The sequence below is a fragment of the Lynx canadensis genome, chromosome E1 (assembly GCF_007474595.2).
Source record: "Lynx canadensis isolate LIC74 chromosome E1, mLynCan4.pri.v2, whole genome shotgun sequence".
NCBI classification, from domain to species: Eukaryota; Metazoa; Chordata; class Mammalia; order Carnivora; family Felidae; genus Lynx; species Lynx canadensis.
Window position 1 is genome coordinate 34924457 of NC_044316.2, and position 117243 is coordinate 35041699.

At 59.0% G+C, this 117243-nt stretch overlaps 5 protein-coding genes and 1 long non-coding RNA gene across 9 annotated transcripts; 4 read left to right on the forward strand and 2 right to left on the reverse strand.

The window, feature by feature from the left end:
* Positions 1-16450: 16450 nt before the first annotated feature.
* Positions 16451-34026, forward strand: COL1A1 (collagen type I alpha 1 chain). Of its 2 annotated transcripts, XM_030296425.1 has the most exons (51): positions 16451-16673; positions 18215-18409; positions 18501-18535; positions 18651-18686; positions 18774-18875; positions 19682-19753; positions 20004-20048; positions 20210-20263; positions 20467-20520; positions 21032-21085; positions 21206-21259; positions 21571-21624; positions 21708-21752; positions 21868-21921; positions 22040-22084; positions 22248-22301; positions 22528-22626; positions 22709-22753; positions 22851-22949; positions 23087-23140; positions 23266-23373; positions 23454-23507; positions 23777-23875; positions 24035-24088; positions 24179-24277; positions 24870-24923; positions 25147-25200; positions 25307-25360; positions 25701-25754; positions 26189-26233; positions 26319-26417; positions 26693-26800; positions 27237-27344; positions 27552-27605; positions 27807-27860; positions 28073-28180; positions 28275-28328; positions 28449-28502; positions 28637-28798; positions 28882-28989; positions 29168-29275; positions 29383-29436; positions 29544-29651; positions 30046-30099; positions 30214-30321; positions 30633-30686; positions 30970-31077; positions 31170-31452; positions 31628-31818; positions 32081-32323; positions 32441-34026. In XM_030296425.1, exons 1-51 carry the CDS (start codon positions 16580-16582, stop codon positions 32585-32587), a joined length of 4386 nt encoding a protein of 1461 aa, XP_030152285.1. In that variant the 5' UTR covers positions 16451-16579; the 3' UTR covers positions 32588-34026. The 2 variants fall into 2 exon arrangements, with proteins under 2 accessions (XP_030152285.1, XP_030152286.1); XM_030296426.1 differs by lacking the exons at positions 28637-28798; positions 28882-28989.
* A 4999-nt stretch (positions 34027-39025) lies between these two features.
* LOC115501558 lies at positions 39026-44582 on the forward strand. The gene is made up of 3 exons (XR_003964834.1): positions 39026-39311; positions 41928-42074; positions 42731-44582. It is a non-coding gene; the product is annotated as an uncharacterized LOC115501558 (long non-coding RNA).
* Positions 41323-50727, reverse strand: SGCA (sarcoglycan alpha). 2 transcript variants are annotated; one of them, XM_030296670.1, is made up of 10 exons: positions 50653-50727; positions 49690-49809; positions 49438-49592; positions 49203-49275; positions 48661-48859; positions 48230-48392; positions 47118-47326; positions 46924-46950; positions 41781-41973; positions 41323-41509 (listed from the first exon to the last, which is right to left on the reverse strand). In XM_030296670.1, the coding sequence occupies exons 1-9, from the start codon at positions 50687-50689 to the stop codon at positions 41793-41795; spliced, it is 1164 nt and encodes a 387-aa protein (XP_030152530.1). In that variant the 5' UTR covers positions 50690-50727; the 3' UTR covers positions 41323-41509; positions 41781-41792. The 2 variants fall into 2 exon arrangements, 1 of the variants encoding a protein (XP_030152530.1); XR_003964833.1 differs by lacking the exon at positions 41323-41509 and adding an exon at positions 42072-42249 and having other exon boundaries at positions 41908-41973.
* A 13369-nt stretch (positions 50728-64096) lies between these two features.
* PPP1R9B (protein phosphatase 1 regulatory subunit 9B) lies at positions 64097-79704 on the forward strand. The gene is made up of 10 exons (XM_030297027.1): positions 64097-65959; positions 69736-69868; positions 71218-71338; positions 73256-73360; positions 74655-74790; positions 75416-75568; positions 75689-75742; positions 77201-77430; positions 77819-77915; positions 78099-79704. Exons 1-10 carry the CDS (start codon positions 64577-64579, stop codon positions 78150-78152), a joined length of 2466 nt encoding a protein of 821 aa, XP_030152887.1. The 5' UTR covers positions 64097-64576; the 3' UTR covers positions 78153-79704.
* A 3783-nt stretch (positions 79705-83487) lies between these two features.
* On the forward strand, positions 83488-99509 carry SAMD14 (sterile alpha motif domain containing 14). Its single transcript, XM_030297029.1, has 10 exons — positions 83488-83554; positions 87259-87313; positions 93099-93265; positions 93706-93994; positions 94771-94858; positions 94958-95032; positions 95139-95298; positions 96532-96651; positions 96737-96892; positions 97726-99509. Exons 2-10 carry the CDS (start codon positions 87271-87273, stop codon positions 97879-97881), a joined length of 1254 nt encoding a protein of 417 aa, XP_030152889.1. The 5' UTR covers positions 83488-83554; positions 87259-87270; the 3' UTR covers positions 97882-99509.
* A 270-nt stretch (positions 99510-99779) lies between these two features.
* PDK2 (pyruvate dehydrogenase kinase 2) lies at positions 99780-115588 on the reverse strand. 2 transcript variants are annotated; one of them, XM_030295024.1, is made up of 11 exons: positions 115380-115588; positions 113354-113495; positions 106628-106699; positions 106050-106234; positions 105445-105534; positions 105144-105221; positions 102638-102714; positions 102447-102545; positions 102175-102282; positions 101446-101559; positions 99780-100867 (listed from the first exon to the last, which is right to left on the reverse strand). In XM_030295024.1, exons 1-11 carry the CDS (start codon positions 115495-115497, stop codon positions 100727-100729), a joined length of 1224 nt encoding a protein of 407 aa, XP_030150884.1. In that variant the 5' UTR covers positions 115498-115588; the 3' UTR covers positions 99780-100726. The 2 variants fall into 2 exon arrangements, with proteins under 2 accessions (XP_030150884.1, XP_030150885.1); XM_030295025.1 differs by lacking the exons at positions 113354-113495; positions 115380-115588 and adding an exon at positions 110810-112263.
* Positions 115589-117243: the final 1655 nt, after the last annotated feature.

The window sequence follows — 117243 nt, forward strand, 5'->3', positions numbered from 1 at the left end:
GATGTTAAAGGCTTGATGGCTTTATGCCACTATTTGACAAAGTTTCATAACACACAACGCTCTGGGGATTAAGATGGGCCAGTTAGCAAGTCTAGTGAAGCCCAGGGTTGGATATTCGATATCGTGCTCGCCATTTACACTTTTCTTTCTCAGCTGCCTGTGGGAAATCGTCACACGTGTCCCAGTTCTTGGACATTTACATTTTTTAAAACCAGATTTTTGTTCGCGATCTACTCTTACAACCCGGTTCTCTGCTGTAGTATTTGGATTACGATTTCCATCGCTCCTTCTCAAGCTTTTAATGAGCCACTTTTGAACCATTGACTTACTTGAGTTAAGGATATTACACATCACAAAACGAATAACCAAAACCCATAAATGACATAAAGATATATCGCCTGACACAAACTGCCGAGATGGATCGACCAAATCCAAACCCGGTAGTGCGTGCGCGGTGTGGAGTAATGTGACAGTTAACGAAGGGCATAATGGGATCTCGGTGAAAATCTTAATGAGTTTTGCATTTTTAAAAAAATTTTTTTTAACGTTTATTTATTTTTGAGACAGAGAGACAGAGCATGAACGGGGGAGGGTCAGAGAGAGAAGGAGACACAGAATCTGAAACAGGCTCCAGGCTCCGAGCTGTCAGCACAGAGCCCGACACGGGGCTCGAACTCACGGACCGCGAGATCATGACCTGAGCCGAAGTCGGCCGCTTAACTGACTGAGCCACCCAGGCGCCCCGAGTTTTGCATTTGAATGTTAGGAGTCAAAGAAGTCCCTCCTTTTTTCCTTGAAAATCTCCAACACCTGAGCTTGAGGGAGCCCCAGGGGTCCATGGACCACACTTTAGGAAAATTTCTGTAGCCAGCAAGCCTACCTACCATCTGAGTCATGACATAGGGGACGGGGGGGGGGGGGGGGGGTGTCCTGTTACACTGCTGTCTGGCCACCTCTGGCTGGAAGTGAGTGTTTTTGGCCAGGCGACACGTTACGTGGGAGGAACGCTGATAGACACATAAGCGGCCACCCAAGAGAGATCTAGGACAATGTAATGACCGGAAACCCGGGCAGCTCAGTTTGAAGGAGACTCGTGGAAACATGAAGGGCCTGTCAGAACCCAGCTCGTCGTGGGCAACTCCAGCCACGTGGTCACCTGATGTCCCGGCTTTAGATACTCGGCCTCTGCCAGGGCCCTTCTATAGGGCACACAAGAAGCTGTTTTTCCAACAGTGCCTAATTCTCCAACGCAGACGGTCTTTCTCCAGAACCCCAGGGGTCTACATCGTGGTCCTCCTATTGGGGTGTCAAAATCCTTTCTGACGCCACAGATATGGTATGACGATACCATAGGGTCTGCGGGTGTTACGGTCCAAGTGGCCACACCCGGAACTGTCACAGGGCTCTTTCCTGCTCTGGGTCTCACCCAAATCTGGCAGCCTCTCACGCTACCTGTAAATGGGTCAGAGCCATCTTCCCAAGTGTAGACTGTGTTTTCTCCAGCGCTAGCAAAGCCCTACTAAATGTACTTACTTGCGGGGGTGCCTGGGTGGCTCAGTCGGTTAAGCGTCTGACTTCGGTGCAGGTCATGATCTCACAGTTCGTGAGTTCGAGCCCCGCGTCAGGCTCTGCGCTGACAGCTTGGAGCCCGGATCCTGCTTCGGATTCTGTGTCTCCCCCTCTCTCTCCCCCTCCCCTGCGCACGCTCTGTGTCTCTCCGTCTCTCAATAATAAATAAACGTTAAAGAAATTTTTTGTACACATGATGTTAAGTGTAGGTCGTCCAAAACAGCCGATCAAACTGATACTCTGTAGACAGTCCAGATGATCCAGGTCCCCCCAGGCTACGTTATGACAGAGTGGGAGTGAAATATACCAGGAGACAAGACCTCAAAGGCGTGCTGCAATCCAGCCCAAGTGAATGCAAATTGTTTCCGCTCCTCTTGATAGGGAGGAAAAAAGAATGCACTTGTGGGACCAATGGCCATGTACCATACGCCCGCAGTGTGTTCATCCGGTTTAGTAAAGCCATCCCACCTGGCCCAGAGGCGGCAATGAGACTAGCACTTGGTGGCGTCCATTGCCGTCGTCCGACAGCAGCTGTCTGGTGACTTTCTGGTTTTGCGTGACACATCCACCCTAGCAAGCCCACTTCTCTGCGCCTTTTGATCCTTTCCTGTCCGCTCTGGCAATTCGAGCATTTCCACTGCACTCGGCGTGAAGTCGGCCCGCAGGTGATCCAGGTCCCAAATCCTGTGAGAGAGTCTGTTTCCTGAGGTGCCTGTAGAGCCTGTGACTCTAGATCTCGGGGCTGCGAGTTCGAGCCCCACACTGGGTTTGGAGATCACTTAAAAAAATAAATAAATAAAGTCCGCTTCCTTGGACCACTCCTGGCCACCAACTGTCTTAGGACAAGCCCCTGGGAAACGGACTCTGAAATGGAGATTTGGGTGCAGGAATTTGTTGGGGAGTGAATCAATCAGGGCTCGACAGAGAGAGAGAGAGATCTTTAACCGCAATACATTCATCACGGACGTCTCCACCGATCCCACGAAGAGTTCTGGAGCTGAGATGGCCCTTCGGGGTTGTCCCCCCTGGAGACAAGGGTTTGGGCGTTTGTACCCACACGTCAACCAGTCATAGGATGACTGCCTCCGAGGAGGAAGCATGATCTGTGGCAAAGGCAATCCCTTTGGCGGACAGTGATTCTGGGAGAGGGCTGGGGAGTCAGCGGCTCCCACATTGCCATCCGCTTGGGAAATGGGTGTCTCAGTCCTGCGGTGGGTGCCTGGACGCACATCCCAGGAGTGCCTACGGCACAGGTTGGGGAAAGGCAGATTTCAAAGACGCCTCCGGCCATCAGAGCTTCTTTGAAAAATAGCGACAGCCCTGTCACCAGAAGTATGTGAGCCTGAATCTATAATTACCTGTCTCGGGTCTTACAGAAAAAAAGCATGGACCGAGCAGAGCTTGGGCTCAATTAACAGTTTTCAGGGGGTACCTGGGTGGCTCAGTCCATTAAACACCCGACTCTTGGTTTCAGCTCAGGTCAAGATCTCACAGGTTTGTGAGTTCAAGCCCCACATGGGGCTCTGTGCTGATAGTGTAGAGCCTGCTTGGGATTTTCTCTCTCCTTCTCTCTCTGCCCCTCCCCTGCTTGTGCTCTCTCTCTCTCTCTCAAAATAAATAAATAAATTAAAAAAAAAACAGTTTTCAAACTGGGTTCCAAGGCACCTCGAGGGTCTCTCAGACTTCTCAGGGGGCCGCATGGAGATTCAGGTTCAGGTTCATCCCGCGCCCCTTGCCATCACTGCTGTGACCAGGACAGCTCCATTGTCATCTGCTGATACACTAGGGCTCTCTGCACAAAGTTTTGTTTGTGGAAAATCTTTTGCTGCTGGAAAATAACACGAGGAAATTTTGCAGAATACCTAACCAGGACTCCTCAAGATATCAAGGCGACGAAACATAAGGAAATACTGGGAAACCGTCATAAACCAGAGAGGACCAAGGAGGCATGACAACCAGATACAATGTGACGTCCCTGATGGGATCCTGGAACAGAAAAGGGACACGGGCAGAAAAACTAGTGAAACCCAAGTAAACTCTGGAGATTAATTAATTGTAACAAACCAATATTGACTTCTTCATTTTGGCAAATGCACCGTGGTGATGTAGTCTGTGAATGCTGGGGAGAACTGCGTGAGGGATAAATGGGACTTTTCTGTATTTCCTTTGCAACTTTTCTGTAAGTCTAAAACTGTTCCAGAATAAACACACTCTTCTGGAAAAAATCGCATTAGGAGCCCATCGGACAGATGAGTTCCAAATATTTCCAGAAATAAAAAGACAGATGGGCTTTGCTGATCTAGGAAGGCTTCCAGGAGGAGGCCAAGCTTGGATCTTGGGTGGGATTGGGATGTCAGGATTGGGTAAGTTTCCTGCCCACAGATTTCTCTGTGGAATGTTGGATGTCCATATTCCTGTCTTTCCTTATCTCCAGCTTCTCCAGGAACGTAAGGACCCATCTGGAAAGGAGGGAACTGAAGTTGGGCTCACTGGGGTGGATGAAACTATTGAAACATTAAAGTTCGAACAGGCTTTGAAGGGAGACCGAGAGGCTGGTTTGTGCCTCGGTCTCTTCATCCTTGCTTAGGGGCCCAAGCTAAGGCCAGGAGAAGTCAGACAAAGGAGGAGACACAGGCCATGCCCCCAGTCTGATGGAAAAATCCAGGGTTATTATCTCAAGGGACCCCAATGTGGTGGGGACAACACAGTCCCTGCTCTCAGGGAATCTCAGTCTGAATGAGGAGACCATAGTTCCTGCCTCTGGGAGCCTCCTGCCCGATGGGAGGGACACAGTCTGAAGGAGGAGGCAGGATACATCCCACACATGCAGCGATATCTAAGCTAACTTGCGGATATTGGTATTCAGGGACAGGGAGAGCCTGGGAGGAAGGCTCGAAGAGAAGAGGACTGTGGCTCTTGTACAAAGAAACCAGTAGGAAGGGTCCTGGGACACAGCTGATAGGCCCCCTGGAAGGGGGTCCTGCTCAGATACGGATGTTCGCTCTGACAATGGGGGCCACCAAGCCTCTGATCCCTTGTCCTCACAAGGACTGAGAGCAGCTGAGAAGCAGTGAAGGGACAGCGAGGGACAGGCGATGGATGGATACACACGGAAGAGACAGATAGGGAGAGACTCAGCCAGAGACGCCAACAGAAGATCTGAGATGGAGAGACACAGAATGGATGTGAGCCTAAGACCAACACAGGGGCAGAGGCAGAGAGCCCGCGCCCCTGTCCCCGCCCCGCCCGGGCCTCGGCCTCCAGCCGACCCAGCCATGGCCCCCCGCTGGCCTGCCCCATTTGCATCCGCCTGCCTCCAGGCTCTCTCAGCCTCTGGCACTGCCCCAGTGTTTTCCCTCACTAGGTATCAAATGCAAGCTAGAGCCAAAATCCACGTGTCCTAGCCGGCTGGGGAGGAGGCTCCCTGGGAAGGGAAGCGAGTGAGTGCGGGCACACCCTCCGTCCACTGTGCGGTGCGGGGCAGGGGCAGGGGCAGGTGGAGGAGGCAGCGAGGACCTGTGCCTTGCTCCTCTGGGTGTGCTCAGGGCCTGGCCCAGTGCTGGGCACGACGGGGCGGTCAGCAGTGGCTCCTGACTGGCCGAACGAGTACTGCCCGGTCAATATTAAAGAATGGGTGATGGCACGGCGGTGAGAGCCTGGGTTCAAATCTCAGCTTCACGACTTCCTGGCTGTGTGACCTCGAGCACGTTCCTGGACCTCTCTGAGCCTCGGTTTCCTCCTCTGTAAAGCAACGATAAGGATGTTAACAAAACCCGGCCTTGTAGGATCGTTGTGGCCGTTCCGTGAGCTACTGTGGCCCTTAGGACAGTGCCTGGCATACAGAAAACACCAAACACCTGGGGGTGCCTCACGGGTATGGTTTTCCTGCCTGTGTCACATGCATATGTGTTCAGTGTGGAAGTGGTGTGGGCAAGGGTGCTCGTGGGTTGGAACGCGGCGAGGGTGGCGGTGAGGTTATGCAGTGGGAAGAGCGCTCGGTCTGTGGCCAGGCAGGCATGGGATCTAGTCACAGATTCACCACCTCTTGGCTGGGGGGGGGGGGGGGGGGGGGGGGGGGAGGGAGGGCGAGGGTCCCTAGCAAGGGGCTTCTCTTCCTCTACAGAATGGGTGTAAGATCTTCCTGGGCGGGGGGGGGGGGGGGGGGGGGGGGGGTGGTCAGGGAGGAGGAGCCAAGTGCCACTTGAAGCCCGATTGAGGGCCGTACTCCTTCCCGCGTTGGACGTGGTCTGTTGGACGCGGCTCTGCGTGTTCTAGCCGTTTGTATGGATTTGCAAATATGGGAGGCATGCGACCATGGAACGAAGCCTGATCCAGCTGTCGGGGCACCTGGGGCCTGCCTCAGCTCTAGGAAGAGCATCCTGGGGCCCCGCCTTGATCCCCCCGGGTCTCAGGTTCTCCATCTGTACCAGAGTCGTGCCAAGACTGACCTCCCAGAGCCGTCGTGAGGATGAGATGAGATGATGCGTGAGGTGCCGTCAGCCAACGGCCCTTCTCGAGGGCTCTCCGGCCGCCACGGTGCTGCGGTTCGCTTCCGGCCGCCTGACACTGTGAGCCTTCCCATGCGTGCGCGCAAGTGGAGTGTGCCGTTTGCGCAAGGGGCCAGATCTTCAGGAAACGGAGGAGGATATCCCTTGGCATCCATCCTGGGTCTCTTGGACCCGTCCAGTGGCGCTTAAGCCCACGGAGCCAGGCTGCCTGGGTTTGAATCCCAGCTCGGCCACTTCCTAGCTTTGTGACCCCAGGCAACTGACTTAACCTCCCTGCGCTTCTCTTTCCTCGTCTGAAATTGGAGACAGCAACAGCGCCCCCCTCAGGGGGCTCTGTGAGGAGTACACAGTTCAAGCGCGCAAAGTGCTCAGGGCAGAGCCTGGTACAGATGTTTGTGGTTATTCCTGAGCGGGACTGGGTCTGTGGGGGTGCGTTCCGCTGCCCAGTTCCCATGTCTCTCCTGGCCAAACAGATAGCTCATCCGCTGGAACAGCCCTTTCTGAGTTCTGACCAGTTTCTCGTAGGCAGAAGTTCCTAGAAGGGTGCAGCCTGAGGCAAAGCAGCCAGCACAAGCTGCTAAAATAATCACACTTACAGGAGGCCCAGGATGTCGGTGGGACAGATAGTTTTGAAAGTGAATGTGAGTGAGTTTCTGGAAAGAGAAGCTGGGGGACACGCTTCTGCAGGTCCCCGGCCGGGTGGGACAGAGCAGGCTCCTCTGTGCTCTATTCCTCCCCCTCCCAGGCCCCCTTCCCACCCAGAACCTCCCAAAGAGGCAAGTGACCTGAGGGGGCTGTGGGAATCGCCCTTGGCAGGGACGGAGGTCTCACCCTCTGAGGGTCAGGTCTCCCTTCCCACTGTTCCTTTCTGCCCTTGCCCTGCCCGTGACCTCAGGAGTGGGAACGTGTAAAGGGGAGGGGGTGGGGGTGATAGGGATGGGAGGAGAAATGAGGGGCTGTCAGAGAGAGGGAGATGGAAATAGTGGGGGGGGGGGGCGCTGTGACCGCAGCAGGCAGAGGCTCACGAGCTCGTGAAGGGTGTTTGCCTGAGCGCGTGAGCGGATGTGTGTGACGCAGTACCTGTGTCTGTGCCCTGCTGTCTGTCCGTCTGACCGGGAAGGGGCAGAATCGTAGACCCACGCCACCAGCAGGGACATTTTCTGACCAGACTCCTGTTGTGCAGAGGGACGAACAGGCTGAGGAATGAAACGCCCAGTCGCTGGGCAAGTCGGGTACCAGACCTTTGGTCTCTAGACAACTAATCCCAGGCTGGGGGTGGGAAGATGAGGAGGAAGGGGGCTGAGAACACACGTTTCGTTTCGGGGGGTGGGGAGAGGATTGGGAAGTCTTCCTAACTCCTGCCCTTGCCCTCGGTCTCCCCTCCAGCCCCCAGCTACTTCCTCAGGCTGGAGGAGGAGACCACCCCCAGGGATGCCCCAGAGGAGGTGGGGGAAGCAGCCTTGCAGGGTGCAGGGCCCCCGTGGGAAGGGGCCAGGCATCCAGCCTCCCACGTTCCTGCAGACGTGGACTCCCCACCCCAGCAGGGATGTGTCATCCTTGGAGCCCGTGACAGTAGCTGCAGCCTCTCTCCAGCTTTCCTGCCAGACCCGGCCTCGAATGTGGGGAGGACCCTTCGGAAAGCCGTCTGGGCACATCCCCAGCCTGGCAAACCTGAGCCCTAAGATGGAGGGGGGCGGGGAGGAGCCTGAGCCCTCCAAAGTGCCGGCCCTCCCCTACCTGGCCCTCCTCAGTGTCCCCACCTGGGAAATGGGAGAAAAGGGCAGAACGTTCTAGCGGTGAGGGGCGAAATGGAATCTCCCAGCAGGGCCTCACCCTGGTCTGGCATATGGCTTCCCTGCTCCTCCTCCCTGAGCCCCCTGCCTTGGCCCTAAGGGAGGAGAGCCCTCGGCCCTTAGATTGGGGGAGGAGGGGAGAGAGGGTCCACGGCCAGAGGAGGGAAGCTGCAACCAGAGCAGACATTCCCGATGACTCACGGGCCCGGAACGCCTCTCCAGGCGGCAGGGCAGCCTCTGTTCAGCGGGGGCAGCCTGAGAAGACCCAGGCCCCAGCAGGGGGTGGGGGGGAGGGGAAGGCAGAAGGTTGAGAAGCAGAACCCAAGAGAGGCTCGGGGACAGTCACTGAGAGGTGCCTTAGGGAAGAGGGGACAATGTGTCTCTCCCAGGGCAGCGGCAACAAACAACGAAGGCTGGGCGCTATAGGAGACGCCCGTCCCCCACCTCCAGGGAACGCCCTTTCTGGAGAATGGCTTGAGAAGAGGAAACCGGTCTGCCCCTACCCCTTCCTGGGTCTGAAAATCACACCCTCCTGCCCTAAGGAGGCAGGCGGGTGGCTTGGATGGTCTCCACAGAGCCCCCCCCCTTAGTTCTTACCCACCCCAACTTTCTTCGCTGCCGTGCCCCACCAGGGGCCCCAGCCCCTTCCATTTGCTCGGTCTCATCTATGGAGAGGGGAAACTGAGGCCCAGAGCGGTCCGGGGGTACGAGGAAAGCAACTGCTCCCTCCTAGGTCTGCCTGACCTGGCAGAGCTCTGGGCTCAGGGTGCCCCTGTTCAGTTCCTCCTTCCCCCCCCCCCAGCAGAGGAAGCAGTAAAGCCATCGGTCTACGTGGCAGGCAGAGGGGGGCCTGCGAGGGAGGGGAGCTGGGAATGAGGTCAGCGGGTTGGATGGGCCAGGCTGTGGCTGTGAAGGCATCTGGGCTGCAGCAGTCTGGAAGGTAGGGGCCTCCGGGCCGGCCACTCCCAGCCCCAACCCGCCATCCACCCGCCCACCATGGCCTGTCTCCCGGCTCCTGCTCCTCCCCTCCCTGCAGCCCACACTCCAGCCAGGCCAGATGGTTCCCATCAAGCCTCTTCCATGTGGCAGTTCCACCCTGCCCACCGGGCTCCCTTCCCCCTCTGGCCACACGGCTCAGCTGAGAGTTGGGGAGCAGCTCTCTTGCCCTGTCCCCCCAGGCCTGGATGAGTATCATGTGGGATCCTTGTGCCTCTTGACGGCCCTCCCCCCCATCCCCAGTTGCTTCCCTGGCCCCTCCAGCCCCCCAGCGGCCCTCACCACTCAGGATCTTGAGGTGGAGCAGGGATCTTACCCCTGACCCCTCAATCTCAGCCGTGTGACCTTAAGCAGGTCAGTTCCCTACTCTGAGCCTTGGTTTTCTCATCTGTGCAGGGAGGAGAGAGCAGGGCAGAAGGAGTTCAGAGGTGGAATGAGTTCATTCCACCTGAACATCTGTTGTATCATATTCCCACTTTACAAGAACAGGAAGCTCTAGAATCTAGTAGAAACCGACTTCAGAGGAGTCATCTGGTCTACCTCTTTGCGTGCTCCCAAGTGGCGTTTCCTTGATGGTCTGAGACCTGTAAGTCCCACCCACTCTCCTCGCATTTTCCCCCCTTCCCCAGGGGCTCCAGACTTCAAACTTGAATTCTGCGGCTACCAAGGGATAGGTTTTCTGGGCAAGCCCTTTGGCAAAAGGCTTACGACCAAACCCTACTCAAAAGCAGTCACTGGCTCTCTGGCCCCCAAATAGATTTGAAATTCTTGTGCTAGAACTCCAGGCCTCTAGAAGTTGGCCCCAGCCTAATTTTCCAGCTGTATATTCCATGCTTCCTCTGCCCAAGGTGCCTTTTCCCCACCACCTCTCTCTCTCTCTCTCTCTCTCTCTCTCTCTGTCTCTCTCTCTCTGTTGGAGTCAGGGGAGGTTTCCCAGGTTGGTGACGCCCTCCCTCCCATTCCAGCCCTGCATTCAAACCCTGTCACCCACCTCCAAGGCTCGGCTCAAAAGCAACTCCTCTCTGAAACCTGCCTTATCTCCCGTTGGCGTTCTCGTCACCTTTGCATCTCTCTGGAGGCCTCCATTTACTGAGCATGACATAGGGCCAGCAAGGTGGCCTCCCACGGCCCCGTTTCACACACTGGGGAAATGAGGATCAGAGAGATGGAGAACCTTACACAGAATCACACAGCCAGTGCTGCCCTGGGCGAGAGACAGTTCCAGCTTTCTTTTATTCCCCAACCTGGCTCCCCATTCTCTAAGGACAGGAGCTGGCCCCAGGAGGTCCGCAGTAACCCTCCACTGAACAGAATTGACTGGAGTATTTGCAGTGGGCACTGAACTCAGGATGTCCTTCCGTGCACGGGGCCCTCACCCAATCTCCTCCTTTCCAGGGTATCACACCATCCAGTCCGTCAGTCAGAAGGGCAGGAGTCATAGGATGACTGCTTCTCACCACCACGCTCCCACATCCACCTGTAAACCCTCCCTCTTGAAGCCATGCTTTTCTCTGGTTCTACCCCCCCTTCAACCTGGTCCAGGCTCTCCTCCTCTCTCACTTGGGCACCTGCCGCAGCTGACTTGTACCATAGCCCTCCTGTCTGCACCCGCTGCACCGAGTGACTACGGCGGTCTCCTACGAACACAGACCTGATTGTCCCCCTCCCTGCTTCAGACCCTCTAACGGGTTCCCTGGCCGTTAAGGGACAAGGCTAAACCCCCTGATGTGGCTTCTTCGGCCTGCCGGCCTTGGCTGCCTGTGCCCCAGCCACGCTGGCCTTCTCTGGGCTCCCTGGACATCTAGCACTTGCCGTGCTCCCTCCTGCCCCAGAGCCTGCGCATATGTGGTGACTCTTACTGCAAACCCCCCACGCCGTCACCTACCCCTTACCTAAGGTCTCCCCACTCGTCTGCCAGCCTATCCAGGGAAGGCTTACTGGGCCCCCAGGTCCAGGGATGACTCCCTGGGATGCCTGCCACTCAGAGCTCTGGGCTCCTTTCCTTCAAGACCTTGATAGTTGCCATCGCGTGTTTATTTATTCGTGTGATTTCATCCGCATCTGTCTCTACCAGATATAAGTTCCGTGAGGGCGGGCACCGACGGGCCAGACCCCAGTGCAAAGTGCCTGACATGTAAGTGTTGTTGAATGAGTAATTCTGGATCCTTTCTGTGCCCAAGCCACGCTCTGTCCAAAGGGGTGCCTTGCCCAGGGCTGGAACAAGTGAAAAAACTGGGATCCCCCACGCCTCCCCCCCACTCAACCCCCACCCCAGAAACTCCAGAATCCCAGGTTTGCCAGGAGGAACCAGTGGCTGAGGCTTCCTTGTGGGGGCGGGGGTGGGGTGAAAGTAGATAATGGGCTCTGGACAGGTGTCTCCATCTCACAGAGGCTCCCCACCCCCCTGCTCTTTTTTTTTTTTCTTCAAATCTAAGCCTCCAAGGAGCCTTTGCACCCACCTCCTAGGCCCTTGGATCAGACATCTGGTTGTGATGAGAGCCTTGCCCCCCTCTGCCCCACTCTCCGCCCCCCCCCCCCAGGCTGGCAGCTTTCCTGGGGTGGAGGCCTGCACGCGGCATCAGGAGACAGCCCCACCATGGGATCGAGGTGCCAGAGATACCGGAAGAGAATGAGAGAGAAAGAGCAGGGAGGGAGGAAGAGAGCGTGGGTGGAGGGGCGGGACAACGGGGCGGCCAGACGCAGAGGAGAGAAAGAACACGGGAAGGAAAAGATCTAAGGAAAGGAAGGAAAATCTGTGACCAGGAGAAATGGGGGGTGGGGTGGGGGTGGGGGGGGATAAAAGAACAGTAATCAGGAAGGAAGTGGGGAAAGAGAATGGGGCTAACACCAGTACAGAAAGGAACCAGACCAGAAAGGAGTAAAAAGTCATTCAGTTCCTTGGCTCACCCAACCTCTGACAAGAACCTTCTCTGCCCCCAGACCAGGTGAGGGCGAGAGATGGGGCGGAGCCCCTGCCAGGTCCCTTTCCGGGGAGCTCACGCTCCAGCAGGGAAGATGGGCATTGACTCCTCACTTGAGTTCACCACGGAGCGAGGCGAGAGCCCATTCAGCACACTATGCTCATCTGGGACCTGGAGGAGACCTGGTAGGGGTGGCCAGAGTGAGCCTCGGGAGTCCTGATGTCACTGGTGGCTCACGCTCCAGCCCCTTCCCTGGTTCTCCTGCCCCTCCCTTTTCTCCCCTCCTAGACTGGGCCCCTCACCCCAAGAATAGTTGCCAGGGCTAGAAATCAAGCGTTCTCTTCAAGAGCCCGGACCGAGGGCATGTTCTAGAAGAGAATGGGGTGCCGGCTGGGCCTGGATGTGGGTATCCGAGGGGAGAGAGGGCCAAAAGCAAGGGGGATCCAGAAAAAGAGCTCAGGAGAGGGAAGGGTGGGGGAAAGAAACACAGTTTCCTGGAAGAAAAAGAGGAGGGAGGCAGAAGACAGACAGACAGACAGGAGTGGGGGTGGCTTGAGCAGGCAAAGAAAGAAGGACAGGAGGGAGGATGGGGCATCTACTCACTCTCCTCCCCTCTCTGCTAAGCTCCTCCTCCAAGCCGGGAGCTCTCCGACCCCATTTCCTGGCCTCCCACTTGCTCCCCAGCTCCTTCCAGTGTGGCTTCGCCACCCACCGAAACTTAGGGTGCTAATCAATCACCGCCATGTTGCCAAACCCAGGGAGCATTCCACCCCTTGTACTAATTCTCTCTGCAGCATCTAATTCTCCCTCCTTCTAGAACAATCTTCCCTTGCACCCACCAACCCTGTCCTCCGCGCCTTCTTACTCCCACTCTTGTCCTGTCTCCCGTGCGGGGCTCCTCCACCCCTTCCCACCCCTTCAACCGTGAGGGTCCTTATCGCTTCTCGGCCTTTTGGCTAAGATCGAGTGCAGCCATGAGGGTCCTCAGGCTCATCCCAGCCCTTCACCGCTCCTGCCTCCATGATGACTCCCTCCACACCACCGTCCTGGGGTCCCACTAAGCTCCAGACCCAGCCACCCATGGGTTCTTGTCCTGTCTCCCGTGCGGGGCTCCTCCTCCACCCCTTCCCACCCCTTCAACCATGAGGGTCCTTATCGCTTCTCGGCCTTTTGGCTAAGATCGAGTGCAGCCATGAGGGTCCTCAGGCTCATCCCAGCCCTTAACCCTCCTGCCTCCATGATGACTCCCTCCACACCACCATCCTGGGGTCCCACGTAGGGCTTTCCTCTGAGCTCCAGACCCAGCCACCCACGGGTTTCCCGCACCTTGCTGACCGGACGTCTCGCGGTACCTAACACTCCACGTGGACAGGCTTCCTTCCTCACCTTCCCCCTGAGCCTGGAAAGGATGGAAGAGACGGAGGGACATCTCGGAAGGCTGAGGGACTTGGATGGAGGCTGAGGCTGAGAGAGAACAGAGCCCGGCCTGGAAGCCAAAGAACTTCGCTGAGGCCCCAAGGGCCCCAAGGGAGGAAGAGAGGATCCCACACACTTGGGGTCTGCCCCAGACTCTGTCCCCAGGGACCCTCGACAGGACCCGAGCAGAGCTCTGTGATGGGGACCTGTGGAGACCAAGCTCTCCACTGCAGTCACACTCTCAGAACCCCTCGCCTTCTCTCTCTTCAACCCTCTCCTAGGGTCCCTCCATCACCAGCTGCGGCCAGGGTGGGGTAGAGGGGCATTCTGGAGGGTCAGACTGGGGAAGGAGAGTCAAAGCAGCTGGAAAGGGCTGATCCCCACCCCCCACTCCCCCCAGGTGCACCACTGCGTCCTTGCCCCACACCACAGAGTCCAGACGGGGGACCTGGGTGGGGGGGGTCCCGAGGGAGGGGGGGAGCTGGGGCACCCAGGCCTGCCCTCTCTCTCATGGAGGGAGGGCACTTGGGGAAATTTGGAGAAGCAGAGAACTCAGAGCTCAGCATTTTCCTCTTTCTGTTTTTCTTCTTGAGGAATTTTTTTTCCCTAAGTGCTGATGACTTTACCATTGCTTGGGGTGTGTGTGCGGGGCGGGGGGGGGGGAGATTTTTGGCTTTTGCTCCCCCCCCAACTCCAAATGCCGGACAAAGCCTAACATTCCAGAAGAAGCCAGAGCTTCAGAGTTTCCTAAAGATGAGGTGGCGTCTCCTCCCCTCTCCCAGCTCCCTCCCTCGTCCCTCCGCCTCCCCCCCCAAGTCTCAAACCCAAGGAGGCCCAGCCAGGCTGGGAGGAGACCCCAAGCACATTCTTCCTCTCGCTGTCATGCTGCAGAAATTAAAGACACATCTTTGGGCTGGGTGCCCGCCAAGCGTTTCAAGTCGAAAGTGGCAGAGGAGGCCCTGGGCCTCCGCTCTGTGCCACGTGTAAAAGAGTGTAAAGGATGCTTGGAAAGCCTCTCCCCGCAGCTCCGGGGACAGAAGTCTGAAACTGGATGTTGGGGCAGTGGTACACACACACACACACACACACACACACCACCCGCCAACCTCAGGGGTCCCTGAACATCCTTCAGAACCCCGGGCCCAAGAACCCCAAGCTCCTACTTCTCATCCGAGGCTTAATCTCTTCTTTAAGACAGGCGTGGGACAGCCTGGACCAGGGGACTGCAGGCTGGAGTCAGTCAGGGAGGTTGGCATGAGGCACCAACCCTCACCCCAAGCCTGTGACGCCCTGCCCCAGGCGATCACTGCCAAGCAACAGGACCCTTGTCCTCTGTTGGGGAGGGGCGCCCCTTGACCCTGACCCACACTGGGGGGGGGGTGCAGAAACTGCCATCTCAGCGCCTCAGCCCCTGTCCTGCCCTGCAGTCGCTGGCACTAGGCGGGGGCAGACCCTGGGCCACAAGCTGCTGCCACATGGTGAGGATAATTGATGAAGGCCCGTCCCTCCATTGCTGTCTGCAGCCCTGCCTCTCTGGAAACTCTATATTTTCCCTTTAATTATAGCCCCTGCACTCTCCCTCTGCCGCCCCACCCGCACCGCTCATCCTGGCTGCCCACGGCCCACGCCGACGTGGCTCCCTCCCCTTCTGTTCCCTTGGTCTTTTTTTTTTTTTTCCTTTGCCTTCGTTGCACAAAACCAGCTGGGGGAGGGCGTGGAGAGGGGCGGGGTGGGGGGGAGGCAATGGAATCTTGGATGGTTTGGGGGAGGCGGGGACTCCCCGCTTCCACGTTAGCAGCTCTGGAACAATGGGGGTGGGGGCCCCAAGGCAGGAGGGCCTGGAGTTGACGGGCATTGCAAGGGACCCCAACTGGCTTCTCTTGGGCCCACAGATTGTGGTAGAGCCAAGGGTAGGGTGCCGTTGGGAGGTTGGGACACGGGCAGGGGAGGACACTAGCTTTGGGGGCATCTCCCCCCCAATAGAGCCTGTTGTTCTTGGGATCCTCACCTCCATGCAGGGTACAGAAGAACCTCTCCTGGTGCCAGGGGCAGAGAGCAATGCCCCGGGTTTTCAGGAAAGAGGGACAGCAGTGGGAAACATCCTCTAAAATAAAGTCATCAACCTCCCCTTCAATTCCATCCCGAGCCCCCAAAGCCTAGTCCCCCCCCCAGACACCCAAATTCTCCCTCTGTCCCCAACTTCAAGTCCAGGTACAAGCAGTGAGCGGCTTTCCGCAGCTCCCGAAGGAGCACCCTCTCTCTGACCCAGTGCCTTCCACCCAAGTCTTCCGCTATGCTGTGTACGGGGGTCTCTAACCAGGCCCTGGCTGCAGCCTGAGCCAACCCCCCAGAGGACCCTTTTCTAGGTCACTAGTGATCTTGGCGCTCCGGTGCAAACCCACTCCCCTGGGGGTAAAAGAGTCCCAGCAACTTCCCACGACCACTCGGCTGCCCGGCCACTTAACCACCAAGCCTCCTTCTGGAGAGACCACGCAGTCAAATTTCTCATCCAGTGCCTCAGCCTCCCCACTCCATCCTCTCTCAGTCACGCCTCGGGTTTGGGGGAGAGCGTTCCAGGCTTCCATCCTGAAGCCTCAAGCATGGCAGAATTGACATCCTCAAGATAAACCCCCTCTGGCCAACACCCCCCCCCCAAGTATCTGATTCTTAATGTCTGCAAAGGAATCTCTAACGTGTTCCCCAAATATGCCTAAGCTTCATATCCCAGCCACACCAGAAGACACCCCTAAACGGGCACATCTTTTAGAGGGAGAACCTGGTCTCTTCCTACCCATCCTTTAGCTGTGGCGGGACAGGTCAGGAAGGCGAATGAGGCATGGCCAGGACGGCCCTCTCCCAATCACCCCCAGTCCTTCCACCTCGGGAAGGCTCCCCTGCCAGCCCCTCAGTTCCAGATCCCCCAGACGGAGGGATCCCAGGAAGAAAGCCCAAGGGGGCCCCACGACCCGGTCTTTAGCCCGCACTATACTGAGGACCTAGCCGTCCCTCCGCAGCAGCACCTCTGGCCCAGCCTGGGCTGGGGGGCTGGGGAGGCAGCCCTTCGAAGGGGGAAATGCGTGGTGGACTCCCTTCCCCGTCCTCCCCTCCCCCTCTCCCTTCCAACTCCCAAATTGGGGGCCGGGCCAGGCAGCTCTGATTGGCTGGGGGGCGGGCGGCCGGCTCCCCCTCTCCCAGGGACCGAGTTCCTCCCCGCACTCCGTCAGGATGGTATAAAAAGGGCCCGGGCCAGTCGTCGGAGCAGACGGGAGTTTCTCCTCGGGGTCGGAGCAGGAGGCACGCGGAGTGTGAGGCCACGCATGAGCGGACGCTAACCCCCACCCCAGCCGCAAAGAGTCTACATGTCTAGGGTCTAGACATGTTCAGCTTTGTGGACCTCCGGCTCCTGCTCCTCTTAGCGGCCACCGCCCTCCTGACGCACGGCCAAGAGGAGGGCCAAGAAGAAGAAGACAGTAAGTCGCAAACTTTTGGGGAGTCCAAGGCTACTTGGTACCTCGCCCTGCGCTCTGTCCCGGGGGTCCGCGACTTAAACTAAGACTCGGGATGCTCCGGAGACTCAGGGACGGAAGGGAGATGGCGAGGGCTCTTCCTGGGCGCCCCGGGAGAGAAGGCAGTGTACCCTGGGTGGGGGGTGTGGAGGAACGCGCCCCCCCCCCGCCCCGCCGGTAGTGAGAGGGGAGAATGGAGCGCCGCCCGAGTTGGCACAGGAGGGAGTCCCGGGCTCGCTCTGTGGAGCACCACGGGGGAAATGGGGGTCTGCGCGCCGGGTGAGGGGAAAGTACGTCGGAGATGGGATGGGGGGCCCCGTGCTGGGAATTTGGAGCCCGAGATGTAAAAGGGATCAGGAAGGCTTGGGATGATTCATAAGGAAAGATTGTTTGCCCTCTCTGCAGGCTAGACAGTGTTCCTGGGGCTGCGGGGGTGCTGGGCTGAGGGGGGAGGGGGCGCGGAGAGTGGGCGGGTTGGAGGACGAGAAACTTTGGCGCGGAGATGACAGGGCGGGGTCCTTGCGCCCTCTGCTGATCCGCACGGAGCCCCGCGCCTCCCCGTCCAGCGCTTCCCCGCGCAGGGGCTGCGTGGAGTGGACGGGCGCTATTGCCGGTTGTGGACCCCGCCTCTAGACCTGGAAAATAAAACTGGGGACCCGGTAGCCTCAGTCTCTGAAAGAAGTGGCCGAGGCCGAGGAAATTGCTTAGTGTTGCCCGCCACCTAGTGGCTGTCTGGGTAGACGCTCGCGCGGTGGGCGTGGTTAGCTAACTTCGTTACTATTTGCGGACTTTTTGGTTCTTTGGCCAAGGAGTGACCCAGAGGTCCTGGCTAGGTTTTGGAAATGGGGGTTGTCCCGAGAGAGGGCTTTTGAGATGTCTGGGGGCTGGAGGTTGGGGTGTATCCTACTTTGGAGGTATAATTCAAGTCTCTGGGCGGGACCTCAGGCCAATAGGCCCCGCCCCATCCTCCTAGCGCCGCCCACGCCATCCCACCTGCCCCGGGATGGGCGGGATGGGGGCTGGACCTCCCTTCTCTCCTCCTACCCGTCCCCGCCCCCGTCTCCACCCAAACCACTCCCCAGGAGCCTGCCCTCTGGTTGGGGCCCCTCTTGTTCTCCTCCCCAGTCCCCCAACTCCCCTCCCCCACCCAATGGCTTTTTATTTCACTTGGCTTCAGCGCCGATGGGCTGGGGTTGGAGTTGGAAGCAACTCCGGCCTAAAGCTTTGTTTAAATTCCTGAGAACTGGAAAGAGTTATAGCCGCCCTGGCCGGGCGCCTCGGCGCTGTCACCGGCCCTGATGAGGAGCAGATGAGCTTTTAAGGATTTGGGGAAAGGGTTGGGGGGCGGGGCGGTGGTGAAGGAGGCGGCGGGAAATGGAAAAAAATCTAAATGTGTCTCTAAGACAAACGGGAAAGGAGGGTAGGGCTGGGGGTCCCTGGAGCCCCGAGGTGGGGGGGGGGGCTCGAGCGCCGCTGACAGCCCCTCCTTTCCCCTCTTGCCCCAGTCCCACCAGTCACCTGCGTACAGAACGGCCTCAGGTACTATGACCGAGATGTTTGGAAACCCGAGGCCTGCCGGATCTGTGTCTGCGACAACGGCAACGTGTTGTGCGATGACGTGATCTGCGACGAAACCAAGAACTGCCCCGGCGCTCATGTCCCCCCGGGCGAGTGCTGCCCCGTCTGCCCCGACGGCGAGGGTACGGCGAGGGGCCTGGGGCTGGGGGAGGGCGGGGCCGCCGGGAGCACCCGGTGCAACCCCGCCGCTCACCCGCGTGTCTTCTCCCCTAGCGTCACCTACCGGCCAAGAAACCACAGGAGTCGAGGTAATCCTCTGCCCTCGACTTTTGCCCCCCCCCCCGCCCCCCCTCCCCCAGAGTCCTCGAGCGCCTCCCTTCTCTAACTCGACTTCTTTTGCTTCTTCTCCCCCTTACCCCATAGGGACCCAAAGGAGACACTGGCCCCCGAGGCCCAAGGGTAAGCTTTGCGCTCTCTGCTGTCGGGGCTGGAGGTGGGCGTGGCTCCAGGCCTGCGCTCACCGCCGCCCGCCCTCTCCCGCTGCAGGGACCTGCCGGCCCCCCTGGCCGCGACGGCATCCCTGGACAGCCTGGACTTCCTGGACCCCCCGGCCCTCCCGGACCCCCCGGACCCCCTGGCCTCGGAGGAGTAAGTGAAGATTCAACACACTCCTGGCAGGCCGGCCCTGAGTGCTCCCCTCACCTCCTGTTCTTTGGTTTTTTGTGTGTTTTTTGGCAGATGGCATACTTTGTATTTTGAAATGGTTCCAAACTTACAGAAGAGCTTCAAGAATAGTGCCAAGAACTCTCACATACCCTTCGCAGTTTGTCACATTTGCTTTGTCAGTCTCTGTGTATACATATAATCGTCGTTATTTTTCTTTCTGAACCATTTGTTCCAGAATCAGTTGATGTTGTGCCCTTTTGCTCCAGACTACTTTAGCTTTGGTTGTATTTCCCGAGAAGAAGAACTTTCTCTTACGTGACCGTTGTAGAGTGATTACATTTCGGAACGTTAACACTGATACATAACTATGATCTGAATATACAATCCCTATCCAAATTTCACCAATATCCCAATAATACCCTCTGTGGCATCTTTTTTCTGGATCCAGGATTATAAATTGCATTTAATTGTCATAGCTCTTCGGTTTCCTTTACTCTGGAACATTCCTCAGACTTCCTTTGCCTTTCATGACCCTGGAGTTTTTTGAAGAAGCCAGTTGCTTCGTAAAGGCCAATTATCTTAGTGGCCCTCAGCTCAGGTTGGCCGGATGTGTCCCCATAATTGGAGTTGGGCCGTGCCTTCTGGGCAGGAATATCTCACAAGTGATGTTGTTGACTTTCTTAGTGCATCAGGCCAGGAGGCATATGTGAATATCCCATTGTCAGTGATGTTTTTGCCTCTCAACTCACTGATTTCTCATGCCCTCTCCTCTCTCTTGTTTCTTCTAGAACTTTGCTCCCCAAATGTCTTACGGCTACGATGAGAAGTCAACTGGAGGAATCTCTGTGCCTGGCCCCATGGTGAGCCACTGGGGTGCAGAGATGACAGAAGAGGAGCCCGTGGGAATCTAGACAGGATGAGCCAGTGGTGGTTTATGGGGGGATTTCAGAGGTGGTTTCAGAGGTGGTTTATGGTGGAAATTCAGAGAGGATGCCAGACGAGTGGGAACACTCAACAGGAACCACTGTAAGACAGCAAGATCACACCCATGTTGCACCTTCCTACAGAGGTATCAACATGGCCGCTCTTTTTTTTTTCCCCCTTCTGTAGGGTCCTTCTGGTCCTCGTGGTCTCCCTGGTCCCCCTGGCGCACCTGTAAGTATCCAGGATATCATCATACACCACCCTGGGCTTTGGTCTTTTGAAGGGAGGATGGGGATGAGGGCAGGTCAGGTGCTCTGAGAGATCTCTTGGTGAGATGGGGAAAGACTGACGGGGACCTGTCCTAACTGAATCCTTCTTTCCTTGTCCTCCAGGGTCCCCAAGGTTTCCAAGGCCCCCCTGGTGAGCCTGGCGAGCCTGGAGCTTCAGTAAGTGCCACCCCCCCACACACAAGTTGTACTCTATCCAAATACATACTCCTTCTACAAACATGTGGATTGTCCTATTGAAGGACTCCTCCACCCCTGCCATCTGAAGTCTTCCTTGACTCCTCCTTCCAATCCCAGCCTCCCCCTTCTTTTTTTCCCCTTATCCTGGTCATTCTAATCTCCTTTCTTCCTGCTTCCTCTAGGGTCCCATGGGTCCCCGTGGTCCCCCTGGTCCCCCTGGCAAGAACGGAGATGACGTAAGTAACCCAGGCAAGATGATCCCATGTAGCCCCCAATGCCTCCATGGGCTAGGTTCCTGTAATCTCCACTCCAGTGCCCCACCACCTTTGAAGGTGATACCCAGAGAAAGGAGGCCAAGTTCTCCCTGATGCATGGGACTGCCCTTGAACAATGATCTTCACCCTTTATGGGATGTTCCCCCTTTCCCCAGTGGAGGTGACTGACCCTCCCCTCACCCCAGCCACTTCAAAGCAATCCCCAACACTGTCCCTCGGGGTGAATGACTTCCTGAGGCTTGACTGCCCTGGGCACCTCAGATTTGCTCTCCCTATACAGAAATAAACAGAAATTCCCTCGGAGGGACTCAAAATTCACCAAGCAAGGATTCCACTGTAGATTTAAGCTGCGCTCTAAATCCAAAGACAAGATTCTGGGCTCCTAAACCTGACCTTCAACAATGCCAAGAAAATTCAGACCTTCCACACGTTTCCAAGGCATGGGCATCATGGCCTTTTCTCTCCCTCTCAGGGTGAAGCTGGAAAGCCTGGTCGTCCTGGTGAGCGTGGGCCTCCTGGACCTCAGGTGAGCAGGAATGCGTGGCCGGCCCTGGACGTTGCCACAGGGGGGCTCCACTTGGGCACTGGGTCCACAGTGGCGTCTTCTAATGGCCCTGCCTTTCTCCTCCTTTTCTTTTCTCTCCAGGGTGCCCGGGGATTGCCTGGAACTGCTGGCCTTCCTGGAATGAAGGGACACAGAGTAAGTCCCCTTTGTAGCACCCCACCATCCTACCCCTTCCCCCAAAGGATCCTCCTGCGGGTGTCGAGGTGGGGTGGCAGCTACAGAAGTCCCAAGGGATAGAGAGTAGACACCCAAAAGAACTTCCCTCCATTGGGAAAGAAATCTCCATAGGATTGGGTGAGATCTTGGGCCAGTTGGGGTCTAGTCTAGTGCAGAGACAGGGGGATGGCTGTGGTGACCCCCTGAGGCACCTTGCCAGGTCAACATGAGGGCCAAGGTGGTCCACCCCTTCCAACGGAACTCACCTTGGCCCTTCTTCCCTATCTTAGGGTTTCAGTGGTTTGGATGGTGCCAAGGGAGATGCTGGTCCTGCTGGTCCCAAGGTAAGAGGATGCCTGAGTATCCGGGGCCCCCATCACCCAGTCCCACCACGAACAAATTCCTAACTTCATTCTCTGTTCTCTAGGGCGAGCCTGGTAGCCCCGGTGAAAATGGAGCTCCTGGCCAGATGGTGAGTGTGTCCAGTTCTAGAAGGAAGAGATGGAACAGGGTAGAGGGGCGAGATGGGATTTGGGGGGAAGAGTGTGTCTCTGATCTCACTCGGCTTTCCTGGCTTTTGTCGTCAGGGTCCCCGTGGTCTGCCTGGTGAGAGAGGACGCCCCGGAGCCCCTGGCCCTGCTGTAAGTCCTCTTGGCCCCTTGGGGGGATCCCGGGGCACTGGAAGGGGTTCCTGAGGGGTTGCGGCGACCCGCCAGCACTCGGTGCACGTGACTGGGGCCACCCCTCTCTCTCCCACAGGGTGCTCGTGGAAATGACGGTGCTACCGGTGCCGCCGGCCCCCCTGTGAGTACAGCCCCCGGGTCTCTGTGCCTGGGAGCCCCGAGGGCTCCTGGGGCTCCCACCGGGGGTGGGCCCCGTGGCCACGAATCCCAGGACCTCTTCTGCCGCCGGGGGTGACTCACAGTGGCCATTTTCCTTCTCACTAACAGCTCCATTTCATTCACAGGGTCCCACTGGCCCCGCTGGTCCTCCCGGCTTCCCTGGTGCTGTTGGTGCTAAGGTGAGATCCCTGCCCCCTCTCTGAGCCCAGCACCCACAGGCCAAGGGATGGGCGCGTCCCTGCTCTCCAAACCCGGAGAAGCCCATGCCCCAGCACCTTTGTCCTCAGGTCCTCTTCTGTGATCTTGGAGTCCTAATTCCTGCTCTCTTGTCCCTGCCCTCCACCCTCACCTCCCGGCGTCCAAAGACGCGCTTGGGCTCCTGACCTGTCCTTGTCTCCTACCCAGGGTGAAGCCGGTCCCCAAGGAGCCCGTGGCTCTGAAGGTCCCCAGGGTGTGCGTGGCGAGCCCGGCCCCCCCGGCCCTGCTGGTGCTGCTGGCCCTGCTGTAAGTGCTCCTCAGTGCCCCCGTGCCACCCCCTAATTCAGAGTCCTCTCCTGTCACTCACCCTCCTCTCTCCGGGCCACAGGGAAACCCCGGTGCTGACGGACAGCCTGGTGCCAAAGGTGCCAACGTGAGTATCCTGCAGCTTTCCGAGCCGCCCCTGGCGCCCCCCTCCCCCCTGCCCCACGCCCTCCGCTCCGGGGCTCAACCTGTTCTGCCTCCCACAGGGCGCTCCTGGGATTGCTGGTGCTCCTGGCTTCCCTGGTGCCCGAGGCCCCTCTGGACCCCAGGGCCCCAGCGGCCCTCCCGGTCCCAAGGGTAACAGTGTAAGTATCACTCTCTCACTCGTGCCTACCCGCGCACCGGCTCCGTCCGGCGTGGCCCCGCCTGAGAAGCGTGAGGACGCGAACCAGCACCCCCCACCCCCACCGCCTCTCTGCTCATCTTTTTTTCCCTCCCGCAGGGCGAACCTGGTGCCCCCGGCAACAAAGGAGACACTGGCGCCAAGGGAGAGCCTGTAAGTCCCCCTGCCCGCCCCCCACAGCTCAGCCCATCTGCCCCCAGGGAACCCCAGAGGACGGGAGGGGGCCTTCAGGTCAGCCCCTCACCGCGGGCCCTCCCCTCCTCTCTGCCCCTCTCCAGGGCCCCACTGGTATCCAAGGCCCCCCTGGCCCCGCTGGGGAAGAAGGAAAGCGAGGAGCCCGAGGCGAACCCGGCCCCACTGGCCTGCCCGGACCCCCTGGCGAGCGCGTAAGTGTCCCCTTCTTCGCCCCCAAGGCCAGCCCGGTGCCCCCCGTGTTGGAGCTCACTGGCCTCTTCTCCTCCTGCAGGGCGGACCCGGTAGCCGTGGCTTCCCTGGCGCAGATGGTGTGGCTGGTCCCAAGGTAACTTCTCTTCATGGCTGGGGTGCTGGCCCTGCTCTGTGGACATCACCTGCCCCTCCCCATGTAGTCACCATCCCCCCCCCCGCCCCCATCAGTGCTCCGCGCCGTGGCCGCGCACTCTCTCTTCATACTCGGCTTTGCCTTGACCTTCCCCCTGCCACCGTCTGAGCCACCTGACCCTGTCCCACCGGAGGAATAAGAGGCCGGCCCGTGGTAAAAAAGAAGCCCGGACTCGAGCCCCTAATTGTCCCTGTGACTCCCCCGACCAGGGTCCCGCCGGTGAACGTGGTTCTCCTGGCCCTGCTGGCCCCAAAGGTTCTCCTGGTGAAGCTGGTCGCCCCGGTGAAGCTGGTCTGCCTGGTGCCAAGGTGAGCCCCCTGCCCCTCTGCCCCGCTTGCCCCGAGACCCTTGCCCTGTGTGGGGGCTGGAATGAGGCACCCGGAGCGGGACTGCGCATCTGCCCTCTGAAGGGCCCTCTCGCCTCTTCTGTCACCCTCACTCACATGTCTCTGTCCCCTCTCCACTAGGGTCTGACCGGAAGCCCCGGCAGCCCCGGTCCGGATGGCAAAACTGGTCCCCCTGTAAGTACCGCTCCCCCGGGGCCCCTCCCCCGCTCCCGACCGCCCACCTTCTATCTTCGCCTCCCATCTGTGCCTTCCGTCCGTCCGTAGGGTCCCGCTGGTCAAGATGGTCGCCCCGGACCCCCAGGCCCCCCCGGTGCCCGTGGTCAGGCTGGTGTGATGGGATTCCCTGGGCCTAAAGGTGCTGCTGTGAGTATTCCTCAAGGGACGTCGCAGAGCCAGGGACAGGCACTCCCGGGAGATGAAAGGCCTGGGCGCCAGTCCCAGCTTTGCCGCTGGCTTGCTGTGTGGCCTCAGGCTGCTCACTGCCCCTCTCTGGGCCTCAGTCTCCTTATCCATAAAAACGAGAGACTGATCCTGGCTCCACTACCATTGCTCTATCCTTGGAAACAAGCATTGTTGGGGCCCCCCCCGCGCCCCCCCACGGTGTAGAATGGGCCTTTTATAAGATAGGCACCCCCAAATCTTGGTGGGTTCTTTGAAAAATAGGTCCCAGAGGAGGTGAAAACCCTTTGCAAGCAGGTCACTGTAGGCATCTGGCGGCGAGAAGGAAAGGGGGGGCAGGGGGACAGCAGCCTGAAGGGGCATGTGGTCTCAGAGGGAAGAGGCCTCAGGGAGACACCAAGGGACCAGCAGAAAAAGCCAGCAAAGCGTTTCCCCAGGCCCAGAGCTGGGCGAGAAGAAAACCCCTAAAAGAACCACTCAGGGTAAACAGGAAGGACCCAGGGGACCCGTGTTCCCACTTAAGCCCCCTTAACTCCCTGACTGTCTTTGCCTGTAGGGAGAGCCTGGCAAAGCAGGAGAACGAGGTGTCCCTGGGCCCCCTGGCGCTGTTGTAAGTATCGCCCTATGGTCCCCTGTCCCCTTCCTGCCCCTGCTCGTGACACGTCCCCTCCCCTGCAGGAGGGTCGCAGAAGGCCACAGCCATCACCAGGGCATCAGAGGCCCCCCAGCGGGGTCTGCCCTGTCCCTCCACCCCCTCCCCGGCACCCCACCTGCCCTGCTCCCTCTGTCGGCTGCCCTCCTCACCTCCCTGATCCTTTGCTCTCTCCCCACAGGGTCCTGCTGGCAAAGATGGAGAAGCTGGAGCTCAGGGACCCCCCGGCCCTGCCGTAAGTGTCCCTAAGAGACAGCCTGGGGAGGCCGCACTGTGGAGATACCCCCCCCACCCCTTTTCTCCTGGGTCTTCTGGTGACCGCAGTGTTCTCTCTGTGACAGGGCCCCGCTGGTGAGAGAGGCGAACAGGGCCCTGCTGGCTCTCCCGGATTCCAGGTGAGGCCTCAAGGCTGGCCGGGGGGGTTAAGGTATGGGCTCCCCTTTGTCCTTTTTCAGATTCTTTTTTTTTTTTTTTTTCAACGTTTATTTATTTTTGGGACAGAGAGAGACAGAGCATGAACAGGGGAGGGGCAGAGAGAGAGGGAGACACAGAATCGGAAACAGGCTCCAGGCTCTGAGCCATCAGCCCAGAGCCTGACGCGGGGCTCGAACTCACAGACCGCGAGATCGTGACCTGGCTGAAGTCGGACGCTTAACCGACTGCGCCACCCAGGCGCCCCTGTCCTTTTTCAGATTCTAATCCCACCCCCTCCCCTCCCCCATTTCCCACCTCCAGGGTCTTCCTGGCCCCGCGGGTCCTCCCGGTGAAGCAGGCAAACCTGGCGAACAGGTAAGAGGTAGCAGGTGGGGAATGCGGGGCATTTAGAGGGAGAGGTCAGTCCTCCCAGCTGATCAGATAACTCTCGGCTAGGATCAAGGTTAGACCCCCTCCCCAGAGGACTTCCTTCATGAAGGGAGCCACACAGAGGGAAGCTGGGCGCTGCACAGCAGCATGATATGATCTAGAAGTTTCCGCATGGACGACTTTTTTTTAGAGCTGCAGGGATACCTCTGACTCTCCCTCAGCCCAGAGTTTGAAAAGAGGGCAGTCTTTGACACATCCCCAGGAGAAGTAGAGAAAGCATCCCAGTTCAGGTCGTGAGAAGGGGCTGGTCTCTAATGACAGACCCCAAGGGCCAGCCCCCAGGAGGAGAACAGGAATGCTTTCTAGTGGGGGGGGGCAGGGGAGGGGTTGCTCACTGTCTGTCCCTCCCTCCCCCTTAGGGTGTTCCTGGAGATCTTGGTGCCCCCGGCCCCTCTGGAGCCAGAGTAAGTAACACTGTTCCCGCCAAGATGCCCTACGCCTGGCCCTGTCTCTCGAGCAGCCATCACGTGCCCTGTCCTTCTTTTCCAGGGAGAGAGAGGTTTCCCTGGTGAACGCGGTGTGCAAGGTCCCCCCGGTCCTGCCGGTCCTCGGGGAGCCAACGGTGCCCCTGGCAATGACGGTGCTAAGGTGAGGCCAGCACAGGGACCGGGTCTAGCCCCTCTCGAGGCAGGGGCGCCTGGCCATGGCCAAAGCCACCTAGATGTGGGGGAGGGCTGGGAGGGGGACAAAACTGGGCGGGGTCCCCCAGCAGCCTGAAGTTCCAGGCTGGGAGCCTTTCCTCTTCTTAGCCGGCTCATCTTTATCCTCGGAAGCAAGCCTGGGAGATCTCACGAGGGCGCTCGGGGCTGTGACCCACTCCTGGGACCCCAAAGCTCATGGCCGTCCTCTCGGTTGTCACCTAGGGTGATGCTGGTGCCCCCGGAGCCCCCGGTAGCCAGGGCGCTCCTGGCCTTCAGGGAATGCCTGGTGAACGAGGTGCAGCTGGCCTTCCTGGCCCTAAGGGTGACAGAGTAAGTCCCACAGTCCCACACCTCCTCCCCTGATCCATGTAGGGTTCCCATCTCTGTCTCCCTCTACTTTGGATGCTTCAGCCTCCCTCTTTACCCTCCCTGGGATCTTTCCCTCTTCTCCTTAATCCTCCCTTCTTCCCTTCTGGCCTCTTCACTGATAAATCCTCCACCAGCTATGCAGGCTCTTCCCTCCCCCTGAATTACCATGGTAACGGGAAGCAGGGTGGCCTCCTGGATGGGGGAATCCCTTATTCATCCCTCCACACAAGGCATGGGCCTCTTAACCTAGGTTCCACCAGGCTCCCCTGAAAGATCTCGAGTCCCGAGCACAGGTCGGGGCAGGGCAGAGCTGGGGAGGAGTGGAAGCCGGTAGCAGGATGCTATGGGTCACCTCCCTGCCCCCGCCGGAAGTCTCAGGCCTTCCCTGTGTCTTTAGGGCGATGCTGGTCCCAAAGGTGCTGATGGTTCTCCTGGCAAAGATGGTGTCCGTGGCCTGACTGGCCCCATTGGTCCTCCTGGCCCCGCTGGTGCCCCCGGTGACAAGGTGAGGTGGCCCCACCATCTTCCCTAACACACAGCTTCTCCGGCGAACCTGGGCGTGATTCCGGCCTGGGGGAGGGAGGTCCCGCCATTCTGAGCTGGTGACCTGAAGGTGGGAGGTTCCAGAAAGGAGGGGAGACTCTCCCGGGGTCATCTGCTGGGGGCGCTTAGAGCGCGCAGCTGACCTGCGCCTCTTGTCCCTCCCTCTCAGGGTGAAGCTGGTCCCAGCGGCCCCGCTGGTCCCACTGGAGCTCGTGGCGCCCCCGTAAGTACCGAAGACCCACACGCCGCCCGCCCGTCTGCTTCACCCTTCCCGGCCCTCTTTCTGTGCCTCGTCCGCCTTCACTCTCACCTGCTCTGGGCCCTGGGACATGCTCCTCAGGGCCCCGCTTCCCCTCCTGCCTGCGCCATCCACCCCGCCTCCCCCAGGTCAGAGCCCCTCTCAGTCCGCCTCCTTTTCTTCTAGGGAGACCGTGGTGAGCCTGGTCCCCCCGGCCCTGCTGGCTTCGCTGGCCCCCCTGTGAGTACCAAGACCCCCATCGTTTTCTATCACCGCCTGGGACCCGGGGCCTCGGGTGACCGCATAAGGACAGAGGCGTGGAGAGGGGACGGTGTCCCGTTCAAGCATCTTTGTGCCTGGACTTACCGCCCTTCCCCAGCCCCGCGGAACCGCCCAGTTCCCCACGCTGCCCCATCCCCCTCCCCCGCTCACCACACCCCTTCCTCCCCCAGGGTGCTGATGGCCAACCCGGTGCTAAAGGCGAGCCCGGAGACGCTGGTGCTAAAGGCGATGCTGGTCCCCCTGGTCCCGCTGGCCCCACTGGACCCCCCGGCCCCATCGTGAGTGTCCCACCCGCTGAGCCCCGAGCCGCAGGCGGGCCTGGGCCTGGGTCTGGGCCTGGCCCAGTCTTCATGGCTCTGTGCTCTCCTACAGGGCAACGTTGGTGCTCCTGGACCCAAAGGTGCTCGAGGCAGTGCCGGTCCCCCTGTGAGTATGGCCCTCGGTGCCTCCGCTGGGACTGTCACTCTAACCTGGGTTCAGAGATGGGGGCGCTGCGCCAGGTGAGGGGGCTGCTGTCCTCCTGACTCCTTTGTCCTCTCCTGCCAGGGTGCTACTGGTTTCCCTGGTGCTGCTGGCCGAGTCGGTCCTCCCGGCCCCTCTGTAAGTATCGTGGCAGTGACTCTGTTGCTCGGGGAGCGGGGGACAGACTGTCGGGAGGGTGGCGGGCCCATCTGAGGCCTCAGCGGCGCTCCGGAATCCACCGGAACCTGACGGCCCCGCTTCTCCCCGTCCAGGGAAACGCTGGACCCCCTGGCCCTCCCGGCCCTGTCGGCAAAGAAGGCGGCAAAGGCCCCCGCGGTGAGACTGGCCCCGCTGGGCGTCCCGGGGAAGTCGGTCCCCCTGGTCCCCCCGGCCCTGCCGGTGAGAAAGGATCTCCTGGTGCTGACGGACCTGCTGTAAGTGCTCCGGACGGGCCCCGGGGCGGGGGCCGCGCTCCCGGGGCCCTGCAAGGCGCCTCACCTTCATCGCCCTCCCGCAGGGTGCTCCCGGCACTCCCGGACCTCAAGGCATTGCTGGACAGCGTGGTGTGGTTGGCCTGCCCGGTCAGCGAGGAGAAAGAGGTTTCCCTGGTCTTCCCGGCCCCTCTGTGAGTGCCCCCCTCGCCTTGGGGGACCCCGAGAAGAACCATCACGGGGCTTGGAGGCTGCAGAGGGCAGGGGGGGTGGTGTGCTGGGGCCAGACAGGACAGGTGTGGTAGACGAGTTTGGGGGCCCTCGGGCCCTCCCCCCAGCCCATCTCTGGCCTGACTCCTTCTTCTCCTTCAGGGTGAACCTGGAAAACAAGGTCCTTCTGGACCAAGTGGTGAACGTGGCCCCCCTGGTCCCATGGGCCCCCCTGGATTGGCTGGACCCCCTGGCGAGTCTGGACGTGAGGTGAGCGGTCGCTAGCCCCACACCCGCGCCCTCAGCATGGCCATTTTGGCCTCTGCCTGAGCCTGACTTCCTCTGGCTGACACTCACCTCGCGCTCTCTCTCCGCAGGGATCTCCTGGTGCTGAAGGTTCCCCTGGACGAGATGGTTCTCCCGGCCCCAAGGTAAGGTGGCTGCATCCCAGGGCCCCAGCCCCACCTGCCACTCCCCTGCCCCAGCCTAGCCTCTTGAGCTGGGACTGATTCATAGCCCCCTCCCTTCCCCTTCCCAGGGTGACCGTGGTGAGACCGGCCCTGCTGGCCCCCCTGGTGCTCCTGGCGCTCCTGGTGCCCCTGGTCCCGTCGGCCCCGCTGGCAAGAATGGCGACCGTGGTGAGACTGTAAGTAGCCAGGCCCCGGGGACTCTCCGGGCCTGCCTACGGGCCCGCAGATGGACATCTGGCTTCACCTAGGCTGGGGGAGGAGAGGAGGTCTGACACGACGTCGGGGCCCCTGGCCTTCCTGAGAAAACTGAGCCACAGCTCAGTCCCGAGGCCCCTCCCCCAGTCCCAAGGCCCCTCCCGAACCACCCTTATTCCCCCGGGGAATGGGGTTCGTCCCCAGGTGCCTGCCCCAGCTCACGTGAAGCCTGAATTCACATGAAGGTTCATGTGGGGCTCAGGAGGGATGGGCACGGCGGGGAAGGGTGTGAGGAAGGGTGGATGTGGCCGAGGGGTGGTTTCGTCCTGCAGCTCAGGCTGTAGCAGGATCTAACACACTCTTCACTCTCCCCAGGGTCCCGCTGGTCCCGCCGGTCCCATCGGCCCCGTCGGTGCTCGTGGTCCCGCTGTAAGTGCCCTGCTCTGGCCCTCGTGTCCTCAGAACCCGGCCCAGAGGTGGGCTATGCCCGACTTGGTGCTGACGGATCTTCCGCCTGACAGCCTGTCCTCTCCTCTCTCCTAGGGACCCCAAGGCCCCCGTGGTGACAAGGGTGAGACAGGCGAACAGGGTGACAGAGGCATAAAGGGTCACCGTGGCTTCTCCGGTCTCCAGGGTCCCCCTGGCCCTCCCGTAAGTATACTCGGCACCCCTCCAGCCCCCAGCTGCCATTGAGCCCTGCCACACAATGAGGGGCGATTTTGCCTCAGTTTCCCCTCTTGATAGTCATTTTCACTCCTCCCTAGCAGGGACCGGGGTCTGAAGAGTTATGGGCATTTCCAAGGGGCTTCTGAGACGGCGAGGCTCACAAAGAGGGGTTGTGGGAGGCGTCTTAGCCTGTGGACACCTTGGGACTAGACGTCCGGAATAACGAGGCGGGGGGCAGGTTGCTGGCCGCGTGTGACCCCCACTGAGCCTGCGTTGCCTTTGCATCTGTCCTTCAGGGCTCTCCTGGTGAACAAGGTCCTTCCGGAGCTTCTGGTCCTGCTGGTCCCCGAGTAAGTCACGCCTCTGTCTATCTTCTCCTGCTGGGACCCAAGCCCAGGCTCCCTTCAGGGCCCTCTGCCTGGTATACAGGTGTCCCCGCCTCTCTGCAGAAGGGTCTGGGGCAGGGGTCGGGAGAAGAAGGGTCCTGGACAGTCTTGCCCGACTGTGGGAATGGCCGATGATGAGGTCGTGGAACCAGAGGCAGGCAGGGAGGGTGGTGGGTTTCTCCGAAGAGTTGGGCTGGTGGTCCTGTGCTTTCTGGCAGGCTTTCTCCAACCACCTTCCCCTTTGCAGGGTCCCCCCGGCGCTGCTGGCTCTCCTGGCAAAGATGGACTCAACGGTCTCCCAGGCCCCATCGGCCCCCCTGGTCCTCGTGGTCGCACTGGTGATGCTGGCCCTGTTGTACGTAGCCCCTCAGCCCGTCTGCCCGGGGCCCTCCAGCCCCATGGGCGCTTGGACCCTGGTAATCCCGACTCCTCTCCCTTTCTGTGCAGGGTCCCCCCGGCCCTCCTGGACCCCCCGGTCCTCCCGGTCCTCCCAGCGGTGGTTTCGACTTCAGCTTCCTGCCCCAGCCACCTCAAGAGAAGGCTCACGATGGCGGCCGCTACTACCGGGCCGATGATGCCAACGTGGTCCGTGACCGTGACCTGGAGGTAGACACCACCCTCAAGAGCCTGAGCCAGCAGATCGAGAACATCCGGAGCCCCGAAGGCAGCCGCAAGAACCCTGCCCGCACCTGCCGCGACCTCAAGATGTGCCACTCCGACTGGAAGAGCGGTGAGGGCCTGCCCCAGCTGTGCCCTTCCTCCTCCTCCTCCTCCTCCTCCTCCTCTTCCTTCCCCCGTCCTCCTCCTCCTGCCAGCAAGGGCCTGAGCCCTGAGGGGCCCAGGGGCCCATGTGTGTCCCCGCTGCCATACCTCCCCTGACTCCATCCTGCTCGGTCCCACTGCAGGAGAATACTGGATCGATCCCAACCAAGGCTGCAACCTGGATGCCATCAAGGTCTTCTGCAACATGGAGACAGGTGAGACCTGCGTGTACCCCACTCAGCCCCACGTGGCCCAGAAGAACTGGTACATCAGCAAGAACCCCAAGGACAAGAGACACGTCTGGTATGGCGAGAGCATGACCGACGGATTCCAGGTGAGGAAGTTGGCCCTGGAGCCACTCTCACAAGATGGGGCGGGAGGGGAGGTCCGCGCCGGGCTAGGGGCAGACGGAGCTGGATGGGGAGGCTGGAGTCCTGGGTCCCCGATGCTGGCTCAGACATCCGGTGCCCATGCATGATGCCACTTCTGGATGGGGGAGGGGTCCGCTGGGACGCCTTCGGAGGACTCCAGGGAGGGAGGCCAGGACTAGAGGCTCCATCGTGGTCACTCACCCGCTTCTCCTCCTCCCCCCGCAGTTCGAGTATGGCGGCCAGGGCTCCGATCCCGCCGATGTGGCCATCCAGCTGACTTTCCTGCGCCTGATGTCCACCGAGGCGTCCCAGAACATCACCTACCACTGCAAGAACAGCGTGGCCTACATGGACCAGCAGACTGGCAACCTCAAGAAGGCCCTGCTCCTCCAGGGCTCCAACGAGATCGAGATCCGGGCCGAGGGCAACAGCCGCTTCACCTACAGCGTCACCTACGACGGCTGCACGGTAAGTCCCTGGCCGGGCCCCTCTCCGGGCTCTGGCTTTCCTGGCAGGCCACACTTCCGTCACCCCCTCACTCCCACCTGGTGACACCCCTCTCCCGTTGTCTCCCCTTCACCCCAGAGTCACACCGGAAACTGGGGCAAGACAGTGATCGAATACAAAACCACCAAGACCTCCCGCTTGCCCATCATCGATGTGGCCCCATTGGACGTTGGCGCCCCAGACCAGGAATTCGGCATCGACATTGGCCCTGCCTGCTTCCTGTAAACTCCCTCCCACCCAACCTGGCTCCCTCCCACCCAACCCACTCGCCCCTGACCCTGGAAACAGACAAACAACCCAAACTGAACCCCCCAAAAAGCCAAAAAATGGGAGACAATTTCACATGGACTTTGGAAAATATTTTTTTCCTTTGCATTCATCTCTCCAACTTAGTTTTTATCTTTGACCAACCGAACATGACCAAAAACCAAAAAGCACATTCAACCTTACCAAAAAAAAAAAAAAAAAAAAAAAAAGAATAAATAAATAACTTTTTAAAAAAGGAAGCTTGGTCCACTTGCTTGAAGACCCATATGGGGGTAAGTCCTTTTCTGCCCGTTGGGCTTATGATACCCCAACACTGCCCTTTCTGCTCCTTTCTCCATCCCTCCTTGGGGCCTCCCCTCCACCGCTCCCCAAATCTAAGTCTCCCCAAAAAAGACACAGGAAACAATGCATTGTCTGCCCAGCAACCAAAGGCAATGCTAAAACACCCAAGTGACCCCCGCCCCACACTCCCAGCCCACTCCCCTCACCCAGCAACCCCCAAACCCTGGGGGGACCTGAGGTTCGCAGACTACCAAAGAAGCCTCACCATCTGGCGTCCCCGTGGCTCCAGCAACATACCCCCTTCGTTTTTGAGGGGGCATGCGGGGGGACCACTGGCCCCTCGCTGCCTGCCTGCCGGGTCTGGAAGAAAGTCAGGAGGGGCCACGACAGAGCGGAAGGAAACATCGGATTCATTCGGGGACACGTGTCAATCCCCCGTGCGACAGGGCTGGGCGGGAGAGACTGCTCTGTTCCGCGTGTAATTGTGTTGCTGAAGGACTACCTCTTCGTGTCTTTCTGTGTCACCGGGGCAACCGCGTGGGGGCGGGGATGGGGGCAGGGTGGGAGGGGGCTCCCCATTTTATATCAAAGGTGCTACATCTCTGTGATGGGGTGGGGTGGGGAAGGAATCACTGGTGCTAAAGAAGTTGAGACGCCCCACCCCCCAGGCCAGCAAATGTTCCTTTTTGTTCAAAGTCTTTTTTTATTCTTTGGTTTTTTTTTTTTTTTTTTTTTTTTTCCTTGCGGATGGGGACTCGTGAATTTTCTAAAGGTGCTATTTAACTTGGGGGGGAGAGAGCGTCGCAGCTCTGCGCGCTCCTTTCCACCCCCTCTCCACCCCGCTGGCCGCCTCTCTCTCTCCACCTCTCTCTCTCTCTCTCTCTCTCTCTCTCTCTGGAAGCCCTCCTCCTCAGCTGCACCCCATCCTCACCGCCTCTCTGTCCTGTGTCCTCTCTCTGGGTTCCAGAGCACAACTTCCCAAAGCACAAAGCAGTTTTTTTCCCCCTAGGGGTGGGAGGAAGCAAGATTCTGTACCTATTTTGTATGTGTATAATAATTTGAGATGTTTTTAATTATTTTGATTGCTGGAATAAAGCATGTGGAAATGACCCAAACATATCGGTAGTGGCCTCCTAATTTCCTGCCTTGGAGTCTGGGGAGGGGAGACCTGGGGAAGGGGCTTTGGCGGGGGTGGGGGAGGTTGGGGGATGGGCTCTCCTGTTTCTTGCCCCTTCCCTCCTCCTCCTCATCTAGCACCCTCCACGGGGGGGGGGGCTCCCCCTGCCTCTTGCCTTTCTTATGCCTTAACCCTTCCCCCCCCTCACCTCCACTCATGCAGGCTTCCTGCTATACAGGCAACCCCCCCCAACAGGCGCCTCCCTTCAGATCCCCGGCCACCCAAACCTCAGGCCCACCCTCCACCAACACCATCAACTCCCCCGGGCACCCTGCAGGCTTGGGGGGTTGCGGAAGGCACGGCCCACAGGGCACTAGGAGGCCCACTTGTGGCTGAGGGAGGTGGGACCGGTGGGGAGTACCCGGGAGCCCCTCATCTGGCCTCCCCTTCCTCCTGCTCATTCTGAGTCCCCCCCCCCCATAGGAGCAACAAGCAGGCCAGCTGAGGAGAGTCCCTGAGCCTGTCCTGAGGGCCTGTGAGGAGAGACAGGAAGGGCTCCTGCTCCAGGGTTCCCGGGGAAGGAGGCAGGGAGCCTCCCCAGGGCCTTCGGAGAGCTGCAGTCAAGGCACTGACAAGGTGCTGTCCTGAAGGCAACAGGTGCTGACCCTTCTGAGCATGGGTCCCTCTTGGCCCTCTAAGTCCCTGTAACACCTGGGTGCAGGGTGGCCTGGCAGGTCATTGTGCCCAGGCCCCTGCCTCCTGCCCATTCCTTATCCTTTTTAAAAAAAAAAAAACTCTTGCTTCCTCTTCCTCCTTCTTCTCTCTCTTTTCCCTTTGCTCTCACCCTCTGCCTGCCCCTCCCTGCCTGCTGGTGAACCTGAGGCCCCTGGAAGGAAGGTGACTGGTCAGCTCCCCAGTCTCAGGGAAGGGGGACGGCCGTGAGCAGTCACGGGGACACAGAGGTATCCAGAGGGTCAGAAGTCTGGAGCAGACTCGGCACCCAGAGACTTGGAGACAGGGAGAAATTGAAGCTGTGCCCCACCCAGGCACCCAAGGTCTCAGGGCCGATACCTCAAAGGCAGGAAAGGCCCAAGTCCCTCCCTCGGGTCTCAGAAAAATGGACAAGTCTACAGAGCCCATCGCCTGCTTACTAATGCCATCGCTGTCGTTAAGTGGCCGTGGTGATTAATTGTGCCTTTTAATAATTCATCATTAGCACGTCCACCACAATCTGGACAGTGTAGAAAGGGAATTAGTCTAAAGTGGTTAAGAAATCATGACACAGAAATGAAGGTTTCTTCCTATGCAGACCACCCGAGCCGTTGCGCTGATTGACGGGTGAGGCCTTGGTAACCCCCCCTCTACCTGTGGGGAGGGGGCCTCCAGGCTGGCTCAGCCCCCGCCCCCTCCCCCTCTGGGGCCAACCAAGGCCCCAACCACCTGTCCTCACAGCCCCCTCCCTCGCCCGCACCTGTCACGCTAGCCAAAAGGGGTGACTCCAATTCTCACAGAGGCACCACACTTTCCACCTCTAGGCCTTTCTTTGTGTCTCTTCCTCTGCCTGAGCGGACAGCCCTTCTCAATGCCTGCTTAGCCCCACCGTCCAGGCCACGCTCAAACGTCTCATGTCCCCTCATTCTCCTGCCCAGCCCAGGCCCCGGTCTGCCCCCTCTCAGTTTCCCAAGCTCTCCACACCTGCAAAATTCATCTCAGCCTTACCGGCAGACACGGCCCGGCAGGGGCTGACTGAGGCCAGACATCAGGTGTGCGTGCCACATGGGGCTGGGCACCAGGGCCTGGGCCAGGGCTTTCTGCAACAAAGGACACTCTCTCTGTGCTTTCCAGTACCACAGCCACTAGCCACATGTGGCTATGGAGCCCTTGACATGTGGGTGGTACCCCTGAGGAACTCAGTATTAAGTTGTGCTTAACTGGGATTAATGTTTTTTTAATTTATTTTTTTTCCAATATATGAAGTTTATTGTCAAATTGGTTTCCATATAACTGGGATTAATTTTAACAGCGACAAGGGGCCCGTGGCCACCACATCTCCGGACGAACGAGAGAATATGCCTCTTGCTATGTATGTACAAATCCGCACATGGGGGCATGTGTGTGTGTGTGCGTGTGTGTGTGTGTGCGTGTGTGTGTCTGAGGGCACCTGAGGTGACAGCGCCCAGTAGGGCTGTGGTGGCGGGCCTGGTGTGACAGCGCTGGTGCTCCGTGCCTGGGTCACGTGGGTGCGAGGCCAGAATGTGGTTTCGGTGTGTGTGCAGGACAGGAGGAGAGGGGGACAAAGGGGCCATTGTGCCACATTCCCAAACTCAAGCCCTCCTTTCCGCTGACATCACGGCTGCCCTAAATAGAGCTGCCCAGACCCGCTCCCCCAGACCTGGGCTGCCCCCTGCATCGTGGCGCGGAGCCGGCTGTCCCCAGTACCGCTCCACGGGACTCACCTTTGCCTTCTCTGTGACGAGCCGGGCCACATTGCCCTGGCTGACTTCTCAGCCGACTTCAGGTGGAAAATTCTAGAAAGGAAAGAGGCTTCGTTTGGATGTGTTATTGCTGCTGCCACTCTCAGAATCCTGGGTCCCTTTGGTGCTGCGAGCCCACCTCCTGGCAGGATGTTTTACGACCGAAATATGGCGGATTCCCCCTCCTTTTTGGGGTCAGCTCTTTACTCCTCGGCTGCCTGGGGGCCTCCAAGACTTTTCTGGATGGACACGGGTGAGCGTGAGCGGGGAAGAGGCTGGGGAGGGGGCCACTTAGCTGGAGTGTGGGAGCCTCAGGTGAGGGGGCACGCGGGGCTGTGTGTAGGATGGGATCGAGCGTGGGGCTGCTCTCAAAACTAGGACCCACAGGGAAGGCTGCGTGGACGCCGGGAGTGTGGGCCGCTGTGTGAATGGGTGAGGTGGGTGCCACCCAGCCGTCCCAGTGTGGATGAGAGTGCATCTCACTCTCTGGTGCCCACCCACCCGTGAACACATATGTCTATGCTTGAAGGGGCCCTACACACGTGTGGGTGTGTTGGGGGTGGATGGGGGGCTTTTGGGGGGGGGACCGCTTCCCCCCACACATGACGGCAGAAGAGATGACTGAGAACTGAGAACATAAGGGTCAAGCCCTGGGGACGTGCGTGTGCCTAGGCATGACAGAGGGCACAGGAGGGCCTGCTGATGAATGGGGGCAGCTGATCAGGAAGGAGCTGGGAAAAACCAGGAGAGCTTGGGTATGGGGGAGACCATTGTCCTTGGGGGAGACCATTGTCCCAGGGCCAGTGGAGCCCTAGCACTGGTGAACAGCTGGGTCTCTGTCCTCTTCCTGGTGTGCCTCCAGAGGGTACCAAGCAGAGCTGAGAGATGTCCACGGACCGGGAGGCAAGACCCCGGAAGAAGGATGGCCCTTATCCCTAAGGGTAAGCAGACCCTCACACACGGAGATTTCGATACCTTTTCGGAGCATGCGCACTGCCTGGAGGGAGGTGAGTCTGGTGCGTGCAGGTGCTGGAGAGAGTGGGGGTTTCTCTGCCTAAGACAGTGGGAGGAAGAGGAGGACGGGGTGGGATGGGGACCAAAGCACATTTTAGAATAAGGAAGCCACATATTCAAGTTCTAGGTGACTTTACTGCTGTGGGCAGACCCCCCCCCCTCCCGCCAACTCCTCAAGACTTTGGAAAACTCATGCATGCACAGAGGTCTGGTATAAGCTGGCGTTCTGGAGGAAGCAAGGAAAGGGGCCGAGCTCTGGGTCTGGGGCGATCTGGAGTGGAGATAAAGGAAAAGCCATGAAGCCAGCGCTGCCCAGTGAAAACAGAAGGGAAGCCGCACATGTAATCTTTCGGTTTTTTGCAGCCGTCGTAAGACCACAAAAAGAAAACAGGTGACGTTAATTTTAATAACAGATTTCATGGAACCCCAATTTACCCCCACATAGCATTTCACTGGCCAGCAGATCAGCGCCAGGAAGCATGGGAATTTCAGCCTCCCGCCCCAAACTTGCAAGGGCAGCTTGAACCCTTCACAGGGTGCAGAATATAGACCGAGCTCATGTAACCTGGGCCTTAGGGGCCAGGGGGACCCCCCGGGGCCTCTGGTGCGGGGGTGATCATGCGAGTGCTTGTATGTGATAATGTCTCTCCACTCCTGGGCACTGCGAGATGCCAGACACTGATCGTTATCACCAATCCTCACAACGGCCCCGGGGCACTTATGATTAATGTCTTCCGCGTAAACTAGCCGTCAGAGCCGAGATTTGAGTCCCGCTCGCTCTGATCCCAAGTCCCAACAACACAACACAGCCTGTAAATGGTGTGTGTGTGTGTGTGTGTGCGTGTGTGTGTGTGAAGAGAAAGGGAGACACACGCCATATGGGGACTGAGGCAGGCTGTAGGCAGGGCCCTGGGTCCCCGCCCTGGCAGAGATCCTCCTCCAGGATCGAGAGGTGGTGAGGGAACATCTAGAGGCAAGCCGTGGCGGGGCTCTGTTGAGGGTGACAGTGGAGGCCCCACACACCCACGGGTCATGGGGCCGTGCTCGCCGTGGGACTGGCGGAGCCGAGGGCGGAGCCGGGTGTGAGGCTGAGTCTCAGGGTGCGGGGGCTGGGGGGACACCGTGGCTACTTTTCCTTGGCTGTGGAGGGTTGGGCGTGACCACCGCTGGACTCTTGCCCCTCAGTGGGAAGAGAGGGGCCGAGGACTTCCACGCCCTCCCCGTGTGCCGCCGAGGGGCGCCTGGGTGCGCTGACGCCATCCTCACGGCTATTTGTCTGGGCCACTCCCTCCCAGGCCGGCAGCCAGGCTCCCGTGTGCTCCTTGGAGCCAAGATCCCAAGGCAAAGCCGGGAAGCCCAGGGGAGCGAGGGGGCTGGCCCGGGAACTCTCCCACCCCTGGCTGGTGCACAGGAAGAACACTGAGCGGGCCTGGCTGCCAGGGTAGGAGCACAGAGACGGGGAGAGGACAGCCCCTGCCTCCAGGGGGCAGGGATCAAGGACCCCAGATGGCAGGCTGGCAGCTCAGAGCCTCCAACCTGAGCAGATTCGGCATGACTCCAGGTTTCCACCGGATGAGGGGCCTCAAGGGAAAGGAGGAAATGACGCACGAGACAGAAACACTGTCTTACCAGAGGACCCATGTGGTTGGGGGTGGCCACCCCAACAGGCCTTCAGTCCGTCAACAAATGTCTACCGAGAGCCTCCCGTGTGCCAGCCCTGAGCCTCTACCTGCCTCCGCCGATGCTTATGGGATAACTAACCAGCTAACCAACCAACCAACCAACCAACCAACAGGTATGGGATGCCCAGCAGGGGGGGAGGAGGGGGGCCGAACATAACCATAGAAGCACTTGCAATGGCCTTGCTTACCAGCTTTGCCCAGAGAGGAGGAGTGACTTTCTTAAGAGCTCTGAGCACGCCCAGACCTGAGCATTCCTTCAGAACCTCTGCCCCGAGCACCTACTGTGTGCAGCACTTCCCCCGTCCCCAGTGGGCACCAGAATCCTGCCCTCCTGGAGCGTAGGTCTAGGGTGGGAAGCCGACCTGGAACAAGGGACCCAGACACAGCACACCCACAGGGAGGGTGCGGGGTGCGCTGGAGGCAGGGGGGCCGGAGGGGGCTCTCCGAGGAAGTAGGGGGGCTCTCTGAGGAAGGGGGGCTCTCTGAGGAGCTGCTATTTGGGCAAAGACCAAAACAAGCACAGTGAGAGCACAGTTCCGTGGATGGGGGCGGCGGGGGGGGGGGGCACTGGGAGTTCCCAGCAAAGATCTTGAACAGGAGCATGTTATGAGGCAGTAGGGCTGCGGTGGGCGTGGGAAGAGCAGGGATGAAGTCAGAGGGCTGGGCAGGGCCAGCACGGCTGGTCAAGAGAGTGGATCTCACTCTCAGTGTGACCGGAAGACGGAAGACGTTGGAGAGTCAAAAGCAGGGGGCGAGATTCCCGATCTGATCTTTCTCCTGAAAGGACGGCCCGGCTCCTGCTGGAGCTGAGGGGCTCGAGGGGCAGGGAGCCAGGGGGGCGCTGTGCAGGGACCCCGGGAGCCAGATCCTGCTGCTGCACCGGGAAGGTCAGAGTGGAGGCCGAGAGAAGCCGATTCAGGACACGCTTGAAGGTGGGGATTCCAGGGAATGAGAGAAAGGGCAGGGGGTCCAAGGGCACCCTCACCACCCCTTTGCCTGTACATTTCGGGACACCCGGACGCAGTAGTCACAAACCCAGAGGTCCTCGGCCCAGGAGGCACCACCATCAGACTGGGGACCCTCCCCTTCAGCCCCCAAGCTCAGGCCCCTGCTTCCAGGGAAGGGAAAACCCCAAGTGCAGCGCCCCCGCCTCCACCGCCCCATGGCAGCCCCCTTCAGGGAGGGAGAGGGATGGTTAAGAGTCAGCTCCAGGATAACGGGTAGATCCCAGGCCTAGTGGGATTTAGAGGCCACCGTGGCCGATGTCTTGCCCTTGTCTGGATTTTCTGGGAGATGCCACCTGGAGCCAGGGGCCTGGGACCTAGGTCACAAGTCCTTGCCCCTCTGCCATCCCTCCTTTATCTGGGTCCCCCCTCGGGTCTAGTCTCTGGCTCGTCCTCGAAAGGGAGTGGTCAGATGTGAGCCTGGATGTAGGCCCCTGCAGTGGGCAGGGGCACGGTGGCCCGGCGAGGTTGTAGCCACCTGGGAAAAACCAGCTCGGGCCTCTTCCTAGCCAGCCGAGCTCTGCAGGGCCAAGCTGGTGACGCTCAGCTCAAGGGTTCCAGGTCGTGCAGTGTCCTCTGGACCTCGGTCCCTGGAAAAGCCCACTAGGAAGGGGGTCATTGAGCCCGGGCATTCGGGGTCCTGTAGCTCAACCCCTTCTCTCCACATACAGACTAGGTTCCCTGGCAGCATGCGTTACAAAGGGGCTCTTCCCCTAGGGGATCTTGACAGGCAAGAGCCTCTTGCTTCCAGAACCCTTCAGCCCTCCAGAAGGCAGGGTAGAGATGGACATGCCAGGTTCTAATCCAAACTCTGCCACGTGCTTGCTCTGTGACCTTGGGCAAGTTGCTTACTCTCCCTGGGCCTCAGTTTCCTCATCTATATAGTGGGGATAATGACGCATCACTATCAGGTTCACGTGAGGATTCAGACCGGGCCACAGGTAGCTGGTCCCTCCCTCTTTCTTCCAGAGAAGGCGAGAAAACAGTAAAACGCCAAGAGTCCAAAGGGCAGGCTGGCAGCCCCTGGCTGACTCTGAGGGCTCCCAGGAGGCAGAAAGGGAAACTGAGGCAGCGAGTGCTGGTGGGAGGCTGCTGAGAAGAAGGTGCTGGTGGCAATAGGTGAGCAGAGCGGCAGCTATTTATTCTGGGGGTCCTGACCCCAGACACCCTCACCTCCCCCACTGCCGTCTCTCTGCTTGTTCCAAGCCTGGGGGCCATGAGGCCGGGAGCCGGAATCAGGAGGAAGGATGTGGCTGTGAGTCGGCTGCTCTGTGCATGGGGGGAGAAAGGAGGATGAGGCTCTGCACCTGGAACGGCAGAGGGAAGGGATGAGGGGCCGTGAGGCCCAGGCCCTGGTCCTCCTGCCCTCCTGGCCACCCCAGACCTCTGACCCCGAGTGTTTGGCCCTGTGGGGCACAGCCCTGGCCCTGCCGAGCAACCCCCACCGGTACCTCAGAGGAGCGGGCAGGTCTGTGTGCCCCTTCCCTGGACCTCACCCTCCCCACCGTCTGCCCCAGCCTTGAGACAGAAGCCACCTTGTTCCCCAAAATGAGGCTGGCACCGCCCACCCAGACCCACCTGGCTGTGCCCTCAGTGCTGGTCCAGGATGAGGGGCACCTGGGCGCTGTCCACCCGGGGGGGCAGCCGCTCGCCCGTGCGCACGTTGAACATGGGCAGCGTGGAAAGCGGCCGGGGCACCTCACGACTGGATGCCATCTGTCGTAGTTCCTCCGTGTTCCCGCGGATCGTGCAGTGGTGGACCATCTGGATGCTGGGGGCACAGAGCCGGCAGAGTCATCAGCCCTGGGAGTCAACTCCGGTGAGATGCAGCGTGCCGCTGGCTGCGAGCCCCCCTGCCACCTCCCCCACCTGGTATGTAGGGGGAAGCTCGCACACACGACAGGTGAGGGGAGGACAAACTGGAAGGTCTTCGGTGACAGCTCAGTGGCCAGTCATGGGAGCAGAAGCCGTGGCTGCAGACGGCCTGGATTCAAAGCTCTGCGTCCCTGGCAAGTTGCTTAACCGCTCTGCACCTCAGTTTCCCCAACTGTAAAATGGGGATAATAATAGGACTACCTTCTAGCGCTGTAGCAGCAATTAGGGGAGAAAAGTGTTTTTAGAAAGGCGCCTGGAGCATGGTAAGAGCTTCCGGGATGCTAAGACATGAAGAGATACCCACGGTGGATATATTATTTCCAGAGGCCGGTGTCTGCTGGGCTTTATATACTGATGACCCTGTAGGATCCTTCCAGCACTCAGCTCCCTCCCCTAATACTCTCTCCTACCACTGACCGTCCAGCCCTCCCCGCCTCATCCCTGTCTTAGTCTGGCAAACCTACCCCCTCTCTCTTCCCACCTCCCACTTTTGCTCACGCATTCTCCTGCCTGGCCTTGACAGTCTCATCTTCTGGCTCCTCCCATCTAGCCTCCCTTGCCTTTGTACCTTGACCCCTCCCAACCTGCTCCAGTCTGCCCCCAGCACCAACTAGCTCTGGACACCGAGTCTCTTCTTTCTGTCTTTATTTCAGACCAAGGCTCCTTGAGGCCTGCACCAAGCCCCGGGCTCAATGGGCCTGGAATCCCCGCGTCCTTCCTGAACTCAGTTTCTTCCCAGAAGGCTCAGCCTCGTTCTCATCTGACAAGTCTCATGAGCTTGCTTTCCACTGTCTGGGGCAAGCTTTAGTTCACTCTGAGAAGGAGGGTCGCACGATGTAACCTAGCACGAAGACTTGCTTTGGGTTCGAATGTGAGTTCTCCTCCTTACTGGCTGTGTGACCTTATGCAAGTCACTTAACTTCTCTGTGCCACGATTTCCCCGACTGTAATGCGGTTGCTGTGCAAATTAAATGAGTTAATGCAGGGAAAACAAATCTCGCCTGGTCAGCATCACGGCAAGCGGCAGCTAATGTTACAGGGAGCTTGCTGTTGCTATCATAATTATCAATGTTGTTTTGTTATAGCGGGCCCACTGCTGTGCTTAGCCTCCAGTAAAGGGATGTTTCCAAGCCCCTTTCCACGAACCCACCCACATTTGTGAGTCCAGCTTGGAGATATTTTCCCAGACTACTGGTTGCCAGGTGAGACAGCACGAACCTTTCATCACAAACAATAAAGGGCTGGGGCCCTAGGCAGGGCGGAAGCTACCCTACTTGCCTCTGGGCTACTGATCAAATGGGGAAGGGGCAATGACCCCCACCCCTGTCCAAGTCTCAGTTAGTGGACTGAGCTAGACTCCAGCTAGACTCTGGCTAGAACCTGACAGATGAGACGACAGATCAGACTCTCTAGCTTCACGCCGAACGGGCCACACTCCTCCTCGGGGGTGGGGGAGTAGGACCAAGTCCCGTCTGGTTGGCGGGAGGGGGTGGGGTCACCCTAGAAGGCCAGGGTAGGATCCAGATGAGCTCTTGAGTCTGGAATTTGGCAAGCAGAGTTGTCCAAAACACAATTTTCCATTCCCAGGCAAGGGGAGGCTGAGGGAGAAAGGAAGTAAGAAACATGTGGATGCTTAGGGCTGGAGGCAGCTGGGCAGGTAATGCCCTGGGTAGGAGAAGGGCCTGAGTTAACAGGCCCCCTCCCTGCCCCCAGCCCCACATCTGGGTCTCGTTAGTCTGGCAACACACACAGGTGGAAAATGTTCTGGGGGATGTTTTTCCAGAGCAGGAGGAGAAGCCAGACCCGCACCGCCTTCTCCCACAGTCCTTCCACATCAGCACTTGGACAGACGAATGAAGGGGCAGGCATTGCTACACATGCACACACACACACACACACGCGCACACACACACAGCCCACTACCAACACACAACGGACGAACGAAGGGGCAGGCATTGCTACACATGCACACACACACACACACACACACACGGCCCACTACCAACACACAACGCTCGAGCCCTGTCTCTGGCACACAGACCACACGAGAGGGTCAGGCTGGACGGCTTTCTGGCCAGCAAAATCTGATACGGACAGCAGAATCACAATTTGCGGTTTGAAAAAAAAGGTAGTTTCAAAAAACTTTTGAAAAAATGGTAGACATTGAACAAGCAAAAACAAGAATTGAATTTGTGGAAATAAATCGACGCAAACCAACAAGGGCTAATATGGCACCTGGTAAACCCGGGGATTGATTGAAACTTGATGAAGATTTTCTGATACCTTCGGAGCTACAACACCGACCCAGGAAAGCTGGCCGCTGGTGGAAATATCTGGTCAGAAGAGAATTTCCACAATGGCAGAAGATGTGAGTGATCAAATTGGGCACTGCCAAAAAAATGGAAGAATGAAATCTTCCTTGAAAAACGTACATGGAAAATCCTCCACCTCTCTGGGAAAAAATTCTATCAAATAAAAATGAGAATAAGAGGGGCGCCTGGGTGGCTTGGTCGGTTAAGCGTCCGACTTCGACTCAGGTCATGATCTCACGGTCCGTGAGTTCGAGCCCCGCGTCGGGCTCTGTGCTGACAGCTCAGAGCATGGAGCCTGTTTCAGATTCTGTGTCTCCCTCTCTCTCTGCCCCTCCCCTGTTCATGCTCTGTCTCTCTCTGTCTCAAAAATAAATAAACGTTAAAAAAAATTTAAAAAAATGAGAATAAAAAAAAAAAAAAGCAGAGGCTTTCCATTGCTTTGTGGTCAAAGATGACCAAGGAATCAAATCGACCTAGGTAAATTGAAGAAGTACATTTCTGTTCACTCTGGAAAATATTTTCCCCATAAAAATTCACAACTGTTGATGGGGCACCTGGGTGGCTCAGCTGGTTAAGCGTCTGACTCTCGATTTCAACTCAGGTCATGATCTCATGGTTTGTGAGTTTGAACCCCGCGTAGGGCTCTGCACTGACAACACAGAGCCTGCTGGGGATTCTCTCTCCCTCTCTCCCTGCCCCTCGCCTCCTCTCAAAATAAATAAATAAACTTAAAGAAAATTCACAAATGTTGGTATAATTCTGATTCTAAAAGCGTTTCTATTCCTCAACCCAATGGGTTGCGATGGTGGGGTCAAAATGGTGGGTTGGAAACCAGGGTCTCAGAACACCCTGAAATCAGCTGGCACATTCGTTTCAAAACTCGCATGCGGATGGGAGGCCCCACACCTCAGCCCTTCTTCCCGGGGTACCTGGCTTGTCAGATGCCCACACTATCTGGCAGCTCCCGTCTGCACCTCCCAGGAGGGAACGATGGGACTATTGTGACCCTCACAGGATTCTGGTGACCTCACAATGTCCCCCTGAGGTCACCACAGAGATAACCTTGCCGCCTCCTGCACCTGAGGCACAAGTCTGTGAGGCCAGCCGTGGGTGATCATCCTTGGTCCTCCTTCTGGCCACCCAGGGGAAGGCTTGGGCCGGAGCCCTCTGCGGGCAGAAGCCTCTGAGGGAACCAGGAGCAGAAACTCACCTCACCCACCGAGGAGAGACCGAGGGGAGACTTCCGGCCACCACCCTGGAGGTCCTTGCGCCTAGTTCCCTTCACCCGCCCCAGGGAGAGATGCAGAAAAACACTTCGCTGCCGCCCACATCTCCACCCTTGGCCTCGAACGCTCTGCAGGGTGCGGGCCGGCAGGCCAGCCCATCCGGAGCCCCTAGCGAGAGTGAGACTGAGTGCCCAGCCAGCCCCAAAGTCCGCCAGAAGCCCAGCATATCCAAGGTGATCCTGGGGGTTGTGGCCCACAAGGGGGCGCACGGACACGTGACGCTGACCACGCTGAAGAAGGCCGTCGCCACCGCAGGCTACAACATGACCCAAAACGCCTGGCGCTTCAAGCGAGCGGTCAAGGGGCTGGTGGACAAAGGCATGCTCAAGCAGGTGACCGGCAAGGGGGCCCTGGGCTCCTTCCGCATTGGCAACAAGTATGCCTCCAAGGTCAAGGGCAGGTCCCAGAGCCGGCCCCAGTCTGGGCAGCGCCAGTCTGGGCAGCGCAGGTCTGGGCAGCGCCGAGCCGGGCAACGCCGGCCTGGGCAGCGCAGGTTGCAAGCAGGCTCCCAGAAGGGGCACAAGCGACTAAACAAGGGGGTTCGCAGGGTGGCCAGATGTCGCCACAATTAACGAGGCAGGCCATGCAAGCAGGCAGGGGTGCCAGGCCAGCCAAAGGCTCAGTGCAGTGGAAATAAAAGGAGCCTAACTTATTTCACATCTGCCTCCTAGAATCTTTGGGGCTCAAGGGGGTGGAAGGGGAAGAAGGCTGGGAACAGAGGAGGGTAAGGCCGTGGGGAGCGGGCACCTGGGCAAAATAAGGGTGAGATGGATTTGGGAAGGGCTGGGGGAATTGAAAGCATCCACAGACATTAGCTAGTTCAATGACAACATCAGTGATGCTGCAGGTGGAGAAACCAGGGCCAGAGAGTGTCATGGTAATTGTGTGACAGAACCCAGCCTGGAACCATACGTGGTGTGAGAGTGTCTGTGTGTGTGTGTGTGTGTGTGTGTGTGCGCGCGCGCGCGCGCCCGCAGCCTCTTAGGTTGCTTCTCAACCCCTCCCCACCACGGCGGCAGAGAGCCCCCAGACCTGGCTGGCTCCCCACCCTTGCCCATCCCAGGTTAAAGTCTTCCGTGGAGACCAGGAAATGAGAAGGCTGGGTCAGGAAGGGTCAAGCCCAGCAACCAGTCAGCCCAGAACTGGAGCTCAGAGGCCAGGGGCGGACCCCATCATCCCAGAGGTTAGAGGGTCCACCCCAACAGTCTAGGGGGGCTCCCACCCAGCCCCCCGCTTTCCCCTACTCACTCAGAGGTGGCCAGGTCTCTCTTCAGCCTGTGGGAAAGCAAGGGAAGGGATTAGTTATTACCCATAAGCCTCTCCTGGTTCCAGGCCAGGCAAGAGGTCCCCACTCCTTTTCTGGATGAGGACCCTGCTCCCTGAGAGGTCTGCGTACCTGGGCAGCCACAGTGCCCTCTCTGCCCTCTGCCCCCCACACTCACCGTCCCTCCCGCCGGCAGCACATGATGTAGGCCAGCAGCAGGGTGAGTAGCAAAGCCACCAACAGTGGCACCAGGAGGGTGACCAGCGCATCAGTGAGGAAGTCTCGGGCCGTGGCCTCAGTGGGTGGGCAGAAGAATGGGTCATGTTCCAGAATCCCATCGCCTGGGGTGGGCACGTCATCTGCAGGCTCTGGCACTGACTTATCCACCTGCTCAGAGAGCCCAGTTGGCTAGACACAGAGACCCCACGGGGAGAGGGCAGGGGTGCCCCCAGGGCAGCTGCCTCCCCCAGCTTGACCTAGCAGGACAAGCACTGGAATAAGAACCAAGACAGAAAATCTAGGAGAGGCAGGTCCATACAGTGGTTAGAGCACACCTCTAGGGTCCTCCCGCCTGGGTTCGAATCCTGATTCAGACAAATGCTATGCTGGATGACTTACCTCCAGCTGCCTCAGTTTCTTCCCCTGCAAAGTCAGAATGCTAATAGTGGTACCTGTCTCTGGGGTGGTGGGGAGGGTAAGACATGTTGATTGGATAGTGCCTAGCACACAGCAAGTGCTCAGAGTTGTTGATTATCAGTCTTTGGCCGCACTGTCGGTCAATTCACAGGGACAGAGTATTCCAGGGGTTCCCAGCCCGGGGAGCCGGGGTCTCTAGGAACCCTAGATAATTCTGTTCAATATCCCAAAGGGCAGTAGCGAGCATCTTTGGTTTATAACTTGGAGGTGGAAACTATCTGGAAACTATCCCAGGCAGATTTGGACACCTTGGAAGGAAGCAGACAGAGCTGTCCCAAAGAGTACCCTTGTGGGGAAAGGGTGCTGGAATTGCTCTAAGGGAGCGAAGTTTCCAACTATTGGAGACTGCTGGAGCCGGGAGATGCCTTTCCTGGATTATGGACTCTGTCGCCCTCTCGTGGGACGAGGTGGAACTTCGGAGCGCGCGCTTTCGAGCACGGCGGGGTGGGGGGAGGGGGGGGTTGCTGTTGCGCGCAGTGTCTACTCAGAGAAAGAAACAGGAACAGAGAGATGGGGTGGGGAAGAAGGGTAGGGGGGAGACTGTGATGGGGGGCATGCCCCATCCCCATCCCCAGAGCCAGGGCCCCTCCTCACCAAGGACACATTGCACCAGTCCACACGAAAGTGAGGTGCCAAGGTGTCGTAGCAGGACAGAAGCGGAGGCTGGCCCTGGGCGCAACGAGCATGGCTGTCGGGAGATGCCACCATCTTCAGGCAGGTGGAGAAGGGTGAGGCCGAGCCCACCTTGATGTAAACCCTGGGCCCAGATAGAAGCCACGGTTAACAAATTGGGGAGGGGATGTACACTGGGCACTGGAGGTTTGGGGGTTGCGGGGCCACCTTGAGACCTGGGTTATGGGTGAGAGTACATAGCTCCACATCCTTCTAGGGGGCCTTACACTCCCACGAATGTCTTTGGATAGCTGGATCGTTTATGTCCTCGTAGGGTACCAGGGAGTGCGCCGTTTGGGGTAACTGAGGTTTGGGCTCCTCCTCCAGGTGGCCCTCCCGGATTGCACGCTTACCCTTCCTTGCGACCCTCAATGGGAAGGGGGACGCGACCCCCACGGTCCAAGGCAGAGGTAACGTTGAGTAGCTGGAGCTCCCCTGACTCCCAGAGCCCTCCCAAGGCTGTGAGGAAGCGACTGGCGGGCGTCGAGGGCAGCACTTCCTCCACATCGTGGCTTCGAACCAGGAACTCAGCCTGGTAAGGCAGCAGGGGGCCTGGAAATGCCAGGTTGGCGCCCAGTTCTGCATGGATCCTTCCCAAGCCTCCCCACCAACCCACACTCAAGCCCCTCCCCATGCCCCCTGACTCCTCCCTTCCTCCCTAAAATCCCCATGCATCACAGGCCCCAAATGCCCTCCCCGTGGCCTCAACGACTTGCCCAAGGCCCCACGCACTGTCAGCAGAACAGCCAGTTTATACAACTCTAGAGCCCTCCCATGATGCCCGGCTCCCACTATGCCCAAGTGTCCCCTTCACATCCCCCTCCCTCCTTCCAAGGGAAATCCCCCAAGACGGGCTTGGTGGGTGGGAGTGGGGCAGGGGTATGGCTGGTGGTACCTTCTGGGTCTCCAATCAACAGCACCAGCCTCTGCCAGGTGGTGTCAAAGCTGTCCCGATTGTATGCTATGACCTGGCAGGGGGAGGGGATGGGGAAGAGGGCTGAGGGACGGGGTTAGGGGACAAGACATGTGGAGAGGACAGAGACGCCCTCACCTAAGAGGCATCTAAATTATGTACATGAACATGAACGAATGCCCACATGGGACCCAGCCACTGGGGTCCCTGCTGGTACCTCGATGACCTGGCGCCCACGATCTTCTGGGGTGGGGGTGCCGTAGAGGAAGCCAGGGTGGTGGGGGCTGCGCTGGGTGTAACGGAGCCACCGAGGCAGGTCTGGGTGTCCCTGGAGGTGGGCGTGGTAGGTGATAGGGACGGTGGGTGGGACATCTGGTGAAAGGGAGGAGATTGGAGAAATGACCGGAGCCTTCGCCAGCCCCTGGCCAGTCCCCAGCCGTCCGCCCAACGCCCTTGGGGCCCCTCTCACCAACGTGCTCAGAAAGACTGGGGAAGGTTTCCTGGTCCAAGGTGTGCACAAAGACGCGGCCCACAAGAGGCTGCAAGGTGGTCTGCTGGGCCTCGGTGTCCCCCAGCCCTGCCAAGAGACCTGTGGGGACCCCAGAACCCCCAAACACACGCATCAGCCTTAGTATCAGGCAGGGGATAAGCTCCTGGTGCCCCTAAGAGACAGAAGTGGTGGTGGCAGGGGCCGGGGGGCGGGGGGGCTCTCAGGAAAGGACAGGGTGGGGCCTGGCTGTGACAAGTCCTAGACCTTTGTTGGTTTGGGTTCGTGGGAGCCCCCTCCCCCACTCATTTTAGGCTTCCTTGGAGGAGTCACAGTGGGCGGGGACTGCTGTCGGCCCGAGAGGGGTGTGAGATGGGGGGGTGGTGTATGTGTGTTAAAGGCACTTGGAAAAGAACCCTTAAGAATGCTGGGTGTCTGGGAGGCTGGAGGGGAGGGGGAGAGGGAAGGAAATTTTGGAGGAGGTGGGTAGCCATTCTGGAACCCTCTCCCCTTTCCCCGCATACACGGGGAGAGGGACCCACAGGAGAGGCCAGGAAAAGCTGAGCCAGTAGGATCCTGTGCCCCAGGGAGAGTATTTGCCCCAGCGGGCCCCCACACCCTCACGGCCAAATTTAGCCTGGGCCTAGAAAGAAGGCAGACCAGCCAGCCCATTAAAGGGCCCACGACGCTCCGGGCCTGTGCCGTCAGGCCCACCTCGGCCTAGGGCACCCCAGCCTTCAGAGCTCCCGGCCCCCCACTTCCCGGAGCCCTGCTCCCAGCCCCATTTCCCTGGACCTCCCACCGGACACAGCATTAACACCCCAAAGTCCTTCTGGCTCCTGCCCCCAGACTCCTCCCCTGAGGGACCTCTGTACTTTCGCCTCTCCACCCCTAAATCCTGTCCCTTCATCCTGGGCCTCCTCCCAGAAGAAGGCCCCAACTTGCCCACAAGGAGAAGAATCCAGATTACTGCTGCTGCCATGGCTGCCCCAGCCTGCCCGGCCCCCGTGAGTGACAGAGACAGGAGCGGTGGGGAGGAGAGAGGGAGGGGAGGAGGGAGGGGAGGAGAGAGGGAGGGACAATGGGGAGGTGTCCCAGAGCAGCTGGCCCCAGCTTCTGCCGGCGGGTCCCTCCCCATTCCCACCCAGAGCAGGCACTGACCCTGGGGTGGACACTCTCTTCACATGACAAGGTCCCTCCAACGATCCCCTCCAGGTGGTCAGAGAATGTTTTCTAAGCCACTAACCTGATTCCCCCCTAAAAACACTAAGGGCTCCCCCTTGCCCTGAGTGTCCGGCTGTCGATGGCTTTCAGACCCTGCCTGTACCTGGCCCTCCTGTCCAGAATCCCCTCCTCTCCCCACTACCGACCACACACACACTACCCCAGGGCTTCTGCACAGCCTCGCCCCACCCCTGACACACTCCCCTAAGCCTCCCAAGTGCCTTGCACAAGCTTAGAGTTCCCTTCCTGCCCTCCTCCGGCCTGCACACTCCGTCACCTGTCACCTCGCAAGGACTCGGCACAGGCCTCCTCTCCTCCCTGAAGTCTCCCTTTGCCCCCTCCTTCCGCTAGGCTGAGCTGGGTGGCCCCTTGGCCCCTGTGCACAGCATCGCGGGGCGGACCAGAGTCTTATTATCTTTGTATCCCTGGATCTCGCGCAGGCAGGTGTAGGGGACTAGGTGACGGCCTCCTTACGAGTACGCTGAACAGCCGGGTGCCTGTTCACCCAGCCTGTGTCCCCAGACCCAAGTACTCCCAGCATGTACCCCAGGTCTGGGAAGACAGACTGCGGCCTGCAGGCCTGGACGCACATCCTCCCCTTGACCACTCAACTGGAGACCGGGGGGGGGGGGGGCGCGTGAAAAACTCAATTGCCCTCTCTAGGCTCTGTTCCGGCAACTACAACTTGGCCAGGACACTGCTTACCTCTCGACGCCCTTGTGAGGAAGCCTCAACATCATGAACTCTGGCGCATGCGTACAGAGCACCTACCGCGTGCCAGGCACAGAGGAAGCCTCGACAGGCAGCACCCTGCCCCCCACGGAGCTTGCACACCACCGGTGGGTGATGACAGGTAATCCCCCGCCCGCCACTCTGCTCCAGGCTTTACGGACATTTCCGGGCAGTAACTCGTTCCATTCCCCCAGCAGTTCCGTGAGGCCAGTGTTATTTCATCCCCATTTTCAGGTGCGAAAAGGGAGGCCCTCCTCTTTGGGGGCTTCTTGGAGCAGACAGAGGGGACTCTCCCCAGCTGCCCTGAGGAGGAGGCAGAGACCCACAGGTGCCAGGGTTCCAAAATGCTCTGTGTTCGGTGAGCACCCCTCCCGGGCCCTGAGATGAAGGGCCCTGGCATCTCACCGCCATACCCAACACCCCAAGCAAGGGTGGTGGGGCCCAAGGGACAGGGTGTCGGCCTGCCGGCGGGAATGACCAGCACGTGGGCAGCTTACTTAGTCCTCGTCTTTTTTGCTGTCTCTCCACCTGACCGTCCCACCCGTCCCTGGAGAGCCACCAAATTCCAGAGTCAGCGTCCACTCAGGCTCTCAGGCAGGGCAGGCTTTGTCCCAGAATCACCTTGGCACCTGTCCGCCTTCTCAGAGATGGAGGGCACGAGGGAGAAAGGTTCTGGAGAAAGCGAAAAAGTCAGAGGGCTCTGGGCGGGGGAGGGGGGAGGCAGAGGTGCCAGGACTGGCCGGCGGCCCAGGCCTCAGCCCCTCCGTGGCTCCATGTGACTCCTCTGCTATATTTGGAGCGACCCACTCACACCCTCCACTGTTTTCAGGTAGCAGGGCCCGAACCCAGTGCTGCCAGGCCCACAGAGGCCAGCTTCCTTACGGATCCTTTTCCCCTCCGCCTCCAAACCAGGGGACCCGGGGACTGTGCCAGGGGTCAGCTGGAAGTCCCCTGTGGCCCACCAGAGGACCTCTCCCACTCAGCGCTGTCTGGATGGTAACCTGCCTCTGTAACTCTCAACACCTGTGTTCCTTGGGAGCCTGGGCGGGGGAGGGGGGGCGGACAGAGAGTGGGGTCACACATCCTTCAACTTCTTACTTTGCAAATTTTACCTAAAACCGAAGTCCACAGGGCCCCCCCCCCCCTCGGTGGCTCAGTCGGCTGGGCCACTGACTTCGGCTCAGGTCATGACCAATCGTGATCGTTCGTGAGTTCGAGCCCCGCGTCGGGCTCTGTGCTGACAGCTCAGAGCCTGGAGCCTGCTTCAGATTCTGTGTCTCTCTCAAAAATAAACAAACATTAAAAAAAAAAAAAAAAAACTAAAGCAAAACCAAAAACAAAGCCAAAGTCTACAGAATTTAAGAACGAACTGCCACGTACCCATCCCCCAGCTTCAATAGTTAGCAGCTCGTGGCCAATCTCCCGTCATATATACGACACCCGACTTTCCCTCCTAATTTCCTCTGTCAATACTTTGGCATGTATCTTTGAAAGATAATGACTCTTTTTTAAACAAGCACAATCGTTACACCTAGTGCCTTAGTATTCCTTAAAGTTAATAATAATTCCTTAAATCAGATCTATAATGTTCAGATTTCCATCCGTCAAAAATGTCTTTTTTTTTTTTTTTACAATGCATTTGTTTGAATCAGGATCCGAATAAGTACACACACTGCAGCTGATTAATGTGTCTCCTTTATATCTCTTTAAATCCATTGGTTCCCTATCCAATCCTCTCTCTCTCTCTCTCTCTCTCCCTATCTTTTTCCTTGAGGGAACCAGGTCATTTGTCGTGCAGTTTTCCAGTCTGGGTTTTGCTGATTTGCATCTCTAGGGTGTTCTTTAACATGTCTCTCTGGCCTCTGTACTTCCTGTAAATTGTATTTCCTGTACATTGTTATTTCCTGCAAATTGTAGTTGGATTGAGAGTCCTGATCAGGCGTAGGTTCTATTTTCTTTAGCAAGACCGCTTCACAGATGGTGGTATTGCTTCTTCCATCCCAAAGCACGGGCAACCACTGATGCTCTGTGCCTCATCTATCAGCCTTTCCCCGTCCCCCTCCCCAAAATGGTGATATTCCCATTCAATCACTCCTTCCTTTATTGGCTGGAATAATTCTAGACCCAGCAATTGCCCCTCACTTACTGTTTGGTTACTGAGTGGTATGAAGGCAAGGTGGGATAAATACTTGATTCTGTTCTTGTATTTACCAATTTTGAGATAATGAATTGATTCTCTAGCATCCCTCGAACTTTGGCCGGTTAGCTTTTTTAAAAAACGTTAGTAGCACAATTATGACTTTATGGCTTTAAACATATTTGATCTTCAATCCACGGTGACTGGTATCGCTCCTGACCTTCATACTGTCCCTTCATGAGCTCCCGCTGTGGCCCCCTCCCGCTGGAGCATCCTTCTGGGGCGACTGCATCCTTCTGGGTCATCTCTGCATCTCAGTGTCTCAGCCTGGTCTCCACCTGTGCCACCCGCACCTGTCTCCCCAGCCTTCCACCTGACCTTCGCCTGTCAATGTCTCAGTTTAAGTCCTCTGGTCCTTTGTCCCTGGCTCTGCCCATCTCAGTGAATATTTCCTGAATGAATGAATGATTGAATGAATCAATGCATCATCTCCCCAACTCTCTCAATCTACTCTGTCTCTGTGAGCCTCTTGATTTCTGAAGGCCATATTTTCTTCGTCTGTATCTGCAACCGGGGATTATTTGTTGTCATGAGGGACAAAGGAAAGGGATTCTCATCTTTGTGATCTGATTGTCGCATCTGCCTCCCAGACTCCACCCACATCTTTCCTCCCCTCCTCTTCACCGCCCCCAGCCCACAACAAAGGATGTGATCTGTCAGTCTGCCACGAGAGGGCGCGTTCGCGGCTGCGACCCGGACCTGCGCCTGCGCACTGTTGGGACAGAGCAGGGCCTGGTGGGGGCGGGGGGAGGGGTCGGGTAGGGGGGCGGGGGGAGGGGCGGGAGCGCCCCGCCCCGGGTTGGGGATGCGCGTCACTAGTGTTGGCTGAGAACCGCAGCTAGAGGAGGCGACGCTAGAGGAGGCGACGCAGGAGGAGGCCGACGGCCTCGAGCCTTACCTCGTCCTCCCCTTCCGGGTCCAGAGGATGTTCTTCCAAGTGGGGAGGAGAATCCGCATGGAGGCAGGGAACTGGACACAATGCCCTCTTCCCCACCATCCTCATCATTTGTTGAGGATCATCTGACTTCAGGCACGTCTGTCTTTGCCCACGGCATTGGGGGCACCAGTCTGAGGACCTAAGGGTACCCAGAATCCGCCCTTTATCCTTGAACTTCAGCCCTCAAAGAGGTTTCCTGAAGCCTTGTGACCGCCCAGGGCAGTCAATCCTGAGTCTGAGAATCCCAGAGACCATCCCTGACCAAACTTTTTAGCTTACAGGAGAAACAGAGAAGGGGAGGGGACAGTCAGAAGTCTCACAGCACAGCATTCTGCCCAGCTAGCTCTCCGGACACGGACACGGAGCGGAGGGGAGACACTCCTTCCCTGGAAAGCGGGGGTAATAAGAACCAATGAGATAATGGAAGCCAAAGTGCTTTGTAAACTGTATAAAGCTCTGGAGAAAGGAAGGGGTCTTTTATTTATTTATAGCTGATGGTGCAAGACAATAGCTGCCCAGGGCCAGCCCACTGGCACAGCCCGAGAGCTGGAAGAAGTCAGATTTAGAAGCTACTGCTCAGTGATAGAAGGATTAGGGAAAATAAAAGAAAGGAACTCTCTGACATTTTTCGCGGATGGTATGATTATTTATATAGAAAATCCAAGAGATACTACAGGCATGTTATGAGGGCTATTAAGGGAGATCAACAAGGTTGCTGGACCAAAATTAACATCCAGATGCGATTAAAATACCAAATGCTATGGTGTTCCTGGACACTCGCAATGTTACTGGAAACTGTAATATATTTTTTTAAAAATAAATTATTAACAATACTATTAAGATTGGACAGAACCCTGAAAAAACCGCGCGGATCCTTATGAAGAAAAACTGTGAGCCATAAAACTATAAAAACTCTAGGCTATAAGAGGAATAAGCGGAGAGATGTATTGAATTTAGGGGTGAGAAGCCTCAGTGTCCTGAAAACAGCTCTCTCCGTATTAATCTTCTGATTCGATGCGAGTCCAATAAATACGCCAATAGGACTTTGCAGAGTCAGGCAAGGCTCTTCTAAAATTCATACGGAAGAGCTGGGGACCAAGAGGCCAGACAGTTCTGAAAAAGAATAAGCCCCTGACAGATACCAAGACTTCTTTGAAAGCGATATTAATGAAAACAATGTGGTATCAGTGCCGGGCTAGACAAAGAGATCAATAGAAGAGACTGCCCAGAAACAGATCCAAGCATATGTGGGAACGTGATTTATGATGTCAGCGGCATTGCAACTCCGTGAGAGGGAATAGGCTATGTAATAAAAAGGGTCTGGAATTTTTAAAATAATAATAAACAAAAGGTTAGCATCCAAGATAGAGAAAGAACTCCTGCAAGCCAATAAGGAAAGCACAGACGTTTCGAGTGCCACCCCAAATGGCATTCTTTCCCTTCCTCCCTGCTCATGGAACCCTGGTCTGATTCAGGAATCAGGAGTCTAGGCTTTTGAGAAGGCTGGGCCTTCCCCAGCTGCGTCAGGTGAACGGCGATCCGTCTACATATAGCATAATTCAGTTCCTCCGGTCCGTGGCCGGCTTAGGGGTGGACGTGTATGCGATTCTGGCCGCCAAGACCAGAAGGGAGATCTCCTGTGGGGCCTCTGGAAGAAAACGTCCACTTCCTTCTACCTTCTGGACATTTGTCGGCACACGACACCTGGAGCAGAGGCCACTTTTGTGGACCATGAGGGGCTGGTCCTAAGAGGCAAGCCACCGTGATGAGGAGGATATTGTGGAAAGATGGAAAGAACCTGGTCCTTGACTGTCACAGCTGAGATTCTGAATTAACCAACCCTAGGACTTCTTGCTATAAGGAGGCAACAAAATTCCTTTTTTGCTTAAAGCACATCTGGTTGGGCTTTCTATAACTTGTATCAAAAGGTGCAACAGGGGCGCCTGGGTGGCTCAGTCAGTTGGGCGTCTGCCTTTGGCTCAGGTCACGACCTCACGGTTCAGGAGTTCAAGCCCCGCGTCGGGCTCTCTGCTGTTGGCATGGAGCCTGCTTCAGATCCTCTGTCCTCCCTGCCCCCGCTCCCCCACCTCTCTGCACCTCCCCCACTTGCATGTGCACTCTCTCTCTCAAAAATAAAATAACACGTTAAAAAAAAAAAAAAAGGTGCAATGGATAGCAAAGGAGACGGTCAGAAGCAATTCGACCAGAGGGAACCCAGATGGCCAACAAGGACGAGAGAGTGCTCGACTTCTCGCAGGCAGGGGACGCAGGCTCAGATGAGATACTGCTTCACACCCATCAGACCGACAAAAATAAAAAGTCTCCCAAGAGCAGCTGTTGGCAAGGATGTGGTCAGACAGGACATCTTGTACAAACGTTGGTGGCGAGGGCACAAAGTGGAGCCCTCGCTGGGGAGAGCAGTGGGGCGGAACCAGACAAGTTGAAAGTGTGCCTGCCCACGCCTCCGGCTCTCTGCTCCGAGGTGTACCTTCTCCGGACAGGCTCACGCGAGTACCGGGGTGTTCATTGCAGCCCTGTTTATAATGACGAAACACAGAAACACCTCAAACGCCCTTCAGTAGAGAGGAACTGATAAATAAATTGTGGCTTATTCCCCTGCCGACATGACAACCAGAAGTTAAAGTGAAGGAATCGAAGCCACACGTGTCGGTGTGGCTCCGCTGTAAAAGTCCCGCCAAATGAGAAAAAGACACAAAATGATCCGCACGACAGGAGGGTGGTTATATACATCCCAATAATGGAAAAAGCGTTACTGTCTCCTGCTTTAGGAAGACATCAATGTGTAGGGGAAATATCAAATTACGGGCTAGACTTAATAAAGCGAGGAAATGCTGATCACATGCTACAACACGGAGGAGCCTCGAAGATGTTGTGCCAAGCGAAATAAGCCAGGCACAAAAGAACATATGCTGTATATGATTCCGCTTGTATGGGGTACCGACAGTTGTCACATTCATAGAGACAGACAGGAAGTAGAACAGTGGTTGCCAGGGGCTGAGGGGAGGAAGACACGGGGAGTTGGTGTTTAATGAGTACAGGGTTTCAATTGGGAGGACTAGAAAGTTCTAGACATGGACGGTGGTGTTGGTTGGTTGCAGGACAGTGTGAATGTCCTCAACGCTACTGAACCAAACACTTCAAAGGGTTGAAAGGCCAATTTTATGTTATTTTCCATATTTCACAATTTAGAAAAATAATAACTTGTGGGCTATAAAGGATGCATCCCAAATTTATGACGGTGGGTAGGGTGGGCAAGGGGACCCGGGAGAAAGAGAAAGCACCAGCTTCTGTGTTCTGTTCTCTTCTATGAAGGAACCCGAAGCAAAAATGATGCAAGGCTAGCATTTGTAAATTCTGTTTGTTAGATGATTCTCTGAACTTTTCTTATTTCTAAAGAAACTTTTCAAACTGAAATTATATACGTCGTGTATCATATATATGATATATGAGATCATACGTATCATATATGAGATCATACATATCATATATGATATATCTCATATATCATAGATATCACATATATCGTCACACTTCTTTTTTTAGAAAGAAGAGTTTTCTGAAATAGAACTGCTCTGAAGTGGCAGGATTTGTCCCCTCGAGGTCACCCGAAGCACAAGGTGTCGAAAGGCAGGAGAGCTGGCCTATGGAAGTTGTACCTATGCCAGGTGCCACACCAGGCTGAGCCTGGCAGAGCCAGGTGGGAAAGGGGCCGGCATGGGCAACATTTTCTTTTCCCTGACCCAGAGCAGGTGAGGCAAAGGCGGATGGAGGAAGGGAACTCTGAGAGCCGGTCTCCTCCTCAGGCACCCACTGCACAAGATCCAGAGAGCAGATGAAAAACAGAAGCCACCATCCAAACACAGGAATGTATATTATTAGCAGTTGGAGCAGGCACTGGCGTCCTTCGAATCTGCTGCCGACCAACTATATTGCCCAATCCTTCCGGTTAATTTTTTTCTTTGACCTCCCTGCATGTCTCTGGAGCTCCCACAGCTATGGCTGTCTGCGTTGCAAAATACATATTTACAGGCCCTCTAAGCCTGGCTAAATATAGGCTTTCTTTTAAAGCAACTGATGAGTTGGAGAAATCTTTCTTCTGTCCCATCCCTTCCCCACTCCCCAACACACACACACACACACACACACACACACACACACACTGACTCTCCTTCCACCCGTGGGCCCCAAAGGACCCCTGTCCTTGCTTAGGCAATGGGGGACTCTTGAGGCATCAACAGCAGGAATGAAAAACCCTTTGGGAAGTGGAGAAGGGAGGTCACTTTCACTTCAGGGATGACCCCAAAAGATCTGGAGGACCTTCAGGCAGGGGGCGTTTATATTTCAGAAGTCCACACAATAGACCTCAGAAGGAGGGGCGCCCTGGTGGCTCAGTAGGTTGAGCGTCTGACTCTTAATTTTGGCTCAGGCCATGAACTCACGGTTTCAGCATCAAGCCTTGCATCAGGCTCTGGGCTGAGCGTGGAGTCTGCTTGGGGTTCTCTCTCTCCCTTTCCCCCTTCTCTGCTTTCTCTCTCTCCCTCTCTCTCGCTCTCTCAAAAATAAATGGACATTACAAAAATTAATAAAAAAAAAATACAGCTTAGAAGGAAACAACAGGGGCACCTGGGTGGCGCAGTCGGTTAAGCGTCCGACTTCAGCCAGGTCACGATCTCACGGTCCGTGAGTTCGAGCCCCGCGTCAGGCTCTGGGCTGATGGCTCAGAGCCTGGAGCCTGTTTCCGATTCTGTGTCTCCCTCTCTCTCTGCCCCTCCCTCGTTCATGCTCTGTCTCTCTCTGTCCCAAAAATAAATAAATGTTGAAAAAAAAAATAAAAAAAAATAAAAAAGAAGGAAACAAGAGGCTGGAAGCTTCATAAAGACCCGCACGGATGGGGCGCCTGGGTGGCTCAGTCGGTTAAGCGGCCGACTTCAGCTCAGGTCATGATCTCTCGGTCCGTGAGTTCGAGCCCCGCGTCGGGCTCTGTGCTGACAGCTCAAAGCCTGGAGCCTGTTTCAGATTCTGTGTCTCCCTCTCTCTGACCCTCCCCTGTTCATGCTCTGTCTCTCCCTGTCTCAAAAATAAATAAAACGTTCAAAAAAAAAAAGACCCGCACGGAGATGCCAACGTGGACACCCAATTTTGGCCACACCTGCTCACACATGTGCACACACCTCCATACATGTTCAGATGCACATGCAGGCAACAACAGGAGACTTACCAAGCTCCTACTTTGTGCCAGGAGCTGTTCTAAATGCATAAAGCACTCACAGAACTCATTTAATCGTTAACACTCTGAGGTTGCTATGTTTTCTCCAGTTTACAGATAAAGAAAGTTGCTAAAATCCCTTAACTGGCAAGTGGCAGGTTGGGAACAAAGACAGTCTGGCTTCAGAGCCCCTGTTCTGCCTGGCTCCACAGAGAGTGGGGGAGCCCCAGGGTCCCCTGTGCTCAGGAGACTCACTCAGACATACAAATTGAGCTTTCTGAGGAAATTAGGCTTAGGGAGGGAAAATGACTAACCCCAGGTCACCCGGCAAATGCACGAAGCTATGATTCAGTTCAGACCTTTTGAACCACAGCCTAGTCTTTCCTCTAAAACCGGGTAAGTCACTTCCCTCTGCCTGTGTCTCAGTCCTTCTCACTCCCCTGGGAAGCGGTCAACCAAGGGCCACTAAAGCACCCCCCCCCCCCCCCGCAGCAGCACCGACATCCTGGATTTATGTTATGTGAGAACACACACGCCTTTCCCAGCAGCTTCCTATCTGCTGAAGCCCCTGGCAGAGGAGGACAAATGAACGGGAGTGATTGGGGCGGGGACCACTGGCTCCCCACAAAATGGTTGAAGGGCAGGGTCTAGGTCGGCCTCTGCTCAGATGACTGTGGCCACAGAAACACAACGTTCACAGGCTGAGTCTCAAGGCCCCAGGGCTGGGAAGAGAAGTCAGCCTTGGCGCCCAGCCCAGGCCTGAGCCCAGGGCACTGAGGGCTTGGGACTTATCACAGATCTCCCTGCCTTCATCACCCGTGACACCTGGTGTTTAAAACTGGCCAGCCTCAAGGAACAGTCTCAGGGGGCCCTCATCAGATCTGGGGCTAGGTGGAAAATGGGGAGGGGCTCTCTCAGAAGGGTCAAGGGCAGATGATCTCTCCCTGTAGAAGCCCCCAGCCTTTTGATCAAGAACCCGGAAAGGCATCTCCTTCCCCACATACACTACTTTCTGTGTTCCAGCTACTTTATTCTGTTTCTCTTCTCAGAGCAGAGACACCGAGTGACTTTCCCAAGGTCACAGAGCTGGCAAGAGAAAGAGCCCCGATTTGATCTCTGACAGCCTAGCTCCTGGGTCAACTTTGGGAACCGCCTCACCCTCTCTTCCAGCGCAAGGTGAAGAAGGAACTTCCATTTATAAACATTTTTTTTGTAATGTTTATTTATTTTTGAGAGGAGGGGGGGGCAGAGGCAGAGAGTGGGAGACACAGACAACAGAGCAGGCTCCAGGCTCTGAGCTGTCAGCACAGAGCCCGACGTGGGGCTCGAGCTCATGAACCGCGAGATCATGACCTGAGCCGAACTTCCACTTAAAGACCACCAGACAACTTGGCCATCAAGGCCTTCTCCACACAGGACTACAGAAAGAATGATTAAATTACCGTGGGGGGTGGGGTGCTGATCCGAAGGAGAGAGGTGAGGATTCACACGGTGACAGGATGGAAATTAGGTTTAAATCTTTCCATTTGGATGGTAACCCTTCCAAAAGTACCCTCACTGCAGGGGGGATTACTGCTCCAGACAGGCAGGGAGGGGGATGGAAGAGATTACACCCCATTCCCCACCCGTCTAGCCTAATCTCACAGGCCAGCCGGCTTGGTGCCTGACCCCAGGGAAGGAGTGATGGTAAAGCATTTACTGCTCCTTAAAAGCTTCTTCGGGAATTCTGGCTGGGGGTGTCGCTGAGCTAACCAGGAGCCCATGAAATAATAATCCCGCTCATTAGCCTCAGCCTTCCAAGCTCTGGGCTGACTCCACCCTCCTACATCCCAAAGCACTTAAAAGGGTTTCACCCTTGGAAGTCTCAGGACGAGGGAGATCCAAGCACCTCGGTAATCCAGTTTGCCCCCATGCTGCTGCTGCTGGAGGTGTTGGGGGTCCCAGGGTCACTGGTCCTGACTGCTGGTTCTCAGCTCCTCCTCCCACCCTTAGAAGCCAACTTCCCCACCTGGCCAGAAGCGTGGGCCCAGACCCCTTGGGCTGGGACCAGTTAAGATGACTCACCAAAGGGTGTGGGAGATTCTGGGCAGAACACCCAGGGGCCTGCGCCCTCCTCCAGTCCACACAAGAGTTTCTGGGGACACTGTCCAAACTTCCATCCCTCAGCTAGGTGAGATTTCTGTCTCACCCAACTTCTACAGAGGGGTCGGGGGACCTTCGAGGGGAGGCAGGATTCCAGCTCCAGACTGGAACTTGGAAACCCAAGTCCCAAAGCTTGTTCTTTAAAGAGGTCTTCTAAAAAGGGCTAGGAGGGAGGGGAGATTGAGGATGGTTTCTTCAGCCTGTCCCATCCCAAAGTGTAAAATTGCCAGCGGGGGGGGGGGGGGCAGGGGGGGGGGGGGGGGGGGGGGGAAAGGGCAGAAAAGAACCCGGGCAGCTGGGCAAAGGAGGCAGGTGTCACTGGAAAGCCTGAGGTCTGGGTTCATTTCCGGTTCCTGCTTGGAGCCCAAATCTTCCCTCTCCCTTAGCCTCTGGATCCAGTCCTGTGGTTCCTGGCCCCTCCCTGTCCCAACATTCAGGATTCCCAGGCAGCTTCCCACACCCCATCCCCCATGCTCCTTTGCACGTGTTAACCGGCTTATATCCCCGCAAAACCCACACACACCCCTACAGTGGAGGGGTGGGAGGATCCCCTACAACAGCCCTTCTAGGCGAGCTGGAGAGAGAGTGGGAGATTGGGAAGAAGAGGAAGAGGATGGAAGAGAGGAGGGCGGGGGAGGAGGCAGAGACCGCAGGAAGGCCTTAGATGCAGGAAGCAGCTGGGAGTGGGGGGAGGCTTTGTGCCTGAGTCGTTCCCTGGGTCCTAGGGTCCACACTGTTCAGCATTTTCTGGGATCTGTGGAGTGAGGCAGCGCATCTGGACCTGTCATGGTCTATTGGGTGGACATTTACTCCCAGCCCTGGCAGCTGGGGATGGGTAGAGGGCAACCCAGGCTCCTTGTTGTATATGTGGGGTTGGGGAGAGCATCAGAACAACTTTCTGGGTTGCTGGGACAGGGGATGTGCAGATCACTACCATATTTCTCCCTCCCTCCCTAACACACACTTGCACACAGTGGCCAGGATCCTTTAGATCAGAGACCCAAGCTAGACCTCTCACTGCTGAAACTTTGGCCCCAGGCCTCCAGAATTCCTCCTCCCAAACTCCTTCTTGTTTGAGAGGCAAGAGTGCCCTAGCAGGGGCTTGAAGACAGGGATTCCGCCCCCTCTCTTGCAGCCTGGGTGCTGGGCAGGCTGACACCCCTTTCAGACTTCCAAAGGGCAAAGGCCAGCTTTGGGCTGCCACCTGGGCCATGAGGACCATTTCCTTTCTCCTTTCCTCCTCCACCACAAAGCCAGCAACACTGGACCCAGCTTTCACACCTGAGAGAGCGCAAACGGTTCTACACGAGAATTTGTGAAAATGCAGATTCCTGCGCCGGCTTCTGAGATTCTGTTTCACAAAGTTTGGAGGAGGGCCTAGAAATCTGAATTAAAAAAAAAAAAATTAAGTGCCCATAGATTTTGATGCTGATGGTCTTGAACCCTACTGGGGAACTCCAAGGACCATGAAGGATCCTTTGCCCCGCCCCACTAATCTCCCCTCACGTTTGGAATGGAGAGGGGACCGCACAGAGACCACTGGGGCTGGATTGCCTCCCCGCACCCAATATTTGGTGGGGGTGTGCTTCTGAGCGTCGGGATAAGCCGCAGGCAGAGGTTGGGATGGAAGGGCCGAAGAGGACAGGCCGGGAACTGGGGTCAGCGTCAGGCGGTCGGCGAGGGACCGGCAGGGGAGGGGATACGTTCGGGAGGAGGGGAAGGGGAGGGCTCACAGACTCCGGCCCCGGAAATCCGATCCCTTTAGGACCCAGAGGTGCCAGTCCCCCAGCGGCGGCGGCGAGAAGGGCAGCCGCTCGGTCTCGGGCAGCCGCCGCTCGGGCAGAGCCAGAGAAAGACCGAGGCTCGGGGCGCGGGGGGGAGGGAGGGAGGGAGGGTGGCGCGGCGGCGGAGCGGCCCGGGCCGGCCGAGCAGCCATGGGCGCCGGGGTGCCGGGCCCCCCGAGAGCCGAGGCCCCCGGCCGGGGTGGGGGACGCCCGGGCTGCCAGCCCCGCTGACACCGCCTCGGACGATGTGAGCCGGCGCCTCCGCCGCTGCTTCGCGGGCAGGGCGCGCGGTCCCACCGGCCCCGGCCGCCGCTTTTCTAATTTGGGTGGGGGCGACCGTAGCAGGCCGCTCTCTTGGGCTTTGAAAGAGGGGCTGGCTGTCTGTGGCAGCTGGATTGGGGGAGGCGACCCACACAGGGCGCTCGGAGATTTTTTTTTTCCTTTTTTTTTTTTTTTCTTCAAGCGGGGTTAACTGTTTTTGGCAGCTTGGTTTGGGGGGAGCCTAAAAAAGGCCTTCCGGGGTTTCTTTTCTCGGGGGGGAGGGGGGCGGTGGTCCCGACTTGGCCAGCCGCCTGTTGGAGGGGGGGAGCGGGAAGCGAGGGGATGCGCCCCCGTCTCCCCCCACCATGATGAAGACGGAGCCGCGGGGGCCCGGGGGTCCCCTCCGGAGCGCCTCCCCGCACCGCAGCGCCTACGAGGCGGGCATCCAGGCGCTGAAGCCGCCGGACGCGCCCGGGCCCGACGAGGCACCCAAGGCGGCCCACCACAAGAAATATGGCTCCAACGTCCACCGCATCAAAAGTATGTTCCTGCAGATGGGCACGACGGCGGGGCCGCCGGGCGAGGCGGGCGGCGGCGCGGGCCCCACCGAGGCCCCGCGGGCGCCCGAGCGCGGCGTGCGCCTGTCGCTGCCGCGGGCCAGCAGCCTGAACGAGAACGTGGACCACAGCGCCCTGCTCAAGCTGGGCACCAGCGTGTCGGAGCGCGTGAGCCGCTTCGACTCCAAGCCCGCGCCCTCGGCGCAGCCCGCGCCGCCGCCGCACCCGCCGTCCCGGCTGCAGGAGACGCGGAAGCTGTTCGAACGGAGCGTCCCGGCGGCCGCGGGCGGCGACAAGGAGGCCGTGGCGCGGCGGCTGCTGAGGCAGGAGCGCGCCGGCCTGCAGGACCGGAAGCTGGACGTCGTGGTGCGCTTCAACGGCAGCACCGAGGCGCTGGACAAGCTGGACGCCGACGCCGTGTCGCCGACGGTCAGCCAGCTCAGCGCCGTTTTCGAGAAGGCCGACTCGAGGACCGGCCTCCACCGTGGGCCCGGGCTCCCCAGGGCCGCGGCCGCCGGGGTTCCCCAGGTCAACTCGAAGCTGGTCAGTAAGCGGTCCCGGGTGTTCCAGCAGCCGCCGCCGCCGCCGCCGCCCGCCCCGTCGGGGGATGCACCGGCCGAGAAGGAACGCGGCCCTGGAGGGCAGCAGCCTCCGCAGCACCGAGTGGCCCCTGCCCGGCCGCCCCCCAAGCCCCGGGAGGTGCGCAAGATTAAGCCCGTGGAGGTGGAGGAGAGCGGGGAGTCGGAGGCCGAGGCGGCGCCCGGGGAGGTGATTCAGGCGGAGGTGACGGTCCACGCGGCCCTGGAGAATGGCAGCACCTTGGCAACCACAGCCAGCCCCGCGCCCGAGGAGCAGAAGAAGGCCCAGGCGGCCCCGGAGGAGGCCACGGCGACCGTGGCTGCGCCTGAAAGAGGGGTGGGCAACGGCCGGGCCCCGGACGTGGCCCTCGAGGAGGCGGATGAGTCCAAGAAGGAGGACTTCTCGGAGGCAGACTTGGTGGACGTGAGCGCCTACAGTGGGCTGGGGGAGGACTCTGGGGGCAGTGCCCTGGACGAGGACGACGAAGAAGACGAGGAGGATGGGGAGCCCCCTTACGAGCCCGAGTCGGGGTGCGTGGAGATCCCGGGGCTCTCGGAAGAAGAGGACCCGGCCCCGAGCCGGAAGATCCATTTCAGCACGGCGCCCATCCAAGTAAGTGAGCCCCCCTCCCGCCCCCGCGCCGCCCCTGCCACGTGCACGCCGTCGCCCCCGCCTCGCCAAGCCGGGTTTGGCAGGCTGAGTCAGCCCCTGCCACCCAGCCCCCTTCCCAGAAGTTACCACCCTGAGGGGGGCGTGGGGGAGTTCCAGCTGTTTGTCAGAGGGGCACGATTTTCAGGCCTGAGACAGGACGGCCTGCCCCGACCTGCCCTCAGGTTCCTCTGCCTGCTACCTCGCCCAGGCTCCGCCGCACCCGCATCCTGGGACACCTGCTTTCCCTTCCTCTCCCAGACGCGCTTCCTCCGGAGGCTGCCTAAGGCTGGGACTTGGGGTGGTGGGGAGGTGTGCGTCTGTGTGTGTGTCCTCAGGAGACCCTCCCCACATCGGTCCTTACTCCACTCTGGGCAGGAGAGGTGGGGGGAGCTTAGAAACACCCCCCCCCCACCCCCACTTTTCCCCTATAGAGGAGGGAGGAGCCAAGAACTTCCTAAAACGAAGGTGTAGGGGACCGCAGCCCTTCATCCTGTCTGTAGCCCCCACCCCAAGTTTGCAGAAGTGAAAGAGGGAAGCAGGTCTATGAGGGTGAGCTGGGCCGGGCCCATGTGACTGGGGGTGGGGGAAAGGTCTGGCGCTGGGGCCCTGTTTCCTGGGGTCGGTGCTGGGCCATCTGGGGAGGTGGACGTGTTGGGTTCCACAGGGAGCAGGCACCTTGCCTGGCCCATGAGGGGGCTGGGCCTTGGACTGGGCACGAAGAGAGGGGGTGGGGCTGGGAAAGCCCCCAGGATGCCTGGCAGCTGCCCACATGCCTTTGCTCTTGGCTGCTCAGTAGGACAGACTCTCATGGCCTTGGCAAACTCCCAGTGCTCTTGCCACATTCTCTGGGTGCCCTAAAAGAGGGATGGGAGCTGCCCCTTTTGGGGGTCTCAGTCCCCCCCCGCCCCCCACTTCCCCACCATCACTCTTGGTGATTGGTTTGTGGCTTGTGCCAGTGCCCTGAGCTCCTCAGAACAGTGCCGATGGGGTCTGCGTAGGGGGACATCCCTGGGAAGAATTAAGAGTCCCAGGTCACCACCCCCCACTTCCTGCCACCCTCCAATCTTGGCTAGCACATCCAGTCTAGATGGCTCTTTCTCACCACCCCAGGCTCAGCTGTGCCCAGCACCAGGTCTGCTGCAGGGGGGTGTCCGGGCCCCTGTACTCTCCTAGGCCTGGACCCTGCCTTTACCCCTCCCCTGCCAAGCCCTCATCTGTTTGCTTGAAGTTTCCATAACTGCTCTTGGACACTGAAGCTGCCCAGGTTTCCTCCCACCCCTCCTATCGACGGCTGCCCCTCTCCCACCTCCCCGCTCCCACCCCAGCAGAGGCCTGAAAGGTGCCACTCCAGCCACGCCATCCCTCCCCCATCTGGGGCTGCGACCTTACGTGTCCTTTCCCAGCCCTCCCCCTCCTGAGGGCGACAGGATCCTGGATGGTCTGGAAGGAAGATTATGGTGTTTCTTGGGACCCGAGGAGGAGGTGGGGACCACGGAGGGAGTCAGGACCCTCCCATCCCCAACCAGTTCTCTGAGTGGCCTGATCCCTTCAGAGGTGGAGTTTGGTTTTTCAGTCCTGGGCCTCTGACTGTCTATATTTGACACCTTACCCTGATTTTTGGGTAAAAAATAGCACATGATTTGGAGCAGTGTTTCCCGACTCCCTGGTGACCGTCGCTCGCAGGAGTGTGGGAGCCAGTGGTCTGTGGTGCCGCCGTGGTATGTGTGACTTTTGACCTTGCTGGGGATTTCCTCCTCCCCACCCTGGGCAGTGGGTCCCTGTTTTTCCCCTTTCCCTGCCCCCACTCTGCACTGACACTGATTGGAGGGTCTTGTGTCCTACCGATGACCCGGTTGTTGCCTCTACGGAGGCTTCTGCTGAGGACAGAGAGCCCGATTCCACATGGCCAGTTGGGGGCGGGGGACTGGGCCTTCTGATAGGCTCAGCACATCGTGGTGGGCAATGTGAGGGGTGGCCTGGGGCCTGGGGTGAGGGTCAAGGGACTCGTGCAAAAGTGGGCCAAAGGCGATTTGCGAGGCCCGGGGGCATGAGTGCAACGGGGACGAAGTCACGGGTGACCCACCTGCCAGGGCCCACCAGGTGGAGTCTCATCCTGCCCAACCACTGGCCAACCCGAGTGACCTTAGCGGCAGACCTGGCATCTTATTCTGTCTGCAGACTGGGTGGCCCCTCCCTCCAGGGGGCTTGGAGGCCAGTGGCCAGATGTCAGGGGGCCACTGCACAATTGACGATGAGCGTTAAGGGCCTGAGCTCGAGTTTCTCTGATGCAGCGAAATCGAGGGGAGTGAGTTAAGTGACCACAGGCCCCTCCCAGCTGCACTTCTAATCCTATGAAACCCCACCGTGGGAGCGAGGCTCCGGTGGGGAGTGGAGGATGACACCGAGCGAGCCCGAACAAAGGCTGGGACACAAGTCTACTGCCCGCCAGGGTGCCCCTGGGCCTGCTCCTGGAGGAGAGAGGGCCCCGGCAGGGGCCTCGGGGGACACGGTGCTCCACTCCAGCTGCTCAGGCCTCAGGCCCAGCCGTCGGATAGAGCTGCTCCCACCCTTCCTCGCCCCCGCTTAGCTCCAAGTGGTGCCAACCTGTCGCTGCAGGCAACGAAGCATGAACGCGTCATGGTACCCCAAATGGTGCTCATTAACCTCCCACTGGGGGTACCCCCGCCTGGACCCAGAATTAGGCACTCCCACAGAGCCCCTGCCCTAGCTTCTCTGTTCTCTGGGGGAGGGTCGGAATTCTCCTTCTCACAGAGAGCCACAGGAAGGAGACAGCAGAGGGTACAGGGGCCGACAAGGTAGGGCTGGCCTTGGGGCCTCCCTGCAGGCTGGGCTCACTGTGGACCACGTCAGAGAGGCTGCTGCCTGCCCGGGCTCCTTGTTGTCACCAGGGCCCTGAGCCTCTGGCCTGGGCCTCCTAGTGCACTGGGGATAAGGGGCACGCCTCAGAGCTGCTTCTCTGGAGGGAAACTGAGGCCTGGCCATGCAGGCAAGGCCACATGGGCCTGGCGTTCTTCCCCCCACCCTTCCCACCTCCCGTCACCTGAGGGGCACCTCAAGTAGAGGGCTGCCCTTTCTCCATGGGGCTGGGGTGATCCTGCCTGCCTCCCTCCCCCACCCCAGCCTCAACTTCAAGTTCAGGTCAGCTGGGGCCTGGGGTCCTGGGTGCCTCTCTGTCCCATTCTCTCCTCCTCCCTCCCCTCTCCCTGCGTCTCACACCCGCTCCCCCTTCTCTCCCCATCTGGCAGCCTCCCAGATCTTCTCCATTCTTACTCCCCTCCTCCGCTTCCCCTCTGCTCCTGCTCAGCCTGTTCTTTCGACTCTCCCGGACTCTCCCGCTGCCGTCTGTGTCTGCCCTTGTCTGGCTCTCTGGGTCCTCCTCTGTCTCTTTCTGCCCCAGTCTGTTAGTCTGCCTCTGACCTGGCCTCCTGGGCTCCTGAGTCTGACGGTTTCTCCAGGGTTGCCCTTCCTTTCCTTCCACAGCAGCCATGCTCATGCCCAGCTGGGGCTGCAGGAGAGAGTGACGGTGTGGATGGGGCGACGACGTCCCTTTGTCTCTCGCCCCGTGGACTCAAGCGCTAGCAGGCCCTTCCCTCCGAGCTGGGGTCATCTTGGGGCTGGGGGAGGCCTGGAGCAGGCCAACGGGTGGCCTCAGCCGGCCCTGGCGGCCTCTCCGCACCAGCTCTGCCCTTGCCCTCTGACGAGCGGCCCCTCTGCAGGTGTTCAGTACCTACTCCAACGAGGACTACGACCGGCGCAACGAGGACGTGGATCCCATGGCCGCCTCCGCTGAGTACGAGCTAGAGAAGCGGGTAGAGAGGCTGGAGCTGTTCCCTGTGGAGCTGGAGAAGGGTGAGACACGGCCGCGGGGTGGGGGTGGGGGGTCTCTCCACTGGCGCCAGCTCTGCCCTGGGCCCTGGCGTGGGGTGGGGGTGGGGGGGCTTCCTCGGGGACTTTGGTGTCACCCCTGCCAGCGCCCCCAGCCACACGGACTCCATTGCGGCCGGAGCTCCCACCACCGACCCTGTCCTGCCCCACTCTGTGCTCACTCAGCCCAGCTGCCAGGTCCCCGGGGGGGCGCTGGGGGCTGGGCTCTGGGCACTGTGTGGGCCTCGCGCTGATGGGAGGCCAGCACTGATGGGACACTCCCAGCCAACTGTGTCCTCACAGGCTGTCATGGGTGCCGGGCAGGGATGGGAGGGGCCGCCGTAACAGCATGTAGACTCAGGTCAGTGGGGTCCCCGAGGAAGGAATGCTTGCATTGAGCTCTGAAGGTGGAGGTGGGGGGGTGGGTAGAACTCAGGAGAGCTTGCAGGAAAGAGAAAAGAGAGACTCGGCTAGATTTTGATCACGAGGGCAAGGGGGGTATGTGGGGCCTCGTAGACCACGTGGAGGACAGGTGGTCCCCGTGGATGGACCGGGAAACCGTGGCAGGGCATGGGAAAGGTATTTTAGAAAGACCACCACAGGCTGTGCTGTGGGGAGAAGGGTCATAAGTGGATGGGGAGAGACCACAGTGGTGTGGACCAGACGATGGCTGTGTGGAAGTAGGTGCCTCCTTGCGAGGCAGAATCTGCAGGATCTAGAGGTTATTTGGCCCTGGCTGAGGCCGTGAGGGGGGAGGGAGGAATCCAGGTGACTCCCAGGCCCCAGGAGGGAGTGGCAGACGGGAAGAGCCTGTTTGTGGGGGAAGATAAGAGTTTGGATGTCAGAGGCCCGTGAGACAGGAGGGGGGGCAGCTGCGGAGAGCAAAGCGGGAAATCCCCAGTCATTGAGGCTGTGAGTATGGGTGAGTCTGTGTAGAGGAGACCAACCCCATCGTGGCCACCCCCACGCCATCCCATCCCTCTGCACCCCTCATCTGCATGCAGAATTGTCTCTGGCCAACCCCCCGGGCCACCCTCGGCCTGCCTTGCTGCCCAGTGGTTCTTGGGGGTGGAGAGCACAGAGCAGGGAGTGACCCACGAGCCTCCTGGTTGGCTTGACAAAGAGAGCGGAGAGAACGGTGTCCCTTCCCTAGTTGCGGACATCCCCTGAGTGCGGGGCCTGCTGCTCGGGGTCGGGCCGTGCCCTGGGGTGAGGTTGGAGACTGGGGTGGGGGGTACGTCTCTCTCTCTCTGTCCCCCTGCAAGCCCTGGCTGGAACGCCTCACCCCACCCCCACCTCCCAACACCAGCCTCTCACGACTTTTTGCTCCACAGACTCTGAGGGCCTGGGCATCAGCATCATCGGTATGGGGGCCGGGGCGGACATGGGCCTGGAGAAGCTGGGCATCTTCGTGAAGACCGTGACCGAGGGTGGTGCAGCCCATCGGGACGGCAGGTACCGCCTCCCCCTCCCCCACTGGCTGCCAGCTGCGGGGCGGGCCACTGTTTGTGTGGGGCTCAGGTATTCCTGGAGCCTTACTGTGCTAGATGCTGGTCCAGGGGGTACAGCGCCGAACACAACTGATGGGACCCCTGCCCTCAAGGCACTTACGTTCTTTGGAGGGGGGCTGCACGGAGGCATCGTACGTCCTGGCTTTCGGTGTGTGTTGGACCGCGGTAGGGAGAGCACAGGCATGGAGGTTGTGTTCCTGGCGGAGACCTCTGAGCTTTTTGATTTTCACTTAGCAAATACCGAGTCTCTGGCTCTGTGGGCGGGGCTGGAGCCAGCCCTGGGGTGTCAGTGATGAGGGCCTTGCCCTCAAGAAGCATGCAGTATGTTGAGGCAGACGGGCATCCAAGTGGACGCACAGAAACCACGGGAAAAGTAGCACAGGGGTGCCACGAAGGCATCAAAAGGAGGACTTGTTCTCTCTGGCTCGCAGGGAAGGCTTCCTGGAGGAAGTGACATTGGAGCTGAGACCTGAAGGATGAGCAGGAGTTAGCCAGGCTGAGGGAGTAGAATGTGCAGCAGGTTCCAGGAAGGGGACTGAAAGCAGGCGGGTGTGGCGGGAGCATAGCAAGCAAGGGGGATCCAGGTGCGTGGTGTGGCTAGAAAGACTGGTGGGCCGTGCCTGGAGGGGAGACGCTCCTTGTGTGCGTGCGTATGCATGTGTGCGCATGGGTGCTCTGCTTGGCGTCTGAAGCTGGAGGGGTCAGAAGGTTCAGGGAGGGCCTCCTGGAGCCCCAGGCAGCCCAGTGACCCCACTGTGGGCCCCTCCACTATGTGTGTGTATCGCAGGGGGGAAGTGGGACGGGCTTTAGAGTGTCCCCGGGGTTGTCGGAAGTTGGAGGTTGATAATCAGGGGTGCCTTGTGGTGGTACCTCCCAACCCGGACCCCCTCAGTGTGACAGAGGTGAATGGGTGTCCCTGTGAGGGCTGGGTGACTTGGGGTCATGTTGCTGGAGCTTGGGTTGCCTCATTCAGGGTGCTGCTGCCTGCTGTGGCCCTGGGAGCTCGGGGGGCAGACAAAAGGAAGGTGACGGTCTCCGCCCTTTCCCTTACCCCCTCATTTGAATTTCCAGAGCCTTCCCTGTGGTCCTCATTTGGTGGTGTGGGAAGTGTGTGCCCATGTTGAATGTGGCCACACGTGGGGCGTGCGGGGGTGAGCTCTTCACAATAGGCCATTTCCTCCATTTCCGCATAGGAGGCCGGGGAGAAGGCCTGGAGCTTGCAGGGAGGTGGGAGTGGAGGAAGGAGGTGGCCAAGGGTCCCGCCAGTCCCTTCGTCCCCCTCGGCAGGCTGGGCCGGACACCCCCGTCTCTCTCCTTGCGCCGAGAAGCAGGGCCCCTCGTGCCACACCGAGAACGTGGTGGGGGCTGTGTCCCCGTATGAGGGTGCCGTGAGCCTACGGGCCAGCACGTGAGCACTGCAGTTTGCTCCGCTACATGGGTCTCGGGCATTTGGGAGCCACTCGGCAGACCCGGGTCTGTAGACGTGGACTTAGAAGCGGACCGTGTGTCACCTATGCTTCGGGCCCCCGCCGGCGTCCGTGGTGGTAATGAACTCTGGATGCTCTACACCCGCTCTGTCGGGTGTGACGGAGGAGGGACAGGGGTGTGATTGTCGCAGGACGTGTGCCTGCCACCACTCCTGGTCCTGCGTGCCCGTGTCTGCTTTGCCTGCCCGGGTCTCCCTGCCCGCTGGTGAGTCTGGGACGATACGGGATGCTCTGGCCTCATGCGTTTTATGCAAGTAGACAAAGTACCAGGGCCCAGCGGGGACTGAGCCTCAAGTTTCGGATGGGAGGGGGACCACCTCTACCTCAGCTCTGGTTCCCCGGTGACCCCCGCTGACCAGTGTGGCCTCTCCCAGGATCCAAGTGAATGATCTCCTTGTGGAGGTGGATGGCACGAGTCTGGTGGGAGTGACCCAGAGCTTTGCAGCCTCCGTGCTCCGGAACACCAAGGGTCGAGTGCGGTAAGGGCCCGGAGCAGGGGGGGCTGGGTGGGGGAGGTGGGAGCGGACGGGAGGTTTGGCCCTCATCCCGGCACTCAGCCCACCTGGCCGTACCCAGGTAAGGTTCTGGGCAGCCCGCCTTATTTTTTTTTTTTAATTAAAGTTTATTTTTATTTATTTTGAGAGCGAGAGAGCAAGCGGGGGAGGGACAGAGAGAAAGAATCCCAAGCAGGCTCTGCCCTGTCCGTGCAGAGCCCGATGTAGGGCTCGAACTCACGGACCCTGAGATCGTGACCTGAGCCGACTCCAAGAGTCAGATGATTAACCGACCGACCGAGCCACTGGGCGGCTCACCACACAGAGGAGCTTTCATGGCCTCCCTCCCCAAAGGAATTGCTGTGCCCGTATCCCTACCCTACGCCTGCCGTCCTCTCCCAAGCCCCTGAGTACTGCTGGCCACCAGCACAGGCTTCAAGGCCTATGGCCCACTGCACCTCCAAACTGGCCTCTTGGACTTATTCTTCCCCTGCTTGTCCATGACTAACTCACCAAAGAACCAAGATGTGCAGGGAGAATGCCATCCAAATTGGAGTCTCCCCCACCGGGCACCTACCCCATCCTTCTCTCTCACCCACTGTGTAATCCTGGCCGACTCTCCTCCCCGGGCCTGTCGGTGAAGGGAGCTGGGCTAGGAGCTCCTTACGTCCCTCTCTGGCATAACATTCGGGGACCACTCCCTGCCCCCTCCAAGAGGGGCACTGCCCCCAGGAAAGGGTGGTGGACAGAAACAGGATGTGGGTGGCCACGGAGAGGAGGGGCTGGTGCCTGGAAGTTCCACTACTTCCTCTCCATCCCAATCTCCACTCACCATCGTCCCGCCCCTTCCTGAAGCTTGGGGGCTTGGAGCTCACACAAGGCACACCCCCACAGCCCCAGGGCAGGGGAGTGGGGAAGCCGGCTGCTGGGATGGGTCAGGGCCCCGATTTCTCCCCCGGTGGTGGAGGAAGAGCCCCCTGCCCAGGCGGCTTCTGAGCTCCTGTCCCCTGCAGCCCAGCAGGGGGTTTGGCTGACATCACCCCTCCCCCAAAACTGGCCGCGAGGGTTAGCGGGCCTTCTGCCTCTCTGGGGAAGGAAACCCAAGAAGGGCCCCCAGCTCCCCCATTCATTATTAACACTCCACGGCCTCTGGACTCAACCCTCTCATTTCACCTCCCTTGGGAGGGTCCGGGGGGCGGAGGTGGTGCGCCAGCGGGGAGGATGGTGGCATCACCCAGTCGAAGACAGAGGCGAAGGCATGACGCTAGTGCCCCTGCAGATTTATGATTGGCCGGGAGCGGCCAGGCGAGCAGAGTGAGGTGGCCCAGCTAATTCAGCAGACCCTGGAACAGGAGCGATGGCAGCGGGAGATGATGGAGCAGAGATACGCCCAGTACGGGGAGGACGACGAGGAGGTAGGGACTGCCGGCCTGGCCGGTGGCATCATCGCCCCCTGGTGGCTGGATGGAGCATTACAACCATCCTCTGACCCTGCTTTCCCAGGCCTTGTGAAGAAGGCGGGCGCACACCAGTCCCTATCCTGGGGGAGTCCCCAGACGGAGGGAGGACATGCAGACCCTTCCTTCAAAGAACACTTAGTCTTCTGGAAGGGGTCACACTTTCTGTCTTCAGAGACCCTTCCTGCTCCTACAAGGAAAACACAGTTCCTTCAAAGAGTCCCTACTCTGAGGGGAAGGCATACATAGCCTCTACCCTCAGGGGACCTAATCTAAGGAAGGAGATGGGGCTCCAGACCTCAGGGGACCCATGGAGTGAAGGGAAAAGCACAGGCTGTTTCTTCAGGGCTCCCAGTCTTACAGGGGAACTACCTGGGCCTTCAGGGGACTCCCCAGGCTGCTGGGGGCAGACGCAAACCACGCCCACTGGCGTAGCCCCAGTCTGATGGGGGAGGCATGAACCACACCCCCGGGTAGCCCCCCAGTCTGACTTGGGCAGACCGTTGCCAGTCTAAGCCCCGCTCATCAGGGCTGAGGGAGGCCGGGGTGGACAGGATGTGCAGTCGCCTCTCTCCCTTCGCAGACAGGAGAATATGCCACCGACGAGGATGAGGAGCTCAGCCCCACGTTCCCAGGGGGCGAGATGGCCATCGAGGTGTTCGAGCTGGCGGAAAATGAGGACGCCTTGTCCCCCGTGGACATGGAGCCCGAGAAGCTGGTGCACAAGTTCAAGGAGGTGGGAAGAAGGGGGGGGGGCGGTCCCTGGGCTGGTGGCGGGCAAAGGCAGGCCATTATCCCTCCCAACAGCACGGCCAACTCCAGCCGGAGCTGAGCATCTGCCTCTCTGCCCCCACAGCTCCAGATCAAGCACGCTGTGACTGAGGCAGAGATCCAGCAGCTAAAAAGGAAGGTAAGAGCATGGCAGGGGGAGTGGGGTCACTCACCGAGATCTCTAGGGACGCCCCCTCGGTGTGGACATCGAGACACTGGACTCGGGCTTCACGTGACCGTATACGCAGGTGCGTCAGCCTGCATAGGTACACCCTCGGCATCCGTCTCCGAGACACAGAGGCACGACCCTCCCTCGGGAAGAGGGTCACAGGACGCGTGCATTCTCGCAGCCAATTAGAGGCCCTGGTGGTGTCCTTGGGGGCGTGGTGACCAGGGCTGCCCAGAGTGCCGGCAGAGGGTATGGATAGGAAGGACGGGTTGGGGCTGCATCTCTGAGGTGGAGATGATGGGCCACACCCCATGCAGAGCATGAAAGCGAGTCAAAGGTCTGTTCGTGCGTTCAATCTGTAAAAGCCTATAAGGCACCTTCTAAGTGCCCAGCACTGTTCCGGTCCCCGTGGTGGGCAGAAGCAGATTTGATGCCTGCCCTTGTGCACAGTGACGTCTGTGTCCTTACCAACTGACACGGGGCTCTGTAGGAGGAGAGTACAGGGGTGCCGAGCACCTAGAGCAGGGGAACCTGATCCAGCCCGAGTGTGTGTAGGGGCGGGTGGGTGCGGGGGGCAGAGCTGTTGGAGGGAATCACAGGAGACTTCTGTGGGGAAGTGACACACTGAGCAGAGAGCCAACGAGTAAGCTAGGGGGAGATAATGGGGCAAGAGGGAGAGGAGGTGGGGGGGGGTGCATTCTAGGCAGAGGGAACGGCACGGGCAAGGGCCCTGTGGCAAGAGAGAACGTGGCAAGTCTGAGGATCTCCAAGAAGGCCCATGCGGCTGGGGTACGGACAGCAGGTGGCATTTGCCACCAGCAAGGCTGGAGGGGGAGGCAGGGGCTTGAGGCTGAGCGCTGGCGTGGCAGTGAGACCGCGGAAAGGAGGACTAGATTTGTGCGGGTGGGGTGACCGTGAGAAGCGGGAGACAAGGTGGCAGAGGAGCCGGGATTGTTCAGGAAGCCACTGAAGCAGGGACTGGTCAGCAGGGCCAGAGCTGCGGAGGGGACAGAGGGCGATGGCGACCCTCACTGGCCCTGCTCTTTTACACCTACCCTCTTCCTGTGGCCCTGTGAGCTTGGCAAGGCAGGAAGCAGTCCCATTTCACAGATGGGAGGCCGGAGGCTTAAGACAGAAGTTGCCTTGCCGCAGGTCACAGAGCTGGTCAGTGACTGACCCGGGCCTCTGGCCCGCGAGGCACGTGCACGGCGCAGGGGCCCTGGCTGGGGGCTCTGAGGCTGAGCTCCCGCCTCTCCCCACTCCGGGCTCTGGTTCTCAGGCTCGGCCAAGGAGAGTTACTAGTTGGGGGGCAGCGGGCTTCACACCTTGGAGAGGCAGGCGTCCTCCAGAGACTGGCCCCGGGGCCAGGATGGGGGCATTCCTCGGCTGCCTCTGGCCCGCACCAATCCATGGCTGCTCCTTCCTCAGCTACAGAGCCTGGAGCAGGAGAAGGGGCGGTGGCGGGTGGAGAAGGCCCAGCTGGAGCAGAGCGTGGAGGAGAACAAGGAGCGCATGGAGAAGCTGGAGGGCTACTGGGGGGAGGCCCAGAGCCTGTGCCAGGCTGTGGACGAGCACCTGCGGGAGACCCAGGCCCAGTACCAGGCCCTGGAGCGCAAGTACAGCAAGGCCAAACGCCTCATCAAAGACTACCAGCAGAAGTACGTGGCCGGGGCACTAGGAGCAGGGGGTGGGGGTGGGGGGCGGGTCCTGGCCCAGGGTGGACTGAGAGAGGCCTCTGGTGGTAGAACCTCCCCACCGCCACCTGAGTAGAGAGGCAAAGAGCACAGAAGTTGGAGGGCGCCCTGGTGAGGGTGCCTGAGCCCAGGATGACTGGCCACCGGGGCCAGCACAGGCCCCAGAAGCTTTGGAAAGACCTGGGGCCTCCCGACCTAAGAACAGGGGGAGAGAGAGAGAGAGAGAGAGCGCGAGCGAGAGAGCGAGAGCTGCTCAGGTGGGGCTAAGGACAGGGCTGAGGGCCCTGAGACTCCTTGGATGGCAGTCAGACCACACACCCTCACCCATGGGCTGCCCCCTGCTGACCCCTAGGGAGATCGAGTTCCTGAAAAAGGAGACCGCACAGCGCCGGGTTCTGGAAGAGTCAGAGCTGGCTAGGAAGGAGGAAATGGACAAGCTCCTGGACAAGGTAGGCCCAGGGGTGCGCTGGGGGAGGGGACAGCAGGTAGACCCCTCCTCTCAGGCTCCCTGTGGATCCTGGAGGGAGACAGAGTCGTGTTGCTGGCTCGGGGTCCTGCCACCACCAGGGTGGGCAGAGGGGCAGGGCCTGTGCCTGGTATCAGGCCTGACCCCTCTCCCTTTTGTTTGCCAGATCTCAGAACTGGAAGGAAACCTGCAATCACTGAGGAATTCCAACTCTACTTAACAGGAATCACTCCTTGACGGGACAATAATTAATCCCCTCCCATTGTCCTCCCTCCCCTGTCCTCAATACTTCACCCCGCCCCCTACCAGCCTGGGGACAGGTGCCCCGACTCCCCCACCCTCCGCCCCACCTCCCCCAGCTTCAGGGACCAGAGGGCCTGGGCAGACAGAGGTGGCTGGAAGAACGGCCTCTTGCTCGCCCTGCGGGGCTGAGGCACGGAGGCCCAGGGATGCCGAGGGTTTGGCCTGGGTGGTGGATGGACACAAGGACCTGCAGACCATACTGCCAGACTTTACAACCTCCAGCCTTTGTCTCTGGACTGGAATGGGGCTGGGGGCTCTCCCAGCATCTCACCACCTGGAGGCTGCTCCCTGCCCACGGGGCTCCTACGTGGCCCCTGGGCCTCTTGACTTGAGATTCTACCTTCTTGGCCCCTTTCCCCATCCCCCATCATTGTGCTGTCTCTGTTGCATTCTGACCCTCCTGCTGGGAGGGGTTGCCTCCACACCTCCTCCTCCCATCCTGGTCCCTCCTCCCAGGAGGGACAGAGTCCACCCTGGAGCCTGGAGGCTGGGACTGGCCCTGCACTGATTTCTCATGCATCCTTCGGGAAAAGGGGAGAGTCCAGGACACCTGGTCCCCAGCTCCCCCTTCCCTGGGGCAGCAGCCCTCAATTTTTCCTTGTGCCTCCCGACCCCTAGGTGCCAAATAGCCATAACCTCCTCCTGGAACTGTTCTGTGGCCTCTCTGGGCTCCGAGTTTCCTGGCCGAGCCTGGGAATACCAGGGAGGAGAGGTCAGCTTAGGGGGCCTGGCTGCAGCTTAGGCAAGGCGAACATTTCCCACCCACCCACCGGAGAGCCAGGCCCTGCCCTGCCCAGGGCCACACCTGGAAGCCTTGTACTAACATCGCAAATTCCGCCTCGCTCCACCCACGCCCACAGTTTTCCAATGTTTTGACCGGAGGGCAAAATTTTACTACTACTCATCTTTTTGGAGACCAGGGCTGCCCTGCTGGCAGCCTGCTTTCTAAGTGAAATCCACTCCGTTTCCCCACTCTAACCCCAAATTGGGGATTGGACCAAGGGAGGTGAGACCCACCCCCACCCCCACCCCCAGGTCCCCTCCTCTTTTCAGGATCCACCTCTCATTCTGCCTCTTCCTCATGCCCCTGCCCCAGACTGGATTTTTGTTCATTTTTTAAAAACAGACAACCCCCATCACATCCGTTTGGGCTTCTCGACCCCTGTAAATAGACCACGCCATCGATCAGTATTTCTCGCCACCCCCCCTTGCCCCCAAGACGTGCCCCTACCCCCTGAAAGAGCTGGCTGTCTCAGTGCCCAGACCTACGCACTTCTCCTTCGCCCCGGCAGATGGAGTGGGCGGGGCCGCGGGGCGCTTCCGGTTTCTCCAACCGGCACCGCCCCCGCCCCGCCCCCCCGCAGGACTGCGTCTCTGTATATAATATATATATGTATGTATTGTTCCCGGTTTTGTACGGACCATGCCCTCTGTCAAGTCGCCCCCATAAAAGCAGCCCCCAGAGCCTCGCTGACTGGTATCTTGTTTTGTGGGGGAGGGACAGGGTTGTTGGTCTGTGCCCCGTGGTCCCCTCCTACCCGTGCTGCCTCTGACGGTGAGGCTCCTTCTACAGAGATCCCATATATTCCCGCTTCCAGCAAATTCCTTGTCACCATCTCCATCAGCACCCATACATTTTTACCCATTTCTCCTGGTCAGGCCTGGGGTTTCCAGAGAGTTCCTTAGGCCTATTGCATTTCCTCTTTTTAGGAGCCTTCTGAGTTCAGAGAATGGGTTAGATATGATATGGTCAGGCGAGGCGCAGGTCCCTCCCCTGAGAAGTCTAACCTGCTGGGGATACCCAGTCCCTACTCTCACAAGGCACCTTACCTGAGGTACCTGAAGGATCAAAGGTTTCCTAGAGGTGGGAGGGGACATGGCAGAGCAGTTTTGTCCCCCGGGTGCTAGAAAATTTAAGTCGTTCTAGCCCCCAGCTCTGTGCCAGCATGTCTGATTGCTATAGAATGGGTCTGGCAGTCCAGATACCAGGGTTCTAGGATGAGATTTGGTGAAGTCCCAGAGAGTGGAGAGAGCAGGGGGGAGTAGGGCCAAGGCTGGGGCAGTCCCCAACACCAGCCTTAGCCTTGCTGTGGGCGCTGGTGCGTGTATATGTGAAAGAACAGAAGCACGAGGCACTTGTGCTCAGTGGCCTGGCCCCCAAGGGGATTCTCATATTCCCCTTTGCCTGAAGGAATGAAGTCCCAACATCAGGGCCCTTTAAGGTCACTTTGATGGGTCCCTGACGATACCCAAGATGACTGACCTCTACCAGAACCCCTGGTGGCAGTCAGCACCTGAGGCAGGCACTCCCTTGCGGAGGGTTTTGTCACACAAGTCTCATGTCAAGCCAAATTCTGCCTTCCCACTCCTTCCTCTCAAAAATCCTAGTTCTACACTTCAGGACCATAGAGCACCCATCCAGCCTGCCACCCACCTGGAGGGTACTTAGAAACCTAGGGATGGTGACCATGCCTCTCAAGTCGTCTTCTCCAGGTGGATCATCCTTGAAGGATCCTTAGAATACTTCCGGGAAGAAAGATCCAGGTGCCCAACCAAATCCCAAGATCAGAGACCACCAGACCACAAGGCCACAGGTCATGGCTCCAGAGATAGAGGTCACTGAGGCCCTGCTCAGGGAACCTAGCCAAGAAATCCCAAGAAGTGAAGTGGCCGGACCAACACGGGTGGGAAGGCAGACATGGGGTTGTGACACCTTCTGCTGGTCTGACTGGGGCTACGTGTATATGGTGGGCTCCCGGTGCCCCCATCTGTCCTGTGCATTGTGTGAGGGTCCTGCACACTGCATGTTCCAAAAGGTGGGCCAAGTGGTTCCCCATGTCTAAGCCTTGAGTGTGTCGTATGGCTGGGGGTGTTATGTGTGGCTTTGCTTTGAGTCTCCCAGCCCTAAGGTGTGACATAACCATGACGTATGTCCATGTTTGGGGCTATGTCAAGTGGCTATGGGCAGGCCTATGTGAGGCTTGTTACCACGGCCCTGCTCTATCGCCTGCTTGAGCCGGATGCCACAACCCCAACACTTGCCATAGTGGAGGGAAATCAAACGAAGGGCGTTTTCTGAACTCCCAGAAGCTTAGGCATCACTAGAAACAGGGCTCCTTCCAGGTCCTATGGCCTAGCAGACACCCTCTCCCACACAACCCGCACCCCTCAACACTGGTGTTCCACACCCATGATGTCCCCACTCCCTACAGGGCCTATGTAATCAGCCCCTCGCTCCACCCTATCACCCAGACCTCACCAGATGCCTGAAAATCATGTCCTCTTGAAAGATCCCAGACTCAGCCCTGTAGGGTGTCACCCAGAGTCCCCGGCCCCCTCCTCCGCTCCCCACAGTCTAGCCAACACTCCATGTCTGCCAGCAGATTCCAAAGACAGACGCAGAGATCCCTAAAATGCCCACAGATTTCCTAGGACAACTTCAGCCTTAAGGCTTATTAATTCTGTCCTCACCCACAACCCTCAGGCCATCCGGGCTCAACATGCCATTTCCCACAGCCCCTCAGAGACCTGTGACTACAGATACTCCAGCCGGCCATTGGAGAACTCTATCCCTACAGGCTGCACAGTTCCCCCTTGAGCTCCGGACCCCCTATTTGCTCTGGAAGAAGCCACTTTCATTCTTCAAAGTCTCTGTTTCCCCCCTCTTAAAACGGGGGTAATAGAAACAGCTACCTCATGGGTTTATTGTAAGGGTGACATTAACTATCAGGGAAAAACGTGCTTAGTACAGCGCCCGGCTCCTACGCCATCACAGTATGGTAGCTAGTTGTTGACTATTACACTATCCCCCCCCCCCCCCCCCGGGGCTGGCCTGCCACCAACTCCAGCTCACTGCTCCAAGTGTGATCTCATCCCTGCCCCCACCCCCCACCCCCGACTCCAGGACTCGAACCTCAAGCCAGGCCTCCTTCTCCTTCAGTGGCCAGTGGTCCCCCAAATCTGGCCAATTTCTTTCATTTTCTATCCCGAACAGTTCTCAGCTTGACCTGTGATCTTCAAGCCTCCTGCCCTCACCTCTCAGCCTCACCAGGGCTCTCCCTGCCTCCAGCTGGCTTCTCCAATCCACTCTGCACAGGGGAGCCAAAGGGTGCTTCCTAAAAGGCAAATCTGAGCCCCTCATTCCTCTGTTACTGCCCCCCCCCATGGCTCCCCGTTTAAACTGCAAGCACTCCCTCTGCACCTTTGCAGCCTCACTCCTCTTCCTTTTTTAGCCCGCCACCCCTAGCCCCACTAGCACTCCTACCCTATGCTGCCCGGCAACACCTCCACCTGGAAGCCTGCCGGATCGCCACCACCTCCACCCTCATCCACCCCCAGGCCTGGCCTGCGTCCTCCAGTGCGCACTCGTGGCGCTGAAGTGTCCTCTATGAACCGAGGCTCACGGCACCCGGGCTCGTCTGTCCCCCTGACAACGCCGCGAGCCCCGACGGGCCGGGGCCCTGGTGGTTCCGTTCCCCTCGGTGCCCTCAGGCCTTGGCGCCCAAAGTTGCTCGGTGGACGTCTGTTGAATGGATGAATCGGGAGCCCTCACAGACCTCGCCGAGGAGGCGGAAGCCCCGTGGGTCTAGAGGCGGGGCCGCTCTCCACCCGCCACCCCCCTCCCCGCCGTACTTCCGAGGCCCCACGAGTAGCTGCAACTCGGAATCCCCTCGCCCGACCACCGCGCAGGGCCTCCGCCTCCCTCCCGTCCTGCCGCCTCCGCCCCCTCTCGCTCCCTCCCTCCCTCCCTCCTGCTCTTTGTCTCCGGGCGCCCGCCTCCCCGCCACGCGCCCCCCGCACCGCCCCTTCCCGGGAGACCCCCGCGGACCCCAGCGGACGCGACGCGACGCGTGTCGGCCTGCCCGGCTGGGGGCCTGCATCCGGCGGGGCCCGGCGGGCGGCGGGGCGGGGAGGTGGTTCCCTCCGTCCCTCCCTTCTCTCTCTCTCTCTCTCTCTCTCTCTCTCTCTCTCTCACTCACACACACACACACGCGCGCACACACACACGCGCGCACACACGCGCACACGCATACACGCGCGCGCGCACGGAGCATCCTCCCGTCAGGGCTCTGGTCCAGCCCCGCCCGCGCCTCCCGCTCCCCGCAAACCCTCTCCTCGTCTCCCGCTCCCCCCATCGCCTCCGGCTCCGGGACTCTCCGCGCCCGCCCCTCTCCCGGGATGGAGCGGCTCGAGCCCGCCCGCAGCCCCCCGCGGCCGGGGTGACGGTCCCCCGCCCCTCCCCGCCTGGCCCGCGCCCGGAGGACCATGGGCCCGAGGGGCTCCCGCGGCGCCGGACGCTGAAGATGACTGATGCTGGAGGTGAGGACCCCGCCGCGGACCGGGAAGCAGAGCGGGGGTCACTGGGGATCGCGGCGGGACCCTGAGTGGGTCGGATAGGGCCTTTTTTCCCCAGCCCTGGGGGGCCGCGCGGAGCTGGGGTGCTGGGGCTGTCGGGGGGGAGGGGGTGGAGATGGGATTTGTGTCCCTAATCCTCTCCCTCCCGGAGAAATTAATTTTAAAAAACTGGTGGGGGGGAGGGGGAGAGGGCTTAACTCCTTCCTGCTCGGCGCGGAGTGGGACGGCTGGACCGGGGAGAAACTAGCCGCCCGGCCCCGACCGGGAGTGCGGTAGGTGCCCTGGCCTCCGCGGTGCTGGGAGCGCGCTCCGACTCGCCCGCCGCCCGCCGCCGCAGCCGGGGCCTAGGGGAGGGGGCGCCGCTTTCTCCGGCTCCCCATTGCCCGCACCCCCACCTCCAACCTCCCCTCCCGGCCTTTCCTTCCCAGCCGTTCCCAGTCGCACTTCTGTCTTAGTCTCTTTCTCCTCTTCCCGGGCCCCTTTCCCGCTGGGGCCCGCCCCTCTCCCGACAGCCACCCCTTGGGTCTCTCCTTGCAGCCCTTCCTGGGGCCTCACTCCCGGCCCAGGGAGCCCGTCTCCACCACTGCTTCCCCGGCCCCACTCCTCTCTTCCCAGCTCTTTCTTCCTCCGCTCTGCAGCTCTGTGGACTGACTCTCCATCAACCTGTCTGCCCCTGTTCCGACTTCCCACTTCCCTCGTGGGTTCATCCCCCTTTCTCTTTCTCCTTCCCGGGCTCCCAGAAAGCCTCCCTTACTCCCAGAGAAGAGTCAAAGGTCATGGGTGCTGCTCCCCTGGGAACTGGAAGCTTTGGGAGGAAGGAGTGGCCCCGTAGCACCAGTCCCCAGCCTGTGCCCCGATTCATTTCCACCTTGTGGCAGTTGCCGGTTGAAATTGCGCATGAGTGTGTGTGTGTGTGTGTGTGTGTGTGTGTGTGTGTAGGAGTGTGAAGGGGGGGTGGTTTTCCAAAGCTCAGTTCTGGTGAGAGGGGTCTGGTGACCTCCTGGATGGCCTGCTTCCCAGAGTTCCCCACGGGTCGCCCCATACACACCCCAGGGAGTTAGTTGTTGAGGGGAGGGAAGGAAAGCCGTTTGTGCTGAATCAGGATGGACGAGGCACAGGGCGAACTGGAAGGCCCGGCCTACCCCAGAGGGTGCCTGAAAGAGGGCTCCATCCACAAGAGGGTCTCCACCCAGGACTGGGACTTGGAGTGCAGAACACGGGGCATCTCCATTCTCAGCTCGTCTAAGAGAGGAGGCACCGCTGCTGACCTCAGAGAGCCTCTGTTCTGATGGGAGAGGCAGTTCTTCTCTTCAGAGAGTCCCTAATCGGACGGGGAATACCCTCCCCTCTCCTCAGGGAGCTCCCATCTGATGCAGGGGAGCCATGACCTATTTAGGGAATCAGTGAAGTATGAAAAATCCCCCATTTCCCAGTGGTTGGGGAAGGGCGGATTTAGAAATTATGTGGACAAATGGGAGGAAGGAGGGCTGTCTAAGACAGCTTTCTGAAGGAGGGGTCGGCCAGGTCTTGGGCAGATGAGGCTTTGTGATTGAATGAGGGAATTGTGCTCATTCTTAGGGGCAGCCTTGCTTCCAAGGCGGCCCTTCAGGCAGGAAGAGAGGTTCTAGAATTTCTTTGCTATTGGCACCCAGAGGTCAAGAATGGCACGAGAGTTCTTGGAGGACCCCTTCTCATACCTCACTTCCTGCTTTCAGCCCCAAGCAGGGGAGCTAGGGGTGGAGGTGGTTTAGAAGTTTCTCCCATCCTAGACTGTGTGGACCAGCTCCCCTTCCACGACATCTCTCCCTTCTCCCAGCAGGGGCCTTTCCTCAGTCGCACCCTCCCAAACTGCAAATCGTCACCCAGGATGGGGCTGAGGAGCAGGAGACAGGTTGAGGTTGAATTCTGCCTCTTATCCCCTGCATCTGAGTTTTCCCGTGTGTACAGTGGGGATACCAAGAATCTCAAGCCTGGACAGCTCCCAGCAAGATGGTGTCTATGTAGTAACAGAAGAGGAAAGTTGGAAAAGACTCCAGCAAGCATGAGGCCAAGCTTCCCCATACCTGTCAAATGCATTTCTAGCCCAGTGCCCTGCACTGCTCACGGGACCTGAGTGTTAGCAGTAACTGGAGATCGTTTTCCAGCCCTGCAGTGTGCCCCTGCCCCTGAGCGTCCTCTCTCTCTCACCCTGTCTGGTATTCCCCTTCCCCTCTAACACCCAGGCCTTGGTTTAGGGCTGCTGCTATCCTACGTCTGCTCAGGAGCCTGCCCACATAGTTTCAGATGCATTGCACATCCTGCTTCCCCACCTGCCTCCCTTCTTGCTTCCCCCACCCCCCACAAAGCAAAACAAAACCAAACCCCTACCCATCACGCTTCTTCCCGGAACATACTTGATGTATCACAGAGATTTGGCTGTCCACTGTTCTGCTGTGAGTACTCCTCATACCCTTCTGCATCTGTGAGTCTGTCTGGAACTGTGAGAACTGTGAGTTTGTCAAGAACAGTGGCCCTGCTGATGGTGCCAGCTTCCTGAACAGCTCATGTTCAGGAAGGCAGGTGGTGAGCACACCAGGGGTGGGGGACGGGGGGTGAAGTAGGACTGGGTGATAGATGGGAAGACGGATGGGTGGATGTATGAACTAATGGATGCAGAGATGAACTGATGGATGCAGAGATAGTATGAGCAAATGGATGCAGGGATGGATGGATGGATGGATGGATGAATGGATGGATGGATGATGGATGGATGAATGAATGGATGGATGGTGGATGGGCGAATGAATGGATGGATGGTGGATGGGTGGATGAATGGATGGATGGATGGTGGATGGGCAAATGAATGGTTGGATGGTGGATGGGCGAATGAATGGATGCTTGGTGGATGGGTGAATGGATGGATGGTGGATGGGTGAGTGAATGGATGGATGGTGGATGGGCAGATGAATGGATGGATGGATGGATGGATGGGTGAGTGAATGGTTGGATGGTGGATGGATGAATGAATGGTTGGATAGTGGATAGGTGAGTGAATGGTTGGATGGATGGGCAAGTAGATAGATGGCTATGTAGGTGGGCAGGTGGATGGATGGATAGATGGATGGATGGATGGATGGATGGAAGAACCTGGGTTCTGCTCCTGATTTTGCCATTGGCTTGTCACGTGACCTTAAATTAACAGTGACCTTAACAGTCACTCTCCCCTCTGTTTCTTTATTTGTAAAACGAGAGGATTAGATTTAATAATCCCCAAGATTTCTCCCAGATTTGATGTTGGACAATTTATGACGATCAAAAGTTTTTAGGGAATGGTGATGATAGAAAGGCCCAGCACAGTGAAGGGGGGCAGTTCAGTGAGCTGTGTGAAGGCACACAGCAAATCAGCTTGGCCACAAACCATAGGACTCAGCCTGTGTCTACACCCCGGATTTGCTCCTGCGCCTATCCACTCTTCTATTTCTGCCTCCTGCCCTAGCTCTCACAGTCCAGAGTATGGTTCAGGCGACTTCTTTTCCAAGGAGCTGGAGGAAGAGTTCTAAGGGAAGGTGAGGGGCCATAAGATCAGGAGCAGGTAGCCAGCGGCAGCTCCCTGGTCTCCACCAACCTGAACCTCTTATCCATGGTCATTTTTTTCTCTCTCTCTCTCTCTCCCACCCAATCCTTCCCAGCTTCCTTGAGTCATGGCTTCTTCAAAGCTACGAGAACCTGCGGACGAGGTTTTTGGTAAGTTCTGTTTGCTCTAACTCTATCCAAGGCCATCGGCATTGGGGGGATTCCCTCTGGGACTTCAGTGTGTGTCAGAGTGTGTGTGTGTGTGTGTGTGCGCGCGCGCGTGCGCGCTTTGTGGCCTTTCAACCTGGGTCTTTGTCATTACTATCTATGCCAATTACAACAACAATAAGGGTCTTCATTTATCAAGTACTGTCTCATGCCAGGTACTAGGCTAACACCCCAGTCTCCCATGCGCTATATCATTTACTCCCCCCAGTCATGCTAAGAGGTGTGTCCTTTGTCCAGACAAGGTGCCGAGAGTACAGAGTGCTGCAGTGACTTGCTTTAAAGATCACATGGCAGGTTAGTGGCAGAGCTGAGACTAGAACTCCAGACCACCTGACTCCCTGCTCTCCGTGTCCCCGTGTCCCCAGCACAGGTGATACATGTTACCTCCACATCGCATAGTGAGGGACCTTAGCCTGCAGGATGTGCGTGGAAATCAAAAGCATAGGGCACAGAGCCTCTGTACCCCCAGGCTGGCCCCCTCTTTACACACTGGGGTGCATGCGCGCACCTGCTCCTTCCGTCATTTACCCCCTGCAGTCTTTCTATTGTGTGATATGGGGAGAGACCACCCTGACAGGGCCGAGTTCCCAGCATGCACTGGGGTGGAAAGGCTGTTTCCTAGCTGGATTTGGTGGAGGAGTCAGGGAGCAGGGAAGGTGAAGGAACATGGAGGGAGAGGTGGAGACAGAAGCGGGTTGCCCGAAGCCGATGGCAGGTGTGGAGCCCAGGACACTCACATTTGTGTGCACAAGCCTCAAGGGGCTCCCAGCTTCTCCTCCCCTGCCTTCTCATCTCTACCTGCCCTCCCCTCCTCTCCCCGCCCTCTCCTGCTCACCCGGTTCTCCCCTGTGTGGCCACATGCCCTGGCAATGCCAGGAGCTCCTGCCTCCTGGTTCCTGGGAAACTGCTTTCCTGGCCTCCCTGGGGCCCGTGGAATGAAGGGTTTGCCTCCTGGACTCCTCCAGCCTCCAGCTGCCTCTGGGCCTCAGACTCTTGGGTCTCACCATCTGCACCCAGGCCTGGCCTGACAGAAGTGAGCGCCCCCTTACCTCGGCTTCTGGGCCTCCCAACACCCCCTAACCCCAACTCTGCCTGTTTTCCTGCTCCCAGACCTGCTGAGGTAGCTGGCCGCCTTCCCTGCTTCCTGATTCCAAGGCAATTAAATATTCATGACTCCCCAGTGCCCAGGGCTGGGCTAACTCCCTGCTGGGGAGAGAAAGAGACAGAGACAGAGAGACAGACACAGAGATGGAGGGAAGCCAGGGAGCCAGGTAGAACAGGGACCAGAGGAGAGACAGGCCCCACCTTGTCTCAAAAACACTTAAGCCCCCCTAGAAGTTCCTTTGCTCCCTCGAACCTCCGAACCTTCGAGGTAAGCTGCCTGCAGTCCTGAGGTGGCCCAGAGTCAGGAGCAAAGGGCCCTTCTCACTGGGCCGGGGCGGCCGGGCACCAGCTGTCCAGGCGTCCCAGAACGGTGAGAACACTAGTCTGGGAGCCAGGAGGCCTGGATGCTGTCCTGAACTCCCCCTGCACCTTTGGCCAAACCTTGCCTGTCTGAGCCTCAGTTTCCCCACCTATAAAATGAGAGGTTGGACTCACAAGGTGCTCCCATCTCCGCCTCAGGGGAGGTAGAGCGGGCTGAGTACTTACACACTGAGCCTCCGGAGCCAGACTGCCTGTAACCTTGGCCCCTCTCTTCGGCGGCAGCCGTGGGCCTTGAGGCAAATTAAGGCTGCCCTGGGGATTCCCGGAGTCTCTTCCTCCTAGGGTTGTGGGGAGTTTAAATGAGCTAGTGATCGGAAAGCACTTAGAACGGGTGCCTGGCACAGCGAGAGCCCCGTGAGTGGTAGCCATTCTTATTCTGTGGTTCAGTCCTTGCTGCTTGCAGATAACGCTTGGAGAGTCTGTGTCAGGGATCAGGGGGCAGAGGGCTCCCTCTGGAAAACCCCAGAAGCGACGCAGGGGCAGCTAAGGAACTAGGGGCGCAGCGTCAAGGCTGGGGTCCCAAATAGCAGTCCTCTGGCAGGACCTCTCCCCTCGCCAAGCCTCCGCCACTGCGTCTGGACAACTGTGACCGTCCCCGTGGGTCCACCCTCCCCGGTGTCTGGGCCGGTCCCCTCTCCTTGCGGCCTCCACTGGCCCACACCATCCCTTCTCCTTGGAAAGTTCTTCCCTGTTCTCTCTACCACCTTAGCTCTTCACTGTCTCCCAGACCTCAGCCCGGCTACCGAACCTATAGCCCCCAGCCCCTGCCTTCGTCCCTTCCGCAAATACCACTGGGCCCCTATCATGTGCCAGGCTCTGTTCCAGGCCCCGGGGAGACAGCACCGAACACGCCAGACAAGGTCACTGCCCTCGAGGACCTTGCGTTCTAGCGCGGGGGCAAGCGGGGGACCCACACGGAAGCAGCCACACGACGAGACAAGAAACGTGTCACGGTGCGGAGCGCTCCGCAGAGGACTTAAGTGCGGAGCGTGCACGTCACCACCTTCGCGTGTCTTGAGCCCGTCTCTGCCCGGCTCTGCGCTGGTCCCCAAAGGGTGACTTAGCTTCAATACTGACTGACCACCTCCTCTCTGCCGGGCCCCGCGCCAGCTCTCACGGAACACGGCGGACGGCGCAGGGCTCGACCCTCTGCCGCGTGCGGACTGGCACGGGACAGTCACTTCCGACCAGACCCTAGGGCCAGGCCTGCAGAGGGGCTGCGGTCCTGCGGGGCCGGCGGGATGATGGATTTGAGTTGGCAGCCGGACAAAGGAGGGGTGGGGCAGAGGAGGGCTGCAGGAGCGGCCCAGGCAGAGGCAGGTGGAGACAGGGACCCAGGTGCGGCCGGCAGGTTAGTACCGCTCCCGCCAACGCCACCCGCAACTCGTGCTCTCTGAGCCCTTAGCCACGGGCATTCTGGCACAGCTTTATATAGTGATCTGATTTAACGCTCACACAACCCTGCGAGGAACATACTCCTGCCATGACCCCGTCTTGCTGACGCGGAAGCCAGTATCCAAATGTAAGTGACTTGTCCAGAGTCACCCAGCAAATGGCACAACTGATTTCAGCCCCGGCCAGCCGGCTCTTAACCATGGTCCCTATAAGAGCCTGCTGTGCAGAGGAAATGTGGGAAACACAGAAAGGGGGAGCTGGGACCCCTCTGGCCTTGCCTGGAGGGCTGAGGGGCATGGGCTTTATGTTGTTGGCTTTGGAACCCTCCCCCCTCCCCCGCCCCGCCCTGGGTTTCAAAAGCAAGCAGTTATGGGACACAGTCAGAAATGCGCTTTAGAAAGTTTCTTCTGGCTCGTGACAAGTGGGGAGGGAGGCGGACCGTTGGCAGGGAGCTCAGGATGGAAGGACGCTGAGGCCGTGCTCAGCTGGCTGGGTCTTCGGGGAAGTGGCTGGTGAAGGCCTGAGCTCAGGCGGTTCAGTCCCAAGGGAGAGAAGAGGCCGGGTTGCAGAGGTGTGAAGAAGGCAGATGGACAGAACCACGGCTTTTCCATTAGAATGATATTTACCAAGACCCTACTATGTGCCAGCATCCATCCTGAGTTAGAGCAGTGAACAAAATAGAGGAACGTCAGCCCTCACGGAGCTGGCATTCTAATGACTGGAGAGACCATACACTAAGCAAAATACACAGCATGCCAGAGAATGATACATGATATAGGGAAAAACAGAGATTGGGGTTCTGGGGCGGGGGGAGGGAATTATAAGTTGAGTGGTCAGTCAAGTCCTCGGTGACAGAAAACATTTAAAGCAAAGACCTGAAGGAGGTGAAGGAGAGAACCACGCAGAAACCCGTGGCGAGAGCCTTGCAGGAAAGGGAAAGAGGAAGTGCAAAGGCCCTGAGGTGCAGGCGAGGCTTGTGTGAGGAAGAGCCAGGAGGCTGGGATGGCCAGGAGTGGAGGGAGCACGAGGGGGAGAAGGAGAAGCTCAGAGAGGTAAGGGGAGCACGGAGTGAGTCTGGAAAAGCCACTGGGACGACTTGGCGCTTACTCTGTGCGAGGTGGAAGTCCCCAGAGGGTTCTGAGCAGAGCAGTGACAAGGGCTGACATGTTCTATCAGGATCACTCTGGCCACCGCTGTGTTGAAAATAGACCGTAAATGGGAAAGGGTGGACAAGGGAAGATCAGCTTGGAGGCTTTTGCGATAATTGAGGCAGGAGGTGATAGTGACCTAGACCAGGGAGGCTGTGTGTCCCCCTCTCCTCCCTGCCTTCCCATCCTCTCCCTGCCTCACTTCTTCCCCCTTCTTCCTCTGCTGTCCCTCCCCTTCTTCTCCGTGTGTATGCCAGGCTCCACTCCTATTCCCCTGGATTATTTTGAACCTAATCCAAAACATTGCATCGTTTCACCAAAAATATTTCAGTGTCTAGAGGTATGTCGAAAGTGGAGCTAACAGCCGAGGGCAAAGGGTAGCTTGGGGCTGAGTTGGGGGGCTGGGTGGATGACGGGGCCTTCTGCTGAGCCGAAGAGCAAAGGGGAAGCCGGTGTGAGGCAAGGCGGTGGGTTCATTTGGGTGGATTCCTTGAGGAGCCTGGGTGCCTTGGACGTGGCAAGTCCCCTGGCCGGCGCCGAGGCGCCCCGGGCTTTGGGGGTGAACCAGGAGGTGGTAGGTCAGGCCAGCAACTGGGGTGGCTTAGGGGGTGTCTGCAGACAGGACAAAGAGGAGCAGGGAAGGCAAGGCAGGCATGAGTGATGGGATGGGGGACCCTGAGATTGTGGGGGGGGCAGGGGGGGAAGAAAATGTCTTAACCCATCCTGAGGTCTGGGAAGGACATCTTCTTCCCGGAGACCCCAGTGCCGAGCCTGGAGATGCTGCGGGAGGGGGGCTTCGTTCCCAGGTGGAACAGATGAGAAGGAAAACGAGGAGCAGTTGGGATTTTGCATGACCCGCTGGGTTTGCCTCGTCTTCCTCCACGTCTTCATCCGGGGCGCAGCCCGGCACCGCCGCCCCCAGGATGGCGGAGACAGGCCTCCCGGGGCCTGGGTTTCCCCCCTGACGCCGCTGCAATGTTCCGGCTCAGCTGCGAGCCTTCTCGGCAGTGCTGTGTCTGAGCGCCAACCCCAGGCGTGGCCCGGCGAGCCCGTCTCTGGAGCCAGACGAGTCAGGCTCGGATCCCGGACCACTGCCAGCTGGTGGCTGCCCTCAAGAACTTGACCTCCCTGAGCCTCAGTTTGCAAGGCTGTACGACACGCGTAATAGTTGTCCCTCGCTCACTGGGGTGTTTTGAACGGACGGGGCGAGGTGTGAACCTTCTGGCATGTCGTTGGGGCTTCTTCAAGGGGAGCTGTTATTACCGTGATCTGTCCGGCCTCATCCCCAGCCCTCCTCTCCACAGAGCGACCCCGCAAGTGCCCCGGAGGTGCTCCCGCCGTGCGGAGAGCAGGTTGCCAAACCTCTTCTCTTGTAAACTCCCACCCAGACCTTAGACCAGCTTTGGTGCTTCCTCCCCTGACCCATCCAGACAGGACCCTCCTGTCCTCCTCGGCGTCCGTGAGCGTTTGCCCCACACGGCCGCATTCAGGTGCTGACGCGTCTGGCTTGCCCGGCGACCGTCCGGGACCCTGTTCTCTGTCTCATTCGTACTCCCGGGGCCCGGCACTCACAAACATTGGTTGAATGTCTGGGGTGTGAGTGCAGGCGGCTGCCTGAGGTGGGTGGGCCTCTGGGCTTGCTGTCCTCACGGGTCTGGTCTGTGCCCCCCCCCCCGCCCCCTCCCGCACTTGGTTCACAGACCTGGACTTGGCCGTGCCAGAGACCGTCAGACTGGACAGCAGTTTACATAAGGCCCGAGCCCAGCTACTGGCCAAGGGCCGGAGACACCGACCTTCCCGCTCCAGGCTTCGGGACAGTGCCAGCTCTGCAGAGGACGGCGAAGGCTCCGATGGGCCCGGAGGCAAGGTCGGGGCAGCCCACCCAATCACACGTACCCTACCCACCCCCCTCTGGCCCGCCCCGCCCCCCCCATCCCTCCAAACCCCTTTCCAGGGAAACCCCACTCCCAGACTTCTGACGTAGTAGCACCAACATTCACATCTGGCTCACGTCAAATTTTACGCAAGGTGTGATCATTCCCATCATGCATGTGAGGGACCTGAGGCTCTGAGAGGTTCAGTAACAAATAAATGCACGCAGTTAGGAAGTGAGGAGGGCGGGATTCAACCCCAGCCTGCATGACCGAAGCCCCCCCCCCTGCCCCCCCCCCCGCCCATCTCCCACATCTCACGGCCCAGCCAGCCCCTTAAGGGGGCCCCCTCGCAGTTTGCGGGGTGAAACCAATTCCCAGCCCCTCGGGGAAGAGGCGGGGAGGGTTGGCAGTGAGCGGCTGCCCCCTCCCGCAGGTGACGGACGGCTGCGGGAGCCCCCTGCACCGGCTGCGCTCGCCTCTGCACTCGGGCCCGGGGTCCCCAGCGGGGGGCTCTTTCTGCCTGGAGCCTCCGGGGTTGCGGCGCAGCCTGGACGAAGACGAGCCGCCGCCCTCGCCGCTCACACGCTACCGGCCCCTGCACAACGCCACCTCGCACGAGGGCCTGGCCGCCGCTTCCTGCTCGCCGCCGCGCTCCGCGCCCTCCTCGGACAGCTCGCCCAGCTTCGTGCGCCGCCACCCGCGCGCGGAGCCGCACAGCGAAGGTGAGCTCTGGCCGGTGGCGGCGCCCCCTGCTGGCAGGCGCCGGGACTGCAGCGGGCGGACCAAGCAGGGCCGAGCACCTTGGCTACGGGGGGGGGGGGGGGGGGGGGACACATCACGGCTCACGCATTCGCTTCCTGTGTACCAGACTCTGTTGCGCACTGGGGACACACAGGTGGGGAAGCAGATGCAGCCTTCTCCCTCGCGAGGCTTGCAGTTTGGGGGAGAGGCCATCTAATAATTCCTTACAGGTTAAGGGGGGAAGCGATCAAATCATCTCTCAACTAAACATGCGGGTTACAAGCTGTAATCAGCGCTATGGGAGAAACGTGCGCGGTGGCGGGGGCGACACCGAGCAGGGCGAAAGGACCTAGCGGGGAGCATCCTGTAAGGCTTCTCTGAGGGCGTGACATGGGAGCCAAGATCGGAAGGCTGGTTAGAAGTTGGTCAGGATAAACTGAACCCTGACTAGCAGCGGCCCCTACGCGTTGGTGGGTTGCATAAGGCTTTTTGCACATATTCCTTGAAACAGGCAGCTGTCATCACGGGTCCCGTGAAATAGGTGTTATTGTAGATCAGGTGTGATCATCCCCCTGTCTGAGATAAAGGCAGCTCAGCGAGGTAGGGCGATTTGTCCTCAGTCGCACAGCTAGCGAAGGGCACAGGAGCCAAGTTACCTGATCCTAAGTCAGAAGGGTTTCCATCACCTCACCCTGGCAGCTCAAGGAGGCGGGTAAGCCACCCCACAGGCAATGTCCTTCCCTCTCCTCTCCAAAAGATGACAGCCGGGACGCCAGTCCCCCTGAGCCTGCCAGCCCCACCATCGGCCTGGATAAGAAGACTCGCCGCAAGTTCTTGGACCTGGGGTGAGTGGAGAACGGGCCAGCAGCAAAGGCTTGGGGCTGTGGGGTACAGGGTAGCACGGCGGGCCGCCCTGCCCCACTCCCCACCTGCCCTCCCCACAGGGTCACCTTACGCAGAGCATCCACTAGCAAGAGCCGGAAGGACAAGAGCAGCAACCGCTTGTCCATGGGCAGCAGGTGAGTGGTGCCCACAGCCCCTCGGCCACGGTTTCCGCCCGTGGTTCCCTGTGGGCCTGGCCCTCGGCTCGGTGCCCCCCACCCATGCAGGGTGCTCTCTCCGCAGGGAGTCAGTGGAGGGGTCCGGCAGGTCAGGGGGCTCCCCGTTCCTGCCCTTTTCCTGGTTCACAGACAGCGGCAAGGGCTCGGCGTCCTCCGGCAACACCACCTCCCCCGCCTGCTCCCCTAAACACGAGGGCTTCAGCCCGAAGAAGTCGGCTTCTCAGGTGAGCCCGTGGCCTTCCTGCCCTCGTGCTGGCCCCAGACTCAGGTGACATGAGGGCACGCTTCACCCTGGCTCGGGCTGGGATCCAGGCCTTCCTCGAGTCCATTTGTCTACCCACGGAGCCATCCGGTGACTCATTAGTTCGTCCGTTCTCGTTCTCGGAGTTCATTCATTCCCTTGTTCGCTCACGCTGAGTCGTTCCTTCGTCGTTTCATTTACTGAATTCAACGCGTCAGTGAACACTGGGCTTCCCCTGGTGTATCCCCAGCCCCCGCCCCAGCCTGAGGCCTCCTCCCCTCGGGCTAAGTCTCCTGCCTGGCTCGGCTCTAGCCCCACGTCCTGTCTTAGGAGCCAGCCGGGCTCCCCGTGTGGTGGGGTGAGGCCTGGAGGCGACAGAGATGAGTGGGGCCCAGACTAGCCAGTGCTTAGGAAGCTCGCCGCCCTCTGGGAGAAGTGACACCGGGGGACAGAAGCAACAGTCTCTGCTTATGCTCATGCTCGTGCCGCCCTCCACGGTTTGCAAGACTCCAAGTGCATGCTTTTGCTTTGCTGTCCCAAAGCGCAGGCACGCTGCCCCACTCGAGTAGATGAAAGAATAAGGCGAAGAGAGAAGGACTTACCGCGTGGGTTGCTTGCCAGGCTCCAAGCCTGTTCCGTGGCTGTGCCTTATGTGCTCCCGGGGCAGAGGAGATCAGAAAGCTGGGAATTCGGGGGAGAAAGAGTTCCTTCGGACCCGGCGCTTCTTTGTTGCCTCTTTCCCTCCACGGACTCCTTGCATCTCTTCCTTCCCTTGTGCTGAGCCCTGGCATGACATAGTGAACACACAGCCCAGGGCCTCAGAGAGCGTGTGGTCTCTACTCAGGCACTTAGCAGCCAGGGTGCCGGAGGCTGTGGTGGGGAGGCACAAAGGGGGACCCCTGACCTAGCCTGGGGGAATCCTGGTTGGCTGCCTGTAAGAAGTGACACCTCCTCCATTCCTGCTAACTATTCTGCCTCAGTTCTAGCCCCACGTGCTCCCAGAAGCCTTACGTCCTGATGCCTCCCGTGAGTCACCGTGTCATATGTGCCTGCCCGGCTCCTGGTTCATGCCTAGGAGGCACTGGTGCCCCGTCCCCAGATTCAGCTCCACGCAGACAGGGGGCAGGGGGTTGGGAGCGCGGGGCGGGGCGGGGGGGGGCTCCCTCGGGCTTGCGGGTGAGCTGTCTTCAGCACCCCCCCCCCCCCCCCCGTCTAGGAATCCACCCTGAGTGATGACTCCACACCCCCCAGCAGCAGCCCCAAGATCCCCAGTGGTCCCCGGCAGGAGACCAAGTGTTCCTACCCCTACCACACGCTGTCCCAATCTTCGGATGAGGTGAGTAAGCCCTGACCTCGGAGCGTCGGGTGTTCGGGCCACAGGCCGGGTCACCCCTCCTCACTGTCCTTGGTCTCCACCCCAGTTCCTGGACGAACCTCTCCCCACTGTCCACCACTGGACCAGCCAGCAGGTGGGCCAGTGGCTGCACAGCCTCAACCTGGAGCAGTACGCCGCTGAGTTCGCCGCGCGGCAGGTGGATGGGCCCCAGCTCCTGCAGCTGGATGGAAGCAAACTGAAGGTGGGTCAGAGGAGAAGAGCCGTGATCCAGCTGGAGCCCGAGGCAACCTTCCGGGATCGGGACCCCCTCACCCTGACCTTTCCTTTCACTTCCTTCGAGGCCATTCCCTGGCCTCTGACCCCTGGGCAAGGTCCATGGCCTGATCTCTGGGCTCTAGCATGGGTCCCCAGTCTGCCTCGAAACTCAAGCGCAGGTCTTCAGTTTGACCTTCAAGCTCCAGCCCCAGTCTCCAGGTTGACCTTGACCTCCACGACTGTCGTATCACCTGACTCTTGATTCCGAGTCCCCCGGTGTCCTAAGAAACCAGGCCTCTCCCTGATCGCCTTGTCTGATTCTCAGTCTGGGAGGGTGCTGGTAGTCAGGGGGGGTCAGGGGGCGCACCTCGGATCTTTGTGCTGGGAGGTTTCTGGCCTGTTCCCCACCCTCTGTTACCCTGCTTGGGGAAGGGGTGGTGAGGAGAGTCCCCAGGGAGTCTGAGTGGGGAGGGGCCTCGGCTACTTACTAGCTGTGTGACCTTGGGCACATCACCTGCTCTCTGTGGGCCCCGGGGGTGCTGGGGTCGTGCCACGGCTGAAATCCAGAGTGGCGGAACGGGGGCTGAGGATTGCCAGGGGTGGGGGCAGGGGCCAAGTAAGGGTCTGGAAAGATCCTCCACTGGCGTCTTTTCCGAAGGCTCCCCTTCCGAATTCTTGCCCTGCGGGGTCTGGTCCACAGGCAAGTCTGGGGGGTGGAAGAGAGCTTACGCCTGGGGCACAGAGAACCTGGGGCTCGGGTTGGCCAGGGCTCCGGGCGGTTCTGGGGCTCGTTCCCTCACCCTTGAATTCCTCCCCCAGAGCCTGGGGCTCAGCAACTCGCATGACCGGGCGCTAGTGAAGCGGAAGGTGAAGGAGCTGGCAGCGGCCGCTGAGAAGGAGCGCAAGGCCCAGGAGAAGGCCGCACGGCAGCGCGAGAAACTCCGGCGCCGGGAGCAGGAGGCCAAGAAAAGCTAGGGGAGGGCGAGGGGCAGGCACCGGCACCCAGGCGCTGGCGGCCGCCGGGCTCGGTGGGCACAGGCCTCAGCGAGAAGGCGGGGCCTGGGCGCCAAGCTTGGGCTGGCCTGGCCCCACACTCTCAGGGGGGTACGTGCCCTCTCCCACCCTGTCACTCGGTCTGGACCCAGATCCCCCAGAAAGGGAGACCCCAGGAGAGGGCCCGGTGATAAATCCAATTTTAAGGACGTTTGGCAAGGAGTCCCTAGGGGAGCTGGCAGGTTATGGGCAGAGGGCAGAGAGGCCAGGGCTGAACAGGTCTGGGAGCCCTGAGGCACCTGGGTCAAGTCTGACCCTCTGCCCTCAGGCCACGGCGGTGCTGGCCGGCAGTGAGCTGGGACACCTGCCTGGCCTGCCTGCCTGCCTTCTAGAGGCCCTGAGATGGGGCCAGGGTCCCAGGGCTGAGGGAGGTAGGAAGCACCTCAGCAGGAGTGGGTGGATAGAGCTGTCCCTCTCCAGCTCTCCGAGGTGGCGGTGTGCTGGGAGAGCTCCGTGCTCCCCAGGGAGGCCGGGAGGTGCTGCAGCAAGTTGCACTCAGGGTAGACTCCCGGTCTACACTCTTGAACGGGAGCGCGGAGAAAGCGGCATGGTCATCCCACGCGATCTTTGCAAGGACCTTAGGGGCAGGAAGGGAGGATGAAAACCTCCCCTTCCCCTTCCCTGTCCTGTGGGTCCCAGTGGTGAGATGACAGCCATACAGATCTGTCCCTCTGGGGCCCATTCAAGGCCTGGTCTTTGACCTGCCCTCTAACACAGGGCACACGTCTGTTGCTCCCTCAGAGGGCACCTGAGACCTCTCTGGGGACAGAGCAAACTTGGGAGCTGGGGGGGGGGGGGGGACAGGATATCCCCAACCAGTGCCTAGGTGGTACTGAACAGGTGAACCCTCATGCTAGCTGGGTAGAGAGGCACCATCTAGGAGTCCCCCCACAATCTCTTGGAAGGGTTCATCCACTCTCCCCCATCTGCTCTGGTTCCCGTCTGGGCCTCAGTGGGTTCCAGAAACCGGCAGGCAGTGCAGGCTCTGGGTCGCTGGGCCACAAGGAAGGGTGGGGCCAGCCCCCTGGGTAGGGGCGGGATCTATCCCCGGCGGCCCAGGGATGACCTCTATCTGTCCTTGGAAGGAGGGGGCTTTCAGACGGTCCCCTGTCCTCAGCAGCACTGGCTGGCAGCTGGCCCAGCTTCTGGAGGATTGGCCAGTTATCAGTGGGGCTGGGGGAGGGGGGCTCTGATTAGAAGTCCCCCTCCACCTCCCCCTGCCTGGAGTGGCGGACAGGACCCAATGCATGCCAACACCCCTCATTCCTGCTCAGGGGCTCAGGCTTCAAGGCCACCCCTGCTATGGCCAGGGTCCTGTCCGTGGGACTCAGCCCTTTGCTCCTCTCTGCTGTCTGTGCTGGGAGAGGGGCTTCAGAGGAAACTGAGGTACGGGGGCACCGGCACCATCTGCGCCTGTTGGAGGGGCTGGTGGGGAGGGTGGAAGGCACCCAGGCCTTTGAAGCTATCAGGAGCTATGTGGGTGCCCACCTGCATGTGAAGGGGGGGTGGTACTCAATTTATTTCAATAAACGCTTATGATGTGCCAGTGACCTTTGTCTGCCCCAGGTGGGAAGCTGGGCTGGGTCGGGAGGCTGCGCTGGGCCCTGAGGGTGGTGGGGTGTCAGCAGGTGCTGTACTGTCGGGCGTTCTGAACGGATGGCTTTGCCTGGTGCTGTGCTCGTGGTAGACACTGAGTCATGCCCTGGGCCGGGTGTCCTGGGCGCGTCATACGGTAGTCACAGGGACCACAGTCTGCGTGTGTTGTTTATGCATGTGGATCTCCTTCCCCCCACCCGCCCAGGAAAGCAGCCAGGACACGGTCTCATTCAATCTCCTCTTTACTGTGGATGTCACGGTCATCATCACAGCCACTAGGAGGAACACACAACTTTAACCCCCTGTGTGCTAAGGGGAAGGGTGGGGGCTTTCAGGGCTATAAAACTAGCTATGCACATAGAGCATTCTAGGGAGAAAGCCACCCCAAGCACCTGCGTGTCCAGGCACAGTGGGAGGTGGGGTCTGGAGCTCAGGTGGAACCGTGTGGCTGTGGGGCCGGCAGGTGGGTGTGTGCATGTGAGGACATGCCAGGGCTTGGGAGGTGCCTGAGGGGCTCTGAGAAGCTTGGCTGAGGGCAGCTGATCTCTGGGGCCTCCCAGGGTCTCCCACTTTAAGGGTGAGCCCTGGGTGAGAACTCCCGCCTCCTAACCTTGACCTTCAAAGCTCCGGGTGGAGGGAGGCGCTGTCGGACCAGGTCCCCAGCCAGGGGCCCAAGGGTGCAACGCCCTTTCTCCACCCGGGGACGCCTGGCTCCTTCCTAATGCTGACACTGGACGAGGGCCAGGGTGCCTGCACGGGCTGGGGGAGGAGGAGAAGGCAAGCAGGGTGTCCACTTGGAAGGTCAGGGCCGTGGAGGGCAGTGAGGGGGACCCAGGACCCCTGGCAGCAAAGTGGCAGCCCTGGTCTCAGAAGGAGGACGGCCATGGAAACATAGCTCTGGGACACCCCATCAGGATGGAGACGGTCCCCCGTCCTCAGGCATCGCCCACCGAGCCTGAACACCAGGGAGACTACTTAGGGGTCTCCGTGGAGACAGAGATTGGCACTTAGGGGCCCCCCACGGACTGGTCACCATGATTTCCACAGAGACAGAAGCTGGTCATCAGGGGGAGCCTCCCCCCCACCTGGGGGGGGCTGGGGAGGGTCACCGTGGTGGCCAGTCCCAGAGACAGCAGTCCATCCTCTCAGGTGCAGGGGAGCGAGGCGGCCCCTAGCTGACACGGTAGGTGGACGTGTTCTTGGGCTCCGTGCTGGGCACACACCAGTCGCCCGCCTCCTGGATGGTCTGGTAGTGACGCCAGGCTGACTTGTTGTAGACGGGCAGGCGTTCCACAGAGTCCGTGGACAGGGCCTGGAGAGCACTAGGGTCAGCTCGTCCCGCTTCCCAGCGCCTCACCCACTCCTCAGGAGATCGCCCTTCCCCCCCGGGTGGGTTGTGGTGGCCTCTGAACGTGACCATGTCTGAGTCAGCCCAGCCAGGTGCCAGACACTGGCTGAGACAACTGACCCTGGCCTAGAAAGACCCACGAAAGGACCTGTCCCTTCTGTGCCTTGCTCGTGCCCATTCAGGGAGGCCACTCACTGAAAGGGTCAGGGAGGCAGAGGGAGGGTAGGCTGTGACCTTGAACAGGGTCACGGACGCTGGGCCTCAGTCTCTTCCTGAGCTGAATGACAAGTTCTCTATGGTACGCCCCTTCCTCCTGGGTATAAGAAGTCAAAGGCCCCCAGAACAGGGGTCTTGGTCATAGACCGTGGACTTCCTTAAATTGCCTGCCGGGTTGGGAATGCCTGGGGGTTGGGCAACTATAGCTTTGCTCTGATTCCCGGTCTGGAATGGGGAGAGGACTGGGGGGATGGAGAAGAAACCCAACAGCAGGCCGACACGCCAGGAAACCCCACAAGCCGGGCCCTGCGGTCTAGGAGCCTCACCTTGAGGTAGATGACAGCATCGGTCCCAAAGCCCTCCATGGAGAAGAGCTGCAGGTCTCCCTGGAAGTACTTGGCATAGAGGCGGGAAATGGGGAGCCCGTACCCGAAGCCAGCCTACAAGGGGGCAGCAAGGGAGCGTGATGCGGAGGCTGGTGCTGGGCCTCCTGGAGCTGCAGGGACCCATGTGCTGAGTTGGGGTTAGGGCCAGGGGATTCCCAGGATCCCCCAGGGGTGAGGGAAATGGGTCTGGTGGAGCCAGAAAGGCTGAGCCGTCTCAGCTGGGGTTGGTAGGAAGCAGGGGAGGCAGAGGAGCTTGGCCCTGGGAGCCAGTGGGTCTGGACAGGTCCAGGGGCTCCCGTTCCCACACCTCCTGTTCTGCTGGGAAGGCAGGGAGGTGCTGGAGAGTGAACAAAGCAGAGGGAGAGGCAGTAACTTCGTGGGGCCCTAGTGTGAGAGGGAGAGTTGAGGAAAGGTGACAGACAGATACCTGCAGGTCAGGTCAGAAGGCAGCCACAGGCTGGGGGGTGGGGGGAGTGGGAGAGGTGCCCTCCCCCGCCCCCCAACCCCCCAGACTGGGAAAGGTGACTGACACCACACACAGCAATACAAGAACAAAGACCACGGGAATCGAGGAGGCAAGTGATGGGGACAGTGACTGTTTGATGAGGTGAAAAGACAGGCATCCTTTAGGAGGTGGGGGCGGGGGGGACTGGAGAGAAGCCGTCTCACCAGCGGGGTCCCTCCAGTGCCTGGCTGGGGGGTGGGGGCTGTGGAGTACATGTAGCTGAAGAGTCGCTCGATCTTCCTCAGGGGGACTCCCCCACCCCGGTCACTCATCTGGGGGAGACGGATATGTCGTCAGTGCTCATGCCGCCCACACCCTGACACCCCTGACCCTCTCTTGGTCGTCCCCGTCCCCAGGGTCTTCTCTGAGCCCATCTCATGGTGGGAGGGAAGTTCCCACCCCGCTGTCCTCCGGCCCCAAACCAAGAGCCACATACTTTGATGGACAGATCTTCCTCACCCAAGGCCACCATGACCTTGATAGGTGGGAGGACAAGGCTGGACTCGTGGCTTTCCACAGTTGCGCGCATGGCATTCTGTGAAGGGAAAGGGGGAAGTGATGAGTGGGAGTGGCCTGGCCCAACCACCCCCAACCCCACAGAGGGAGGGCCATCCCCCGCCCCCTTACCTTGAAGAGTTCAAAAAGCATGTGGTAGAGGTGGGAAGGGACATAGACCATGTGAATTGGCTGTTTGGAGTTGGAGGCTGCGGGGAAAGTCAAGACCAAGGATCAGAAAACTGTCGAGAGGTCACCATTCTGCATTCATTCACTCAGCACCTAGGACCCGGCACTCAACCACCCATCTATCGTCCAACCATCTGCTGGCCCACCCATCCGGCAATTGTTCACCCAGCTGTCCATTCGTTCGGCGTCCGTTCAACCATCTATCTATTCATACGGTATCCATCCATTATAAAATGTCCGTCCATCCGTCTGTTCATCCATCCATCCAACCACTGATGTTTAATGGTCAACATTTATGAATTCCTCCAACTACCCATCCAGTGTCCATTCAACCATCCAACTGTCCCTCAACTATGCATCTATTCAAACATCTATCCTTCTCAGTTATCCATGCATTCAGAGGGTACAGATCCATCCTGCCCTTGATCCACTGTTTATCGAGCCACCCATCCACTCAAGAAGTATCTATCCATCCCATATCCAGCCTCCTAGCATTCACCCGGACACCAGAATCCCTGGGAGTTCTTTTTTTTTTTTTTTTTTTTTGAATGTTTATTTATTTTTGAGAGAGAGACAGAGCACAAGTCGGGGAGGGGCAGAGAGAGAGGGAGACACAGAATCTGAAGCAGGCTCCAGGCTCTGAGCTGTCAGCACAGAGCCCGACGCAGGGCTCGAACCCACAAACCACGAGATCATGACCTGGGCCGAAGTTGGATGCTTAACTGACTGAGCCACCCAGCGGCGCCCCCTGGAGAGATTTTTTAATCCAGTGGGGGGAGGGGAGAGGTGCTGCACATGACTCTTAGAGCAGCACTCTGCCCCTCAAGAATCGCTCTGGCCTGGAGAGTTTCTTGGTGTCTTTTCCAGGTACCTGGCACAGAGCTTTGTAGCAGGAGCTCAAAAAGTGTGCAGTGGATTACAGAATGAAGGAATCTCAGGACCTGCGCTGGGCAGTGGGGCATAAAGTTGAATAAAACTCAGCCCTACCATCTTGGAAATTCAAGTCTGGACAAACACACAACTGACTTTCACATTGGGTGTGGTACCCAGAGCTATGTGCCAGGCCCTGAACTTGACCCCAGGGATACTGAAGTAAAGTAGCCTGTCTCTGCCCTTCTATCGTTGTCCCCAAGGAATTCAAACAGAGGTAGGTGGGTGCCTAACCATGTTTTCTAGGAGGTGCAGGAAGGCTTTTCCGAGGACCTGAACTTGAACTGGGCCTTAAGGATGTGGGCAGCATGACTTCCAGGCATGAAATACCTACCTAGGTTTCTGGAACCCAGGTAGGGGGCGGCTAAGGGGCAGGTGGGGGAGGGGAAGGGTATAGAAACTTCCAGATCCCTGATCGCCCTTTCTCCTATGCCCCTGATTCATCAGCAGGTCCTGGCCTCTCTATTTCTTTTTATCAAATCTACCCTCTTTTTTTCGTCTCTGCTGCCTTGCCCTCCTCCCGTGGATTCCTGCAGTGACCTCCTAACCGGTCTTCCTGAGGTCTCACCCACCCCCTCCAACCTCTAAATATCTTCGCAACGTAAGTCAGACCCTGGCATCGCTGTATTTCAAATCCTCCGATGGGCTTCCCACTGCACATAAAATCCCAGCTCCTGTCTGTGGCCATGGGCCCTGCGTGCCCTGGTCTCTGTCTCCAACCACTTCCCGCCCATCTCACTGGTCCTGCTGGTCCCTGACCACCCCATCCAAAGTAGGACCCTCGCAGCCACCTTCTTGTATCCCCTCTTGCCTTCCTCTTTTGGTAATAGACACCCCCTCCCCCAAAGTTTTAACGGGCACATGGCTGCCCAGCTAGACTGAATTCCCAGGCTCCCTGGCAGCCGGGCATGGCCAGGTGACTTAAGGGAGTGACTGTCCACCCCCTGAGCCCTGCCTTCTACATCTTCCTCCCCTTCTCCAGCTGGAACTGAGACCTCAGGGTGGGTGGCCAGCTCTGACTGCTCTGCCCCAGGGGCTGGAGAGGGGGAAACCTCTCTTTTAATTAAGCCACTGTTGTCTGGATTCTGGAAGGGCAGCCAAATTGATACCCTATTAAATACACCGCTCCTCGCCATCGCTGTCGTGTGACCTCATCTTGCTTCCTCCCCATCACTTGTCACCATCTGAAATTAGCTTGTTTATTATTTGTTCACTGGCTAACACCCAGCACCAAGAACGTAGCCTCCACGAGAACAGAGTGCCTCGCCTGGCGTGTTTACTGCCTAATAAATGCTTAATATAAATTAGTAATGATACTGCTAATAATAAGTCAATACTAGCTCTGCTTCTGCCCCATCCAGTGCTTTTCCTTTTTCTCCCCCCCCCCCCCAGGTCTTTTCCTGACTCTCCCATATCACCTTCTACTCCGGAGCCCTTAGACAAACACACACACATACACACACACACACACTCACACACACACACACACACACACACACACACGGCCTTGTTCACTCACTATTGATCTCTTGGATCTCCAAGTCAGGGGAGGCCATGTAGTACTTGTCACACAGGAGCTTGGCCATATCATAGGCATCTGAGAGAAGAGAGGGGCCATTTAGGGAATGGGGCGGTCCCGGCAGGCAGCCGGCCCTCTTGGCACTGGCTTGGGGGGGGGGGGGGGGGGTGGGCATCGCTAACATTACACCCAGGGGGACGAGGCCCCCACCCGCCGGGGAATGGCTCAGCCTCGGGCCAGGTGGCCTGAAGGGGGTCTCTGGGGCTCCTCCGTGTGGGTCAGCACGGCGGGCACGGCTTACCCTTCACCACCTCGGAGACGTTGCAGTTGGGGTCGATGCTGCCAATGTGTTTGGGGTGGGCCGGGTTGGTGCTGCCGTCAAAAATCAGGGCTGTAGGCAGGAAGGAAGGGTGCTGTCCGTGGGGCTCCCCTCCTGCCCCCAGGGCTCTCTGACTCCACCCCTATGCTTAACACCTCTCCCCCCCACCTCCTCCCCGTCTGGACTGTTTGCAGACCTGAAGTCTGCTCAGAGAGCCTCCTCCCCCACACAGCCCACATTACATTTCTTCCTCCTTCTGCTAAACCACTTACAAAAATGATTTTCCCTGTCCCGCGTCAGAAATGATCTGAGCATGAGGAACTCATTTGATTTTCAACTGGTTACAATCTCTCAACAATCACAGTGAATACTTTGGGACTGGGGGACTCGGAACAGCAAACTGTTGCCGAAAGTACTAGAGAGGGTTTTGACGAATACCACACGGGACAGTGTGTAGGGAGGGAACATGATTTTGCATCCTACAAACACGGAGAACAACACGCCTCGTTGCTGCCGTGTTCCTTCTCCGCCGTGGAGCCAGGATCCCTCTTTCGGGTCCTGAGCCACCTCCCCCAGCCCCTACTCACTGTGCTGGTTGATAAGCATGCGGATGGAGATGCGGCTGAGGTAGAAGCGGTCCAGAAAGTACTGGATGTTCTGGTTGGAGACCGGGTCGTCGCCGTAGGTGTCCTTGTACTCCAGCACGCCCTGCGCCATGGTGGGCACCACGTCGTTGTGACGGTTCCGGATGGTGATCAGGGCATCGGTGAACCTGTAGGGCACGGCGGCTGTCGGCCCCCCGCCCTGTCCCAACCCTGGGCCCCCTCGGGCTCCTCCCCACCTCTGACCTCCTCTCCCCAAGTCTTCATTCACTCGACCCTTCCCAACCTGACGGACACACGGTGCCTTCCCCACTGCTTCTCAAGCCTGCCCTGAATCTCCCACCGCCTGTCTGACAGCTGGGAACTCTTCACGGGCAGGGGCTCGGATCCCCCAGTCAGACTCAGGGACACCGAGGCCAGGGGCCAACTCCCCCCTCAGACTAGATAGTCTTGAGGACAGAGGTCATTTCTTCCATCCTCCTGGCATTTCTGCATCTGGGCTGTGACCCTGAGCCCCCTCGCCTGCACCTGCCCTCCTGCCCCTGGTGGAGGCCCTCACTCACTGGCTCAGGGTACGATGGTCCTCGGGGTCTTTGTCCAGGAACTCCATGATGTCCAGGAGACTTTGGACATACCTGTGTGCAGTGGGGAGGGGGGACATGGCCTCAGCTCCAGGCCAGGCCCGGTCCCCCTTCCCACCTGACAGCTGGCCCCATGCCTGCCCCGCCCCTACGGTGGGCGGACCCGGCCGGCACTGGTCGACAGGCCGCACCACACTTTTTTCCAATGCGTTTCATCTGTATGCGAATCTCCCTGACAACACAGTAAGTTATGCAAGAACATCTCTCATTTGCTGGTCCCCCATATAGCACCTTTGCTTTGGGATCTAAGAGTGGCAGTCTCAGGAGGGCACCGGAGATCATCCCACCCCCGGGGCCTCATGGATTACGGACCAAGATTCTGCAGTGAGAGGAGGCTGGAGCAAGTCACTTAACCTCCCTGAGCGCCCTTCACGGAAACCGACTGTAACATCTGACCTGTCGGGTTGCTGTTTCATCCCACGGGGCACGGCTGGCCAGCCCGGGGCATGTCGGAGCCCAGGCTCAGTGAGGATTATAGCCTAACACTCTGGGCTGGGCACGGGAGCCGTGCAGTCTGCCCAGGGGAGTGGATTTTGAAGGGCAGGTGGGAAGGACACAGGAGTGGGGCAGGCAGGCCCGGCCCTGGCCATGGGTGGGGCTGGAGCCCCCAGCGAGCCAGGAAAGCTCACTCCACTCCAAAGGCCCGACAGGGGTACGTGGCCGCCTGTTGCTCCCATCCGCAGGCCTCGTTGGGAGGCCAATTTCCTCAGGATCTACAAAAGAGCTAGGTAACCGGGGGAGTGTTAGGAAGTCCTGAACTCGGGGCAGCAGGGGACCGGCCGGTGAAAGGGAGTCAGGCCCACCCGTGGCAGCAGAGGGTATCAACCCAGAGCCTGTGTCAACCTAGAGCCCCTGTGAGCCGCGACCCCCGCTGTGCCCCGGCTGACGTGCCCAGTCCACAGGCTGTTCTCCTGGGGAAGGCCACCAAGCGGAGCCTCTCTCCGGGAGAAACACTTCTAGCCAGCAGGAAGGGGCTGCCTGGGGCAGAGGGCTGTGGGGCCCAACAGTCTCTAGGAGAGGCCCCTCCGCAGCAGGAGCATTCCTTTGTACACAGTGCTTTGACCTTGACAGGTATGACGAGCAGGAATTAGCCCCGTTTCACAGGTTCCTCAACTGAGGCCTGAAGCAGCCGTACAGCTGGGAGGTGGTGTAAGAGAAGACTCAAGCCTCCGGCACTCTTGCCACCCCGTAGTGCCGTCTGCTCAAAACGCTCACCTCCGTGTCCCCGCGGGTCCCTCTGTGCAGAATACCCTTCCCCCTTCGCCTACCAACCGCTGTCTTCCCTCTCTTGCTTCAGACAGCGGAGGAGAGAGTGGGAGAGCTGGCTTGGGGGCTGGCTCTACTGAGTCGCCGTGCCGGCTTTCCCACTTCGTGGCTGTGTTGCCTGTGTAAGTCGTGCAGCCTCTCTGGGCCTGAGTTTCCGCCTCAGGAAAACGGAGGGTCTTGTACCTACTGCCATTGCTACCTTTCAGTGAGGGTCGAACGTGACCATTGGCCCAGCGCCTAGCACACAGTGAGCACTCTCTAGATGTGCTTCCTTGTCACGAGTGGAGGTTTAAATGTCGCGCTGGGCTTCAAATCCACGTCTGTCTGACTTCAAGTCCACACCGTGTGGCCAGCTGCTCGCCACCTACACTGGTCCTCACAGTGCTGGGGCCGATGTGATGGCGGCCGGCATTTCCAGGGGGCCAGGCTCGGACAGGGCTCGGCCCTGTGCTTGCCTGCTCCCCTACGTTAGCCTCCGCGTTAACCTGGGAGCTACCCATTCCACAGATGAGGGGGCTACCGTGCAGAGCAGGACCCCTCTCTCTCTCTCTCTCTCTCTCTCTCTCTCTCGCAGGCTGTGTGCCACCAGATCCCTGTTCCGCCCCCTCACCACCATGCCCAGATGCCCAGGATAAGCTTCACGCTCAGGATTCTGGGAGGGCGAGGGGATCTGGGGAGAACACCTGCAAGGGTGCAAGGCTGGGGTACGTAGAAGAGAGGAAGGGGAGGAAACCAGCTGGGGAGTGGAGCCCAGAACCCCTGGGTTAGAACCCCTGCCGGCCTGCCTTGCAGGGCCTTTCCTTCCGGGGAGTAGTCCTCCCCGGTGGACTCTCGGGAGGGGAGAGGAGAGGATGGGAAGGATTTTCCCAGAGGACCCGGGCCCCCGCCTGAAGCCTTGCAAGGTCTGCTGCACCGGATGTCACGATCGGGTCCTAAAGGGAGAGGCACCGGGGAAGGAGTGAGGCTCACTGGCTCCTGCGCTGCCCCCCCGCTCCAAGGGCCGGAGAAAGAACTGGGCTGGGACCCGGGAGGCCTGAAAGCGGTGGTGCAACGACGGGCACGCCACTTCACTTCCAGGTTTATCCGCCCCCCCAAACCCATGGCGGACAGAGCAGGCCCAGCCGGCAGCGGGGGCCCGACACAGTTGCCCTAGGGAAGGCCTGGGCCTGCCGACCTCAGCAAATCAGACCCCGGGGCGCCTGCCTTCTGGGGCCTTCTAGCCTGCCCAGAGCCCTGGATTTGGGAGGCGGGGGAGGGGTGGGGGCGGCGGAACGTGTGACGAGGTGGAGGGGGCGAGCGCACACCATGCAATAATGTCCACAGCCGCTGGGAATAAGAAGTGTGAACGAGGCCGTGGCCATTTGAGGAGGGGGAGGTGACAGACCTATCCTGCATCGTCCAGATGGAAGCTGCTCTGTGGAGGGGTGCTGGGTGCAGTCCCTGAGCCAGGCAGACTCGGGTCCTGTGGCTACAGAAGCCGCTGAGCCGCTCAGGTCCCCGGCTATAAAGTGGGGTTCACGGCAATAGCACTCTGAGGTTCTCAGTCTCAACTCTGATCCTGGAAGGAGCGGGTGAGGGGTCGGTGATGATTTGGCCCCAGCCCCAGCCCCATGCCTGGGGTACGGCGGGCCCTGGGTTCTCAAGGGCCGTGGTTCCTGTAGGGTTGGGGTGCAGGGTCTACACCTCACTGACGGGCAAGGGAGGTTCATGAGAAGGTGCTGGCCATACGGCCCCCGGCCCCTTTCCCTGCCACCCCTTGGTGGCAGGAGATTCTTAACCTCACTTAACCCCCTACCTTCTGGAAGCACACGCCTACCAGCGCCACGCCCTCCTCCTTGGGCTGGCTTTCTCTCCTGCTCCGTGCTCAGCATCCCTAGGCGGCACACGTTCCGATAAGGGGAGCCCTACTGTCTGTGGAGGACTCGCTTCGTGAGTGTGGAAACCTCTGATCCACGTCGCTGCCCACTCCCCCCCCCCCGCCCCCACCAAACACAGCACTCTTCCCCTCCCCTCATGAACGCAGCCACCAGGTCACAAGGCCGCCGCTGGAGTCCCGGCTCTCTCACCAGCAGCCTGAGTGATCTCACACCTGTGTCTTCACCTCTCTGAACCTCAGCCTGCTCATCTATGAAATGGGGATAAAAACAAGGCCTCCTTCCTCGGGCGGTCGGGAGCGCTAAGTGCGGGAATACACGGACATGCCTAGTTCCTGATGCACAGCAGGCCCTCCGGGTCTGTTTGCTTTGGTCATTGCCATCGCTATTATTACCACATTGTCTCAGAGAACCTCGGCCACAGTCACAGATCTTTGGCCTGGAGGGACTGCCGCCCCGGAGCTCGGGGCATCTAACGGTGGCATCTGCCCTTAGAAACAGGATGGATCCCCATTTTACGGGGGAGGAAGCCGAGGCTCAGGGAGGCCAGAGGCTTGCCAAGGATGAAGGGTCCAGCAAGCAGCAAAGCCAAGCCTCAAAGTCAAGTGTGCTGACACCGACACCAACGACCAGGGCTTTCTACTCTCTTCCAGTCGCTTCCAAAACAGGCGCCCTCTGCACCAGGTCTGTCTGGTTGAAACAATTTATCAGGTTTATTTAAAACCAGGAATGCTCAGCTTGTCCACATTGACCCCCCACCCTTGCCTAGACTCTCTCGGCAGCTGAGAAACTCGCTAGCTATCGCCACATCTTAGCACCACTGCCTCTGATCGCCTTTGCACAGGCCTCTCCCATTTCCCAAGGGACGGCATTTCCTCCCTACCCATCAGACTCTGAGGACAGTGGCCCTCCTGCCAGGCTCCTTGGTATGTTGTCCCCCTGCTGTCGTGCGAACCCTGCCCACCTCCACCTCTGCGTCCAAGCTCCTGGAGGAGGTATGCACTCTCTCACAGGCAGCCACCTCGTCCCCATCGGAAAGTCCTTCCTCCCCTCACACTTCAGCTTCTCTTGCTGCAGCCGGCCGATGCCCGTTCTCTGGAAAAAAAACCTCAGCAGGCTTCTCTTCAGTGCACCAGGACACTCACTCTAGCAGTCCCGTCCGTCGCCTGCTCTCCTGTGAGTTAAATCATCCACCGGGAGGGGTTCTCTCTTGTCTAACTCCGCTCCCACCTTCTGTTGCTGGACGCCACTTCCAAGCTTTCGGGGAAGAAAAGCCAGGCCAAGCCCGCCCATGTGCAATTCATTTTCAGGAGTGGCCTGTGCAGGAGCCTGGGGGCGTCACGGGCAGTTCAGCAGCTCCCTGCTCCCCTACACCCTGACAGACATCCTCCGGCTCTCCTAGGAACACGGCGTCCCGGGAGGGGCCCGAGAGGGCCTGTCTTGGAGTCAGGGACCTGCTGGAGAGGCAGTCAGCCCGTCAGCCGGGCAGAGCCGGAGGAGGAGCGGGGGACCAGATGGCACCTTCTGTCTCCTCCCTGCGACTTCCACACGCCCCATGGTGGGAAATACCGGCTGGCTCAGATGTCCTGCACCTCAGAGGGACAGGGCCCAGCGAGGGGTGACCTGGTGGGGCTATAGGAAGACCAGTTTCCGCCCTCCCCCCCCCACCCCCCTTCACAGCTTGTATCCAAAGCACTATAGGCACAGAGTGAGGTCTCAGAGGCCTGCCTCTACACCTTGGCACTGGCAGTTCCAAGGCCTGGAATGCCCTTCCCTTCCTTCTAGTTCTAGGCTCACGGAGGCACCCTATAAGGCCCAGGGATGTATTGCCTCCGCTATGCGTCCATTTCAACTTCCCCACAACTTTCTGCTTCTTTTTCTAAACGTTTGTTAATTTTGAGAGAGAGAGCATGTGCATGCGAGGGAGAGGGGCAGAAAGAGAGAGGGAAAGCGAGAATCCCAAGTAGGCTCTGTGCCACCAGCGCAGAGGCATGTGCGGGGCCGAAACCCCTGAACCGAGATCATGAGTCGCCCAATACACTGAGCCACCCAGGCAGGTGCCCCTTCCCCACAACTTTCTGACTCAGTGTGCACCTTCTATGTGCCTGGCCTTGTGCACAAAACGCTTTCCTTACTGCGTCTCATTAAGTTGGAGAAAGTCCTGCGTGTGCCTATCCACGCGTAGCAAAAATGCTGGAAAGGCCCCAATAAAACCTTATGAAACGCTACCAGTGTTTGGTTACGGGGTGGAGAGTAGTGGCTGGCATTCTCTTCTAGCTGCTTTTCCGTGTTTTCCAAATGTCAAAGTGGGCATGTTATACTTCTACAATGAGGAGAAAAACCTAACCGATGTTACTTTTGAATAATATTTTGGTTCTTGGGGGGGCGCCTGGGTGGCTCAGTCGGTTGAGCGTCCGACTTCGGGTCAGGTCATGATCTCACGGTGCGTGAGTTCGAGCCCCGCGTCGGGCTCCGTGCTGACAGCTCGGAGCCTGGAGCCTGCTCCGGATTCTGTGCCTCCCTCTCTCTGCCCCTTCTCTCTGTCTCTCAAAAATGAACCAACGTTAAAAAATTTTTTTAATATTTTGGTTCTTAAGTAAAAGTAACTCTTCTTCAGCAGCTCATTGCTCCCACCACTACCTATGGAGCTCTTAATTTACCCACTCTGCTCCCTACCAGATCGCAGGCTCCCTGAGGGCAGTTGCTGCTGCTGTTTTCCCGTACCCAGCATGGCCCTGGGCTCACAGCAGGTGTGGACCCATGCTCCTGAATCCAACAGGGATCCACAGCCACATCACACCATTGCAAGAAGAGCTAGCAAAGGGCTTCTGCACAGGTACCACCAAAGACCAACAATGATTAGCCACTTTCGTGCCCCTTACAAACTCCTGTTTGTTCTTCACGTGACTGGCCATTGATTGATGCCATCCAGTTACTTAACCTGGGACAGAGTTCTAGAGTGAGCTTTGCTGAGGATTTCCCTCTGCTACTGCTACGACTTTTGGGCCTTGCCCCTCCAAAGTTCTTGGGGGTAGGTACTAGGCCTGGGTCTGAGTGTTTCCCAACATCCAAAACAGTCTGACTTGTAGCTTGGATTACATAATTTGAAAATTCGTTTCTTTCTGTTTCCCTGGCCCTACAATGTTGCCCCAGATAAACATTACCCGGTAGGTGCTGGCTTTTCAGAACCAGGGCCAGTGGCGAATGGCGACGTGAGCTTGGTTTGAGTTTTGGCTGCGGAAAACGATTTCCCAGGGGGATCCTGGGTTTCCAGAGGAAGGAGAGTGGTTAAGGATAGGGATGGCCCACAGGCATGGGGGCTAGGAGCTTTACCTTGGCCTCGCCTTCCACTTGACTTTGGGCAATTCTCTAGCCTCTTGGAGCCTCTGTGCTTCCCCACTGTCCCCACCTCCCTCAAGGCTGCTGGAAGCACAAAGACTCCATCTCTGAGCCCAGGGGCATCTGGCAGCGGCATGGGCAGCGGAGTGGGAGTGGCCAGGGGTCTCACCAGCTCTGGACCAGCTGTACCGAGGGCGTGCTCAGCACCCGGTCGGGAAGCAGGTTAATCTCTTTCATGATGTTGGCCAGGCGCACGGGCAGCTCCTGCCTCAGGAAGGTGAATGACGTTTTCTCACAGGCATTGCTGGACCCTAGAGGGAGAGAGAGAGGGGGGAGCCCACCCAGCTGCAAACCACTGGAGCCACTGATCATCTCAGGGTCAGGTGGAAAAAAATCCTTCGTTTCCTGAGAGTGCAGAGAAGCGACCAGGGGCACAAAGCAAAGCAGCTCCCCTAAGCCCCTGCACTGTTCTCACCTCCATACCACCCCTCCGAACCCTCTTCAAGCTTGCGTCCTCTCCCCAGCCCCCACTGACCCCTGCTTGCCTTCTACCACAGGGGACAGGGCCACTCCCAGGCACTCTTGGAGCTGCCTCTGGCCTAAGCGACCTCACTTTGTGTCTTTCTGTCTCTCTTAGCAGAAGCTCCAACTGCAGAGTAGAGGGGGTGGGGTGGGGTTGATCCAGGTGGGCAGAGGAGCCCGGGAAAACCACCCCTTCCCGGGGCTGGAAATGGCCGAGGGGAGCTAAGCCTGGTCCATCGCAGCTGCAGGGGCCCAGTGTCATTGTGGGCCCAGTCCGTCCTCGCCTAGGCTGGTCTTGATGACCACTGTAGAGTTGCTCCTGCATTAATGCCTGCCTGTGGGGCAAGCAGGGCCCAGGCTTGGGAACCCAAATACCTTGGTCCTTGGTCTGGCTTCAAGATGAAGACCAAGTGATAGACTAAGGCCATGGCCTAGGGTCAGAAGACCTAGATTCGAGTCCAAGTTCTGCTCCCAACTCCGCCACCAAGGGTATGTCACCGTCCTTCTGAAGATCTGTTTCCCCCACTGCACTACAAGTGGACCCAGCCCTACTATGAGCTCCACCTAGCCCATTTCTATAACTGGAGTCCAGTTTGGACCGGACAACTGCTGGTGGCTGGGAATGGGCCCAGGAGGCTTTCCTACACGGGGACGGCTCGAACAGGGCAGGGGGACAGGCAGACAAGTCCTGGGGAACAGGGGCCCTGTGTCCTGGCTGCCACCTCCCCACCCCCTCCCATCGGTGACGCAGCTGTAACTCGAGCCAGGCACTGTCTCTTCAACTCTTGAGAGACCTGGGCATCCCCTCCTAATCCCCAGCTGGCACCACGGAAATACACGTAGACAGACAGGGCCCACACAATGCCTGTTTCAGTCGCCACACTGGCACAGCTTTGCTTCTGCTCCAGAGGCGCCCCCAGTGCGCTGCTCGTGGGTGAGCCTGGCCCAGAAACCTAGGGAGAGCCAAGGCTGCAAGCCTCCTGACTCCACCTCATGGTGCCCCAGGCCTTGGCCCGGTTGGGGACAGGGAGCCAGGCCCAAACAGATTTGCTCTTCAAGTGTCCTTGCCCACTGGGACAGCTGGGGGCCAGCTCCTTCAGCGGGTAGAGGCATAGGGACCAGCGACCTCCCTCCTGCTGACACTTTCTGAAAGAGCCTGGGCCCCACCTGACCCCAGGGTGCCCAGCCCAGGCCAGGTCTTCTTCCAGATGGTTGCACCTCCCAATCCTGCCTTGTTACTGCCACCAGCATCCCCGCCCTATTTCCTCTCCAACTCCTACCCTTTGAGCCACTAGGGCAACCACCGTTAACCCTTTCTGTCTGGATACATGCCACTCCCTTCCTGCCCTAACATCATCGCCTCATTGCCCCTTACTCCAAGACCTCTCGCAAAGCCCAGCAAGACACCTGGACCCCTCCTTGTCAGTGCTCCCACTTCCCATTAACGACCTAGTCCAGAGCTCTTCCCCAGGGCACCTTAACCCTTTCAGGGCCAGTCCCGGCCCCCTCCCTTTAACCCTTTCCTGCCTGGTACCCTTCCAAGCAACCCTTCGCTGTCACGCAGGGCCTTTCTTCTCCTCCGCATTGATCCTTCAAGACCAGGGCCTCTTCACTTACCGCCCCCCGGCGCCCCGCGGGCCCCCGCGGCCAGCCGCCCCCCGCGCACTCCGTACCGAAGTCCAGAAACTGCTTCATGGACAGCGGGGACGGGGAGAACTTGCTGAAGTGTTCGATGTACTTGGGCGCCCCTGCCAGGGACGCATTTTTCAGCAGCGCGCGGACCCAGCGCATGGTGGCGGCGGCGGCGGCGGCGGCGGCGGCTGCGGCGGCAGCGGCCGCTGCTCGGGCTCGGGCTCCAGTCCCTCCGCGGTCAGCGCTGGCTCTAGCGGCGGCCCAGCCCGGCCCAGGGACTGGGGCCCGCGGTCTCCTCCCCGCCCAGGTCCCGGCAGTCCTCCAAGCCCCGGCCAATCGGCTCGTCGAGGTGCTCTGACGTCGCCAATGGCCGCTCACAAACAACCCCGGCAGAGCCAATCGCCTCTTGCCCCGGCACGTGGCTTCCCCTGGACACGCCCCCTTAACCCGTCCATGCCCGGCGAGGCCCGTTGTTTTCTTGGGTAGCACCGAGGGCCCGCCCCCCGAGCGTTCGTTCCGCCCTTTCCTCCTCTGGGCCAAGCCCCGCTTAACCCCTGCCTCCCCAGAGGTCCGTTATTCCTCCTTTCCACTTCCTTTCCCGCGCTCTCCCCGAATCTCCTTCGCTCGCCTTCCCTGAAATTATCCGGATAGTTTTCAACGAATCCCTTCCCTCCCAAAGGGACCTGTTTCACCCGCCCGGATCCGCATTTGCGCTCCCCGAGGGGGACGGTCTGGTGGGTTCCCAGTCCGGATGACAGTGATTTAGACTGGAAATGTTTGCAAACTTCGGGATCAAGATGCAAGCCCATGCTCACCCCTCATACAGATTTGCCCCCACCCGCTTCCACACAGATCCAAGCGGCTCGGGAAAAGGCGACACCCAGAGTCAAAACCCTAACGACTGGCGGCGGCGGAGGCAGCCGCTAGCATCGGCGCTATGAGTGCAGTTTACAAAACACTTATTTTATTATTCTCTACTCATTTGACTTGAGAAAGCGACCATCTTCGCCCTGGGCTTCCTTAGAGAAAGGTCCTGGCAGGTGATCTGTGCTGGGGATTGGGGAGCCCTCCCTTCCCCAGTAGCCCTGAGCTCTCATAAGAACTTGGCGCCCCCTCTCGTGGTGGTACGTCCTGACCCCGCCTTGCCCCTTTGATGTTTTCACTCTTTCACTGTTCAGTTCTTGGGCCCCACTGACCAAGTGCCCAATAGGCTCTGGGCTTTGTGCTGGGAACAGGAAACACAGAAAGAATAAAGACGTAGTCTTTCCCCTTGATCGTTTCATTTCTCAGTTTGGGAGGTAGCTGCTTAAGTAAGTAGTTGCTGTATAACAATGTATTACAGTCACCACCGAGCTATGTGGAAGGCTTCACAATGGCAGGGACTCTTAGCTGAACGAATAATAATAACCTATGTGCCGGGCACTGTTTGCATGCGTTATTTTATTTAATTCTCCAGATGGCTCGATTGTGCTGTTATTATCCCCATTATATAAATGAGGAAACTGAGGCTCAGGGATCCTTCTCAAATGCAAATCTGAACTTGTTTTCTGTTGTTGTTTTTGTTTGTTTTTTTTTAGTTTTATTTATTGAAGTCACCTCTGCACCCAACACGGGGCTCAAACTCACCGCCCGGAGATCAAGAGTCCCATGCTCTTCCAACTGAGCTGGCCATGAACTTGTTACCTCCCTTGCTCACGGCCGTTCAGTGGCACTCCACTTCTTACTGGCGCCTTTCCTGCTGCTGCATGATGTGCTTTGGCTTAACTTTCCAGGTTCATCTCTCCGTATTCCCCTGCTTAACTCCCAGCCATAATCATCTACTGCCTTGAACCAGCCTCCAATCTCCAAGACGTTACAAAGGCTGTCTCTTCTGCCGAGATCATTCTTTTTTCTCACCACCTGCTC

Excerpts from the sequence above, each read along its gene's own strand:
- SAMD14 (XM_030297029.1), top strand. The coding sequence starts at position 87,271 with ATGGCTTCTTCAAAGCTACGAGAACCTGCGGACGAGGTTTTTG. Across the intron at positions 95,033-95,138 it reads CGCTTGTCCATGGGCAGCAG|GGAGTCAGTGGAGGGGTCCG; the intron begins GTGAGTGGTGCC and ends CTCTCTCCGCAG. Across the intron at positions 95,299-96,531 it reads CGAAGAAGTCGGCTTCTCAG|GAATCCACCCTGAGTGATGA; the intron begins GTGAGCCCGTGG and ends CCCCCCGTCTAG.
- PPP1R9B (XM_030297027.1), top strand. The coding sequence starts at position 64,577 with ATGATGAAGACGGAGCCGCGGGGGCCCGGGGGTCCCCTCCGGAGCGCC. Across the intron at positions 69,869-71,217 it reads CCCTGTGGAGCTGGAGAAGG|ACTCTGAGGGCCTGGGCATC; the intron begins GTGAGACACGGC and ends TTTGCTCCACAG. Across the intron at positions 75,743-77,200 it reads TCCAGCAGCTAAAAAGGAAG|CTACAGAGCCTGGAGCAGGA; the intron begins GTAAGAGCATGG and ends CTCCTTCCTCAG.
- COL1A1 (XM_030296425.1), top strand. The coding sequence starts at position 16,580 with ATGTTCAGCTTTGTGGACCTCCGGCTCCTGCTCCTCTTAGCGGCCACC. Across the intron at positions 25,201-25,306 it reads AGGGACCCCCCGGCCCTGCC|GGCCCCGCTGGTGAGAGAGG; the intron begins GTAAGTGTCCCT and ends TCTCTGTGACAG. Across the intron at positions 31,819-32,080 it reads GCATGACCGACGGATTCCAG|TTCGAGTATGGCGGCCAGGG; the intron begins GTGAGGAAGTTG and ends CTCCCCCCGCAG.
- SGCA (XM_030296670.1), bottom strand. The coding sequence starts at position 50,689 with ATGGCAGCAGCAGTAATCTGGATTCTTCTCCTTGTGG. Across the intron at positions 47,327-48,229 it reads ACTGGTGCAATGTGTCCTTG|GTGGATAAGTCAGTGCCAGA; the intron begins GTGAGGAGGGGC and ends CTCTCTGAGCAG. Across the intron at positions 41,974-46,923 it reads AGAGACCTGGCCACCTCTGA|CATCCAGATGGTCCACCACT; the intron begins GTGAGTAGGGGA and ends CTGTGCCCCCAG.
- PDK2 (XM_030295024.1), bottom strand. The coding sequence starts at position 115,497 with ATGCGCTGGGTCCGCGCGCTGCTGAAAAATGCGTCCCTGGCAGGGGCG. Across the intron at positions 102,283-102,446 it reads AGGAAGATCTGTCCATCAAA|ATGAGTGACCGGGGTGGGGG; the intron begins GTATGTGGCTCT and ends CGTCTCCCCCAG. Across the intron at positions 100,868-101,445 it reads ATGCTGTCATCTACCTCAAG|GCCCTGTCCACGGACTCTGT; the intron begins GTGAGGCTCCTA and ends AGTGCTCTCCAG.